Consider the following 144179-nt stretch of genomic DNA (forward strand, 5'->3'; position numbering starts at 1 on the left):
TGTGGCACTTGGAGCCATGGTTTAGTTGTCAGGAGGCGTTAAGTATTAGGTAATAGGTTGGACTTGATGATCTCTGAGGTCTTTTCCAACCTAGTTGATTCTGTGTGCAGCCTTGGTGTCAAATGCATGTCTATTGACACCGCTGTGGAGAAAATGTTCGTTCTTGTCTCTCAGTCTCTGTACCTCCAATATTTCCTGTCCTTCCTCCACCTCATGGCTGCACTCTTTCTGGGCTGGCACATTTTGTGGCTGCACAGGGACTCAGCTAATTGATCTAGAAGAATAAAAACAGCTTTTTTTTTTTTTTTTTTCCTTTTCAGCAGAGTTATTTCTTTGGCCAGCACTTCCTCACTTGCTTTCACTCAGCTCCCTCTTGAATCCAAGTGCCAGCACAAAGCAGGGGCGGCCTCCGGGGGAGAAATGAAAGGCCAGTGTAGGGAGAAGTGAGAGTAATTTTTTGGCAGCAGTAACCTCTGTAATGTTTGCAGAACAACAGGCACAATGGGAACCAAATGCTCTCTGTGGGAAACAAGACAGGTAAAAGAATATTGGAGTAATGAGCAGCAGCCATGCAGGTCTACTCACTACCCTTTGCATCAGATTTATTATCCCTCATTTTCTGACTTGAAAAGCAAACTCTGTCAGCTGTTGGTGGCATGAAGATTCAGACACCTCTGGTAGGAGCAAGGAAGAGGGATGGGTGTCTGTCCCTGTAAGCTGCTGAAAGCACCGTGTCAGCTAGGGGAGCAGCTCCCCTGCACCTCCCTTCTCTCCTTCCTCATCCTTTCCCTTCTAAAGCACCAGTGCTGCTGAGCTGAGCACCTGCTCATATGGCTGGAAAGTTTCCCTGCAAGAAAGGCAGCACACTATGTGTTCTCTCACTATCTTATGGTTACAGTAAATGATGTAAAATCAACTATAGACATTTAGTCAGCCTACACCAGACCTAGGGCTATGAACCATATTCTAAGTACTCAAGCACTACTCTTTCCTAATTACTAAGAAGAATGCACTCAAGAAATCAGCTATCTAGAGTAAATGTTTGAATGTGAACATTTCCTGTTCACACTCTGGGTCCTATACTGGAGGTTAAGATCAATGTCCTAACTATATTATCAAGGACATTGTGCTGTGGATAATGTGTTCCCCACTGCATTGGTACTAATAGTCCACCCCCAGCCTCTGCACCTGCACATGAGCAAAGCAACATGCCGCCATAGGGAGAGAACATGGCAGAGAGATCAAGAGTGTATAGGTTGTGTTTAAACGCAGTAACTGTATTTTCAGAGGCAGCTATGGAATTGCTCAGGATCTATGAGGGAAACAAGATGGTGGAAAACTGAGAGGAGAAAGGGGGGAAATATATCTTACTGCCTGCACTTGGATTAAAAATACTGCAGAGGCCTCTGCTCCTTTGTGTTTCCTGACAGTTTTGTCATGTAGAAACGGATTTTATATGGCAAAGGATATTGATATTTGAAATTCTTGGGTGGCTTATGTAGCAGTGACGCAAGTAGATGCAGGTAATTAGAGACACTAAGCTTTTTGTTGGAAATAGCAGCTTTAATGTCACTTTTTTTCTGTGACAATACTTTTATTTTGTTGATAAGTAACATGCCTTGGCTGACTAAATTTGTCCTGCAGAAAGGAAAATGACATTTGATTATTTAAAATATGGTTGTGTTGTTTGGTTTTTGTTGGGATGGTTTTTTTTGTTTGGTTGTTTTTTTGTTTGTTTGTTTGGGTTTTATACTAGGTATTGCAATGACAGCCCATAAGCCCATATCCTTTTTATCTTGTGTGAGAGAAAGCCTGGGCTGGAGAAATTGCCCCAGTAAGTGGGAGTGGGGAAGCTGTTTCTTGGGTGGACCATCGTGAATCTGCGCAGCACAGTATGGAAGTAGATTAGCTCCAGGCAGGCTCTCCATTACCACAAGGAACTTTTCAATTGTTTCCTTCATGTAGCTAATTAAAGACTGACAAGCCCAAGCTGGACTTGCCACACCCATGTTTCTGCAGACCCAATAACAGTGTGTTGTAATCAAAACTGTCTGGCTGTCCTTTGCACTCCCATGCATCCAGCAGATCTTATCCTGACAAGAAAAGTGGGATGGACTCTGGGAGCCTCATTATGGTGGGAGAGCTCCCCCAGCCCTGCTAGACATGAGTGGTCTGATGTATGAATCCAACCCAAAGGTAAAGAGGTGGTCAAGACAATCTTAGGAAACACAAAATCAGTAAGTGCTCTCCTAGTGTGGCTGTCTCCACAGTTTGCCATGAGTCTTGCAAGAGGCCATCGGCGTGGGCAAGGAAATCAGCTGCATGCATCAGCACTTAGGACAAGGCTGCATTACAGCCTCCCCCTCAGCATGGTATTCATGTTATGCATTATTTATTGCCATGAGGTAAGTAGACAAGACATCACACAACTGGAGAGGGATCCCTGAAAAAACATAGCTAGTGTCAGTGGGGAGGCTATAACTACCCTGTTCAGGACAAACAAGTGAGGGACATCACTTTTGTCTGCTCCCTGCTTTGTGGCCCACGGAGGAGAGGTGAAGGTGCAACCCAGCATTTTCTTTCTCTGATTCCCCTCTCATTTCTTCCCTTCCAGTGAGAAAGGGCCTGTGGTCACAGCAGAAACCCTAATTAGAAAAGTGTATTAAGCTCGAGTTAGACTGGAGCTATGTCAGTACAGCATTTAAAGAAATGTGACATTCACAAATTCAAATTTCAGTGGTAACCTGAATGGGTGAGTAGAAGGGGGACATGCAACTGGAGTGCTGAAGTGTTTTTCTCTCTTGACAGCAATGGTTCCTTCTCACTGAGGAAGTGATTTCAACTTTCTGTACTCATGAGTCTGTCTGTAGGGTCACACTCAGTCGTGATACTGACTTAACGCTTCTCTTCTTTGCTAAGAAACCAAATTTTTTTTTCAGAAGCCAGCTCAACTCTGGAAGAGCTACTTAAGTACAAAAGAGGGTAAAGTGGTGTGTCCTTTGCTGAAAATGAGCAGTGGTGTATTGGTGTCACTGGGTTGTACCATTGCTTGCTTCATTTATAAGGTGTGCTTTTATATGTCCTTTCTTATCAGGTGAGCAGGTCCCTCTACTTTTCCCATCCTGACTTGATTAAATCCTTCCTGCCAAGGTACCTAAGAAACTAGTTTCTCTGCTTGAACAGGTTTTGGAAAAAAAAAAAAAAGTATTTATTCAAAATATCTTGGACAAATGCCCTGGTTCCTGCAAAAGTGGCAAAAGTTTAGCAAGACAGAGGTGGAAATCTTTCTGCATGAACTTTGCCAGAAAAGAGCTTTCTCCATTTGTCTGTTGGAATAAATATTTATTCATTTAACAGAGTACTTCAGAGTGGAGTGACCCTACTTGTCCAGACATAATGAATGACCATAAAAATGAATTCAGAATACTTTGAAAGCAGGGAACATCTGTACCCAGCTGCAGCTTGCAGATTCAGCAAAAAAAAACATTCTTTATCGGGCTGGAAGAAGCAAAAGTAAAGCTTGATTGTTTCCCCACATGTTACCCACAAGATATAAGTGGTCTGCTTGTGGCACTGTTTCTTTTTTGGGGGTTGGAAAGGGAGAATTTGTAGGGGGGATAGGGTGGAGGGGTTTTTTTTGTTTTGTTTTGTAGTACAGCATCTGTGTGCTTCTTTGTGATTGCCTTTGCTTAGTAGTGTTTCCACTCCACTAGAATTCTATGCATTATTCATTCATTAATGTATTATTTATTTATTATTCTCAAGGCACAGTGCTAGTGCTTGCATTTGCAGTGTACAGAGTGACAGCTAAGGCAACCCTACAACTATTTCTTGCCTGCCAACAGTTGCCCCACAGATAAAGCATACACTGAACTCCCATGGATTTCCACTAGACTAATTCTGGTTGTCTTATTTCCACCACTTTTCTACTGGCATAGCTCCAGCCTTTTGAAAAGCTCCTCATTATTCACATTAGTGTGAAAAAAATGAACATGTCTAAAAGACTGACAAATTCAGGCACTGGGAGGCTTAGCAAAGAGAGCTAATTCCAGCATCCAGGACCCTTCACAGAGAACAGTGTCAGCAGCCTCCTCTTATTTAAATCAAAATTACTTCAATTTGAATTACAGTCCTGGAAGTGGCTTTGTTGGGTTTTGGTTTTTGTTTTGTTTTGTTTTGGTTTTTTTTTTTTTTTATTTTTTAGTGAAAGAAGCCTATTCCTCAGGCAATCACACCCCAAATCTGTGGTGGCTGCAGTGTTAAAGTCAGAATGTGAATTCTAGCTAAAAATTAACCAGAGGCCTGTGTAGGTTGGGACACTGAAACTGATTCATTCGATTGTGGCAGTCCACTTGCAAAGAGGCCCTGAGCTGCTCTTCGCTTGAGACTTGTCCCTCTAAAATGCCCAGCAGAGGTGAGCCAGTCCCTGGCTGAAGGCATTTTGCTCACCCACCTCACGAGATGGGTAGTACCCAAGCAGTGGGTTTACTTGCAGGTGAAGAAATTCAGCCCGCTGCAGGCAGTGACAGCTGGAAGTGTGCACCAAGTTCTTTCCTGATTATTAGTCATTTTTCGTACTCCACCTGTAGACCAGATTGGCAACTGCACTGTTTCAAAGGACCTATTTAGTTTCTATAACTAGATTACAGGCAGTAAAATATGCTCCCATGACATGGCCAAGCACTAACATTTGCACACAGGGTCCTTTGTCATGCTGAACAGGTATTTTTCCTTGGTGGCAACTTTCATGTAACAATAACAATGCAAAGTCACATATTTAGTTAAAGATGACGTTTTAAACAGATGTGTGCTCTTACCTTTTCTATGCCTTTCTTTTCTATGGGTTTATCATCAGTCAATAGTTCTGATGTGCTTTTGCCAGGCAAGATCCAGGGTTTTTTCCCTGAGATTTGGGGTAGATATGTCCTTGTAGTTTAGTCACAGAATCACAGGATGTTAAGGGATTGGAAGGTACCTTGAGAGATCACCTAGTCCAAACCCCCTGCCAGAGCAGGATCAGCTAGAGTAGGTCAGCCAGGAATGCACCTAGGTAGGTTTTGAATGTCTGCAGAGAAGGAGGCTCTACAACCTCTCTGGGCAGCTTGTTCCACTGTTTGTCACCATCACAGTTTAAAAGTTTTTCCTTTCATATGGAACCTCCTATACTCCATCTTGTCCTATCATTGGACATCACTGAAAGGAGCCTGGTTCCATCCTGACACTCACCCTTTACATACTTACAAACATTAATGAAGTCACCCCTCAGTCTCTTCTCCATGCCAAAGACAACCAGCTCCCTCAGTCTTTTCTCCTAAGGGAGACGTTCCACTCCCTTCATCACCCTTGTGGCTCTGTGCTGGACTCTTTCAAGCAGGTCTCTGTCATTCTTCAAATGAGTGGCCCAGAAGTGGACACAATATTCCAAGTGCGGCCTCACCAGGGCAGAGTAGAGGGAGAGGAGAACCTCTTTAAACTTATCAACCACACCCCTTCTAAAGATACCATTTGCCTTCTTAGCCACAAGGCTATATTGCTGGCTCATGGTCATCTTTCTGTCCACCAGGACCCCCAGGTCCCTTTACCCTGCACTGCACTACATCAGGTCACTCTCCTACGTATACTAGTCCAGGGGGTTGCTCTTTCCCGAATACAAGACGCTTGGAACTTACAAGTTCCTTGTTGTATTTAATTATATTTCTCCTCACCCAACTCTTCAGCCTGTCTAACCCTACCCTACCCCTACCCCTACCCCTACCCCTACCCCTACCCCTACCCCTACCCCTACCCCTACCCCTACCCCTACCCCTACCCCTACCCCTAACCCTAACCCTAACCCTAACCCTAACCCTGAATGGCAGCATAGCCTTCAGGTGTGTCAGCCACTCCTCTCAGTTTTGTGTCATCAGCAAACTTGCTCACAGTGCACCCTGTTTGCTCCTCCAGGTCGTTGATGAATATATTGAATGGTACTGGTCCCAGCACTGACCCCTGAGGGACTCTGCTAGACACAGGCCTCCATCTAGTCTTTAACAATTGTGTATTTTATATACATTTTTGCTCACAAAACATACTATGACAGCCCTGCCAAGGACCAGTTAGAGTTCATACTAGCAGTGCAATATTGATATGCTGTAACTCAAGAGTATATAAATATCTTACTCTTCCATGGTCCGACAGCAATACCTTTAATATTGACCTCTTTTTTTTTTTTTTTTCTAGAACAGATTCACCATTTTATTCAAATTTTAAAAGCTCTGGCTTTAGCTAAAGAATGAAAAGACCAAGTTGAACTCAGCCTGCATAATGAGAATTGGTCTGCAGAGTAGTTCTTCTCAAGGAGCCTCATATTTTCCATATGATTTTACTGGATAGTAACAAAAAAATAATTTCTGTAGGTTCTTATGGACAGAATAGTGGGGAACTTATTCATAGACAGCAGTTCTTCTAGGGCTCAGACCTGCTGCATGGGAAATAAACCTGGGAAAAAAGATCTTAATTTATGTAATCCTGCATACCCGGAGGACTGCCTTTCAGATAGACTGTCCCAACTACCAACACTGCAACACTGTTTGGAGGCAGAATCTGGAGTTTGTAAGGGAGTCCTTGCGGGAGTATGTGCAAGGACAGCTACTCAAAGCTAAATGATATAGTAAATATAAAAGTCCACTAATGGCTTCACTTCCAGGACACTGGAGAAGGTGGATTACTCTTAGCTCTACGTAATTTCTCATCCCTAGTCTCACTGCAAAGCAAATTATGTTTTCATTTATAGTTAGGAACCCTCTGAAAGTTTCAGATTTAAGCGGTTTGCAGTCTGCATGGGCACAGAACACAAATACTTTACACTACAAAGTGTTGCAAAATGCATGATTCAGAGCTATTGTAATCACTGAAAATCACTTTGCTCTGCAATAATCCAGCCCTGTCCATTATCATGAAACTTTTTTAATTAAAGCGTCTGGGGGAGAATTGAAATTAAATATGTAGCCTAGGCTGCATCTGATGAGAATTTGGATATCCGAGCAACATTTTAAGTGGTTACAGAAGGCATTTCACACTTCATTGCTGTAGCCAACAGTTCCTGGTTTTTTCCACATTGGACAGAGTGTTTGAGGAATACTTTTAGAATGGGACATTCTGTGACTAGAAGTCCCAGAGCCTGTTTTTTCTAAAGGACAGCAGAATTTACTGAAGGATTGATAAAGCTGACACTGGTTTATCTTCTCATTTTCTAAGCTGTTAATATTGCCTGGATTGGTTGGTGTAGTCATTTCCAGATGCAGTTTGTTTAGGCATTACCCCAAACGTCAGGAGCCGCAGCTTCTGCCTCTAGATGTAAACATAGGGACAGCATTTGGCTTTCTGAGAAGTTGTACAGCAGTTTAAAAATGACAGCATACCTTATTGTGATCAATGGTGGTACACAGGTCACAACTGATAGACCTTTGTGTTTGCATAGTTCTTCAACTGATGTGGGCAGGCCTTAAACCAAGGTGTACCATCCTCTTCCAAGAAGTTTCTCCATAACATGGCTTCTGGTGTCTTCCCAAGCTATTCTGCGCATATAACTTTTTTCTGCCATAGTAATACACAAACATTACGGGAGTCCTAATCAATACAGTTAGGTCTACTCTGAGAGCTAGAAGTAACATGAATTGAAATGCCCCTGCAGAAAGTGGATTCAATTGTATACCGTGGAGGTTTACATAGAATGTCATTAAAACCCGTATTTAATCATATGATTTTCACTTCAGCTTAATTTTTTTTAGCAAAGTTTACGAGGAACAGCAAGCCAATGTTTCTTTTCTCTGCTGTAAATATAAAGCACTATAAAAATGTTCCAGAGATAACTACACAGGGCAGGGAATGGTTCAGGTTAGATCATGATCTCACATCAGCCTAATGTAACTTTACAATTGCAGTGGATTATACAACGACCATAGCCTACCTGGCATCCTAAAGGAAAGCCATGTACATGGAGGATGTACACAATGTATTTTAACATTTAGTCTCAGGTATACACAGTGCTGAATACTACAAAATGCCTCTCCTCTCACATTTGCATCAACTGTCTCTACCTACTTACCTTGTTCCACACAGTATGTAGGTGCATACACACACACCTGCACCCACCACAAGAGTACTCTGAATTAAGCATTAGCTTTCTAACTGTGCCATCCAAGAGTTTATAAATGTATACTTGCAAAACTATTCTGAGAAATGCAATCCTATAAGCGTTTTTTGCAGGATGATATAGTCCAACACAAGATTCCCTGCCACCAAAGGTTTTCTAGAGATCAGGTGAAGTTTCTGAAAGGTAGTAATGAAGAATTCTTCTCCCACATTCCCTTTTCAATAGTTATCCTATCTTCTGCACAAAAGAGGTTGACTTCATCCTAGAATGAGACTAGCATAAAAGCTTCATCTCCACTAAAGCAGCACAGTTACATTAGCAATCCCCTTCAAACGCAGATATATAAGGTACACATCTAAGCAGACTGAAAACATGGACTAGTACTTCTGTTGGTTGTATTCAAATGGAGAAAGTTTTCTGTGCTGCACCACAAAAAACTCCAGTCTCCAGAGGACAGTCACAAAGTCACACACATCTGTGGCTGTTCAGTTTTGCAGACAGTGCTCTTGCATGAGCTACAAAATGCTTCAATTCACATGTAGCTTAACTTTCCCTTATTGGTGACAGAACTGAAGAGGCTCATGTGTTTTGTTTAGTCCGTCATCTGTTTGGAATAACCTATATTTGGAAATGTATTTCCAATCCAGCCATGGAGATGGGAGAATATAAATAACAGGTTTTTGTTATTTTAAACCTACCACATCTGATCTCTCAATGCTTTGCAGAGGCCCTTTGCACACAAATAAAATGAAGAACTAATGTTGTTGCAGTGCTGCTCCAGGATTTTGAGGGTTCTCTTTTTTTTCTTTCCTCATTGGCCTTCCAGAATCATTGATGATCATACCTTGCAGCAGTGCACTTTTCACATGGAATTAGGTTAGACCCTTATAGTGATAAAGTAGCCACGCAGTGCAGCTATATAGGGAAAGGCCAGAACTCTACTTTGTGCAATTATGTACCATAAGAGTATGAATCCCAGATGGTAAACTGAAGAACTGTGTTCCTTACAACCATGGAAACCTTTACTCTGTCTTTTTAATGGTCATTTGCATTTCTTTAACTTTATTTACTTGTTCCATGCTTTTTCATATTACATGTTCAGCATCTATTACAGTCACTAAAGATGAGATAAGTGGAGAGCCTTTGTAAAAGAACTAATTAAGGCAAAACAATTGTTTTCAGTATTTTGTGGGTAGTGAAGCATGATGTTCTGGTTACCACCACGCCTGATACGTATTCATTGCAGAGAACAAATCTTTATTTGAATATAGTGGAGCAAAAAAATCCCCTTTATTATTCTGATGTACACTAAATAACTTTGCATTTGTTACATGGATGATAAATATTTTGCAGATAATTTATAAACACTTCCACATTTTATAGATTTATACTGTACACAGTCATCCTACACAGAGCATGCCCTTTCACAAGTATACAGACAGCTTTCCTCAAGGGGACTTAATCAAAACACTTGGCCAAACATTTTGGCCGTTGACAATCTGACACAGAGGAGCATACTGGAAAGATGAGTTCACAGTTGTACCAGCTGGACTTGAAACTAAAGATTCAGAACTCTGAAAGAGAGAATTTGTCAAGGCACATACATGCAAGCACATACATACAATAACGGTGACTGTAACCTGCTTTACAGGAGATCACACACAGCAGTAAAGAAAACAAAGAAAGAAACAGAGAGGTGAGGACCATTGCCAAGATCTTGTTGCAGATTAGCAGACCTGGAAGTAAACGTGTGAAATAGAAATTCACCTTCAAAGTAGCTCATTACCATATATACAATATGTACACGTTTCTTCATGTTATGAAACAGAGACTGTCAGACATGGCTATGATTCTCTTGACAACATATGCATACTAACACACCTGTGCCTATGTATGCTAAAGTCAGTCTGAAAAACTGTACTCCCAGCTGACTCTGAGAAGTTGGCAATTTGAGTGGAAGTTTAGTAAAAGAAAACAGGAGAAGAAAAATAGCTCATGAACAACTAGGAAAGAACGTATATTTTTCTTCTGTTCTTCAGCATTAGAAAATCCTAGCAAGATTTTAAGATCAGTAACCAGACAATGCCAATAAATTACAGTGAAGACAAAGACCTCTGCTTTCTGGAGCTCATCCTTTATGCCTCACATTTGCAAAGGAAACTGGTCACTTTAAAAAAAAAAAAAAAAAAAAAAAGAAGTGTTTACACATAGTACATTGTTAAATATATTTGAGACCAAGTATGAGATAGAATTAAATTGTTACAATGCTATGCAGCTGTGGGTAATACAGCAAATTTTTCAGAAGTTTTATTTGGGATTTTTAATAACATGTTCTGTAGAAAATGGCTAAAATAAGCTGTCATTTGATTCATTAGGCTCGCAGCATGGGATGCTATTAAAAATCCCTCTACTCTTGGGGGGGAAAGCTTTGCTGAAATTATTTATGTCAAAAATAAGGACTAAAAGAACACATTCATCTCACAACAGCACTTCCAGCATATCAATATACATAATTTAGTATTTTTGAAAGAGAAAGCTAATATCCCAGTCCCGCAAATTGCCTCACTGATAAAAATTACATCAGTTTACAAGTGTTTTATGTAGCGTTTAGTAGAACCCTAAACCACCAGGAAGACAGGAGATGTAGTTACTAGCAGCTTGCCACATTTTTAAACCATATAAATGATCTAGCTTTCCTGCAATGCTAATTTCAGCCCTACCCTCATTTTTCTTGCACATGTCACCAAAATTTCCATTCAACTAGCACTAATGAAAAAATTCACCATATCAGAAGGCATCTGTGGCAGGAAGAAAAGGGAAAAGCTGTAAGGTTTGCCCAAAAGAGCTGGTGGGAAGTTGTGTTTTGTAAGTGGCTCTCCAAATTTTAATGCATTTTTTTCCTTCTAAACCATTGTTTTTAAACTAGGTTTACAAATTTCTAGAGAGAATATAGCATTATCTACTGCTAGTTTGAATCTGAATGGAAATTTTCTACTGCTAGTTTGAATCTGAATGGAAATTTTCTACTTAAAACTATGTACTCATGATCACAATTAGAAACTATATGCTATAGTCTCACTGAGTATACTTTTGGGAAAATTCACTACTTTTCAAAGGTGTGAACATTGCTTATCAACTCACAGAACTCAAGAAAAATGAAAAAGAATTGCAAGCTGCATCAGTTGGTTAGTTTGTCTATTTTATTCTTAGTATAGAGTTGATGTTCCTGCAGCAAATACGCATTATAATGTTGTGTAGAAGGAGCACATCCTTTCTTCCACTGCCTTCTTAGCATGTGTGCATGCCCCTCACCATAGAAAGCACACTGCAAATAGTGAACATCCTGCAGAGAGGGAAGGAGAAATGTAGGAGATGCAAGAGCTTTTTGAAGAGCTCTTTCTACCCTCATTGCTCTGTGTGTGTGTGCGTGCTCCAATTTTCCCTTTGGATTTGTTCAAATTATAGCTGTGATTACTTTATACAGCACTAATTACTGTAGAAGATCATCATGGATGTTAATCATTAATTGAAAGACACCCTGACAATGTCTCTGTTTCAGGCTGGTCAAAGTACTGATAAGAACAGGCGCAAACAATCGTTTAGCCACATTGCTAGAATGACAGCAGCTATGTATGCAGAAAAACGAGCAACATACAATACAAGAAGACACAGACATTTCCTTCCATGTCACACAGAAGTTAACACGTTGAGAGGCACATGGGAACATTTTCAAGGACTTCTAGTCGAGTAAGACAAAATTTATGTCTCTTAGGATTTTATATCTCTGAGAGCGCTCTGTCTCCTAGTCACTGAAACACAACCTGCTGGTTTGCTGTTCGGCACAGCGTGGAGCGGGTGGGGAAGGCTACAGTAGGTCAGATAATTTTTCAGATCATTTCAGGAGCTCAGTGATAGAAAGCTAATGGACAGCTAAGATGACCCTTGCCATCCCAACAATTTTGTGCAGGGTCAAGTGTTCTGAGCAAAGAACAGAGCAGGATGTTACTTATGTTCAAAGCATAATGCACAACCTAGAAAGTAAAAAGTCACTGAGAATTAAATGAGAATATGGTTTGTAAATCTTCCACTTGTGTTATAGGGAGGTGTGTGTTTATATGTGTGCATACTGTGTGTGGTTCTGTATATGCACTCACCTCTGTGTAAGACTTCTTTACAATACACAGTGTTACGTAGCTGCAGACTAGGATCTAAGAAAAACAGCTGACAAAAATAAAAGTAATTGAACCCTAGGCCTTGAAATCTTACCCTTTGTGGTTTACATTTAATTTTATTCCATTTCATATTTTTTCCCCAACTTTTTCCTTTTGAAGCATTACCTTTTAACTGAGTAAGACAGACCTACATGAGATTCACAAATGACTTTTATCACATAGCCAGCAAGAGACAGGCATATATTTACAAGGCAGACATTAAAAGTATAGAATACTTGTCTTACAGGTTAGAAAACATGCAGTATTATCAGAGAGAAATTTTAGGTGACAACTCAAGCTCTGGACAGCTGAAGAAACTGGAACAACATGTAAGACATCAGATTCTTGCAGTACTGTGCTTGCAATGAGTTATGAATGCTGTCCATTAGCAGCAAGAAGCTTCAACTTTCTTGGTCAAGACTACTGGTAAAAACTGAGTGGCAGGTGGTAGATGTCGAAAATTAGAAAGCAGGAGGCTGAGTGAAAAAGCAGATCCTTAGGATCCAAGTGAAATGAGCTTAGGTGGCTATCTGTGGAGAGAGTGATGAAAGCCAGCCTGCCAGCAATTTCTCTTTCTCACTTGCAGACTAATGTGTCTGGCTACAGCTCAGAAATGTTAACGGCCAGAGTAGGGGCAAGATCTCTCCAAATCTTCTTGGCTATGTGGCATTAAAATGTATATTCATGAATACCCTGAGTGGAAAGGACAATCCTTCTGTGTCAAGTCATTCTCATCCACATACCTTTAATGTTAGGTAATCTTCACTCTTTGGTTATTGGACTGTGTACTGATCAGAAACAAGCAATATTTTCTAGGCCTTTGTTAAGAAAAAAAGATCCCCATTTTTTTATTAAGTATTTCAGTCCTAGTAAATATAGCTTGTGCATATGTTGTGGAAGGAGACTGCTAAAAAATACTGCTTTATTAATTTTTACTTGGACACGATGTACTCTAAGGGCTACAAAGCATGGCTACATATTACAGGCCAGTATCCCTGAAGATAATTCAACTGGCTATCAAATAAAAAAAGTAAATCAGTCAGGCTCATTTTGTCTTTTTCCTGGTTTTGACACACTAAGTCACTGCATCAAAGAAAGGTCCTGAACGTGGATGAAGTTCTATATAATAATCTTACACATATGTAGTAGGGCTAACTATTGATGGATCCCACTTTTGCTGAAAGAAGCAGGGTATTCACCACTGCAATAAAAACAAAGGATGCAGATGATGATAATGGACAAAAATATTTTGCACCACTTGGTTGAAATTACCAATGTTAGCAGAAAGTAAATGAGACTGACTTCATCACCTGAGGGTAACTGAAGATAAGGGAGATCTGCAAGTAGCATTATAAATTGGTAATTTCTATTTAATTCAGGTTCTGAACTGAATTCCAGATTTCTGGCTAACATGTCTCTACTTATTCTACATCACTGCCTGATCCTTGTCATGCATCCAAAGTGAAGACGGAAGTCTGCCTTTTGGTGCAGGGTTTCCTGAAAGAGCAGCATTGGAAAGTACCGATTCAAGCAAATACCTAATATTTTACTTGTAAGTTTAATGAACAAGAAGGCAGGAAATGCAGGGGAAAAGCAGTCTTTCAGACACGTTCTTTTCTGGAGTATGACTGCTGAACATGTGTTTTCTTTCAAGACTCCAGAGGAAGCGGAGCATTTCTGTTTTCACTTCTCATGTCTTTGACCCCTTGAGTGCAAGGATTCATTTTTTAACACTGTGATTTAAATTTCAATTGCATTTCCAGGTTATTAAACAGGAAACATTTCAAGGTTATTAAACAGGTTGTATCAGCATGATACCATCTTGTTTAGGTAAAGATGTGTAACTGGATGTACACATCTTTTCCCAATGAAGATAATTTTAAAACTCACAATGAAGAAGAGAGCTAAAGTCCAGCACATGGAGGCTGTCCATATGTGGGGCTGAGGAATATATTACTCTGCTAATTGGAATCAGAATTGTGTCTCAAAAGCAGTTACAAGAAGATAAGGCTCGATAGTGGTAGAAAAAGAAAACAAGTGGAGCTGAGCTAGGTACACAGTTAAGAAGATTCCTCCAATATCTGCACCCATGGCAGAAGGTGCCAAGAAGGGCCATTCTGAGAGGTGACCCCTCCTTGTGCAGACTTCTGGATATGAAGGAAATATGGCGTTTGGCTGCCTCAAAATTATAAGATTGTCTGAAGGACTTTTGAGCTCACTTTCCATCTTGATTTGAAAAAGGATGGACAAATGGCAAAAGATGTGATAAACCTTCTTACTAAATGTTACCATGAAGTCAGGAGTAAGTGAGAGCATGAGCAGCAAGTTTTGACTTTCTTTAAGATTGGCTCTCTGGTAAGAAAAGAAATTTGGGATAGAATGAATGGAATGGCAAAAAGAGAAAGAGAGCTGACCTTGAGCTAGCAGTCTTACTTTGCCCCACTCTTCTGAGACCATGAACAAAGAGCAGACTACTGGAGCCATCAGGAGGGAGGACTTGCGCTTTTTCACCTGTGTCAAAGTTTTGTAGTGTACATTGCTAAAAAAGTACTGGCTAAAATCAAGCATATAGGAAGAAGGCTTCCCAATACATCATTCATCAGCAATCCCCTTTACCACTAAAGAAACTATGAACCTCTAATCCTGGTTCCTGTTCCTAGGAGTCCATACTCAGCAATCAATGTAATGCATGCCTCCAACCAACAAGGTGCCCAGATGAGTATATCTAATCTGCTTGAGATGTACAAACACATTTAATAAGATTCTTTCAATAAATAACAATCTGCTAAATCAAGCTCTGCTATCAGAAAATCTGTAATGAGTAAAACTAATGAAAATAAATTTTCTTTGCCAAAAATGAAAACACGGTCTCTTTTGCACATAGTCTGCAAATTTTCAAATGGTTGACCCTCATGGTTAACTACTTTAAATGCTGTTATTCTTCCCTGTCTTCAGGAATTATTTTACTTCTTGTCATTGCTGTTGTTGACAGAAGCCTTTCAGCCTTATGGGAGAAGAGCACTAGGCTTTATAACCAACTCAGCTTAAACTGAAAGGCATTTCCAATTAGGGATCAAACAGTTCAGTGACCAAAACAAACAAATAGGCAGATCTGATTGTATGTATTTGATAGCTCTGATATACACATTCTATCAAGTTTGATTCTCTGTAGTGTATTAGAGATCTAACCAGGCCAATCGTGATTCCTGGTGTGAGATATAAGAAAAAAAGATATAGAAAGGAAATGCATTTCCTACTGTTCAATATTTATTACCTAAGATTGCTTTGGAAGCTGCAAAAAAAGACAGATTCACTAAAGACCAACCAAATCACTTTTGCTTGTAACATAACGCTTATGTCCGTATCTCCATCAATTAAGTATTTCTGTTCCAGCCTATGGATTGGACCTATCTAACTAAGCATTTATAGCTTGAAGTTGCATTCACTTTTTTATCTTTAGGAGACAAATCTTTACTGCACTCAAGCCGAAATGATTGTTGAAACAGCTTTGATACTGGCCTGTGCAGTAGTTAAAATCTGTTGAGCTAACTGGCTCACCAGCTAGACAAATTCTACCTTTAGGTTATGTTTAGTATGTTGGAAATTTTTAGATTTTTGTCTTCATTCATCTCTTTCATTTACTTTTCCCTCCCCTTTCATAATCACTATTTGTGTTTTATTTTTCCTTTTTGTACTTTAGAATATTTACTCTAATTCTGGACGAAGAAAGGTCCGTGTAGTTGGGAACTTGGTTCCTCTTTACTGATTCCTGTTGTTGATATATTCTGCTTCATCCAGACTTAATCTCATACTTGTGATGTAATCAAGGTTTACAATACAAACCAGCATTGAAATCAGCATAACTTTACATGTAATGATATTTTAGTGTGTTAGCCTTGAACCGACACCCTCAAGAGTTGAAACTTAATTTTTTGTGGACCATTTCTTCCACGGTGGTCAGGTGGCATGAAGTGTTGGATCTGGATTTTTTTTGGAATTTCATGCAGAGATGGACAGAATATACTACTTTGAGCAGATAGTGCATAGCAAGACAACGTAATATTTTACCATTGCTGTTGATGTTTACTCCAAACACGTACAGAGGCTTCAGATTTCAAATAAGTTATGCAAGAAGGTGGATACATGCTACTAATGGCACTAATTGTCATAGGAGAAAACAGGCTTGAAATGAGGCTGTGACTAGAGGACAAAAGCCACAGATGCAAAACTAAGATCAGTATTTTGTTCTTGGAATTTGGTGAAGAATAATTCTTCCTCCTTTTTCTAAAACAGTTTAGAAATTTAAAAGGTATGTTTAAGTCAGATTTAAATACAAAATATTTAATCTCAAGTATCTCAACTGTTTCTATTCCAAAATAAACACTACCTAAACTTTTTTCCTACTATATGATATTTAAATTATCAACATCAAAAAATGCCCGTTCGTTTTCCATTCTCATGTTTCTTTAATTTAGCCGCTTTTCTTATTTGCTAATAGTAGAAAACCACAACTTGGGCTCGTATTTTGGTGCTACAAGGTGTAGCACAGGCATTTGTTACTAACTTGGAAAACACAAACTCTAGAATCAGTAAATTAAACAGTGAAATTCAAATGTAATGAATGACCATACGTTGACTTTACTGACTTTTTCAATTTGACAAAGACAATGACTGGCACAAAATACACTAATAGATACTACTACTATTTAGGTTCACATAAACAAGCAATAGAACAATTATACACATTGGCCTTATCTAAGAGTCTAACTTCTTTGGCAATGATTCAGTCACCTAAAAGATACTGTCAGGCATGATTAGAAAAACAATAATAAATTTTTCCTTATGTTTTATACTAAATTTGGTCTTTGAAACTGCTGACAATTCATCATCTGATACGTGTTGTCTTATCTCCACATAAAGAACTGCCTATTCCTGTCATCAGAGGATTTGCCCCTCTTGTCTGCTAATTTTATGTTTGTTTGTATTAAATTTTTAATGCTAACATTTTAAAGAGATCCCATAGCCTTTTGCACAGCAGTAGGACTGACAAGTAACTCTTTACTGTAATCCAGAACAGTCCACAGCATATAACTTAGAAGGAATATATTTATTATTTTTTTACTCTCTATCCTTGCACTTAGTCTAATGGTCTTTCAAGGAGATATCTGAAAGTGTTAAATGCTGAGGTACCTCAAGAATTCTTAAAAATCATCTGAGAAAATAGTTATATAGAGGAGTGTATAAAGTGTGAAAATATCAATGGTTTTTTTATTATTGCCTTTTTGTTGTTGTTGTTCTGATATTATTTTTTTAATATTTTGAAAATTTTAAACTACATTGTATTTTATATTGAAGTTATAACCTAATCAAACTTGACAAAGAAAGATGTATTGAAAGCGTAAGTGTAAATACCAAATACTGTAAATACCAAAAACTTCTGAAAGAATCTTAGTTCTCATAGAGCTCACTGGCCTAATTCTTCCTTTATTCATACCTACAACAACATTGAGTTAATCCTGGAATAAGACAAATTCATTGTTTCAAAATGGAAAAAAATAATCCAGGTGCCAAAGGTGGGAAGGAAACAAGATTTTTCAGGAAGATCAGCAGCTGAGAGTGTATTTATTTTGTCATTCTCTTCGCTGCTTATTCACATGGGTTTTCATCTCCCTGCTGTAACTGTTGCCTTCTTCTCCTCAGCAAATACAGGGTGTAGTTGGCAATCTTTAATTTAGATTGAGTCTGCCTAAAGAGGTTTCCCAAGAAAGAGGCATTGTCATGTCAGTTTTTATAATTTAAGCACATCTGCAGAAAGTCAGTGTTGTCAGTCTTGATGCAGTCTGTAGAGTTTCCTGATTAATGCTGCATGCATTGATGCCTTTACTCTTTCTGCACCAATACTGCTGAGTAATTGGCTTGCATACCTGTACTGTTACAAAAGCTCACAACGCCACAGCCAAATTTGCATATATTCCAAAAATCATGTTACCGATTGCATTTTTAATATCTAATTCTCAGCATGATTTTTATCTTCCTGTATATGTCCCTATAAGTGTTTTTGAGAGGTAGCTTTGCAGATTGAAGTGGGTTTGAATAGCAATGTCTGAAAGCAAACAAAACTGAAATTTAAATTTTTCATACAGAGGTTTCTAAATCTTTGCCACTTCAAAGTATCTTTTGAGTTTGATTTCTGACATCTGAGCAGTCTACTAAGCATTGAGAATCTGAAGCCTTTGCACCATCGGTCTGGACAGTTGACACTTGTATAAAGAAAGAAATAAATAATACATGGCTTTTTCCAGTTACATCAACACCTGGGTTCTTGTGTCAGGAAGTCGAAGTCCTACCAGACCTCCACATACTAGAACAGTGGAAGCAAGGAGAATAGGGATTGCTTTGGTGATACCAACAAGGGAACCGAATATTAAGTTTCCAAGTACAGATGCAGCTTTGCATAGTGCATTCAAAAAGCCAAAGCCTGTTGCCCTAGAAGAGAAAACAGAAGAAAGTTAAAAAATGGCTGAAAGAGTAAAGCCTTTGAGACAAATACTTAGTGGGAATAAATCAACACAGCTCCAATATCTTAAGCAGAATTTATGGCAACAAGGAGTCAGTGCTTGCCCTTCTGATACAAAACAAGAGTTCAGTTGCTACCAAATTTTATTGTGGTGAATTTATTCTGCTGCCTCAGGGACCAAAATGTGAAATGAGCAGCTGAATAGGTAAGTTTGTGCATCTACAGTAGAACAAAGGACTTGCAAATGGAAACCCAGTAACACTTCAAGAGCTGGACTGGGAGACAAGGTGTTGGTAATTTGGACTGGGAGACAAGGTGTTAGTGATTTGGGAAGGAAGTCGCTAGAATAAAAGGATGATCATCTTAGGCCATTGAACAGAACTGAATTTCTTACAGTGGTGAATTGTCTTCAACCAGTGTATTTTCAAAACAGAAATGAGACTGGCAATAATACTAAGTGTGTATCTCTTAGAGGTAAAGAGAACAGGGCAAAAAATCCTGCTGCTTGGTGCAGAAGAGATATTTTAGAGAAAAGGGAAAGGTAATAGATTGCCTGAGGAAAGTATGACACAGACAATGCAGAAGGGATTTTGCACTGCAGGGGTGTGATTTTAGTAGTCTTGATTAAGTATTTCAGATGTTTGGTAGCCTGTGCACAGATGTATTATGCAAACTGCCATAATTTTAATAAACTGTGTTTTGACACGACTGTATGATTCATACTTGCAGGAATAACCTTGTCCTACCAAATACATCCTAGCAAAAATATCTAGCATTTCTCAAATCGAAAAAAGAGAAGGACTATGTGGAGCTCGCACTGTACTTTCTGGGATGAAATAATATTAATTAGGAGGACAGATGTTATTCCTTTCACAACAAAGTACTTATTTATTGATTCAGCACTGCCACTAAAAGGAAACCACCCCCATCTAAACAGCAAGGATTAACAGAAATGCTAATAGTTTGCGTGACTGAAAAGAACCTAGTTACTGTACTGAGGTGCATGTGAAGGACCTGTGCTCTGGTGTAGCCTGAATTCCTAGGAAGTAAGTTTGAGAAACTTATATTGAAGATTCTAAACAGCAGCCCAGAGAATTAACTTGAAGTAAGAAGACATGGTTCCAGCTGAGACCAAGAATACAAATTTTCAATGTTCTCCACAGCAGGTTTTTTTTTTTTTTTAAATTTGAAAACAGAACCATAGAATGAAGGGAGAAGTGTTCCTCTGCCTCAGGCAATGGATAAACATGGCCACAGCCCAGAACGTCACTGGTTCCACCTCCTAAGCTCTTCTGCGAAACTAGATCTCAGTGGTGTTGGTCAGACAGACCATTTGGTGCCCTGAATCCAAGTGTTAAGTTGTGAGAGAGGCAAAATCTTCTGTCTAGTATAGTTGACAAGGATATACAGGTTTTCATCACTGTCCTTGCCTTGACAATATGTGATACGCTGTGCTTCAGAATTGTGTCAGCCCTGGTATATTTGAGGAATCACAAAATCACAGAATCAGGCAGGTTGGAAAAGACCTCAGAGATCATCAAGTCCAACCTACTACCTAATACCTAACACCTCCTGACAACTAAACCATGGCTCCAAGTGCGATATCCAATCTTGTTTTCGAACACCTCCAGGGATAGTGACTCCACCACCTGCCTGGGCAGCCTATTCCACTGGCCAATTACTCTTTCTGTGAAGAACTTTCTCCTCACCTCAAGCCTAAACTTCCCCTGATGCAGCTTGAGACTGTGTCCTCTTGTTCCGGTGCTGGTTGCCTGGGAGAAGAGACCAACCCCCACCTGGCTACAACCTACTTTCAGGGAGATGTAGAGAGCAATAAGGTCCCCCCTGAGCCTCCTCCTCTCCAGGCTAAACAACCCCAGCTCCCTCAACCTCTCCTCATAGGGCTTGTGCTCCAGACCCCTCGCCAGCCTCGTTGCTCTTCTCTGGACATGTTCAAGTATCTCAATATCCTTCTTAAATTGAGGAGCCCAGAACTGGACACAGTACTCAAGGTGTGATCTAACCAGTGCTGAGTACAGGGGCAGAATGACTTCCCTGCTCCTGCTGGCCACACCATTCTTAATACAGGCCAGGATGCCATTGGCCTTCTTGGCCACCTGGGCACACTGCTGGCTCATGTTCAGGCGGCTGTCAACCAGTACCCCCAGGTCCCTCTCTGCCTGGCTGCTCTCCAGCCACTCCGACCCCAGCATGTAGCTCTGCATGGGGTTGTTGTGGCCAAAGTGCAGAACCCAGCACTTGGACTTGTTGAATGCCATCATGTTGCAACGCTACAGTGAAGAATTGTGAGGTCTAGATCATTCTAGTATACTTCTAAATTGCTCTAATTTGCTCTGAAAAGTAGAATTCTAGTTAATCCAGGGTCAACTTCAGAATCTGAGTAAATTTCAGAAATGCACTAATTTGAAGTAATGGTGATTTGGCTATAAAATTCTTAAATCGGTTAAAAGGATGTTTGCAGAATAAAATTAAAACATGGAACAGACTAATTAAACTATCTTCGTCTTTCTCCCCATTAACTCTTTTGTCTGTGGTTGCAGATGAAAGTCAACCTTCTTTCCTAAAACATTAGGGAAGTACAATTAGCAGACTTGTTACTTACCATTCTAATCTCAGCTTTGTGTATTATATGCCCTTTTTTGACCCCAGAAAAAGGGACAAGTTAGTCTCTTTCACTGGGTGGTTATAATCATAATACATTTATTAGTAGATTGGCAGTATGTCTCTTGCAATCAACAGCAGTGTTTCGATCTCCTTAATAGACTGGAGATTTAGCAAAGGAATTATTATTTTGTCTGAAGTAGTTGTACTTCTTCTTTTTGTAGAACATGGCAGCCATCCATAAGTATCAGTGATACCTGAGGAAGGAGAGATGTCGTTCTGACAGCAGAGCAGAAACTACCCAGAAGAATCATGAAAACACATGAAAAAACGAGCAGAAGAGATTCAGATATGCCTCCTGAGTGTTCGAAGACCTTATTTGCCCTTCGTTTTCCCCCATAAATTTGATTAAACCTGCAGTACTTTCACATTATACTTAGTGCCAAGAAACACTAAGCAGGCATATCCTGGAGATTACCATCTTGAAAACAGTGTGCTGTGCTTTCTGACAGAGCAGACCAGTGGGGGCTGCCAGACAACAACAGATGAGGAAACCATGAGCTATTGCCATGTGAAGCTTTCTGACAGAACTCGCATTCCTTAGAGGAGGAATGATCAATTTAGAACTTTCCCATTTTAAGGATGACTTTTTGATTAATGATCCAAAGGAGAAGTGGGAGACACACTGAAGGATGCAGCAAAAAGCCACTCTCCTGGAGCAATCTTTCAAAGCCTGCAAGAAGATCAAATCTGTACTATAAGTGCAGATGAAGCCCAGAATGTCTGGAGAAAGGTGAGCCAGGATGGGGATAAGCCCCTGAGAGTGAAGGAGCTTCAGACTGATGCTTCTTCTAGGGTAAATGTGAGTGCAAGTCTTGAAGGTTGGACTGGATGTTCTTCAAGGTCTCTTCCAACCAGATATATATCCTGCAATTCTGTGAAAATAGACTGTATTGCTAACAGGTAGGAAGAAGTTAAAGACAACACAGCTAGCCTGGAAAATGCAGTTGGTGTAATAGGATAATAAGAAGTTACAGCTGTTCTGAGTAAGTCATGGGAAGAAGAAAGGGAAAGAGTCAGGACTGCTTTAATTCTGTCCTCATTTGTGCACAGAAAGTATTTCTAAGGCTGTGGCGGTGACTGGTTGTGATTGGTGTTTACACATGTAAATGATTTCTTTGGATGCCTGCGCTGACATAAAACCAAACTTGCCCCCAAATAACAGAGAAACACCAGCGTCCACACAGGGAAAATAGACAGTCATCAACGTCCTTGGTGTGTTCTGGGAGGTACCTGAACTCCTCAAAGAATACATGGATCTAGATAAAGCAAATTTGAATACCTACAGGCAAGAAATTTTTGGAAAGGCAATAGTACAAAATATAAAAGTGTTGTTTTATACTGCTTTATAAAGTTAAGTTGTTTCACAGATACTATCTACTTATATAAACTAGTGATAACAGGGGGTTGAATATAATTTTCTGAGCAAATTGAGCCATTTAATTTCATGTGATGGACTATACAAATAGCACATTCAGGGCTACCACTGTGCTTTATCTATTATAGGTTGTACCCAAGATTATCTTATTAAGATTTGAAATAACTCTGTAATACAGTATTTCTTTGTGTTAGGTTAAGATAAGTTTCAGCCCAGCCCAGGAGGGGAGTGAGCTGAAGAGAACCTAGCCTCGGGTGGATAAAGAAACCTGACTCAGATGGGCAGAGAAACTTGGGCCCCCTCCCAGGGAGAGGGGTCCCTGGGTCAAAGCCTATCCCACTCCCACTTCCTGCCCACAACCCTTTTTAAGGGAGGGCCATTTCCTGCCTCACTTTCTTCTCCTGCTCTTGCTTTGCCAACATCCTACTGCTGCTGTTAGGTTTTTAACCATGTGGCTGGGCTAGTTCCATGCTATTCCAGACTGGTAAGGAACTGCCTCTAAAGAGAATCCCTCTTACATTCAGAGAATCCTTTGCCAGCTACATCTGGTTTTGTATATATTTTTATTTATGCCTTTTGGTAATACCTTTGTAACCTTCCTTTTATCCAAATTAAACTTGCATTTTTCACTTCCAAATTGATTCAAGACTGTACTTTTGTAATATTACCTCTCTCTTCTCCTCCTGCCTAATTGCTTTTCTCTATGAGGAAAAGGGGAGAATGGAAGCAACCTAAATCTGTTCCATTTTGGGCTTTTGGGCTCTGAGAAAAGCTTAAACAACAACACTCTAATAAGTGACCAAAATTAAGATAATATATTTGCACTGAAAAAAGTTCTTTGTAAAATGGCCATTATTAGTCTAAACCCATTAATACTATAAAATTATAAACAAAGAAGAGTAAGACAAAGTAAGCCCATTTTTATTGCCTGTGGCTGTCCTGGTAATGAAAAATTAACAACCCAGCAAATATTCAATCTTTTAATCTTTAAGCAGGTTTCAGGCATGCCCTTTTGCCTAAAATATGAACATCATTGGCAGGAACAGTATGATTTTTGCAGACTTAAGTAAAATGCTGTTGAAACCTGTACCTGAAAAGCAATGTGCTCTTGTGGCCAAGAAGGCCAATGCCATTCTGGGGTGTATTAGAAGGGGTGTGGTTAGAGGGTCAACAGAGGTTCTCCTACCCCTCTACTCTGCTCTGCCCTTGTGAGGCTGCATCTGGAATATTGTGTCCAGATCTGAGTCCCTCAGTTCAAGAAGGACAGGGAACTGCTTGAAAGAGTCCAGCACAGAGCCACAAAAAATTATTAAGGGAGTGGAACATCTTCCTTAGGAGGAGAAACTGAGGGAGCTGGGGCTCTTCAGCTTGGAGAAGAGGAGACTGAGGGGTGACCTCACTAATGTTTATAAATCTGTAAAGGGTGAGTGCCGAGAGGATGGAGTCAGGTTCTTCTCAGTGATGCCCAATGACAGGACAAGGGGCAATGGGTGGAAGCTGAGGAATAGAAAGTTACATGGAAACATGAGGAAAAAAATTTTCACTGTGAGGGTGACAGAACACTGGAACAGGCTGCCCAGGGAGAGTTGTGGATTCTGCCTCTCTGGAGATATTCAAGACCTGTCTGGATGTGTTCCTGTGTGATCTGATATAGGTGATCCTGCTCTGGCAGGGGGGCTGGACTAGATGATCTTTTGAGGTCTCTTCCAACACCTAACATTCCGTGATTGTCACTCCAACCTTCTAGCTTCATATCCTTAGAGTTTAATACTGTGTGCAAATGTGAACTTGTTGTGTAATAGCAGCCAGAACAAAATCATTAATCAAATCATTGAGCTCTAGAGTGAGCCTTGTTTTTAAGTACCTTTCTTAGAACAGTGTTTGTGTTTCAAGTCAGCTAAAATCTGTATTAATTGATGTCTTTATAACTAATTCTACCCAATCCAGGGGAGTAAAACTAGCCAGGCAATAAATAGGCTGCAATTCACATATACACACATGAGCACCTTCCCAGTTGCCCTTGCAAAACAAGTATGGGGTACTGGAAGTTGAGGGTGAGGTGAACAAGAAGGCAAAAGAGACACCATCAGGGGGGTTGCTTAAAGAAAAACACACACACACACACACACACACACACACCCCGCTTTAGGACCTATTCCCTTAATAAAAAAAGAGAAGGGTAATTGTTATTGGTGATTCTCTTCTGAGGGGAATAGAGGGCCCCCATATGTCAGCCAGATCCTTCCCACAGGGAAGTCTGCTGCCTCTCTGTGGCCTGGGTCAGAGGTATTACCAAAAGACTGCCTAGTCTGGTACAGTCCTCTGATTACTATCCCTCGATAGTTATGCAGGTAGGGAGCAATGAGGTTGAAACCAGAAGTCGAAAAGCAATCATAAGGGACTTCAAGGCACTGGGAAAACTGGTTGAAGGATCAGGGGCACAGCTAATTTTTTCATCAATACCCTTGCAGGAAGGAATACTGAAAGGAACAGGAAAACAGTTATGATTAATAAGTGGCTCAGTGGCTGGTGCCACCAACAGAATTTTGGGTTTTTTGATCTTGGGGAACTTTCTGTGGCACCAGGTCTGCTAGCAACAGATGGAGTACATCTGTCACAAAGGGGGAGAAAGATCCTAGGACGTGAGAATAGCCTATACCACAGGGGAAAAAGGGGTTTAGGAAGGGAGTTGTCAGGGCTCATTGACAGGGCTTTAAACTAGATTTGAAGGGGGAAGGGGTTGAAACCAGTCTCTCCAGACAGGAGTCTGAGAGTGATAAGCAGGAGTCAGGGTTAAAACCAGCAGCCCAACTGAAGTGCTTGTACACTAATGCATGCAGTATGGGTAACAAACAAGAGGAGCTGGGAGCCTTGGTACAGCAGGAAAACTGTGATGTAGTCGCCATCACAGAAACATGGTGGGATGATTCACATGACTGGAGTGCAGCAATTGATGGCTACAGGCTCTTCAGGAGAGACAGGTGAGAGAGAAGGGGTGGCCCTGTACTTTAGGGAGACTCTAGACACCATTGAACTAGAGATTAAGGATGATTGGGTCGAGTACCTGTGAGCATGAATTAGAGGAAAGTCCAAGAAGGCTGACACCCTGGTTGGAGTCTGTTATAGACCATCCAACCAGGATTAAGAGGTTGATGAATTATTCTATAAGCAGCTAGAGGTTGTCTCAAGACCACCAGACCTTGTCCTTATGGGCAACTTTAATCTGCCAGATATCTGCTGGGAATTTAACATAGCAGAGAGGATGCAGTCTAGAAGGTTCTTGGAGTGTATGGAGGATAGCTTCTTATCACAGCTGCTGTGTGAGCCTACCAGGGGTAAGGCTTTACTGGACCTTATCTTCACAAATAGAGAAGGGCTGATGGGAGATGTGGTGGTCAGAGGCTGCCTGGGGTCCAGTTACCATGAAATAACTGAGTTTTCAATATGCAGTCAAGCTAAGAGGAGCAGCAACAAAACCTCCACTCTGGACTTCCAGAGGGCAGACTTCAGATTACTTAAGGAACTAACTCAGAAGGTACCCTTCAATATCTCTTAAAAACAAAGGGGTCCAGGAGGGCTGGACCTACTTCAAGAAAGAAATCTTGAAGGTGTGGGAAGAGGCTGTCCCAGTGTGCCAGAAGATGAGCCAACAGGGAGATGACTGGCCTGGATGGGCAATGAGCTTCTGAATGAATTAAGGGAAAAAAAAGAGGGGAAAAAAGGAGATGTAACCCAGGAAATGTTTAAGGGTGTTGTTAGGTATTGTAGGGAAAAAAATTAGAGAGGTAAAAGCCCATTTAGAACTTAGACTGGTCACTGCTGTGAAGGAGAATAAAATTATTTTTGTAAATATATTAATGGCAAAAGGAGGGACAAGGACAACCTCCACTCCTTAGTGGACGTGGAGGGGAATATGGTAACAAGAGATGAGGAAAACACAGAGGTACTTAATGCCTTCTTTGCCTCAGTTTTCAATAGTAGGTTAGGTTGTCTTCAGGACAACTGGCCTCCTGAGCTGGCAGATGGAGTCAGGGAGCATTACAGTCCCCCTGTAATCCAGGAGGAAACAGTTAGAGACCTGCTGATCCACTTGGATTCCCACAAGTCTGTGGGACCAGAAGGAATCCATCCTAGGGTAATGAGAGAGCTGGCAGATGAGCTCACCAAGCCACTCCATCATTTTTCAACAGTCCTGGCTCACTGGAAAGGTCTCAGATGACTGGAAGTTGGCCAATGTGATGGCCATCCACAAGAAGGGTGGATGGAGGAGCCTGGAAACTACAGATCTGTCAACCTGACCTTGGTGCCAGGCATGACTATGGAACAGGTCACCTTGAGTGCAACCACACAGCACCTACAGGATGGCCAAGGGATCAGGCACAGTCAGCAAGGATTTAGGAGGGACAGGTACTGCCTGACCAACCTGATCTCCTTCTATGACCAGGTGACCCGCATGGTGGATGTGGGGCAGGCTGTTGATGTAGTCTACCTGGACTTCAGCAAGGCCTTTGACACTGTCCCCCACAGCAAACTCCTGGCCAAGCTGTCAGCCTGTGGCTTGGACAGCAGCACTCTGTGCTGGGTGAGGAACTGGCTGGAGGGCTGTGCCCAGAGAGTGGTGGTGAATGGTGCCACATCCAGCTGGCTGACAGTCACTAGTGGTGTCCCCAGGGATCAGTGTTTGGCCTGATCCTATTCAGCATCTTTATTGATGATCTGGAAGAGGGGATTGAGTCTACCTTTAGTAAGTTTGCAGATGACACCAAGCTGGGGGCAGGTATTGATCTATTGGAGGCTAGGAGGGCTCTGCAGAGGGACCTTGACAGACTGGACAGATGGGCAAAATCCAATGGCATGAGATTTAACACATGTAAGCGCCAGGTTCTACACATTGGCCACAAAAACCCCATGCAGGGCTACAGACTGGGGACAGAGTGGCTGGAGAGCAGCCAGGCAGAAAGGGACCTGGGGGTACTGGTTGACAGTAGGCTGAACATGAGCCAGCAGTGTGCCCAGGTGGCCAAGAAGGCCAATGGCATCCTGGCCTGCATCAGAAATAGTGTGGCCAGCAGGGAAGTTATTCTGCCTCTGTACTCATCTCTGGTTAGGCCACACCTTGAGTACTGAGTTCTGGGCTCCTCAGTTTAAGAAAGATGTTGAATTGCTTGAAGGTGTCCAGTGAAGGGCAACAAAGCTGGTGAGGGATCTGGAGCACAAGCCCTGTGAGGAGCAGCTGAGGGAGCTGGGGTTGTTTAGCCTGGAGAAGAGGAGGCTCAGGGGAGACCTTATTGCCACCTACAACTGGCTGACGGAAGGCTGTAGCCAGGTGGGGGTTGGTCTCTTCTTCCAGGCAACCTTTGAGAGAACGAGAGGACACAGTCTCAAGCTGTGCCAGGGGAGGTTTAGGCTGGATGTTAGGAAGAAATTCTTCACAGAAAGAGTGATTGCCCATTGGAATGTGCTGCCCAAGGAGATAGTGAAGTCACTATCCCTGGAAGTGTTTAAAATAAGACTGGAGGAGGAAACTTAGTGCCATGGTTATTCGATTAAATGGTGTTGAGTGATAGGCTGGACTTGATGATCTCAAAGGTCTTTTCCAGCCTGGTTAATTCTGTGGTTCTGTGATAATCTCATCTTGCAGCACTAATTTGGTCTGTGCTATACGGTTTCTGGAAAGTGAAACTTTGTGTATGAGCGTATGAGAAGTTTGCAAATGATCAGAGACACATATGATGTATCATCTCAGCATCACTAATGAATTAAGTTAAAAAATCCAAAGGCATAAGGCCATTACTATATACACCAATTTCTGTTATGCTGGGCAAAGCACTGTCACAGAAATGACCTTTTGACTTCAAGAGCAATCCTTAGATCTGGTAAAGGGAGTCTGGTAGCAAGAATCCCTTGTCCAGATAGAAAATGTCATTAAATCCTTCAGGCACATCAGTAAGATTATGGTGGTGAATCAATTTACAATTGCTTTTATGAAAAAAGTTACAGATTTTAGTACTGATAGGAGAAAAATCTGGGAGTCTTATAGCAGTGTCAGGTGTGTGAGGAAGTTTGATATTAGGGAAAAGGAATTTTCCGCAATGTATTTTACTTTTGTTGCTGGGAAAGCTGTGACAAAGAAAAATACTTAGCTTCCTTTCATTCAAGCCCCACATAAAAATGGCAAGTGTCCAAAAAGTTAAAAATAGAGGGATTATCCAAGTCTTTAGATTAAAAGATTTCCTGTTTGCCACACATACTCCTTCTGACACCAGGTGCTTTATTTTGCTGATAGTCAGAGTATCTAAAAGCTTCTTTGTCCTACAGAGGAGTGGTACTGAATGTGTAGCACAGATATTCGATGACTTCCAGGGCAGAGATAGTGCCTATCCAGCAAGTTACAAAACTCTGAATATCACTTTTGCGGGTGTTCATAAAGCAAAGGCTACTAAAATAGTTTCTGAATGTTATGGACAATTTCCTAGCATCCAGACATTTAAAATTATTTAAAAAAATTAGTACCAATATGCGTATCATAGCCTGGCCAATTAAAGAACTTAATGTGCAAGTAAAACTGTGGAATTTTCCTGCCTTCCTTGGACTACTGCCCAAGGCATTGCAGGGGCTTGGCAAGTCATGCTTTTAAAACATTAAATGCAGCTGAACCACATCCACAGGATGGCAGTAGAAAATAGCTGCTGAGAAGTCCACCCTAAGTCAACGACTGTTGTTATAATTCAAAAGAAGAGAAAATTTCTCTTCTGACAGCCACAACAATACAAAGTTTGACTTAATATACCCTGCAAATAATGTTTACTACTTAGGGAATAAATTCTTCAGTCTCAGGAAGAAGAGAAAAGGATAAATATAATGAATTGAAGATAGGTGATTTAATTCTTAATTGTGATGAAGCCCTTACAAACTTATTTCAAAGGTATTAAAAAAAATACTTCAGGATGACTTCATTTTATAGCACACCTTGAATTCTAGATATTCCTGGAGAAGCATCAATTGCAAATGTCTGGGACTTGTAGTAAAACTGATGAATTTTTCTTTATCTGATGCGATATGGTTTATTCTGCAGGAGATGACCTATTTCTCTTCCATTTTCTGTTTAGGTTTGGGTTATTGGTTGTATCCACGTTTCAAGAGTCTTGGCTTATGAAGTTGGTGCTTCCCAAGTTAGTTCACAAAAAGCTATTTATCATTTATATGAAAATAATGATTGCATTTTGAAGTCGTAAATATCTCCTCTATGTATCTACATCAGAGAATTTTAACTCTTGTCCATTCATCTTTATATATTACAGGCAAAGCTAGGAAACGGTAATGTTATTGAAAGCCCCTTGTGTACACACATTACAATTACCTCATCAAACCATTTTTTTTTCCGTAGAACTTTGCCAGTGCACAGAGCAAAGGAAGGCTGAGGGTAAAACATAAATATAATGAAGAAAACTTGGTTTCCCTCATCTGCTGCATAAGATGGAAGGTTGAAGAGAGCAAGGTGAGAAAGAAATCTCATGGTTAAGGTAGTTGAGTGCTGTCAGGCAAAAGGATGCAATCCCTACCTCCACCATAGAATTTGTATATGATGCAAGCAAGTCACTTATAGCTAAATAAATGGTCATTAAGTGTGCACATTACATTTTCTGGGTGCTCAGCTTAGCACTTTTGGGTTTGTGTTGCTAAAGTGCTGAGCACTTAAAGCTGCAGTGGAAGTTATACTTAGAGCCCATTCCCTCTTTGAAATGTTTGGTGGCTGGGACTGTTGGTACCACTTTTTTTTCCTTCTCCTGATGGACAATACTTAAGTAATTTTTAGCAATATCTTTTTCCTCTAGGCCTCAATTTCTACATTAGCTCCTTTCAAACCAGTGTTTGAAAATAGAGAAAGTTTATGAAAGAGTATGAAAGCACCCTAGGAATATCCAAAAATATTCATCAGAGATTTAATAACTCTCCTTTAGATAAGAGGCTGTAGAATAGTTTGGTTTGGCCTTCAAGAAGATCACAACAGACCAAAGGCTTTTCAGAACCTGCTGAATCAGAATATTTCAGGCCATTAAGAAGATAAGGCAAAAAAACAAAAGCAAAGATGAGACACAAGATGAGTTAATATAAGTTCTTTACATTGTGGAACTGGTTAACTTACTTCTTACTGGAAATAAGAGAATTTATAGCTAAGTATCAAGAATGTCATCTAAAATTAGATTTGTTACCACTGTGTATATCAGCTGGAAGATGGAAACCTGCTTATAAGTAGCATTAATAACATATATTCACCTTTCAATACAACTTAGTAATTTACTTGAGAATAATTTGAAATTCATACAATGTCTAACATTTCTTACTTTAGCAGTTGTGCAAATCAACTGAGCTTTTATAAAGCACACACAAGTAAAAGCTATGCTAAAATGGCATAAAAAATTGAAGTCCCCGTCAAGAATATAGGACAAACCACCTAATTTCTTCAAATCCAGCCAATATGAAATTAAAAAGTAAATACAAGGATGAGTGTGAATGTATACAGAATCCAAATCTGTGAAGACTTCGAAGCAACTTTCACTCTACCCTATGGGCAGCTAATGAAGAGGAATTTAAAATGTGTGCCATCTATCATATTCAGTACATATTTCCAAATGGCTGACCACACCCCCACTTGATTATAAGCCAAATCAATCCCTAAATAACCTGGTGTATGATTTATGAAACACCTTTCATATAATGCTGCACAGCACTGGCAAAGCCCCAGTGGTTTGGCAACTGGCTAGTCTCCAAGAGGAGTTGTGCAGCAGGAAAAGGAGGGGCTGCCCAGCCTGATTTCTTGTGCATGCTGGAAAGAACTGGCTTCCCTGCACACACTTTGCTTCCAGGCCAACCTCCAGTTGCCCTTTGCTGCTGGTCTGCGGTTGTTTCACTGATTAGAAGCAAAAAAAGGTATATTTTGAAACAGTGAATAAGTGAAACAGTGACAGTGAGCAAAGTTGTTGTGCCTAGACTGCCTTTTTAGGGGAAATTGGAAGCCAGTTTCAGGACCAGATTCACTCTGGATGCAGCTTTGTATAAAAAAAGGACATCATCTTAAGTATGAAGGACCTCATATGCAAAAACATATCAGGCATTTTCTTGTACCACATATGTCTGGAAAGGTTGTTCATCCACACAGATCTCTGCATATATCTGTGGCAAGGCTATGGAGATCAGAGGAAGCTGAGAAGGAAAGCAAGACCATCAGAGGTGGGCAAAAGTGGCTGTTAAACTGCTAAGATTTTAATGTATTTTCAAAAGTGCTCTATGTATCATGAGGAAGCTTTGCCCCAGTCTAGGAAATTTCTTTTAAAAATTGCTTATAATCCATCTGGCAAAATCTGCCATTGGTGGCTCTATCACCTTCATAACTTTTGGAAAAAATCTTGTCTACAGTATATATCAGCAATGTCTTTCTTGCCACAAGTAGATTTGGCCTATCAGCCTTTTTATATTGATAATACAAAACTGCAAGTTTTCATTCCCAGTTATCACAAAAAGCACCAACAACTCAGCTGCAAGTATATTTCTGAGGTGGGATTCCAGACAGCTATTATTTTGTACATAAACTTTTTTTAAAAAAAGAAAAATAGGGAAGAATTTGCTACAGTCCCAAAGCTAGTAGAAACTATTGAAAGCAACTATTCACTGCAAGTATAAATGCCCTAGAATATATATCCATTACATTCCTTTCATTATTCCTAGTAATGATGATTGGTTGCAATTCCATTAACATCACTGGATTTAGCAATTACTTTGCTCTACTTAAGAAAATATTTGTGGCTGCTACATTCAGGAATGCCAAAGAGATAGCTATTTCTAAAATATATTTATTAGATTTATATCATAGGGTTTGGATAGGGTTTTAGGCTTGATCTTAGAAAGAAGTTCTTCATAGAAAGAGTAATTGCCCATTGGAATGGACTACCCAGGAAGGTGGTGGGGTCAGCGTCCCTGGAGGTGTTTAAGAAAAGACTGGATGAGGCACTTAGTGCCATGGTCTAGCTGATTAGATAGGGTTAGGTGATTGGTTGGACTTGCTGATCTTGGAGGTCTCTTCCAACCTGGTTGATTCCATGATTCTGTGTGATTCTGTGATGATCAATTCTTGCTAGAAGAGCAATTTCCTGAGGTATAAAAAAATTCCAGTACTTAATACGAAAACCTAGTGCTTTGGTGTTGCAAGTAGCCTAGTACAGCTATTCGATACAACCGCAGCAGTGGATGTCCATGTCGTGTGTGAAGAAGCATATGTATTTTTCAAGGCCAACAAAAAGAGAACAGTGAAGTCAGTTTACAATTTTCCTCTCCTGATAAGCAATATTAAAGGCAGTTGAACCCTTGCCCAAAAACTTAGGCTTGCCAGCAAGGCGTCACATACAATCAGAAATATATTTCACTATATTTGAAATATCTAGTGAATGACAGAATGAACAGCACTGTGACACTGTCCCTTGGCAGGAATAATGGCAATTTTACACAAGATTGGTTTTAAGGAGGGTAGCGGGGAGAAATACCTCAGTTTGTTCAAGAAAAAGTGGCTTTCACATTTTTACACTTGACATACAACAATGCATGCCACAACAGTTGTTCCTTCAGTCCATTAAGGAACATATGATCAGCATCAAAATGCACCTTCTATCTAAAAAAACCCCTAAACACATCATCTAGCTGGACATGAATATTGTCCTGAGTTTTCCTGCAAGAGCCCTGAATAGTCGGGAGCAGTGTCTGAGACATTCTTGTATCCAATTAGTGTGGAGTATGAACACTCTTCGTAACACTGCATACAAATTTGTTGCATGAGCTCAGCATGGTTCAAGCCTACAATCTCTTCCAGAAGGTGCCATTTGGCTCCAGACTGTGATTTTTATTATCACTCATACCATTTCACAGCCAACAGACAAATGCAGCTATATTGGTGTTTTGGACTGACTGCTACCTTCATAGACAGTTGCTCTAGAGGAAACGCAGAAATATTCCATTACTGTTTTCAGAAATACCACTCATCAGCTATGTTTTAAATGAGATTAGCATTTAGACCCCCTTTTTTTCATATGAAACTACATTTGTGGCATTTTCTTGGTTAAGCAGTATTTGATGTGAAATATATACTAAATAGCTTTTCCCCCTTGCTATTCACAAGACAAACTATTAATTATTCTCACTCCAAACTTTACTTCCTCTGTAAAGCTCATGTGGATCCATCTATATTTACCATTTCTTCTGGTACACAGAGACAGTGTCAGTGAGGTTAGGGAGAGTGTATCTGCCCATACCTTCTATCTGTAGGATACAGCTCCACAGTAATGACATCTAGAGAGTTCCATGCTGAGATGGTGAGGCCATTGTAGAGGCACAGCATGCCTATCATCATGGATTCACTGGTCCCAAACCACAGGAAAAAACAGCTGATGCCAGACAGAACCATGGAACCACCTAGTTACAGAACAAATGAAACAAACATGAGGCAGAGAAGTATTTAAACAGTGATCTCTCTTTGTTTTGGTCTAACTGTTCAACAAACACTATGTAGCTGAATAACTGACCCATATATTTGAGTTAAAAACTAGAAAGACTTCTGCTGGTAACACCAGCCAGGTGAACGAACAATCATTGTAAGGGGTTCATAGAAAAAACACATAACTCATCAAATATTGAAAAATATTGCGAAGTATTAAACTGGAACTCTCTCTGAACTCCCAAAGTAAGCTGCGTGGGGAAAACTGCCCACAGTGTTCCTTGTTCATCATCATCCACAACTGCATGAAACTTGTTCATATATTGTAGCAATAAAGACACTGAGTGGGAATTGTGTTTTTATAGCTATGTTCTTGTAGAAAATGAACACAATGAACTACCACATAGTTATTCAAATAAATTGAAACCATATTTGTCATCACAAGTAATTCACAGGAGATATCTTTTCATCTCTGTTACTTTACAAAATACTAAGAGGCAAAGGACTTCTGATTCTTCCAAATAGCTTCTCCACTAGCTGACGGTCACTTTCCTTTCAGCTGGAGAAAAGTGAATGGTCAGCATTCTCTAAAATCTCATCCCAAATGCTTAAATAATGATCTTGTAATATCAGCATGGAAGACAAACTACCGATAATTTGGCATAGCAGAACTGGTTATAGAACCATTTGGTCCTTGAGGGTCTAAAGTGGGGCTTTTTAAACTGGCACTTATGATGCTGTATAAAAAAAAAAGTATCCGTGGAAGGACGTTTGGCATCTCTTTGAAACAAATTCTTGAAAAAGAAAGACCTTCAGGATTTGGTGGTTTTCCTTGTTTTAAAGTGAAGCCCCTACCTAGCATCGTTAACCGCCCAATTCTATCCATCAGGAGAGCAGACACAATATTCCCTGGTAACACTGCCAAAGTTCCCAGGAAATTAACAAAGTAGATCCAGTAGGCACTGTAGTCATCATCAAAAGAAATCTGGCATCCTGTCCTGATGTGGTAAAATGTGCAATTTATCAATTCGCTGTCAACAAACTTATATTGCTCGAAATCTGCGGAAAGAAGAACAAAGAGTTCAGCTAACAGCTGACTCCATGTGCAGCTTTTGATTAAAGCATTTCAAGTTCAGACAATTGTAGTGACAACTTAGGGCTGAAATGGGGCTAGTTACTGCTGTTAGTTTTGATACCTTTCTGTCTTAATTGAAAAAAATAGGCAATACTCATGAAAAGGAGCATCACGGCTTTGAATTAGGCAAGTTATATTGCTGTTTTAAAGATCTGCTTGGACTGTATTTGGTTGAGGCCTATCAGCACCAGCAATCTTGCTTAAAAACACTGGGTATCTGCAAATTGCTATCTCTTGGTCTTGCTCAGTATCAGACCTAAGTATTGTTACAATACTTAGGAGAGTGGGAATGATAATAGACCAAGTAGTTTGAATCCTGAACTCAGATTTCCATGCCACAGCAAGCGCAATGCAAAAAGTATTTCACCATTTAGTTAGATAGCTACTTAGTTAAATAGTTTAGTTAGTCCCATTTAGTCTAAATAAAAACACATTAGTTAAAACAACCAGTAAAGAAGTAAATATATATTATCCTCTCTGAACTGAGTCTCTTTAGAGGTGATTAAAACTGACTCTCTGACTCAGTATCTGGTATCTCTAGCATAGGTGTGATCCTTTCACTTTTCTGTTATGCAATTATGCAGTCCTGTTGCTTTCAGTAACTTTTTGTTCTCTATAAGAGGACTTATTTTATGGCTTATTGGAAATGCAGAAATTATAAACATGAGAAAGTGTGACTGAATAATAAACGTTCAGGGATTATTCTCATAATACCTGTGTTGTAGAAGGTGGTATTCACAAAAGTACAGTTCCTGAAGTATGTGTTCAGTGAAGTAATGTCTTCAAACACACAGTTCTTAAAAAGTGAATCTTCAAAGGTTACTGATTTAAACTTCATCATGATAAATCTGCTCAATAAAAATATTTTGTCAGTCTACCTTGATGGATTACAAAGAGCAACAGGTCAAGCTGATGCATCTATACAGGTCTAAAACATCTCAACTACAGCAACATGGATTCCTCAAATGCATTCTACAGATGTATTTAATGATTAGCTGATTCTAGAATAATCAGAAAAAACATTCGCACTAAAAACAGTTCTACGTAGCTAAGGGTTATGACTGGTAATACAACTTCTTTGATTTTTTTTTATTATTACTTGTGTTTAATCACCAACCCAAAGCAATTTCATGACATTCATGGAATAGTCTTGTAAAATTGCAATTGTATTTTGAACTCACAATCAGAAATTGGGAAATTGTGTTCAAGAAATTCAGTCTCTTGGAACAAAGACAGACCTGCTAGTACCAAGCTGGAAAGAATTTATTTAAGAGCTTCATTTCTCCAAATGAACACACCATCTAGCTTTTTGTCAGTAGCTTTTCTTACTTCTGTACTTCCTACTGACTCCCATATAACTCCTAGCTAGGTCTTTGATCATGATTGTCAATAAAATAATTAATAAAAAAGACAATGACAAAGTGTATTATTAGTAGTAACTTTCTACCTCAATGTTATTAAATAATGCTGTAAGCCTTTTTTACTATAGTTCTAACAAATAATAACATTGTGCTAGTTGAATAAAACCACCAACAAACAGATATAGAAATATGTAATTCTATTTGTTAAATAGTCTTTCATTTCACATGAAGGTGTAGAAAAAGCTACACCTAGAACCAGCGCGATTTTGCTGTCAGACTTCACCCAAAGTGGCAACAGTTTGAATAAAGCTGTTGGAATCACATCTTTATGAGAAAGGAAAGAAAAAGCTAATTGTGTTTATCGCAGGAAAAATACTAACTGATTAATTCTCTTTGTGAAATGGTCAGAACAACGGTGTTTTGAGCCCATTAGTTTTAGTTACTGTATCATTTTTCATTCATGACAGACTCTGATTAAAATCAGTCTGGGATTCGGTGTCAACTCGTTATCATTTTTCATCTAGCACTTTCCCTTTAAAAATGCAGCTTAATTCCAGAGGAGAACAAAGAAAATTTAGCAATTAGTCAGTTGAAACAGAAACAACAGACTAAGTGTCTTATATTCTTCTAATGCACTTTTTACTTTTGTGCATGAAACACGTGGCGACTATATTAAAATTGGTCATAAAAATATCACTGCAATGATTTGAATTAAAACCTAATAGAAAAGTACTGAAGTGACAAGTACTGGTGAATCTTCTAGTTAGGAAAGAACATGAAGGAAACACTGAGATTGGAGGCAACTGGAGAACTGGTCTCCAAATGAGTTCATACTTCTGTGGAAAATGTTTTGTGATTCTCAAATAACTGCAGAGGCCTATTAAATTTGCACATTTAAAAGAGTAAATTAGTGTTTTAGAGTAGATTAATGTTAGTTTCAGTGTTTCACAAGAATTTTCAGTTCAAACTTATAATACTTCAGTTGAGAGAGAGTGCTGTTACTGACAGTAGATGGTTCTTTGTTAGGCAGTATCTACCTTCTAGAAAGGAGTAGGACTGGTATGCTGTGGATAGTTTTAAAATGAGATCACTGTTCCTTTTGACTACAGTATACAAACCTTTAACTGTGCCAAAACAAGTTTTATAAAAATAATTTTTAAATCTCCATATTATCAAAATCATGAATTTTATTCTCTTAGACATATATTTTCCTGTGAAAATCACAGAATCACAGAACTGTCAAGGTTGGCAGAGAGCTGAAGGATCATCTAGTTCCAAGCCCCCTGCCATGCACAGGGATGCTTTCCACTAGATCAGGTTGCCCAGAGCCACATCCAGCTTGGCCTTAACACCCAGGGATGGGGCTTCCACCATTTTCCTGGGCAACCTGTTTCACTGTCTCACCACCCTTACGGTGAAGAACTTCTTCCTAACACCTAATCTAAATCTACCCTCCTCTAGCTTGGATTCATTCCCCCTTGTCCTATCACTACCCGACACTCTAAAGACCCTCACGAACTTTCTTGTAGGCCCCCTTCAGATATTGGAAAGCCACAATAAGGTCTCCTCTGAGCCTTCTCTTCTCCAAACTGAACAACCCCAACTCTCTCAGCCTCTCTCAGTCCCCAATAGGAGAGGTGCTCCAGCCCTCTGATTATCCTTCTGGCTCTTCTTGGACATGTTCCAGCACGTCCAGATCCTTCTTGTAGTAGGGGCTCCAGAACTGGATGCAGTACTCCAGGTGGGATCTCACCAGAGTGGAGTAGGGGGGAGTATCACCTCCTTCAACCTTCTGGCTATGCTTCTTTTGACGCAGCCCAGGATCTGGTTGGCTTTCTGGGCAGCAAGAGCACACTGGTGGCTCATGTTGAGCTTCTCATCTACCAGCACCCCCAAGTCTTTTTCTTCAGGGCTGCTCACAAGCCAGTAACAGGCCAGCCTATATCAGTGCTTGGGATTGCCCCAACCCAGATGCAGGACCCTACACTTGGTCTTGTTGAACTTAATGAGGTTGTCATGGGCCCACCTCTCCAGCCTGTCAAGGTCCCCCTGGAAGCCATCACTTCCCTCCAGTCTGTCAGCTGCACCACACAGGTTGGTGTTGTTGGCAGATGAGCTGAGGGTGCACTCAATGCCACTGTCCGTGTCACTGATGAAGATGTTAAACAAGACTGTCCCAGTACTGATCCCTGAGGGACTCCATTTGTCACTTCCCTCCACTTGGACATAGAGTCATTCACAGCCACTCTTTGGGCACAGCAATCAAGCCAGTTCTTTATCCATTGAGTGGTACATCCATCAAACCCATAAATAACTATTATTTAGCACCATGACTTCCAAGAGACCTTTCATGTGGTTCTTTGGTATGTTTCTTAAAAGAAACCAGGCACCTAAACCAGCCATGTTTGATTTTCCCCTAGCTACCTAGAAAGTCCAGACAGAACCTTAATATTTTTGGCTTTGGTTAAAACCCACAAAATTCATTGCCAATGTGTTGCTTCCCATTCAGATCTGTTTATACTTTTTATTGGTTTACAGTAACTTCTAGTTTTCCTGTGATAAGATCCTAACCTCTCAATATTCGGCATTTTCACAGAAGCATCTTTTGTTAGTACAAGAAAACAGCTAGCAACAGAGTTCACAGTATGTCCTTCTCCACCCCCACATAATATCCTGCAGGTGTTGGACCTGAAAACCTTTGATTCCCACTATGAAAAGAAGTGTCAGTAACTTAAGCTTTTCAGTCTGTTTTTCAAGATGACACAGAAGCTGGGTTTGTATGGAAGATCCTCACACAGGAACCACCAGTGCATTTACAGATCCACTTCTTCCCCTGCTCCATGACTCATATGAAATCAAGAACATAAATAAATGCCTATTAAAAGCAACAAACCCATCTATCATTAGCTAATGGAGAAAAATATTAGATTATTAGCACGTGCTTTAAAACACGCTTTTTTTTTTTTTCATTCCAGCCAAGTCAGGATACTAGAAAATCCCAAAACCTGTCATTGATGTATTCTCCATTGCTGTGAATCTGATTTTCCAGTGTGAAGTTGAAGACGAAATGTGAAACCGCCTCATTGTGGAAATGTTTTACTCGGGATGCATACTCGTCTGACTGCAGATGTTTAATGACATCAGGAAACCAGACAGATAAGCCATAGTAGCTGTGGAAACCAGAAAAAGTTCACTCAGTTTTTTCACTTATTCATAAATCTGGGCAAGGTGAGGATGAACAGCCCCCCCAAGCTGCTTATATGGTGAAGCAGTTGCTCTATCATCATAAAATTATCCATAAAATAAAAACATTGAAAGATGCTGACACCAGAAGGTGCCAGGTTTTAAAGCTGATATTAATGAGTCAGACTTGTAACTGTGAACAGACTAACTGACAAATATAACATCTTGGGGAAAGATACTGAATAAAACCTTCCTGAACAGAAAGGGTAATCATAGTGACATGAATTTGCATGCATGTGATTCTTCTCTCCATTAGGGTGTTTTAAGATCTCAGCTACTCTTACCCAAAAGACAGGGTGAACCATACAGCTGTAAGTTTGATTGTATTATCCTTCACTGGGTAGTTGAAGCATCTCATAAATGTCAGCCAAATCTGTAAATCATTAGAAAATACATTTGTTTTACATCATATTTTGGACATTTTTTCTGAATGTTAGAAGATTTTTGATTCTGATTTGCTTGTTTCTTCAGAGCATCAGGGAGAGCAGATCAGCTCTTTGATGCTAGTTGTAACTGTACTTCTTAAACATTAATCTCCTGCTATACCCAAGTTGTGTGTTGTGTGGCTTTTCAGGTGACAAACCTTGGTTTCCAACGCTTTATCATAGTTCTGGAAGGCTTTAAAATGCCAGCTTTTTGACAGCAGTTGAAAGCTATTTTTTTTTCTCAGTTAATTAGCCTTTTCTCATTTTTCATTACAACGTTAAAGATATTACCTAATTTTGGCTTTGCAAAGAAGTGTTAAAAAAAAGATATGGACTAGTATCAGTGAGCTTGTATTAAACTCTCTGAAATATCTTTAACAGTTTTCTGGCAAAACATTTGATGTACCTAAAAATACATGATGATAGGATGCCTTATAAAGGTTTTATTGACATTAATTGACACAATTTATTCACGACTTTACCAATTGTAAGTAATGTGACTACCTCAAGTTTCTGATGATAATTTTTCATCTCATCATGTGTCACCTGTTTCCATGATATATATTCATGTTCATATTCATTCCCAGTGATATTATACTGTGGGGCTTGGAGATATGGCTAGATAACTATCAGCAATCAGTTGTGTGAAGACAAATGCAACATTTGCCTCCTCAGAACCTCCATAATTCAGCGGTGCCTCTTCTAGGTCAGGAAATCAGAGCCTTACACTGGTTCCTGAATTTTCTACTTGCTTGGTAAATGTAGCATTGCAGCTATCACCCAGCATAAGCTCAATCAATCGATCCCATTTCTGAAAAGCTAATTAAAAAGAAGAAAGGTAACTACAGGATGAACAGAGTTCTTGTTACTTACGCCATATAGCTCTGTGCGAATTCTAACAAAACACCTCCTGTACCACGTTCCTGTGTCACTCTCTATTTCTATGAGCTCATCTATCTGCTTTGGAGTTTTGATTCTGTTAACCTACAAATAAAAACAGAATAGCAAATATTTGCATTTTCATGAACCATCAGGTGCCTTTCAAGGAGTATTGGAAGGTTTTAATAAATCTCATAAAAAAGAATCAGCAGATATTAAACTTGTGTCTACAGTAGAAACGTTTCAGATATACAAGGAGTAGTAGCCAAAGTTCCTTATGGATAAAACTGTATTGGAAAATCTCTAATTTCAAGGCATGTAGGAAATCTGTTCCTCTAACTCTTACCATCAAGTTCTCCTAGAGTATTCAAGTACATGCCCCTAACACCACAAAGGATAAAACATTATTCAAACTCTCAGTTAACTGTGTCCGGAGTTTAACATCAATTTTTTTCTGACTTCCTAACTTCCCTTCTGAAGGGCAGAAGTTTTGATCTGCAAAGGCTGCTTCTGTGGAGAGAAAGAGAGAACTCCATTTGTATCCTTTTGAGTTTGGCTGTGGTCAATTGCTTAATCAGTTGGAGGGCCAGTTTCTCCAAGTAAACAAAAGAATCTTAGACCTAGGGGCACTGGAGACAGAAAGAAGCTGATCTTTATCAGCGTGTAGCAAGCCTCATCCTGAGGTCTGTGAGGACCCTGTTCTGGCAGGGTAGTTGTACCTGCCACAATTGCTATCACAGTGTTGTTGAAAGTCTTTTGGTTAAGGATGCATTAAGGAATACACAAGGAATCAAAATGTCAAGAGTTAATAACTGAATAACATTTTTATTTTGTTCTTATTTCTCGTGTTAGAAAAGGAACTCTCTTTGTCTTCTGTACGTTGGCTTTAACTATCCTATTTAATGAAGAGAGAAAAAGGTGAAATTATCTGGAATCACACATGTTATTGCTATTATGAGCAATCATCTACTTCATCTTAAGTCAAATGAGATAAACAGAAATCAGGAATAAACAGAGAAGTACGAGTGACAGAGAATTACCAGTGACAGAGAATGTGGTGTTACCTACACTACAATGATAGTTTTCACTTGCACTCTCTTGTGTATCAGAATAAGAACGTGTTACATTGTCTTTCCAGACACAGAATTTGACAGACTTACACTATTACATGGTTATGGTTTTGGGTTTGGCTTCCACTGTGGTCTCAGGTTCACAGTGATATCACAAAAGGCACTGTATTCATCTACAGTTTATTTAAGAAGAAAACAGAGAATGGAAAGAAAATTAAGCAGAAAACAAAGAGAGCATGGAAAGAAAATAAATAAAAATAAAGAGAATGACATAAGGAAGGAGAGAACAGGAGTCTGTCTTCAATGTTTGGCTGCAGTTCCTGTAGGTAGCAATAGCTTGTGTTCTTAACAGAATGAGGACACCACCATCCACAGATGCAGCATAGTGGATTATTAGGGAATAATAGTACTGATGATAAAACTCTAGTTTTCATCCCAATCCTTTTACAGATGTACACTGTTTAAGATGCACCAGCAGCCTCATTCAGTGAACAAGACCAAACGAAAGCCCATTAAAAGATTTGAGCTATAATCACCCCAATTTCTGAAATATTTCAGCTGTCTTACCAAACCATAATTTTGTCAAAAGCCTGTATACTTCTTGTCATGCCTCTTCCAATAGCAATAATCTAGTCTGCATCATTCCATAGATTTTAAACTTATTCATAAACTTATTCATAAGATAAGTTATGAAACTTATGAAACACGCTATACAAAAGACTGAGTTGAGTCCTCCAAGACTATTTAAGACCTCATCCATACAGGCATCCTCACATGCTACACCTCTAGGCAGAAAGAGCATGTCTTCTGAATCACATAAAAACCAATACCACTCCTGTAGGCTCAGGGGAAGCCTTTTCATTCTCCTGGCTATCTGGCTCAGCTGGAGCCTTGGAGGAAAGAAATAGCTTGGGTAAAGGTATATATCCTCAGCCCACTTTATGTGTCTGGTGGCAAAAAGGTCCTAGCTTTAATGTTTCTTTAACACAAACGAAGTCCTACCGAACCAGAACAAGGGTTCATCTGGATCATGGAAACTCATCTGTCAGTATATAAAGAATGAAAGAAAAACAGCAAAGACCTATTTTAATGAAAATGGAAATAATGTTTAAAAGCCACGGCTAGAAACATGCAATGTTTTAAATTTTGCAAAATCAAGACAAAGGAAAATGGTTGCCAAAAAAAAATATAAATTACTACACGGCAATGAAAGAGTGGAGAGACTTTTGGTTCTAAGGATACAAAGTTTTTTTTTTTTTTACTTAAACATTTAAACCAACAAATCTAATGAAAGCGTATTTTAAGGACCCATGAAGGTAATTAAGCATGTACACAAACATGTAACTTGGGTAGTCCCATAGTAGAAGACGCTATCAGCTTTCTACCATCTCTGTTAGTGCCATTGCCTTCAGCAGAGATTTTCAAAAGTATTAAGAGTCACCACCTCCGCTGTCAGTATGTAGAATACATACATCCTGGAGTTCCTGACTCTAAACCCAGCAGTTCATCCATTGAAGACTTCTCTGTTCTAAAGGTTTGAAGATAAAATCCTCAATAATATAAGTAACAAGAATAAATATGACTTGTGAAAAAAGGTTATAGGAAAAGATTACATCAGTTAAATCAGGAAACATATAAAAGGAAAGCACATTGAAACTATAGCATTAATGGAGAAAAAGTTACATGGTGTGTATCTTATTGAACTAGTGACATGGTGAAAAATATTAATGAATAAATTGCAGAATGCTACTGGATGAAGTATCAGATTTAGGAGAGCTAAATTACTGAGACAAAATGTTCCAATATCCAGAACTAAGTGATGTTAAGAAAGAAGAGATAACAAAGGACTTCTCAAACAAATTATGCATGTTTTTCTTTTTTTTTTTTCCCTCTGAGTTTTGTAAGGTAAAATGCTGATACTGCCCAATGAGACAATGACAAATTTTCTAATTATTTTAATGCAAACTAAAATTAGGGAGTTCTATACACATGTAACCTTGGAATACAGCACTGTACCTACACTTCCTTGACTTCTGGAGTTGAGTTTCCTCAATGTTCCTAGCAGAAACTGGCAGAAATCCCAAGAAAATGAGGGGGTTTCCTTATTTGTGTCTTATTAATAGTTCATTTATTAACAAAAATAGTCATAAATAATGAGTTAAATTCATCATGGCTCAGTGTTACACTTTAACAGCCACAGAGAAAGAACTTCTTTGATCACAAGAAATGAAAAAAAGGATGTGCTTTTCTTTCTTCATCATGGCTGCTTTAAGACATGGTTATGATTACATCAAAGTGAAGCGAGACTGTGGCTGATCCTTCTTCCCACCTTTTGTCCCAGCACATTTCTGTCTTCCTTCTTCTGCCTAAACCAACACCATAGTGAGACAGAGTCTGTGCTATGGTGGCAGACTGTGCAATCAGTCAATGATTATCAACGCTGTTAGAAGGAAAACAAAGTGATGGAAGGCAGGCATACTCTGTCTGAAAGCATCTTGGATTAGCAAGAGCCAACTGTTAAATTGCACCCTAGCTGCATGGTGTTAAGCAAATCCCTTTACTTGTCAGTGTAATCAGAAAATAAAATATTAGGTTAGATGGGATTAGGGGTAGGTCACCAGTATATCAGAGAATATGGATTTAACATGACAGATGTGCTGATCAGCCTTCTTTGAAGCTAAATATAGGAGCTCTTGAGTATATCTGTGGAAAAAATTAGATGGGGCCAACAGAAACTACGTCCAAGGCAATAAACTATAAGTCTTTATGGAATAAAATTATATGGTCAGATGGTCGTTCTTCAAGACTGCCTGCAACTGCAGAACCTTTAAGAGGATTTCTTAATTGAGTTAGATGTGCATTAAAGTAAGAAGAAGGCCTCTGGAAGAGCAAAAACACCTCACATATGGCTCTGATAGGTTGCCAGCACTCCCATGGCACAAACTGGAAAGGGGGACTGCATTTCCAAGCAAGAAAATGCTGTTTGTTCCTACCATATCCAAGAAAGCAAAGTTCTTGTATATGTTCTTCATAAATAAAGAAAATGTCACAGTATCACAGTACATTAGAAGTTGGAAGGGACCCTCAGAGATCATCAGGTCCTGCCAAAGCAGGATAACCAAGGGTAGTCCACAGAGGAATGCATCCAGACAGGTTTTGAATGTGTACAGAGAAGGAAACTCCACAACCTCTCTGGGCAGCCTGTTCCAGTGCTCCATCATGCTCACTGTAAAGAAGTTTCTCCTCAGGTTGAGGTGAAATCTTCTATGTTCAAGCTTGTACCCATTGTTGCTTGTCTTATTATTGTGCATCATCAAAAACAGCCTGGCCCCATCTGCTTGGCACCCACCCCTCACATATTTACACACATTATTCAGATCCCCTCTCACTCTTCTTAAGACTAAACAGCCTCAGGGATCTCAGTCGCTCTTTAAAAGTGAGAATGAAGTTCCCTAATTATCCGTGTGGCCCTCAACTGGATTCTCTCCAGCAGGTTTCTGTCTCTCTTGAACTGGGGAGCCCAAAACTGGACACGGTATTCCAGGTGTGGTCTCACCAGGGCAGAGAAGAGAGGTAGAATAACCTCCCTAGACCTGCGGGACACACCTTTCTTGATACATCCCAGGATCCCATTGGCTCTCTTGGCCACAAGAGCACATTGTTGTTCCATGGAGAACTTGCTGTCCACCAGCACTCCAAGGTCTTTCTCTGTGCAGCTGCTTTCCAGCAGGGCAGCCCCTAACCTGTACTGGTGCCTGTTCTTATTTCTCCCCAGATGTAGGACCCTGCACTTGTCCTTATTAAACTTCCTGAGGTTTGCCTGCACCCAGCTCTCCAGCCTGTCCAGGTCACGTTGGATGGCTGCACAGACTGACAGGGTGTCAGCCAACCCCCCCAGTTTTGTATCATCAGCAGACGTTCAATCCCCTCATCCAGGTTGTTGATAAAGTTATTGAACAAAACTGGACCCAGTGCTGAACCCTGGGGAACACCACTTGCCACAGGCCTCCAAGCTGACTTTGTGCCACTGATGATGACCCTCTGAACTCTGTTGTGGAGCCAGTTTTCATGGACTGGTTGTGACATTTCCTGAGCTTTTCTGTGAGGATGTTATTGGAAACAGTATCAAAATCTTTACTGAAGTCAAGATACATGACATCCACTGCTCTTTCTCTGTTTCCCCATTGGGTCATGGTTTCATAGAACGTTATCAGGTTAGCCAAGCAAGATCTTCCCTTGGTAAATCAATGTTGACTACTCCTGATAACCTTCTTGTCTTCCATGTGGTTAGAGATGACCTCCAGGGTGAGCTGCTCCATCATCTTTCCAGAGATGAAGGTGAGGCTGACTGGTCTGTATTTACTTACATCCTTCTTTCCTTTTTTGAAAACTGGAGTGACATTTGCTTTCTTCCTGTCATCAGGTACCTCTCCTGTTCTCCATGACTTTTCAAAGATGGTGGAGAGAGGTTCAGCAATAGAATCAGCCAGCTCTCTCAGCACTTGTGGATGCATCCCATCAGGGCCCATGGATTTGTGTATCTTCAGTTGGTATAAGAGATCTCTAACCTGGTCCTAACTGACCAGTGGAGTCAGTCCTTTTTCCTCCAGTTCTGCTCCCTTGCTTCAAGAGACTGAGGTTCCTGAGGGCTGGTCTTAGGAGTAAAGACTTCGGCAAAGAAGGCATGCAGCAACTCTGCCATCTCTACATCATCTGTTACTCTATCACCCCTCTCATTCAGCAGTGGGCCCACCGTTTGCCTGCTCTTCCTTTTATTATTGATGTATTTGAAAAAACTCTTCTTGTTCTCTTTCACCCCTCTGGCAAGATCAAGTTCCAGAGGACGCTGGCCTTCCTTGTTGCATCTCTACATTCTCTGGCTATATTTCTATAACCCTCCCGATTTTTCCACATGTTGTAAACCTCATATAAAGGTTCTGGATCTGAATGGTCAATTTTTCCTCCCAATAGAAACAGCCTGTCAATACTTTGAATATGGCCTTATCCTCAGACCTGCAAGTCAACAAGATCCAGTTGAGCTTCCGAGGTATTTTGAGAAAGTTAAAGATCTAAAATGATTACTGAAAAAAGAATTTTTAAAATTATTATTTTAGATGATAAAAAAAAAGTAAATTTCAAAAGCTTAGAAGACATAACAGCCAACTAATTTGGACTTCTAAGGGCTTACTCTTGATATTAAGACTGAAGTAAATCTAGTAAGTAAAATACAGATGGAGTGTATTAAGTACTTTGGTACACTGTGGGTTCATACCTTAACACCTTCTGTATATGTAAAAATTTCAGTAAGAACTTGGTTCTTACATTTTGGTATTTAATGTGCAAATGAGTGGCTTTGCTATTCAGAGTATTACTATTGATTGCCTAAATGTTCCAGACATTGCCAGTCAGAAAGCTTGCTGATTAGTATATACTAAGCAATTAGATTTAAATGCAATACTCACTGAGAAGACTTTCTCAGGCTGACCACGAGCCCGCATGTTTGTGTCATGAATTTGCTTGAGTATCATCCATGCTTCATCATGTTTTCCAATCTAAAAGTTTGAACAAAATGTTTAAACAAAGCTTACATGCAAATTAAGATATTCACTATAGTCACCAAACAATCTCAATGCCTATTTTATAGACATCATGATGTAGACACAGAAATCTAACTACAGGGGATCTAAAAACTTTTTGGAAAGTTATACCTCCAGCAAGAACCGTGGGCTTTCTGGCATGAAGGTAAGGGCTACCACAGAAGAGACACAGGGCAGTGCGCAGACAATCACAAATACTCGCCAGCTGTGGAACTGGTAGGCAGAGCCCATGCTGAAACTCCATCCTGTGAAAGCAGACATTGACAAAACACAACAATGTGAGGAATAAGTAGGAGTCTGCAGCTTCATGGAGATGCAAATTTATACCCATATTTAAATGAAGCCCAAATGACCTCTTCTAGTTCTGCAGTTATCAATCATTTTGCAAATAATCTTACACTATGAATTTCAGCCTCATGCATGTGACTAGTCATGCTGGGAAATGGCTAAATTATTCTTCCTTACGCAGAGATGAACAAACCTCTTTAAAATCTTTTAGCAAAATCTGCATGAAGGTAGTCATGTGAACCACGCAGGGACACCATCACCACACATAAGAATACATGTAAACAGTTTTCTGTCACTACTGGAAGAAAGGAGAATTGAAATTCTACACTCAGATGATATATTTACAGCCCTCATTATTATTAACTTTTTCTTCAAAAGGTTGAGTTCAATACTCTTATTGAGTCTCCTAATGTAATATGGTACAACACATAAAGCACTTACAGTTCCTAACTTCTGTTTCCATTCTGTTCCAGAGCACTATACACGTCCTTAAATGCTTTAAAAAGCAAACCAACAATTTTCTCCCTGCCCCTTAAACTTTAGACATACGAGAAAAACTACTCAGTATTTAAACTTCTGTTTGAGATGAAAAACCTTAATACTGAAGTAGAGAGAAAATTTATGATTATAGATAGTTTAAGAAAAAAGAACAACAGGAAAACAGTTCTCCTTATCTGGAAAATTGATCTTGAGATGTATCTCAGTGCTGACTAATGCTGTAGAAGCCATTGTTAAAATATACTGATAAGAACACAAAAGCAAATACAGGAAAACATATATGTGAAACTGCAGGACTGGTAGTCCATCTTTTGAACAAAACATCTCTGTTTATTATGACTAGGCTATTGAAATGCTAGAACTGTGAGACATACAAAAATTTCTCTTAAGAAAAGAGAAAAATATTATTTGGGTAGCTACCTCAACTTTTAGTCTAGCTTCAATACAGAAGAAATTTATAAGTAAAACTTTCAAAGATAACTTACTAAAAGATGAGTGGAAAATAAGAATAACAGTAAAGAACAGAAGAGGTTACTGGAAGAAAATTGAATTGTGGCTAATGAACAGGCTGATGCCAGATTAATCTGATCTATTTCTTTGCTGATTTTTCTAGACAAAAGACCTGGTTAATTAAATCTGTCTGGATGTCAGTAAACAACTGATACAACATAGTACCAAATGGCCCATTAAATAGTTCTTAAACAAGGTATTTATCTGTTAAATGTACAGTTTATTTTGGAATTTAAAGATCTTATGATGTGTATCATAAATCCATTACTGGAAAAGAAAATCCATTCTCAAATTAAAGTACTGACATGTTGCCATTTGAAAAATGCAGTCAAATTGTGATTTCTTTTTACCTTTATCAATAGCTTGGTGAAAGGTTTTGATCTGCAAAGTTGGGAACCTGTTTTTTCTGCTCTCTTACACACTTTCTGTGTTTCTGAAATAATACCAGCTGGCTCTATAACCTTGTTTAGCCCTGACATCACTAACCCAAGAAGACAGATGCAGGATCAATGAGAGTGTTGGAAATTATCACCAATTCCCATGTTACCTGCTTCTTAAACAAGGCTCTAGATAAACATACTTCTCCAAAGTTTCCTGCAACAAGCTAAGATTTCATATTCAGTTTGATTCCAAAATAGAACTTGGAATGCAAGTATAAGCTTAAAAATTATAAATGAAAAAATATGTAGGAATGTAATAAATGTACACTTTAGTGATTTTTTTTGTAGAGGTCAACTTTTGATCTTGTGGAATCTAAAATAAAATTGACATACTTTACATCTGAACTAAGGAGGGAAGAAAATAAAGGACAGTTTTGCAGTGAGTTAATGAGGCATACCTGTGTTTTGGATACGGTGTACACATTCTACTGTTATAATTAGAATCATGTTCTTCTTTCAAACTATAGGATAAAATCACATGATACAGAACTTGCAAAAATATTTCCTTTTGGTTAAGTTAATTTTCAGTCGGAACAGTGAACTGATCTGACTAGATGGGCAGCTGTGCAACTTCTAGTGCCACAGAGAAAGCAAATTACAACAGAGATTTTTCATTTTTCAGAACAGCATGGTAAAGGCACTGGCTCTTATTGTCATTAGAAACTGTCCCAGAAATACACAGAGCCACTGGTATATTTAGACAATCTGCCTTTCACCACTTCGGTTTATATTTTATGAGACCGAGCTGCAAAAGGGCACTTCTGCAGTAAATGGAATAAACCTGACTTTATACCTACTTATAAAACAACAGCAACATCTTGTGATCTGTAACCAGTCCTGGGAAATGCTGGTGATGATTTATTTTAAGGTGTTATTTTTTAATTTAAGTGATGCATAACTACACACAGTTAAAAGCAATGAGCGCACTACTAATCTTGCTGTCATCCTGACAACGTATAAAACATTGTTTTTTTTACTCCTCAAAATGTCTGAGGGACATGCCAAGTGCAATGTTCAATATGGGTTTTATTGCTCTTATTCTATCATTTGTGTATTGTATTAGTTGCTGTAATTTATCTTGTGATTTAACAAGATTAAAAACACAGAATGTCAGTATTATAAGCAGTAATTGGTAGGAAAAAACCCAGCTGCAACATGGCTTTCTTAAGGATACACTCCTGTCTGCTCCAGCACCAGCACTACGTCGATAAAACAAACACATATTTTAAATGCAAAGCAAGTTTTGGTTTATTCATACCCCATTTTCCTAGGTCATGAGATAATCTAGGAAATGGAGTCATTAGAGTGGCTCTGAATTTAGCTCACCAAGTGGTGTTCGTTCCTACTGTACCCAAGTCTTGAAATCAAATGGAATGTGTTCTTGGCTGTAATTCAATTTCCTTCTTCCTTCCCTGATTTATGACACAATAGCAAAGACAAAGCAGCTCTACACTGTTGCATTCAGAGCACTGCAGAGCAAGCTAGAGCTACAACTTCACCTTTGCTCCCCAGCTATGCCATATTTGAGAGTCATTAATCTTGAAAATGGTGGCAAGTACCAACGTTTTACAAAACGCAGGACACTCGGATCAAAAGCATCTTGGGAATGATGTGCTGTAGAGAAACATAAACCCCTCAATGACTGAATCTGAAGCTGCTACAGCAACTTTTGTGCTGAATACCATTCTCCCACTTTAGTGACTGCTGGAAGAGGCCAAGGGAATCACAGACAGGACAACTACTATTACAGAAACACAGCAGCATGCAGCAGAACAAACTCAAAAGGTACAAGATGCTAATCTGTATCCAATCACCAATTAAATTCAATGTCAGCAAATTCTTGCCTTCCAACACAGCATTTCATCTGCTCCACAATATTAATAAATTCAAAGGCTATTATAAACAAGTTCCAGCTGCAAAGAAAAGAATATTTCTGTCATAGGCTTTTTGAACAGAGATAAACCTGTCTATATTATGCTGAATTTTACAGGAGTATATTATCTGATAAGCAGTGAGTATCTTCAAGGACAAGGATAATCTTTTACAGTGGCTACGTTACTAGAGAGCAGACAATGGGGACAATATTTTTCACTTTCTAAAATAAGGGCTGAAAGGCACCATGACAGCTCACTACAGACCCATAAGGGCTAAAATAAAGTACAATGTGGGCAATGAAAAATACAGGTGCTACAAGCTTTGCATGCATACTGGCTGTCAGAGGGAAGATTTCTGAATACCAGAGAAATAAAGCTGTGAAGTATCTTTCTAAGAGACTAGTATGGGCAAGGAAAGCCTAACCAAACAGAGGGATTTACAACATGGTTAGCCTAGCACTGACCATAAAAATTTTTCCTGGTCATTCAGTAGGAATCAGAGGAAATAATTCATGACACTGTCAGATACTGTCAAAACTCAAGAATGCACAAATACCTGTCTTGATAGATCTAAGGATGGCAGGAGATGCAAGAATATTCAAAAATTTAGGACTGGAGAAGAAAGGTAGCCAAGGAATTTATAGAATAGCACAAACACAATAGATTCTTCAGCAGAATTCTGTATATGATTTTGTAACATTTCTTACCCTGTTCAACCACAATCTTTTGTCAGAACTCAGCTGTCTAGCCTCAATTGTTAATGTTTTAAATTTGAAAAATGTCCAGTTACTAAGATCCATGACTGCTTCAAATTGCCACGTGGTGGCAATGTTACCACATGGAACACAAACAATAAGTAATACATTTCTGCAGAAAAAGCATTCCTATTAAATGTTGTTTTGCGTATTCCCAAAACCTCAGCTACAGTGAAATTACAATATCTTTGTTGCTGATCTGGACGAGAGGATTAAGTCCATCATCAGTAAGTTTGCAGAGGACACCAAGCTGGGGGCAGGTGTTGATCTGTGGGTGGGTAGTAGAGCTCTGCGGAGGGACCTTGACAGGCTGGACAGATGGGCAGAGTCTGACACCATGAGGTTTAACACATTTAAGTACTGGATTCTACACATTGGCCACAACAACCCCATGCAGCACTACAGGCTGGAGACAGAGTGGCTGGAAAGCAGCCAGGCAGAAAGGGACCTGGGGGTACTGGCTGACAGCCAGTTGAACATGAACCAACAGTGTGGCCAGGTGGCCAAGAAGGCCAATGGCATCCTGGCTTGTACCAGGATGAGTGTGGCCAGCAGGAGCAAGGAAGTCATTGTGCCCTGTACTCAGCACTGGTTAGGCCACACCTTGAGTACTGTGTCCAGTTCTGGGCTCCTCAGTTTAAGAAAGATGTTGAGTTGCTCAAAGGTGTCCAGCAAAGGGCAACAAAGCTGGTGAGGGGTCTGGGGCATAAGCCCTATGAGGAGAGGCTGAGGGAGCTGGGGTTGTTTAGCCTGGAGAAGAGGAGGCTCAGGGGTGACCTCATTGCTGTCTACAACTACCTGAAGGGAGGTTGTAGCCAGGAGGGTGTTGGTCTCTTCTCCCAGGCAACCAGCACCAGAACAAGGGGACACAGTCTCAAGCTGCGCCAGGGGAAGTTTAGGCTGGAGGTGAGGAGAAAGTTCTTCACAGAAAGAGTGATTGGCCATTGGAATGTGCTGCCCAGGTAGGTGGTAGAGTCACTGTCTTTGGAAATGTTTAAAATAAGACTGGATGAGGAACTAATTTAAGTAAGTGATACAGCTCAGATAGACTTTTTTCAAGATTGAGTGAAATACATGGTTTCTGAACAAAAGCAGAAATAAAGTTTCCAGAATTGTTCTGTAGTTACATTTATGTGGAATTCCAGTAACATAGAGTAGAATGATCATCTTTCATTAAAATATTAATATCCCATGGGAAAGACAGTGATATTTTTAGCCTACATAGGTAGTTAGATACACCAAAAACTCAGAGGCTCAGCATGTCTGCTGCTGGTAATTTTGGCAGAAGGAACCAGGAAATGAAATAGCTTAAGTATGGCAGGCTGTGATGGAGGCACCTCAACAAAGGTGCCTGTAGAAAACTCTCACCAGCTAGTGCTATTAGTCCCTGGGAGACATGAAGAATAGCAGTTAAATGAAAAAAAAAAAAAAAAAAAACAAAAAAAACAAAAAACAAAGTAACAGTGTTAAACAGATACATTTTAGAAACACATTAAATTCAAACTTGATGCACTGACACTTAAAACTGTGATTAAAACGAGGCAGGAATTTTCAAAAGACAGATTTCCTCTTCCACAAAGGAGGGATTTGTCAGCCACTGACACTCATCACTTCTCTGTTCTGGCATTATCTTTATCTGAAGACCTGAGATTATCAGGCCTCCAATCATTTCCATAAATATTACCTACCACTCAGACAAGCTCCAGAACAGCTGCAAGCAGGACTGACCTTGCATAGAATGTAATTTGCTTTCTAATACCATGAGACACAATTGATTTTTCCAGTGCACAGCACTGTAGACTAGCTGAGGTCTCCAGCTGTAGTACCTCTGAATAGTAACATCAATAATCCACGTTTTAAATGTTTCTAATACCTGCTGTAGTACTGCTCAGTTCTACTCTTCACTGAGGAGGAAGCTTATATATCCCTGTTACTACAGATAATGATATGGTATAATATATGCCCAAAATTCAAGGTTTAGTAATGACATGTCAAATGCTGGGGGGAAAAATAAAGACAAGCAAAGCTTATAAGTTATTGCGTGCGTGGGTTGCAATGGTCTGTCTGAAATCTGACTTTCATTTGCCCCTGAAGTATAGCGTTATCAAGATAATTGTGACTTACAGTAGCCCACACAGGCAAGGATCATAGAATTATAGAATGGTAGAGGTGGGAGGGACCTCTGCAGATCGCCTAGGTGCAAGTGGCACCTAGATTAGTTTGCACAGGAATGTGTGCAGGTTGGTTTTGAAAGTCTCCAGAGAAGATTGCACAACCCCTCTGGGGAGTCTGTTCCAGTGCTCTGGCATCCTCGAAGTAAAGTTTATCCTTAAGTTCAAGTCCAGCCTCCTGTGTTCTAGTTGCCCTTTAGCCTACCACTGGGCACCACTGAAAAGTGCCCAGCACAATCCTCATGGCCTCTACCCTTTAGATATTTATATCCCCTTTCAGCCCTCTCTTTTCCAGGTTGAAGAGCCCCTAGTGTCTCAGCCTTTCCCCATATGAGAGATGTACCAGTCCCCTAATCATCTCTGTGGCCCTTCATTGGACTCTCTCCACTAGTTTGCTGTCCCTCTTGAACTGGGGAGTCCAAAACTGGATGTAGTACTACTGGTGCTATCTCACCAGAGCAGAGTGGAGGAGAATCTCCTTCAATCTGCTGGCCACGCTTTTCTTAATACACCACAGAATATTGTTGGCCTTCTTGGCCACAAGAACACGTTTATGCCTGATGATGAACTTACTGTCCACCAGCATTCCCAGGTCCTTCCCAGTAGACTTCCCAGCAGGTCAACCCCTAACCTAAAATAGTGGTTTTCTACCACAGCGCAACTACATTAGTGGACAAGGGAAGACCAATGGATGTCATCTGTTGTGATGGTTTGAAACTGTCTTTTCAATTTTTCTTTGCAAAGTTCAAGCAGAGAAAGTGAAAGAGTGTAAGTAAGTCACTATTGGGTGTAAGAAAGCAAAATAATGATTGTTCTAAACACTTCCATCGGATAGATAGAAATGTTTAAGAACTATTACTCAAAACAAAGTGGGGCAGTCTGCAATCTGCAGTGGGGGCAGCTTGCTGGGCTGTCTGGCTGCTGTTTCTTCTTCTCTTCTGGCTGAAGATAACACACTGACCTTGGCGAGCTAAGTTAACAACTTTCTGCTTTAGCTAACTCTGCTTTCTGCCACGGGGGTCTAGGGGGAGGCAGCCCCTGGGAGAGAGGCCCCTTGGGAAAGGTCCCCTTTTGGGGGAAGCAAAGGGAGATTGGTTGTGTTTTTCTGTTGATTGTATATATTTGTAAATGTTGTGAATTTTGTATATTTGTACATATTCATTGCATTTCATCATAGATTGTAGATTTTGCTTGTAAAGACAGCTTTCATTTGTTTCCAGACTGAGCTAGCCTGGTTATTGTCGGTGAGGGGGGAGTTTCAGCTCACACTGACACATCTGTCTGAACTTTTGTAAAGCCTTCAAGAGAATCCCACCCAAAACATCCTTCTCTCTAAGCTGGAGAGATATGGATTTAATGGGTGGACTGTCCAGTGGATAAGGAATTGGTTGGATGATCTCATAGAAAGGGTAGTGGTCTATGGCTCAACGTCCAGATGGAGGTGGGTTACAAGTGGTGTCCCTCAAGGGTCTGCACTGGGACCAGTGCTGTATAATACCTGAATCAGTGATACAGACAACAAGATTGAGTGCACCCTCAACAAGCTTGCAGATGTTACCAAACTAAGTGGTGGGGTTGGTAAGACTGGAGGATGGGGTGGCATCCAGAGTGACTTGGACAAGATGGTGAGGTGGGCTGAGGAGAATCTCATGAGGTCCAATAAGGCAAAGTGCAAGGTCCTGCATCTATCAATACAGGTTGGGGGCTGATGAAATTGAGAAGGACTTGGGGGTACTGGTGGATGAGAAGCCAGACATGAGCCAATAACAGGTACTTGTAGCCCATTATGTAGGCAAATTGCATCCTAGGCTGCATCAAAAGAAGTGTGGACAGCAGGCTGAGTGGTGATGCTACCACGCTCCTCTGCTTTGATGAGATCTCGCTTTGGTGAGATCTCAATTTGGAGTCCAGTTCTGAGGCCCCCAGAACAAGACAGACATCAACCTGATGAATTGGGTACAGATCAGGGCCACAAAGACAGTCAAAGGGTTGGAGCCCCTCTCCTATGAGGACAGGCTGAAAGAAAACTCTCCTTCAGATATTGAAATGTAGCTATAGGGTGTCCCTGGAGTCTTCTCTTCTCCAGGCTGTCCTCATAGGAGAGGTCCTGACTTTGGCTACCATTAAGGGTTTGTCTTGAGTAATTTTGACACTTATTACCAGGAATCATGCCTGAATAATTTCATAGAATAGCATGAGTCCAAAGGAACTTTTGAGGTTCACAGATTCATATTCATAGAATGCTTTGGGTTGGAAGGGACCTTAAAGGTCATCTAGTTCCAAATTCCCTGTCATGGGCAGGTACACCCTCCACTAGACCAAGCTGCTCAGACTCATCCAGCTTGACACTGAACACCCCCAAGGAGAGGCATCCATGACCTCCCTCAGCAACCTGTTCCAATGTTTCACCACCCATAAAGATCATCTAGTTCCAACCACAATGACATGGGCAGGAATACCTCCCACTAGACAAGGTTGCTCAAAACCTCATCCAGCCTGCTCTTAACCACTTCCAGGGATGAGGCATCCACAGCTTCTCTGGGCAACCCATTTTAGTGTCTCACCATCCTCATACTAAAGAACTTCTTTCTAATATCTAATCTAAATCTAGCCTGCTCTAGTTTAAAACCATTGTCCCTTGTTCTATTCCCACATGCCCTTGTAAATAGTCCCTCTCCACATTTCCTGTAGGCCCCCTGCAGCTACTTCTACATGTCTTCGTTCTGAATGCAAATATCATTATACTCTTTGGGAAACTGGTATGTTCTCACTCTTAACAGTACCTGGACAATGATCATCGATTATGAACAATTTCCAGGGCAAACGGATAACCTTCTGCTTTGATATTAAATCAGTCTTTTAAAGACATTCTACTTGTATGCCCTTGAAAGAGATTCTTCCTCTCTACCTCATACTTAAAAAACAGAAATCAGGGCAGAAACTCTCTTAAAACTGTGTTTATCATGTATTTCTGAAATTTAAAACAAGAAACACGATGTCGCAATTGAAATTATTAAGTAAATACGCATATTCCAAGCTAGAGCGCTCTGCACTTCCTTTATGTGCACTCATGTCCCTTACTTAGAGAAAACTGTCCAAGACTACTAGAAATTAATGTGATAGACACAGGTCAAATTTTGACCAGAATTCAGATGGAAAACTTGAAAATATATGTGATTTGTAATCAAAAGCTCAAATGTTCAGTCTCTCTCTATGAATAGCTGTTTTTGTCACACTTCTGAATCTGAACTGGATTTGTAAAAGTTTCTCTTTTCAGTTAAAGATTTGATACAGATCTACATCTGCTTGTAAAACAGAGATACTAGGAATTGTAAGGCAAGAGCCTTAGTCCTGTGGAAACCAATGCTTTCTTTAAGTGCTTGGATGTAAGATTCTTTTATACATACATTTGCAGTCTTCCCAATGCCCTTGTAATACTACAATGGAGTCAGAAAAAAATTAAAAGTAGTGCTGGGAAGCAGTAAGCCAGTGGTTTGTGATCTTCCTGAATTTAAAGATCACTAGACATTTTTCAAATGGATGTGTAGAGTTTTACACAGCTAACTGAGGCCTATGGATGAAAGATTTATTTGTCTTCATTATTTTTATGGGCATATAGCCTAGAAGCATTTATTGAAATCCCTGCTGTTGAAAACCACAGCAGTAACTGGCAGCATGTGGAAAGAAAATTGAATGAAAGCATGGTCTAGACATTTTCTTAGCTTAACAACCAGATAAAAACAAGCATAAAAATTACAATATATTTTCCCTATACAAGTAAGATCTGTTCAATAATTACAGGGTTTACAGTATAGTCCAATGCAGAATGGAGACTGAAGAACCAGGAAAACAATGTTCTAATTACTCGCACATTAGAAACCCAACACAGAATAGGCCACTAAGGGTTAATATTCAGCTGAAAATCTATTGAAAATCTCATTACAAGCACTGTGGCACATAATTGATCTGACTGGCTGACTGAGTCAATGGCCCAAGAGATTTATGTACTTAAGCAATTCTGCAAAGTCCTTGCTTGGGTCTGCCTCTTTGCAGCTGTTCAGTGAAGGAACTTCACAACCTGCAAAACAATGGTAAAATCTGCTGGCCATGATTCTGACAACACATAAATTACAATCTTTTCAATCTAAGAAGAAAAGGCCATGACTTGCTTTCAAGAGATGACAGATCAAGTAGATGCAATCAATGTCAAAGAAGTGAGGAAGAGCACGTGTTAAAATATTCTGCCCTAAGATCTTAAAAACGTCCTGGTCAGTGTTGACACTGAGACTGCGCAATCAAATGTCACAAAAATGTGCTTCAAATCTTGTTTAAATAACCTTACTTTTGATTTACTCTTAATCTTTCTACTTCTGGTCTCGTACATGTAAATACTGGTTTCTGCTACTTTATTTAGAGTTAGATGAATAGGCAGTGGGGCGGAAAGATAGAGCACTGAGGGTTTTGATCAGAGGCACAGAGTCTAGTTGGAGGTTCACATCAAGTGGTGCTCCCCAAAGGTCAGTATTTGGTTCAGTCCTATTCAATATATTCATCAACAACCCAGATGAAGGGATAGAGTGTACCCTCAGCAAGTCTGCAGATGACATGAGACTGGGACGAGTGGCTGACTGTGATGGTTAATTTTTCTTCACAAAGTTCAAGCAGAGAAGGTTAGAGAATGTAAATAAATCCCTATTGGATGTAAGAAAGCAAAATAATGATTATTCTAAACACTTCCATTGGAGAGACAGAAGTGGCAGACACACCAGAAGTCTGTGCAGACATTCAGCATGAGCTGGGCAGACAGAAACCTTATGAAACTGAAGAGAGGAAAGTGTAGGGGAATAACCCCATGGATCAGTGCAGGTTATGGGCTAACCTGCTGGAAAGCAGCTATATGGAAAAAGACCTGGGAATCATGGAGGACAACAGGATGACCATGAGCCAGAAATATGCCCTTGTGGTCAAGAAGGCAAATGACATCTTGGGGTGCATCAAGAAAAGCCTAGCCAGCAGGTGTAGGAAGATTATCCCTCCCCTCCGCTCTGCCCTAGTGAGTCCTCATCTGAAGTACTGTGTCTAGTTCTGGGCTCCCTGTTTCAAGAAGGACAAGGAACTGCTTGAGAGGGTTATAAAGGGCTATGAAGAAGACTAGGGGACAATAACATCTCTCTTATGAAGAAAGGCTGAGGGACCTGGGGCCTTTTACCCTAGAGAAGACTGAGGGGGGATTTTATCAATGCTTATCATAAATACGTAAAGGCTGGGAGTCAGGAGAATGTGATCAGTCTTTTTTTCATTGGGACCCAGAGATAGGACAAGAGATAGCAGGCACAAAATTGAATATACAAAGTTCCATGTAAACATGAGGAGGAACTTTGAGGGTAGTAGAGCACTGAACAGGATGCCCAGAGAGTTAGCAGAGTCTCCTTCTCTGGAGTAATTCAAAACCCACCTGGATGCTGTCCTGTGCAACTTACCAGGACAGAGCAGGTATACCTGCTCTGGCAGGGGTTTGGAATAGATGATCACTAAAGGTCCCTTCCAAGCCCTTTCATTCTGTAATTCTGTTATTTTAACACACCTAGTTAAGAATTTAAAATGCTTTGTGTATAAAGCTTGTAACATCTGTTTAGACAGTGTTGAGGAGTACAGTAAGAGTAAATCATCAATAGCAGATGAAATCCGCTTTTGTAAATAGGCAATTTAAAATTACCAAATGCCCTATGCAGTAGCCATTATGAACTAAGTCTGAAAGAAAACTCTTTTCTGCAGCAAAACCTGATTATATTGTTTTCCCACTAGTGTGCAAAATACAGATGCAATGGTAGCTACATATTTTCTGTATGGTACCCTCCACAGATTACCAATAGATTTGAATTCACCAACTTCATTGTATTTGGCATGACAAGTTGTTGCAGACACTACTAACAGCAGTTGTTAAATGTGCAAGCTAATTTAAAATGTAAGTTTCCTGTCCTGGTCTTGGACTTCCAGTGATTTATGTACATCTGGACTAAGGATATTTAAATGATGGGCTCACAGTGAAGAATTAAGAAGAAGGAATTAATCAAAAAAGACAGTCAGGAAAAGACACAATAAACCACTGACCTTTATGAAAAGAAAATCCATTCATCTTATCTAGCCTAACTTACAAACAAAACAATCATTGAAATACTCCAATTATATATCCAATCCATAGACAGAATATATTATGAAGTGAAACAGAACTGTCAATAAAAGGACAATGACAAAGCAGACAGCTTTATAAGTCAGACAAACAACATGGAAGTATGGTCAACAAATCTGTACTCTTGCATGGTGTATGAGTGAAAATTAATGCATATATGTATCAGAATAACCACAGTGTCAGACTAATGACTTCCTCTTCTGCCTGTCTGTACAAATCACCTAAACTTTTCATGAGTTATAGACCAATCAAAACCAAAAGCTTTTTGTCATTAACATAAAACATTTGAACAAAGAAGATATTTCATCAGATTAGAATCTTATTTTTTTCTGGAAGTGAAAAACAAGGGCTATACCTGACATTGTAGACATTTCTGATGGCCACCAGCAAGACTTCTAAAGTAGCTTCATTAACTTGGAAGTGATTTGTAATAGTTTACATTCAAGATCAATTAACTGCATGAAATTGAGTTTTCATTAAACTAAGGCTGAGGAGTTGCCATTGTTTTATTGTCATAAGAATGATTGACTATTACTATGGTTTCTGTAGAAAATTATTTTTACAGAACTAGATAGTGATGTTTATGGCAACAGTCTGTTCACCTGTCTGTCAGGTCCTCCACTAGCATTGTTTAAAGCCATTTACCTACTTCAGTCGAATCTGACAGAAAGAAATAGTCCCAAAGATAATCTAATTCCCCCAAGTGTTGTGAAATACACTGCCCAGATAGAGGTGAGAGACTCCCCCGGGGGACAGAGAAAAAGGCAGAAGTCAGTGGTCCCTCAGGGAACCTGCAACCAGATGGGGGACTGGGATGGAGCCAACCCATTCATCTGCTTTGACACTCATCTTACCCCAAGACAAAACATGTTGCCTCCTTCCCTGTCAACAGCTAGTGTGGAGCAGGGCTGCAAAGCAGCAGGGGAGCGTGGTGGGGGTGTGGGAAGCTAAGTGGGTTTTATTGCACAGTGCAATAGGGACAAGGGAGGGCAACTGCAGAGACTATTGCATAAAGGGATCTGGAAAAAGCAAGGAGAAACTTGAAGTACTGCTGCAAGCAATATAGGTGAAGAGAGGAGAGAAAGCATTTAGCCAGGAGTTGACAGAAATCCGTAGGACACTGGTCCTCTTAACTTCTCTGCTCACAAAACGATTTGCTAGTTTTTTACTGAATCTGCCAATAAACAACATTTTCTTTCCCACAATCAGTCTAAAGAGCACAGGAGAAGGTTATATTTGAAGCTCACTAATGAGCATCTTTAGTGCTCATTAAGTAGATGCGCTAAAAGCTACTTAAGCTTCTAACACTTGCAAATATAAACATTTAAATCACCACATCAAACCCTGCATTAGGGCAAGAAAATAGCAAACTGATAAACAAAGTGATTTGCTTTCCTAGCTGGATTTGCATAAGCAGATGTTCACAATTCTGCTATGTTCTATCATTCTTGTTGTGCCTAAAGATGAAGATTTCTCTTAGAGTCTACACATTCACTATTATCTAATTTCATAGGACAGTTTCTAATGATGAACTACAAGTAGGAGTTCATTACTCAAGTTAACACTAAAACTACCTTGTACTCCCTTTAACTTGGATTTCAAAAGCATAGATACTGCTTCAGCCTGTAGAATACCAGATTCATGGAAGTACACTAGGCATGAGGGGAAGCATAGCGCATTTGGGATCATTTTGCCTCTTGGTGGAATGCAAAACAGATCAACAGATGTTGCATTATGCAGTAGATGCTTTTCTGTCTGATCTATTCCATTTGTTCAGCATGACAGTCTCATAATGGATGTAGATTCAACATTCACAAAGCTTCAACTTCTTTTAAATCTCAAACAGTATTTTCCCTTCGTTAAGGTATCCACGGATTCATGGATTCTGAAGACCGAAGATATATCACAAAGGAAATTGTACAGAGAAGGCAAAATTGAAGAGCACTCTTGGTTTTAAAATTCAGATCAAATGTTTCCCACAAGTTTTTGTTGGTTTTTTTTTTGTTTTTTTTTTTTTTAATCAAATCTGTAGATTTAAAATTCTGCTGATTTACTGGTGCATTCATAGGCGTTTTACACATGCCCATGCAAAGACATATGCAACTCTTCCCCACCCAAGCCATTTTCTTTGGTATTGTTATTCTGAACGAGCAATAAAATTCAGAGATTGTCTGCAGAGAACAGAAGCTACTATGTAATAGAAAATGGAGCCTTGGGCTCTTTTTTTTCTGAAACATCTGCTGCTAAAGCTTGGATTTGTTCTGAACCACCACAAAAAAAAAAAAAACACAAACCAAAACAACACAGAACAAAACAGAACAACACAGAACGAAAAAAACAAAACAAAACATAACCTAAGACCATGAGACCTGATGAGATGCAGCCCAGACTCTGCAGGGAATTGGATGAAGACTGCAAGAAGAGAAACACTGCACCCGTTCTTGAAAAGGCTAGAAAATAGAACCTTGGAAATTACCAACCTGTCAGCTGCACCTCTGTGTGTGGGAAGATCATGGAAAAGATGCTCCTAGAAACTATGCTAAGACACATGGAGGACAGGTAAGCAATTCAAGACAGCTAGCATGACTTCACCAAGGGCAAGTGCTGCTACTACATCAGTGGGCATGGGATGTCATCTATCTGGACTTCTGCAAGGCCTTTGACACAGTCTCCCACAGCATCCCTCATTCTGAATTGGAGGGATATGCATTTGATGGACAGCTTGGTGAATAAGGAACTACTGAGATGGTCACCCCCAGAGGGTAGTGATCAATGGTTCGATGTCTAGATGGTGACCAGTAACAAGTGTTTCACTCAGGAATCTCTGTTGGGCTGGAATGCCCTACAGAGGGACATGGATGAGATTGAGAAGCAGGCCTGTGTGAACCTCATGAGGATCAACAAGGCCAGGTGCAAGGTCCTGCACCTGAATTGGGGCAACCCTCTATATCAATACAGGGTCAGAGGATGGAGGGACTGAAAGTAGCCCTGCTGAGAAGGACTTGGGGGCAATGCTGGATGAAAAGCCAGATATGAGTTGATAAATGCTTCTTCAGTCCAGAAGGCCACCCATATATTGAGCTGCATCAAAAGAAGCTTGGCCAGAAGGTCAAGGGAGCCTACTCCAGAAGGTTAAGTACCAGCCTACTCTACAGATTTCTGCATCCTGCTCTAGAATATTCATACAGGAGAGACATGGACCTGTTGGAGCAGGTCCAGAGGAGGGCTACAAAAACGATCAGAGAAATGGAACACCTCTCCTGTGAAGAAAGGCTGAGGGAGTTGGGGTTGTTCAGTTTGGAGAAGAGGAGACTCCAGAGAGATCTCATTGTAGCTTTTCATTACTTAAAGGAGGCCTGAAATAAAGATGGTGACAGTATTTTTAGAAGGGCCTGTTGTGACAGGATAAGGGATAATGGTTTTAAACTAAAAGAGGGTAGATTTAGACTAGATATAAGCAAGATATTTACGATGAGGATAGTGAAACACTGGCCCAGGTTGCCCAGCAAGATGATAGAAGCCCCATCCATGGAAATATTCAAGGTAGGATCGGCTGAGCAACCTGATCGGTTTAAAAATATCCCTGCTCACTGACACAGGGTTGAACTAGATGATCTTTAAAGGTCCTTTCCAACTCAAAACATTCTAGAATTCCGTAATTAGTTTGATAGACATTTTCCAATGTGTGCTGGGAATACCCAATGCTATTTGGGTTTTTAATTCTAATTTCTTAAGTTCTTTCCTCTTTTTGTCTTTGTCTGTTTCCTTTGCTTTTTTTCTGGCCTACATTACCACCTGCTGGAGCAAGCCCTTGTAGAATGCTTGCCCCTGAGAACAAGGGTGGATGTGATTTTGAGGGAGGGGATCCAGTGCACCTAGTTGCTCCAAACCGGAATCAGCAATGGCACCTACAATACCCTCAAAATATGTTCTCAAAGGCTTACACTGGCTGACATTTATCTGCTTTCACAGCAGTTTTATTCAGATGCTATACTAACACACCATTGGAAAGTCTTTTTCGTTAACTGTACCATCTCTCCTTTACAGAAATTTCGCCTCATTACTTTTTGTCTTATCTCTAAGTAATTCATTCTTTCTCCCTTTGCAGCTAGTCATACTTTTCTCTTACTTGCCTTTTGCAAATTGAGGAAGACATCACTGATGCACCTCTTTCATGTCTGTATCATTGACAATATCCTGTTTCAGCATGTTCCAAATTCAAAGAAGGAAATCAAACAGCCATCACATGACTGTTTTTCCTTTTTTCCAACTCACAATAATCAGTTGTTGATGTACAAGGAACTGCAGTAAAATCATCTTGGTAGATATAACTACTGAGTATAATTTCTTTCCCTGGTTGGGAACACAGCAACTGCAATGATGCAGCAATACAGAATCAGTCAAGTGTGGATCTTTTTTGTTATAAATCATGTCAGCACATCTCAGTCTTTCTATTGGATGGGTGCACTGCACCAGAGACAGCAAATGCCCCTCTGGGGACTACGGCAAAGGAATAATGCAAGAAGGAATTTGATGATCCTTTCCCTAAGATGAAACAACAATTTATAAAACATTTGTAAGCTGCTGAGCACCTCACTGCTGTGGAAATGCTGGGAGTAACTAATGAAATAGCCATGAAATCAAGCTGTTCATCTAATGCTCAGGTCTCATGCACATTTCAGAATTTAGAAGCACAACAAAAAAGACTTAGCAATGGGGTTAAGATCCTAATTTTTCAAAGTAGTCAAGAATTTTCTGTACTCATCCATGTACAATCCTGACCTAGACCTCAAGACACTCGAGTTCATGGGTTACTTTTGAGAAAATTTAGCCTGTACAAGCCACCAGCAAAAAACATCCTGGCTTTTGGTCTCAGTAACAAACTATTTTGTCAACCTTTTCATTTATACAAAAAGATATGCTGACAAACAGGAAAAGCTCATCTTTTTCCTTATATTATCTAAACCATATGCCACGTAGCATTTATGTACTGGAGAACAACTGTTTCATGGCATTCATCTTGGAATAATCATCACCACGGAAGGCTGAAACCTTTTAACTCCTGTTTGCTGTTGTAATAAACTTGTCTCATCATAATGGGAAGAGATCAGCGGGTTAGACTGAAATCTCTGTGTGATCACACATGCAGTTTCCACCACCCAGAAGAAGCCAGCTCTGCTCATTAGAAATGCTCCTAAGATTCTTACACTTTTGTTGCTAATCAAGTATTCACCATACTATACAACTCCACTGACAACACATGGCATTGGTATAAGATTTTTTTATCCCAACATTGTTGCTGCCATGTGCCAGTGAGAATAAGTTTATAGACAAATAATAAAGATAACAATACGAGAGTTAATATTTTTTCTGAATTCATCAGCACTGAACAGTTTTAGTCCATTGTGTTATAGACACCATGATATAGACAGTGGGATCGAGTATGCCATCAGGAAGTTTGCAGATGACACCAAGCTGACTGGTGCTGTAGTTATGCTACAGGAAGGGGATGTCATCCAGAGGAATCTGGACAAGCTGGAGAGGTTGGCCCACATGAACCTCATGAGGTTCAACAAGAGCAAGGACAGGGTCTTGCACCTGGGCCAGAACAGTCTTCATTATCAATACAGGCTGGGGGATGAGGTGATAGAAAGCAGCCCTGTGCAGAAAGAAAAGGACTTGGGAGTTCTGGTGGATGGGAAGCTGGACATGACCCAACAATGTGCACTTGCAGCCCAAAAGGCCAATCTCATCCTAGGCTGCATCAAAAGAAGTGTGGCCAGCAGATTGAGAGAGGTTGGACATTAGGAGGAAGTTCTTCATCATGAGAGTATTGGAACACTGGAACAGGTTGCCCAGAGGCCCTATCCTTGGAGATGTTCAAGGTCAGGCTTGATGAGGCTCTGAGCAATCTATCTAATGGAAGGGAGTTGGACTAGATAACCTTTGGAGGTCCCTTCCAACCCAAACCATCCTATGAGCCTGTGATTCTCAGTTCTCAGTTTAGTCTGCCATAGGCCGAGGGAATAACTCCTCCGTGGTGTGGCACATGCTTTGAGTTCCACAGTGAGCCAGTAGATTGCCATCTCCTCATCTGAATAACAGCTTCATGCAGTTCTGCCTACCATTTTGTCTATTTTACTACACTATAGTTCAGGATAGTTTTGTACAGAAGGTATTTATTGTATTACTGTATTACAGTTTTGAACATATGTTTAACTTTTTAATCTCCAACTAGATGGCACAAGAACAAAGCAAACATGACAATAGAAAATAGTACAGAAACCACTCTCAAGCCACCTACCAAAATGGTGATAAAAAGATCTTTTTGATTTCCAGTAAAGTTAATTTCTTCAGGTGAATGGGACTGCTTCCCATTAGCACCCTTCAGCCTCAAACTGAGAAATGTTTTTCTGGCCACTTTGCAAGCCAAAAGAAATCAAAAGAAAACCAGATTGATCCAATCTGATCACAATTGTCCTCAGTTAGAAACAGAAGCCATTTATGGACTCCTGGGCCTATGTTTTCATAGTCTTTTTCTACTGGAGACCTAAACACCTCTCTTAGGCCCTCAATTGTTGGTTCTCAAGTATTAGAAGGACTTTACTCATAACAAATTAATAGTTTAGATAAACATCTGTTATGCAATGTGGATATAGTGGTTTGAATAAAAGGTTTAGACTAAAGACTTAAATCTGCTTTTTACACTGTGTTAAAAAAGTAATGTTTCCAAATTACTTGATTATGTAATATTATTTTTATTGTCTTTTAGTAAACAATCTACCCTAATTGCATTGGAATTTGATTGATATATACGGAAGTAGTATTTCTGCCTCTGATCAGATTGTGGCGATTTGTTTACTGAAGCCATTGAGTTAGTTTCGAAGCCATGGTTGTCTCCTTTCTCCCACAGTACATGCCAAAAGTAGGAGGTTGGAGCGTGGGACCATCCTGCTCTTGGCTGTGCAATCTGATTTCTTTTCAGCCATGTATTCGAATTCTTGCTCAGGAATAAGATTTACAAATCCCTGAGGTCAATATTGTTTGTCACTAAGCAAAACATTTTGATATTTCAAAAGGTTTATCTGTAGTTTATGAAGTCAGAAAAGGCTTGTATATGCCACGTGAAACTCTACGGAATATCAAAATTGATAGGTTAAATCACTATAATCCTTTTCCAGCCTCCCATTATGTTTAGGTTGGAGCATTTAGCACAATAAAAATCAAGACTGACTTTTAAAATAATACAAATAATACACGTGTGGCAGGCAACCTTTTTTTTTTTTTTTTTTTTACAATTAACAATTTCATAGCTTTTTTTTATTATTAAAGAGGTAAAAAAGCTACAAGAACTTGCTTAATCGTTTTTGATTCTTATGTTAGTTTAAATGGAAATGTAATTTCTCCCTCACAAGATTTGTGGTTATTTGAAAAATAAACCTTTTAAAGAATATTGTAATACATATTTGATGAATTTGACAGTGTTCAAACTACTCTACCTTGAAATATGATGTTAAATTTAAAGTTGCACTTGCAAAACGATTTATAAAATGGTAATTATCATTCCTATCCAGCCAGATCTAAGTAGCACATAAAACAATTTGTTTATAGCAGCCTAGTGGGAGACTGTGTTGACCGACACTAGCTAGAAGCATTTCTCTGCAAAAGTTTCCTCTAATAACTTCTCCATGACCTGAATTCCTCTTTTGGAGATCCTAAACAAGTCTCCATCCACGTTCAGTTTTTAAACAAAAGCCAACAGCTATAGAATTCAAGAAGCCTTGAGACAGAAATGCCTGTCTTCCAGATGATATGAGCCTTTCTGTACGTGGTCACTGCAGCATTACATCAAGCAGATTCCTCTTTTAGCACATGGATACCAACACAACTCTTAGCTTCTCTTTACTTTGTGTTTCAGAAGATTACTGAGGTTTTAGACACTTCTGGGCTGCTTGAACAGAAACTGAGATAAACTATTACATACAGAGAGGATAATTGTTTCCTCACAGAATGATAGAGCTAAATATTCAACTGGTAGACTTGTATAGATAGCTCCACTAGCTGCCTTTGGCTAGATAATGTATACTCCTTGTGAATTTAGGACTTTTTTTAAGTGGCTTATATAAGAGGCAGTACAAATGAAAATAATACATTTGTAAAAGAGAGCAGAAAAAGATCTATACAATTATTCTACTCTGTTGACCTAGTATTTTTTCTCAAGAATAATTCCACTATGCTCAGTAGCAGTTTATTGCTTTTCAAGGGATGCAAATTCATTTACTGCCATTGAGTAACTTTCGAGTTCAACTGAGAAAAATCAACTCTGTTTTACTCCTCATGTGAGGAGCAGAGAACTCAGAAATCTCTACGCATTATATAAATGAGGCTCAGATGTGCGTAGTTTGCCTTGTTTATAATTATGTTTTGCTTACTGGTCCATGGAGGTGTGAATGGTAAGAAGGACTGGAAGTGATTTGGAGGAATCTTTGATTAATTCTGGTAAATTAATTCCCTGGAAACCACGCACAAATTTTAAAATAGAACACACCAATACAGGAGTCTCATCATGGATGCATAAGATACAAATGGTACAGAGACCTGAACAGGTATTCACTTACCCTGGAGGGTTTTCAGGAGGGTACAGCAAGGTGTGACCACAGTCCCCCAAGTGCCAGAGCACTGTTTGCCCTGGGAACCCTTGTCAATGTCTGAGAGCTCAGCATAGCATTGTGACAATGAAGCAATTTGCTCCTGGTCCTGAGCTGAGGTGATTCTACATTTGTGCTAGAAGCTAAGACGCAAGTTTTAAACTTCACAATCTAATGAAAAGGTCTGATATAAAGTGAAGACAATTTCAACACCTTATCGAAACCATGAATACATTGTTTATTTTTGCCAAAAATATGTCTAGACTCACTTCTTTTACTGTGAGAAAGGCTTGTTTCTGTTGATTATAGCTTGCTTTTTAGCCTTCATTTGGCTATTATGGCTTTCCTTAGTGTACTTCAAGGAGAGTGATTTATACAGCTAGCACTGAAGAACACTGTCTTTTAAAATTGTTTTTTTTATATCCTTTTTTTTTTCCTTAGGAGATTTAATGAATATTTTTGCAGAAGGACACACATGAAAAAATCAGTGTGGCGTGGATTTTCGTTGTCAATATTATTCCATTGCATAGTGCCACTGATTTGGTATGAGAGAATTTATTATAATTCGTTAATATATACTGCTATGTGACTTTTAAAAGCACCTCAGTAAAGGTTATTGAGTTAGTTATAAAATCTGGAATGAAATTACACACCCTATGTAATCAGTCTGTCATAAGGTTTGCATTTTTCCACTGAAAGATAAAGAAAATTAAAATCCATAAGAAAGTGAAAAGTACTTGGCATCCAGAGCAATTTACTAATTGGAAAAACAAAACCAAAAACAAAACAACAAAACCACCTCATCCACATTGTGCCTTTTCAGCAAAAATTCCTCTCTTTAATTCCAGCAACTCAAAGCCAAACATCAGGGTTGAAAACATAGATTCAGGTTGCATATACTAGAGCCCACAATTAATTTTAATGCAAGTCTATGTATTTGATTACTCTGCATGATTATAATTTACTTCTCAGCATTACTCCTTGCTGAATGTTCCAATCACTTTGGGCAAACCTTTTAAAGTTGTCCTCTCTTTCACAATCCAATGTGATAAACCTCATCACTTGGCTAATGAAAACTGCTTTGGATGCCAGCTAACTCACAATGTTGCTTTACTTTTCTTGAGGAGTGCCAGGGAAAAATGCTTACAGAAGTTGATTTTTAAAAAGTAGTGAGCAGTCTCAGCAATTGTGGAGACCCACTAGCAGTTAAACTTCCTACAAGACAAGCCCAAGAGACTAAGAATTGCATTTGTAACCGCACAAAACATTTAACCATATCAGGGCAGTAAAGAATTCTTTCACAAAATGGCTTGTACTGCATGTGTGCTGTTGCAAACTTTCTGGTTTACTTACCCTAATTCACCCCCACAGAGTTTAAATGTGCTCTGTTCAATTACTCTGTTTCTACACCATTTAAAAGATACAAAAAGAAAAGAACATTCAGCACAGCTATAAATTCAGAACTAGGACTGCAAACACTAAAAGAGTCCTTACTTTCTTTTCTCAAGAATGCTTAAACTAACTTTGTATCTTAACTAACATTGTATCTCTCTATCAAAGTGAACACAAATTTAACATCCAACAATTCAAAATTTCTCTGATCCAGTCTCCTGGATCATCTATTTTACCCAAGTTCAACAACACTGATTTTTCTTTCATGTTCCCAGATTTTCAGCAATTTAAAGAAACTGACTAAACATGGGCATTGACTATGTTTGTGCTTTGGAATATGTTATTTATTATTCAGACTACAATGTAGTCTCATCATTTCCACCAAAAGGAATTTTGTTCCTTTTTTTTTTTTTTTTTTTTTTAACAACAGGGGCAGTATTTTGAGAACAGTCATGAAGTCCCCTCTTTAAACAACACTTAAAAGAGCTTTATTTTTCTACTAGAAGAGCTACAAATTGAAAGATGTTTTTCTTACCATAATGAGGAATTATTGCCCAAGCCATTGCAGAAGCATAGATGCCACCAATCATCCAGAACATACAGAGCCAACTTAGGTGTTCGCCTCGTTTCTCCCGAGCAAGCACTTCCGAAAAATAGGAGAAGACTGTCGGCACTGCTCCACCAATCCTAAGAGAAGAATACTGATCATGAATTGAGAGAGTCATAGCTAGATGAAGTTTGAATGTGTCCGTAATTTCAGTCAGTGAAAACCTAAATTACAAGTAGACTTTCTGGCAAGAGGTTTTTTTTTTTTTTTTCCAAATTGCACCATGTACTATTGAGAAACTCTTGAGGAAATTTTCAACAGTTTGGACAACGTTTTTGTCAACTATCTTCTTGAAAACTATGTGTGCAATTTGTTTCATTCGGTGTTTCAAGGGGATTTTCAATGTCCCAGCTCTTGAAACACAAATAGCATAAAGCACTGACTTTCACCACTGCAAAAATTCTGAAATCATGGCAGGCCGCTGACAAGTGCCAAAATACATTGGTTTTGACTGGAATGTTAGTAATTTTCCCAAACAATAATTGATGTTTCTCTAAGTCTTACTTCTCATGCTTTTAGGTAACCAAGAAGTGACTAAATGTCAGATATGTTACTAATATGTTCTATTTCAGACATATGTTAAAAGATGTTCTATTCAGTTGTACTACGTTATTTGCTATTACCAGTTTTTCATGTGGTATCTCAAGATTGTTGGACAAAAAAAGGAGGGGAAAAAAAAAGGAGGGGGAAAAAAAAGAGCTTAACTTGGTATCAATGTAAGATGCCAAAAGTCCTTGTGGATTTTATTTTTCCTGCTGAATAAAATACCTGGGAAGGTCGAAGAGATACTCTTACGTATCGGATCACATACTTTAAAGCATGGTTTAAACCTTTAACTGAATTTTTAAAACTAACATATATTTGTGCTGTCATCTGTGATCTGCCAAGCTAGAAGCAAAAAGGAGGAAATTTAAAGTGGATTAAAACAAATATAAAAAATAAAAGATTGAATACAGAAGTGACATTTCACTCTTAAGAAAATTCAGTGCCATACTTGTCTTCAGGTACAGCGATGAAATACTGGTTGAGCCGTTATATTTATTTTTGGTTTGTACTTCCTTCCAGATAGCTCTTCATGAAGTACCACTAGTCAACTCTAGCTTTATAATGAATATTGCCCATAGTCAAGCCTGCTAGCTCTTACAATCTCTGACAGTTCTGCAGAGGTTTTTATCTCCATGAATTCTTGTTATATGTACAGCTGTATTTAATTCGTTCTTATGAGCAGACACTAAAAGCCTTCACTGTCCTGTCACAGGCAATGGGAGGCACTGTCCTCAGAGATTCTCCCAGAAGTTCAGAGTGAAGGAGCATGGCCAAAGATAGAAACACAGCTCATTTGGCTGTAATGGGGAAACACTGCTGCCTCAGTGACGCTATGAACAAAAGAGTCTTCAGTTCCCGAAGCATAAGACAGATTACAGCTATGATTTCTCATGCTTCAGGGCTCATGCACAGCTTTGAATCACACTCTTACAATATTGCCCAAATATAGCACTAACAGATCTAATTAGAGTTCTTTTTCTAATGTGGATAATTGACTAGCAGAACCAGAAACAGTGTCTTCCTATATCCTGCCTAAGCTGGAAAGTGCTGATGAGGAGTTACAAGCGCCCACTTTCAAGAAGGCCTAAATTAAAGGGCTGATCATGGGATACAGGACAGTGTGATTCATGCAATAACACCATACCTAAAGAAAATAATTTTTGGTAACTCAGTGCATCTTTCTTTGATTGCATCTGTTCATTAAGAAAAGTATACAGAGTGGTAAGTAAATATGTATTTGGCAATTTTCCTGTTGTGTTATCCAATATGCTCTTCTAAATTTACAATTTTCTTCCTTTCATATGTTTTTTCATGAAGTACATAATCTTCTTGTTACTTTATAATGCAGTTACTGTGGTAGTAAATATAGCTTGGAACCATCTGCACTGTGTAGTGTGATTAATAATAAAAGACATTTAACACTTTAATAGATTCCCATTGCAAAATGCTTGAAAAAACTCTCTATAAAGGATTCCTTTCAGGCAAGTATGGTTCTTACGGTTGTGAAATTCAGGACTCAACATATAATCCTCTTGAACTCTCCCTTAAATCTCATAGGCTGGAATTCCGGTGAAGTGAGAGTGCAGAGAGTTTCCCGTGGGTGGAGTAAATCATACATCTGTATGTCACACAAATGTTTATGAGATGATGGTTTAGGAAATGGGTGGATGTTTCAAGAGGAAAGAACCTGTCCTATCTTAATGTCATAATATGTATGGAGATCCTGACCAAAAGCAGCAAAAAAAAAAAAAAAAAAAAAAAAAAAAGGCCTTGCCAAGCTGTCAGCATGAACCAACAGTACCCTGATAATGGTAATTTGGTGCTATTTTAGCACTTAAAACTGATCTAGGTGCTATGCTATCATAGCCTACATCCTAAAGGTCCTTCAAGGCTACAGAAGAAGTATTGTCTGTACTGACAAATTCTATAAGGCAACTTTTCTAACAAATAGATCTTTCAGACATTGTGCTGGGTTATGCCCATCCTTCATGGGGGCTGAAAAGAACTCAGCCCCCAGGTGGACAAAAGAAACTTGATCCAGGTGGGCAGAGAGAGACCTGGTTTTCCCTTCCCCCTGGGTCAAAGGTGGTCTATTCCACTCCCCCTTCCTGTCCAGAAAGCCTGTTGAAGGAGAGACACATCTGAACTCTTCCTATTTTCCCTGCTTCACGTGCTCAAGAAAGGTCACCCACTACTCCTGCTTCCTGCATTGACCACATGGTGGTGGCCTATATTCCCTGCATCCATGTTTTCTAAAGAGCTGAATTGACTTGCATCCAGGGAATCCAATGCAAGCTGGGCCTGGTTTTGTATATTTATTTTCTATTTGCCCTTTTCTTAATACTTTTGTAACCTTCCCTGTTACTGATATATATAGATAGATAGATAGATATAGGTATATAGATAGAGATATATAGACAGATATAGTTTAAAAAATTACTGTCTTCTGCTTCTTCCTTCAAACTGATTCCAGACTATTTCTTTCATGAATTTACCTCTCCTTTTCCATACCTGATTTGTTTTACCTTACAGGGAAAGAGAGAGTGGAGAGATCTCAATCTGTTACCATTTGGGCTTTTAGACTCCAGGTAAAGCTCATACCAGCACAGACATGTAAGAGGAATTTTGGAGCCAGTAATCATAAATGTTTATTTAGGATATGAAAAAAAAAAATTAACCAGCTTTGGAAAAAAAACATGTTTTTTCTATTACAGCTGGTGTGATTAAGCTGATATTGCCAGTGAGTACACCAATAGGCTAAGAAAAACTTAAAAGTCCAGATATTATCTTCATATTGACTAAACAGTACAAATAATATATACTGTCTAAAGGGGAAATAAAGGATGTATTTTCACCACACAGACAACAGCTGCTATCTAAAGTTGTATCTCTCTTTTCATAGCAACTACATAGTAAAACGTGCTGTGTACTTCTTCACACCTTAAACATGTGAGTGGAAAACTTCTCAGATGGTTAAATTCTTCATTCTGTCCTCACATAAGTGTGGAGTGATACTGCTAGAAGCTTTGAGAATACCACTACCTAAAAGAACTCTTCCTATGCTACAAAGCTATTACAGCAACTATAAAAACTACTATGAAAATTTTAGAGAGGCTAATCAACCACTGAACTAGAGAAGAGAGGAAGGAGGTGAAGAGAAAGCATCCTGCTGCATAAGACTGTTCTTTTTCTGTTACGCTGGACAATTCCAGGGTGGCAGTAGCCATGCCCCTGTTCCCTAAAACTTGCTCCCAAATACAGAGCAAGTGACAGCAAAAAGGAAGCACAGAATTGCTACAGCCATTATCACACTGAACAGCAGAGAGGAAACTCCTTAAAAACTGTGTGGACCTAGAGACCATTTTTAAGTAGCAAAAAGTTTTCTATTTGACGCTTGAAGAAATCTGAATGTGTGCTTGGTACCACAGACATTTACTATTATAGAACTAATGTGGTATGTGGTGTATCACCCAAGATCTGCAAGGAAGAATGCATTTTCAGTGGTCTAAGAAATCCTAGTTTGGATCCCACCTTCACTTAACATTCATATAAGACTTCAGATGAGCCTTTCTGTATTTACATAGAAGGAACAGATTTTGATCCTCAACATGTTTTTCATTTCAAGTTTGAGAGCAGACTGCCTCTTCGGTATCCCATGGACACTGTGTGGAATGAATGGTGGCATGCACCATTTTAAAGTAGGAAGATTTCATCTTTTGTGTTATAGGAAATATGAACACTATCTTTCCACAGAATATAGTATTGTCTGCTCCAGAAATTAACTGGCCTGAGACAGTGAGCTGTTTCACAGAATCACAGACTGACGTGGGCTGCAAGGGATTCCTAGAGATAATCCAGTCCAACTCACTGGATAAAGCAGGTTCACCTAAAGCTAGTTTCACATGACCATGAGTTTTGAAAGTCTCCAAAGAAGGAGACTCCACAACTACCTTGGGCAGTCCATTCCACTGCTTTGTCACTTTCAGAGTAAAGAGGTTCCTGAAGATGTGGAACTTCCTGTGCTCTAGTTTGTGCCTTCTTGGCCTTGTGACATATTTTTATTGGTTTAGATTAAAAAAAGAATAACAATTACTCAGGGGATGACAAGACAGAAATAAGCAAGTAATCTAATCCAAAATTTTCAGTTGAAAAAGGTTCAGTTTGTGAAAATCATTCAAACTGAAAGCTATGCTTTTATAATATTGTTTGTGTGCACTCTATGCTGAGTTTTCCTCTGTAAAATTAGAGAAGAGGGGAAAACCAAAAGAAGATTTAAGCAGTGCACCTGTGGAGAGCACGATTCTGTGAAGCAAACAATAAGGTAAGGTACGTTTGTGTTTTCTTTGTCACAGAGATGAAAAAACGTCTGCTGATCTACCTCCAGAGCTGTGATTTGTCACAATAGATTTTGGCAACTGCACAGTGTGGCAGCTGGGATGAAAACACTTCCACAAGGCATTCAGGAACCTCTGGCTTCTGATATTTGCAGGTTCAGTAGCCAAAGGGGCTTGTAATGCAAAATCTTACAAAGGATAGAGAGAATAGGGGGAAAAAAACCCTTTACAGAATACTAAATGCACAAGGCAGGATGGTGTTTTTCGGAAATACCTTATCTTTCAAATTTGGACAAAATCCAGACTAAAAATAAAGATAGTGTCTTCCTAAGATAGCATATGCAAGTCGCTACCTTGTTATTTGCAATTGTTACAAAGGGATAGGGCTCAAAGCGCAGAATCAGTGTAACATTCCTAAGGTTTGGAAACCCCCCACCACCCTCTGTCCTTTTGTCTAATTGCACCTACTCTTTCCTCTTAACAGCTGTCCCCCACTACCACAAGTCTCATTCAAAACCTCTCTGCTGGTTTCTTTTCTGAGCTGTCATTGCACAGGCAAAGCATGTAAAAGTTCTCCTTGAGAACTGCTGCATAACGCCCTACAAAACTGTGGTACATCACAGGTTAAGCTTAGTGGATCATTCTACCCATGTTTAAATGTGAGTGTCTCTTTGGACTATGTACACTAGAAAATTTGTCTTTCAGGTACACACATAGTCTGTACACCATTAATCACAGAATCACAGAATGTTAGGGGTTTGGAAGAGACCTTGAAAGATCATCTGCCAGAGCAGGACACCTATACCAGAGCACACAAGAATGCATCCTGGCAGGTCTTGAATATCTCCAGAGAGGAAGGCTCCACAACCCCCCTGGGCAGCCTGTTCCAGTGTTCTGTCACCCTCACAGTGAAAAAAATCTTCCTTGTGTTTCCATGGAACTTCCTGTGCCTCAACTTCCACCCATTGAGCCTTGTCCTGTCATTGGGTATCACCAGGAAGAGCTTGACTTCACCATCTTGGTACTCACCTTTTACATATTTATAAACATTAGTGACGTCATCTCTCAGTCTTCTCATCTCCAAACTAAAGAGGCCCAGCTCCCTCAGTTTCTCCTCGTAAGGAAGATGTTCCATTCCCTTAATCACCTTTGTGGCTCTGTGCTGGACTCCTTCAAGCAGTTCCCTGTCCTTCTCATAGTGAGGGACCCAGAACTGGACAAAATATTCCAGATGTGGCTTCACCAAGGCAGAGCAGAGGGGGTGGAGAACCTCTCTCAACCACATCCCTTCTAATACAGCCAGAATGGCATTGGCCTTCTTGGCCACAAGAGCACATTGCTGGCTCATGCTCAACCTTCCACCCACTAGGACCCCCAGGTCCTTTTCCCCTTCACTGATCTCCAGCAGGTCAGTCCCCAGCCTATACAGATACCTGGGGTTGTTCTTTCCCAGGTGTAAGACTCTACACTTGCCCTTGTTGAACTGCCCAACTCTCCAGCCTAACTCTCACTGAATGGCAGCACAACCCTCTGGTGTGTCAGCCACTCCTCCCAGTTTTGTGTCCTCAGCAAACTTGCTGACAGTGCTCTCTGTTCCCTCATCCAGGTCATTGATAAATATATTGAATAGAACTGATCCCAGTACTGACCCCTGAAGGACCCTGCTAGACACAGGCCTCCAGCTTGACTCCATCCCATTGACCACAATTCTCTGACTTCTTTCCTTCAACCGGTTCCTGACCCATCTACTACCTGATCATCCAGACCACACTGCCTCAGTTTAGCTGCAAGGATGCTGTGGGAGACAGTGTCAAATGCTTTACTGAAATCAAGATAAACCACATCCACTGCTCTACCATCATCTATCCACCTGATTATGTCCTCATAAAAGGCTATCAGGTTGGTCAAATATGACTTCCCTTTGATAACACCATGTTGACTGCTCCTAATGACCCTCTTGTCCTTGATATGCCTAAGGACAGCACCAAGGATAAGTTGTTCCATTACCTTTCCTGTGATGGAGGTGAGGCTGACCAGTCTATAGTTACCTGGGTCCTCCTTCTTACCCTTTTTGAAGACTGGAGTGATGTTGGCCTTCCTCCAATCCCCAGGCAGAGAGTTAATAGCCAGAGAGTTCTTGTGATGAAGATTGTACATAATTATTTACTGAACTCAACAGTACTTCCAGGTCTGATGGAAGCTGAGCTGGTAAGTAAGGAATTCATTCTCCAAACTAACCAAACACTATTTAAGGAAAAAGTAAATTTTACGTAAAATGAAAGCATATCATTGCAAATTTTTCCAAGTCTACTTTCTTGATGTTGTTGTTCTCCTTTGTCATCTCTTTCTTCTACTTCCTCTTGTTCTTCCCTTGTACAGCCTTTACTAGAAAGGTAGATATCATGGTAGTAATCTGTTATAGATCACATGAACAGAATGAAGAGGTATAAGAAATATTCTATGTGCAACTGAGAGAACTCTCACAATCATGTAGACTTCTACTTAGCAGAGACCTGCTGCAAAAGAAACACAGTAGAGATGAAACAATCTAGGAGGCTCCTTCTTCACACAGTTGGTGAGGAAGGGAAGGTCGCTCACTGAACCAGTTTTTTGGGAGCAGAGAAGGGTTTATGAGTGATGTGATGGTTGGAAGCTGTCCTGGGCACAGAAATCACAAAATGATAGAGCTTTTGACTCACGGACAGGTACAGAGCAGGACTGGCAGAACTGCTACCTTAAACTTCTAGCAGGCAGAATTTGGCCTGGTTAGGCAATTGGTTGACAGTTTCTTGGGAGGCAGTCCTGAGGAGGAAAGGAGCCCAGGAAGGTTGGACGTTCTTTAAGAAGAAAACCTTTAAGCCAGCTGTCTCCAAGTGCTGAAAGAGGAGTTGATAGGAAAGAAGACCTGTCTGGCTGAACAGAGTGCTCAACTCAGTAAAAAAAAAAAAAAATTATGAACCTTGGAAGAGGAAGCAGACCACTCAGGAGGACTACAAGGTTATGCTGGAAGACAATTAGAAGGGCCAAAGGCCAGATAGATCTTAGTTTGGCTACTGCAGTAAAAGGCAATGAAAACTGTTTCTGTAATACATCAGCAATAAAAGGAGGGCTAAAAAGAATCTCCTGGTGTGGTCACATCTAGAATACTATGTTCAGTTTTGAATCCCTCTCTACAAGAAGGACATTGAGGTGCTGGAGCATGTCTAAAAAAGGCCATGGAAGCTTGTGAAGGATCTGGAGTACAAGTCTTATCAGGAGCAGCTAAGGTTGTTTACTCTGGTGAAAAGAGAGGATGAGGGGGAAGTTTATTGCCCTCTACAAATACCTGCAAGGAGGTTGTAGAGAGATGGATTTCAATCTCTTTTCCCAAATAATGAGCAATAGGACAAGAGGCAACAGCCTCTAGTAGTGTGAGGGGAGATCTAGACTGTATATTAGGAAACATTTCTTCGTCAAAACAGTTGTCAATAATTGGAACAGGCTCCCCAGGGAACTGGTTGAGTCACCATCCCTGGAGGTATTTAAAAGACAAATGTATCCTGGGCTGCATCAACAGTGTGGCCAGCAGGTCAAGGGAGGTGATTCTCCTCTCTGTGGGATCTCACCTGAAGTACTGTGTCCAGCTTTGGAGCTCCCAACAGAAGAAAGACATGGAACTGTTAAACCAGCTCCAGAAGAGGGCTGCAAAGATGATCAGAGAGCTAGAGCACTTCTATTAAGACAGGCTGAGAGAACTGGGATTGTTCAGCCTGGAGAAGAGAAGGTTCTGGGGAGACCTTAGAGAGGCCTTCTAGTAACTGAAGGGGGCCTACAGGATAGCTGGAGAGGGATATCTTTTACAAAGGCATGTAATGACAAGACAAGGGGTAATGGTTTCTACCTGGAAGAAGATAGATTTAGGTTATACATCAGGAAAAAATTCTTCCCCATGGTGATGAGGCACTGGAATATGTTGCCCACAGAAGTGGAGGCTTCAACCCTGGAAGGTGTTCAAAACCAGGCTGGATGGGGCCTTGAACAACCTGGTCTGGTAGGAGGTATCCCTGCCAATGGCAGGGGAGTTGGAATTAGGTGATCTTTAAGATCCCTTCCAATCCAAACCATTCTATGATTCTGGGCAAAGCACTTAGGGACATGGTTTAGTGGTGGACTTGGCAGTGATAAATGGTTGGACTCCATGATATGGACCTAAACGAGTCCATACATTTGATTTTTTTTTCCTGTCATTTAGGCTCCCTACCTTATTTACATGGTTCTCCTGGTTAGTCTTTCTCTCCCTTTTGTGTAATCTTCTTTTCCTCATACAGTTATGGTCCTCTTCTAACAGTCATAGGAAAGACCACTTTTTCTCTAATGTAAACCACGTATCACAGGTTTACATTAGTTGACATTTATCCACAGCTGAAGCTGCATGGGCTTGATCAAAGCTATTTGGCAAGCTCAGACCTTGCCAGCTGCTTCCTTGGCTTGTCTGAGAAACATATTTACCCTTTTGGCCTACACTAACATCTTTGAAGCCAGTCACCTGCAGAATTATTCATTAGCTCACAGTGTATAAACACTGATAACCATGGGTGGAAGACAGCTGGGGTCTGGAAAGGAATTAGAGGCAGCAGGATTACAACATTTTGAGAGTGAGAGGACACAAGGTGCTTCGTGAGAAAGAAGTGGAGAGAGTGGAGAGAGTGGGTATGAAAAGGTAAGAGGTAAATACAACATGATCAATAGCAATACACAATTATAAATGCAGCCTGTTGATTGAGAGCTGAAGTTTCTGAATGCAACTGCTTGTGTAAGCCAGACATCTTGTGTTGTGTCCACGTGGCCCATATCTCTCTGCTGCAACATTTTACAGTTGTTATGGCATGTGCACAGCTTGCAGATCCTTCCTGTATTTGACATTAAGAAGAGGGAGATACACAACACTGTTTCTTGCCACTACACATAATACATAACAGCGGTGGTAAAAGCCAGCATGGGTGGGGTTGCACAGGTAAAACTGCTAGTTACAAGAAACTTCATCCACAGTTTTGGTTTTCTGCCAGCTATTGATTCCTAACAAGAGCATGAAGAATTTGGAAAAATATCTAAATGGTGAGTTTAGTGCTACTGTTCTGACACCTGCACACTTTGATAAATTCCAGTTGTAGAGAGCACTGTGGGTAGCTTTGGAGACATTTTTGAGGACTGATCAAAAAAGCTGTCTGAAGGTGAGCCTCTGATTTAAAGTTTAAAGCTTTCTAAAGAAGAAGTGCTACCGAGAGAGAGACACTGTCTGCTCTTTAAATTAAGATGCTTACATGGGGCAATGTGTAGGGAAAAGTCTTCTAGTTACATTAGCTAACCAAATATAAGAATCATAGAATCATAGAATTGTTAGGGTTGGAAGGGACCTCAAGGATCATCTAGTTCCAACCCCCCTGCCACAGGCAGGGACACAATCTGCATTTCCTAGTATTTCTGCGAGTTTGGAGAAGAAATTTGGACAAACTGACTGCTTTTGCAAATTATTGGAAATCTCTGCAGCCTGGACATAATGTCTGGTTTCTAAAATAGGATGCTTTTATTTAGTATTTTTTACTTCGCTCACGAAAAATAACCAGTTTCATCTAGAAGCAAATAGAGGAGGTTGTCTGAAGAGTTTCTAAATTGTAGTTCACGTCAGAATGTTTATTTCAGCTGAATTTATACTGAAAATTCTGATTAATTTTATATGTAATATTTGGGATGGATAAGTAAGATACATTTGCCCAAACTGTATCATCTTTGTGTTTGGGTTTTTTTTTTTCAAAACAACCAAAATGAAATTTGCTGGCATAAGAGAAATATACACTTTATTCTAAACTGAGTTATTTTACTTAGAAAAACTGCATTTGTAATTATCTAAAAGTATCAAAAATAGTAAACTAATAGTTTAGATTAAATAAATACATTTTTTTGTAAAAGAAGTCAGGCAAAATTTTGTATCTGAGAATAATGCTCAACAGTGTCAGTGCTGAATTGGTAACAATTCCAACTCCATTCAGCTTAACAGTGATGTTATGAGTCGTGTTCTGGTATTAGGAAACCTTCCTTTTACAATTTTAAAGATCTATCCAACGAGGTGCTTTTTGATGATAAATCTTTGTGCATTTCCCCAATGGCTCATGGTGAATACAAATCACATCTTCTTGTCTAGGTCTTCTTATTTTGTAAGAAAACGTATCTACAGACCTCCTAGACCTTTACCAGGCTTTTGGATTCAATTTACTTTTGAGTTTTGATTTTGAATTAATCAATGTACAAATCACAGTGGGCTTTATGTGCATGGCTATATGACAGAGCATACTGTGCTGTCAGCATCTCCTGTTTCTTCAGCATCCTATAGATTGATACTGTCCTGAAATGAAATTGTAATTGGGACTTTTGATCTAAATCAAGCAACCACCAACAGTGCTAAACTTACTGCTCTGCAAAACAGAGGTCTTGGTTATCCAGGGTGCAGTAAAGGTGAAGCTTTCTCATAGTAACTTATTTGTGTATCTTAATCTCTGCTTATCTGAGCTTAGAATTATGAACTCAATAGACCACTACCTTAAACTTTTCCAGTAACTAAGAAGTTATTTAAATGAAAAGTAAAGCAAACACAAGGCCACAAACACCATTATTCTGGAGAGAGCAATAACATTTGGAAAACTGTAGGGCCTCATTTAAAAATTGACAGTATTGACTGCAGTGGTATTCTAAACAATATCATGGACAAAAAGACATTAGAAACATTACAAATATTACTGAAATCTTACATTACACCCTTAAGGAGGACTTTATTTTTGCTGACTGAACAAGCAATACATACAGAAGGTGAAGCATAAAAGAGTTAAGCAATGTGATCAAGTTTACAAAGCAAGTCTGTTGCAAAGTACAACAGAACTAAATCTTACATTTGCAGTAAGTGTCCTTCCCTTAAAATCATTATTCTTCCCCTTCAGGTTGTTATTTAAGAGGATAGTAGCTAGCTAGACATAGACTGTATTTCTACATTAAATAACATTCTTTTACAAACAGGAAAGTTTTGTTAAAACACAGAATTGCGGAAAAGAACAAAACCAGAGGAGCTTACCCAAATCCAGAAAGCAAGCGACAGAAGAGGAAGAAACCATAGCCCTGGACAAATGATGAAAGGAAGGCAAAGAATCCATTGACAGACATGCATATCAGGAGTGACTGTCTCCTTCCCACTTTGTCTGCCAAGCCTCCCCAGAAGAATGCCCCCACCATCATCCCAAGGTACACTATGCTACCTGCAATGCACAGAAAAAAGAAAGAAGATATTGTTTCGTGAGCTACACAATTAACCACAACAATAATAGCTCTTCCTCTGTATTTACAAAGCAAAGAGGATAGGGATTAATTCCTCCTTTCTCAGTGAATAGAAATTTTATGCATACCTTTGCAAATGTACCTAGGGAGAAATATTTCCTGCTACATCTTTGTCATCTGTTACCAGTCACACTGAAGCTTAATGTAATTAATACATAAGGGGTGTCTAGCTAAAACAACTGTAATACAGGCAAGACTGAATGGGAGAAAGAAAGCCACTGCTTCCTAAGTAATAAAAATAATTCATGTTAAATACTGCAAAAATTGTAACTTCCTCTACAGAAGCAAATTTTCTAAACTTTTCTAGAATATAAGCAGTGCTGTGTGGATAATCGCTAGGATTAAGATGTGCTACCTCTAAAGGAAGCTGATTATGAAACAGACACTTTCCACTTGGCATCAAGAGAATGAAAGACACCCAGAATTTCTTTTCTCACTCGTATTTCACTGTACTTCTCTATTTTTGAAATTTTATTTAGTTTTTATATTAAAGAAAAGTTTAAGAGATACATTACAGTTTAGCTACATACAATAAAATGAGATAGGGAAAACATTTGGGGGGTGATTCATTTTTTTTTAAAAAAGCATTAATGACGCTTGCAACATGTAGTACTTTCCCATGGAAAGATAAGTTGAAATGCTTAATACTTGACCACAGCATATCATACATTACATCCTTTCACGGGATAAAACTCTGTGGGATGCTCTGCAAAGATGCACGACACATTGAGCAGACTGTAGAAGAAAAAACAGTTTCCAAGTTTTGGAGATAATCAACCATATTTGTATGTTATTTGATGCATGTAACTCTTTTGACATCTCTTTTCCTACTGAATTTCCTGAATTGGGTTTTATCTACTGTGATGGTTTCATTTGCTTTCCAGACTGAGCTAGCCTGGTTGTTGTCAGTGGGGGGGATTTCAGCTCTTACACTGATACTTCTACCTGCCATTTGCTACCAGATTATACATCTACTACAGAGCAACAATTAATATCCTAACATCTCTTTCCTATCAGCCACAAGAACAGGCAAATTCCTCAGAACCTCTGGTGGAATTTAATTGCTGTTGTATAAAATTCTGGCCTCCAAAAGAAACATCTCTGCCTTCAAGAAAGCAGTTGAAAGGGAAAGCAAACCGAAAACAAGCAGATAAACAAACACTCCACATGAATGCCTGGGCTTGGTTAACTGTATACGAACATACAGGTCACTTATGAGTATTTACACACTTGTAATTCCAGATGTTAATATCTGAAGTGCTGACATTGCAGGTTCTCATGCACCCCAAGATGTGCCTCCTTCCCCTCATGTTTTGTAGTTTCCCGCTGCTGCTTCCCTTTGAGATACTATTTTTAAACATTTGATATGTTGATTTGATGTTGTGTTAAATGTTCATTAGCAAGATAAAGAGTTATATTCTATTTAGGTGAATATGCTGTTTTTTTCTATGCCCTTTGCAGCCTATTGTGTCCAATACCAACAGATCAGTCTTTTTGCAGCTTCCTTTTTGTCCAGCATAAACCAAGAACAAGGTATTTCTAAACTGACTGTCTTCTCCATGAGTCCCTTAGGACAGGACGACAGATCCATTGCTGCTCATCCCAAAAAGTATCTTTACCTAAGCAGGAGAAACAAGCTCGTTAAGAACAAGTTAAATATTTTCTCAAAATAACTTTTGTCAATGGGCATTTCCTAGCTATTACTTCATCAAAGTTATTATTTCATCAAAGGATATTGATGAACCAGAGTAAATCAAGAATTTCTGGATTTATCAAGAGATCTTTTTTCTCTTTTCTCATACTCTAGGAAGGTCCCAGACACCACAATATTCTTTTTGTTTTATAGGTGTTTAGCCAAAAACCTTTATCAAACATCCCTTTCATTCTTATCAGATGATTTCATTCCCCCCCCCCCGCCCCCCCCCCCCCCCCCCCCAGTAATTGACGTTTTCCTGAGAATGCACACACAGCTAATACAGTTTCTGGTCATAAAGGGTCAAAGCTTGGTGAGTGGCTGGCCATATTCACTCAACTGCTTTAAGGTCTCTCCTGTGGGCAAGGAGAACGTCCAGCACCCACAAGTAGTTTCAAAACTCCATTGCTGCATTGCCAACAGATTGTTGCTGTTTTTTGTTTTTCATTTTTAAAGTGCATAAAATAGTTAATTTTTACCCTTGAAGTGAAATTCCCTACATTCTTTCATAAATAAATGTTGTTGGGCTTTCCCAGTCAACACTCTAATATTAGAAATGCACAGAGAAGGCAAATCAAATAGTTTTGTATTTTTTTTATATAGATAACTTTGAAGTATTTTATGCAAATAATCTTAAATTTACCAAGTAGCTACTTTCCTTGTGATGCACAGAAATATCAAAACTCTATGAATGATGGAAGAAGAAGCTTTCCAAGTCTTGAGAGTTTAAAAATATTGTCCTGATGTTCTGCATCTTAAAATAAAACTGCTATAAATAAGCTGCTTTCTGAGCTGCACCATTAGTTTATTCTTTCCCATTATATTAATGCTGAATTTTTACCTAATTGCCTTGCAGACTCTCTACAGTACCTCTCCCCCACCAGAGGTCTGTATCCTTTCCATCCTGATCATACTGCAGATACAAATTATTCCCATTTCAGAGTATTTCACTGTGTTTCTTCTTTTCTATATTATCTGTTACTTTATACAGAACACAACCTTGCCTTCAGCACATAAAGGAAGTCCCTTTTCTCCCAACTTTCAAATGATTCCTTAAGACCTTTTGCCCACAATACTCACAATATTCCCCCATGATATTCACAATAAACCATGAAAGTGACAAAAGGGAAAGGAGAACTTCAGCTACAAAAACAGCGGAACAAAATATAACAGATGCAAGTAACCAATGACATCAGACTATCTTTTTAAGCTTCAACATCCCTTCCTTTCCAGACTTTGTAGCTCTAGTTTATTATGTTCTGCCAGAATACAAATCTCATGAGGAAAATATATCACTGTTTTTTTAATACCTTTCATAAATCACATATTACATTTTGCATACATGTGTATATGTAAAAATGTAATATACTATTGTTGGTCAGATCTCGCTAACTGTTCTTAACACAAAATAATAATTATGTGAGGGTACACAGATAGATATATAGATTTCAATCCTGAGGGTAGTACTCCCTTTTTGAGCAATTACTACTGGTCACAAATCTGGCTGCTTTTTCTCTTTTGCCACAGCACACTTGTGCTACACAGCTTACACACAAGGCAGGCATGCTTGTATTATACAGCCATATAGCACACTTGGGCTATACAAACAACTTAGCACAAAGCACACACTGATTTGGCATCCAGCATGATCCTAGAAACATATTTTTAAAGTTAAAGTTTATTCTAAAATGCAAAGACTACTATTGATATCTGTAAAACAAGTCTTTGATTTTCCCCACAAGGTAATGTGTAATCTCAGACTTGGTCATTTGATAGAAAGCCACTGAGAAGAGGCAAGTGGCAGTTCAAAAGAAACTCATGACATGCAGAAATGGACATTGTTTTGCATTGTTCATTTACCTTGTGTTTATGACCTCCTTTTTTGTTTATTTGTTATTGTTTTGTTTGGGTTTTTTTGTTTGTTTTCATAGCAGAAATAGGGTGTATTTCAATGATTTTCCCCATTGTTCAAGTGTATGAAACACATACTTGCATCCTCTTCAGATGAGGGGACCCAAGTCTGTAACTGGTTTACAGTATGAACATGCTCTGGCTACCAGACAGCTAAATATTTTCTAAATGGATGTGCACACTGCGTGCTTCAGCTTGCCAGCAAGAGCTTAACATTACAAAGCAGTCGACCAAGAGTTCCTTCAGTATCCAAATGCAAGTTATGGGCAATTTAAGAAATAGGATAAGAATACATGCTGATCACTCACTGAAGTTCAGCTAAGCAGTATTTCAATACTTGTGCTGCTCTAAGTACATTATTCATAACTTTATGTTACAATTCATAGGCTGGTATTTAGATGACAGACAAACCTTTCTAAGAAATCAGTCTGAAAGTTTGTACCTCATTGAGAGAAAATAAAGTATCACAGTATCACAATATATTAGAAGTTGGAAGGGACCTCAACAGATCAGCATCATCTAAAAAATACTCTAAACATCTAAATATTACAACTATTTTGGAAAACAAGGTCATAAACATGGTCCTAAGACAGCTCCAAGAGGAGAAAAACTCCTTTCATATGAATTATACTATACTTCAATCAGTGTTTTATTTACTTGTGCTAGGATCTTCCTATTAGCCTTTGCTTAGGATGTAACAGTTCATAGTGAAAAACTCCAATGCCTGTAAGTAGCATTTTGACTAAGAAAATCTAGATTTATCTTTGTTTTAACCCTTCTAAACAAAACAGCATACACAAGTTTAGGATGATAATCTTTTAGGACCATAGGAAATTATAATCTGATTTTTTGATCACAAAATACTTTGAAAAGTATTGCAACCCATACAGCAACTAACTTCAGTAAAATATAGCATCTAATTGTTTGTAAGAGAAGGTAACTAAAGCAAACAGCTTTCAAATTAACAAAACAAATACAAGAAAATTGTTCAAAAATGACAAATGGTCAGAAACAACAAATACAAGAATTTTGTAATAAGTCCAAAATCGGCAGAACTCTATTTTCTAAAGCCACTGTATTTAAATATCTGAAATGAACTGTGAAGTCAGAACACTGGATCTTTAATTCTTACACGCTATAATACGCTATTGACCTTCTCAGAGGTACTAACAACCTAACGTTCTTACAGAAAGAATGGCCACAAGCCAGTCTTCCTCTGTAACAACTGATTCTTCTTTTCTCTAAACAGTGCTTGAAATGGTGGCACAACAGGGTTTATGGCTCACTACTTATGGAATGGTGAATTTTTGAGTTTTTGATGTTCTGAACTTGTTCAGCCACCTGAAAAAGTTGGTGGGTACTGTTCTCCAACAAACGTGAGCTAGCCATCACATTAACTAAAATTAAAATTTTCATTAATCTTTGCAAGTTCAAAACTTCTCAAGCCATGGATTTCTTTTATCTAAATGCTAGCTGCTTCCCACAGAAATAATTTTGCATCTTACCTTCAGATGTTAAATGATTGCCCTTACCTAATAAACAATGTATGTAAATCCCCAAATGCCACAGCATATCAGTTTTGGTGGGCTTTTTTTGGTTTTGGTGGTGGTTTCTGTTTTGTTTTTGTTTTGTTGTTTGTTTGTTGTTTTTTTTCCATTATTGCTCCTCAGATTAATCCACTTCTCCTGCATTCCTTTCCAGGACAGCTGCAGACAGGCTTCAGTCTGTAGTTTCATACTCTCCAGTGCAGATGCCTAATTACATATTCATTTTGAAGCTTTTTGCTCTTCTGCTTAATACATATTTACAAACAGTCAAGTTTTACTTTCTAATACATTATTAGAATGATTTTTAGCAATCATGGTAATAGGATTTGTCTGTTTAAACACATGAAAGGCATAAGCTATTTTAAAATATAAGCGGCAGCCCTTCAGTCTCGATATAGAAGTTCATACATCATCTATCACACTGCAGTGATCTTCAAGTGTGACTTGCAGTGAATAACCTCAGCGTTTAGTTCTCTAATCATGATAATTCCAAAGTGATTGGTCGTTGCATGACAGACCATTTATCTTTCGCATAATTTTTTAGCAGCTTAGTGCACAAGACACTCTGCAATATCTTTCACAGTCAGTAAAATAGGACACCTTTATCTCCATAATAATTACAGAAAAATATTAATTCATACTCATTGAGAAAGACATTGAATATCAGTGAGATCAGTGGGAAAAAAAAAAAGAACCTACCATATCTCTCTTATAAAACGTGCTGAGCAATACAAAACCAGTAATGTCTTCATGAAGAGAGCTAAAGACTATTGTTTCAATTTAAACCAAGTTTTTAACAATGTATATATTAATTTCTAAATGAATCTGTTTCTCCAGTACTTACACAGAAAAACAACTCAAGGAAATGCTCCGATGTAAAGGCTACCAAAAATACATAGCATACAATTAATAACTTAAACCAATCAAATAAAAATTGTACCATAAATAGTCCCTGTGCACCATCAACAGAAAAAAAATTAAAAAGCAAACAAGCATCTCCAGTTTCAAACATAAGTACAAAATATCTGATGACATTCAATTTAATACTAATCAAGAAACTTCAGATAACATCAGGTGAAACATAGCTGGTTCCCTCTCCAAAGGATCCTGTTATCAGACGATACTGATAAACTGTAGTAGAGGAACTCGACCATGAAAGTCAGGAAAAGAGAGCTGAGTGGAATTCTGAGCAAAAGTAAGATCATGTTTAGCTGACCAGTGTAGACAGGACAATGAAAGAGCAAGTAACTCCACAGTACTATGCACAAACCTCTTCATCATCTTTAACAGGGGAAAAAAAACACCATTAGCAACACAAACAACTCAAACAATAGAGGTTTGTAATAGTATGATAGGCATAATTTGGTGATTGTTTTAATCAAAGAAAACACATCGTGAGGTAGCCAAGTACTGTACTTCTAAAGAGAAGCCTCCCAAATACAAAACAAAGGTGGAACTTCGAAATAACACAAAGTAGTAATGAAAACCTAAAACCCAAACAAAGCACACTGTATGTTTTTCCCATATTTTTTTTCTCTTTCAAAAAGATCAAGTCCTAGTTTTCCGGTGAACTGAACTAAAAAGGTAAAGTAGATGTAGAAGCCCACTATGGAACCTCCAAGACAGTTAGAAGACAACTGAAACTGAGTATAGTCAGAAAGCACCCAACACAAGACAAAATTTTACAACATAAAATTTTAGGTCAACAAAATTTTAGACCAGCAAATACTTACAATATGTTTGTCAATTTGAGATTGAACTGATAATCGTCTTACAGCACCATTGGTTTCTCAGTTGAGCTATGCTCTCACAAAGATCAAAGATGAGCCAGGAATACTTTGTAGTTTGTTTTGTTTCTCCCTTGGAAGGAGAGGAGAAATGAGAACAATTTCATCCTCTCCCTAATATAAATTTTAAAAAACACAACCATAATTTTTTTCCAAGAAAACAACTTGCTTGTATTTCCAAATCATGAAGCTACTCTAGTGTATGTCCACCATGAGGGAAATTCCAGGATGAACTCGTAGCTGCAAAGGTTTGAACAAACCTCTTCCAGTGCAATTAACAGATTCCTGCAGTGGGTTGAAATTACCCCCCCAAAATAAAATTGCCAGACTAGCTCAAATGGAAGCAAATGAAGCTATATTTACAAGCAAAACTACTTGCTAGAAATATGGAATGCAATGAATATGTACAAAATATACAATATTTACATATATTTACAACTTATAAACACAAGAACCCTCCCCAGACAAAACCAGGGGGTTACCAACAGCTTCCTCCTCTTCCTCCCATTCCTCCCGGTACACAGGACAAGAGAAAGAGCAGATGGTAGCTTGTTAGTACTTAGCCACAACAAAGAAACACTGCCAAGGTCAGCAAAGCCAGCAGGAGCGAAGGAATCAAAAAGAGAGAGTTAGTTTCCATATTGTGTCAGTTCAGGCTGGGGGCCTCCTGTCACTGCCACATAAGCTACACCTCCGGTGTTCTGAGTGTCCAACCCCATCAGGTGGACACAGGAAACGGTGTATTGCTACCCACAAATCCTGCCCCCTATAAATCCATCTGCAGAGTCATTCTCTCTCTCTTTCCTCCCTCTCTGCTCCCATGGGAGCTGCTCTCTTATCAGGTAACAGTGGGGGAGTATCTCAAGGCCTCTTAGGCCTGTCTAGGCCTAATGCCAGGAGGAGAAAGGAGGTGTGGGGGGGGCAGTCCCAGACCTGGCCAGCCTGAGACTTGCCTAGTCGGGGTTGGGGGGAAGAAAGAGCCCTGGGGGTTTGGGTATACCCTCAGGTGGGGAGAAGGGAAGAGCTGGGAAGCCTTTGGGTGTTATGTAAGGGACTCTGTACACTTTGGGATGTTCTTGTCACTATGCTTTGTAGTTTTTTGTAGTTTCACCAATTGCTTTTCCATTTAAACTTTCCATCACTCTCCTATCCATTTGTGTGAGTGTCATTCTTTTGTCCCTCTCGGCACAAGAGAGGATCTGTGTGGCCTCAAACCAGCACACATATCTAACTTTATGTTAGCTATTCAGACCAATGGGATTATTTAGACCTTATCACTATTTTCTCTTTTGCATCCAATGGTAATTTGTTTACATTCTATCACTTTCTGCTCAATCTGTGAAAAATTTCTAGGCATCAGCCTAAAACTACCACAATAGCATAGAATTGCTTAGAATCATGGAATCACCTGGTTGGAAAAGACCTTATGATCATCAAGTCCAACCACAACCTAACATCTCCCTGTACACAACTGCTAGACTGCATCCATAAGCACCTCATCCAAAAGTTTTCTACACATCTCCAGGGTGGTTAAAAACCATCACTTCCCTGGGCAGCCCACTCCAGTGCCTGATGACCCTTTTGGTGAAGAATTTATTCCTAAAATCTAATCTAAACCTTCCCTGGTGCAGCTTAAGTCCACTTCTTCTTGTCCTTGATAGGACAAGATTGCCTGGGAGAAGCCAGCCCTTACTTCAGTACAACTTCCTTTCAGGCAGTTGCAGAGAGCAATGAGGTCTCCCCTCAGCTGCTTCTCCTGTATTCAGGACCTTCTCACCAGCTTGGTTGCCCATGCGTGAGTAGCTCACTGTCCTTGTACTGGACAGGCCCAAAACTGAACACAGTACGCGAGGTGCAACCTTGCCAGTGCCAAGTACAGGGGTACAATCACTTTCCTACTCCTCTTGCCTGCACTATTCCTGATCCAGGCCAGGATGCTGTTGGCCTTCTTGGCAACCTCAGCATGCTGCTGGCTCAAAGTAAGTCAACTGTCAACCAGCTCCCCAAGATCTCTCTCTGTCAAGCAACTTTCCAGCCACTCTTCCCCAAGATCATAGTGCTGTGGGGGAGGGGGTTGTGTCTGAGGTGAAGGGCTTCGGACTTGGCTTTGTTAAACACCACACAGTTCTATCTATGTAAATGTCAAAGGGCCTCACAGCAACCATTTGGGAAATTTCATTCAGATATTTGTTGAATTTTTGTTTCTTCTGGCATACTCGTATTAAATTTATATGCCTAATATATCAACTGCTGAATAGTTTTCTGTATCTCAAGAATGAAATTCACAACCTGAAATATTTGTGGCATAAGGCTCAATTTAGTGCCAAAAAGCAGAAAAATGGTATTTTCTCTCCATGTTTCTTCTAACTGGACTAATGAAACTCATTCTGTTTTGTGTATTCAGGGCATAACAAGGTGATTTTAATGCTGGATGTTTACATCATAATTTGTAAAACATAGTTGCTTTTTTTTTTCTGTAAGGTTCTGTATGCTATTAACTCTTCTTACAGTTGTAGGAATGTTCACTTTGTAATACATCTGAAAATTACACAAGCAAGTGTGCTGATGCATGTTTTTTAATAATGAAATAATACTGTCTTAACAGATGAGTTTCTTGTGTACTGAGATATTCTTTTAATTGAAACACTATAACATCAAAAGGAATAACTTCTCCTGCTTTTCCCCAGATACAAATTAGATAAATTTATAAATGCATAGAAGTAGCTCAGTAACTGCAAAGAATGTGACAGGTAATAGATTATTTGCTGGGATGGGAATGTTCAGCACAGCTGTATTTTCTGATAAGACAGCAAAATAGAGAATATGGTAAACTTAATAACTTTGCAGTATGTTGTCAGCATTGCTTCTGCTTTAAGAATGTTATCATGTCAATAACTAAGTTTTTTAAAAGGTGGCATGCTAGTATAATTTATTTATTCCATAATGGATTTCTCAGAATAAAATACTGATGAGAGATATTCCATTTTCTTCATTAGAATAACTTATAAAATGAATAATGGTAGTGCAAAGAGCAGCACACTGCTATCTCACGCTGTTATTGCTTGCCTAGCTAAATCAACAATGTAATACAGACAACAAGATGAAAACTCTGATTCCTTGATACAACAGAAACAATCAGCATTCAAATTTAGCAACACCAGGCTGTGAAAAATAGCCAATATGTAGTAATTTTCTTCCCATATACACATTATTTTACAAGATACTGCCTACCAATATTCAATACATAGAGCACAGACTTTATCAAAAACTCAGGCAATACTATGAGATGATGTGAAGCTTTTGACAGATTATCTAGATACTATCACTGAACATACTATTTTCATTCTATCTTCTCCTTTGATCCAACAGTTCCCTCTGGCATTAGGAAGAAAATCCTAGCAGATAAGCTTTGGATAAAACACACCTAGTTAATCTGTCCTAATACCCCTAACTCCCATTTTCTCTCAGTGCAGATCAGAAGTTCCTCTGATTTAGCTGCTAAAAAATTCAATGCACTCTTTGCCCATGTCTGAACTGACTCAGTCATACTAGAAATTGCTGTGATTTTGCAATTGCAAACACACTTTCATGGAAATCCTGAGAATCAGAATTATTATAAATGCTGCATATGATTGAACAGTAAATAACACTCTGCAATGTGTTCAGAGTTTCAAAGCAAATAAAAAAAAAAAAAAAAAAAGATTTCACTAAAGCTTTAAACTACCCATGCAGTCATTTACATTAATCATCTCATTTCATATCAAACTCGTTCATTTTGGCTACATGTTTTATTGCCTGAATGTTAATTTCTTATTTGCCCAGTCCTGCTGCTGGCTCAAACCCAAACATAGTCCATGAATATCACTGACTTTTACTTAGTGCTGAATTAAAACAAAAAGCCCAAAGTATACACACCTACATTAATAAGAAATGCATCCAACTCAGCAAATCCAAGCATGTGATACTAATAACTAATTAATAAAACTATGCTTCTAGCAAAGGTATCTGTACAGTATTAAAGCAAACAGTTGATTAATTTCATCAGTGTTTAATCAGCCATTAGCTTGCCTTACTGTAATTATATTCCAGTACTGTGTAAACTTCTTCCCTTGGAAATGGGAAGAAATAACTTTTTTTAACTTTTGCTTCACCCGTGCAATTGTTGTTACCAACCTTCATTCCAATGAAATGACAGTGTAGGGAAAGAGAAATTATGCTAAAACCAAACCAAAACAATCAAACAAACACACACCAAAAAAAACCAAAACCACAAAAAAACCCCAAAACAACCAAAACAAAGCCCAAAGACTTTTCACTGGTTTCAGTCCTGCTCACTTGCAGGGAGGTTGGACAAGATGACTTCTGAGGGTCCCCTCCAAAGCAGTGCATTCTGTGGAAAAACCCCATTGGTTTATGCCTAACCTCATCAGGAACAGGTTACCAAAATTAATGAGGATCTGAAATTCACACATCTCCAAGAGACCTGATCTAGCACACAATATTAGACAAGAGAAAAAGAAAACTTCTATTGCTAGTGGTCTCACTTCTTTCCCATTTAAAGTCAATAAAACAGATTAACTAATCCCATGTCAAAATGAAGAATAACAGATCAGAGTAATCCTCTGTATAGTGTCAATACACCTACAGGTGTGATGGCGATGCTAAATGGGATTTAAATTACTTATTTACAATAGTGCGAGGAGGCACTACTATAATGTTTAAATGGAGAATTGTTTAGATGACTGTATCTAGCAGTTCATGATCTCTATTTAACAAGGCTTGCTGGTGGCAGCTTCAGAACCAGTCTTGAAAACCGCCTTGAATTAGGAAAATGATTGTGCCCTGTGGAAATGAGCAGGTCAGACAAATGCCAAAGCAAGACAGAGCACAATAGAGAGTCACGAGTTGTATTCATCCATACTTCCTCAACTTTGTATGAAGCTTTCCACTGCTAATGAGTACACAGCAAATCATTCAGTCCAGCTAACAAGATATGAAGAAATTTGCAAACAGGCCACCTTTGCCTATACTTGAGAACACAGACACTATGAATGTAAAGCTAGAGTCACTTTACACCATCTTAATTTTCAGATTTTATGTTACTGTTCCAACTTTCTACAATCCCCTCCTAAAGTCATATAAAAACATCTGCCTGCCTGATAAACAGGTTTCTCTGAATCTTTGAAGACACTTTTCCCGTCATGCAACGTTCAGAGCTACAAATACCAAATAAAAAAGATCATCATTTCTGTAAATGAAAGCTTGCAGATGGTAATTTAACTTTGTTGCAGAGTTAACCAAACAGGCACTTTGAAGAGCACGTGATATCATATTTAAAATGTTTGGTTTGGTTAGGAAACTTCGTTTGACATGTTGATTTAAGTAGTGACATGTTGATTTAAGTAGTGACATGTTGTCAGTCAGAGATCCCATGGCAGTTGAGAGAGTGAGGAAAAGGTAGAAGGTGACAGCCAGATTAAATGTATGAAAACACCATGGCCCTCAGGCTTTTCCCTTGAGAGGCATTTCCTGCCTTTGGCCACTTTTGTAAGATTATATGTTTGTGTGATACAAACAGTAAAATCGTTGACCTGTGATTGGTTAGGCAGAACCAGAAGATAACCTGTAGTGCAGAAAAAAGCAGCCCAGTGATGTTTAACTATTTTAGAAACCATCACTCTACGAGGCAGAAATTTGAAGATAACTACAAGGACATGATTATTTAGTTTTGCTTTTGTGTGCAAATGAATGTCACAGGCGTATTTTCACATGGTGGTAATGCATAGGATTATAGAATCAGTCAGGGTTGGAAGGGACCACGAGGATCATCTAGTTCCAAATCCCTGCCATGGACAGGGACACCTCATACTAGAGCAGCCTGGCTGCAAACACCTCCAGGGATGGGGCCTCAACCACCTCCCTGGACAACCCATTCCAGGCTCTCACCACTCTCATGGTGGAGAATTTCTTCCTCACGTCCAGCCTGAATCTCCCCACTTCCAGCTTTATTCCATTCCTCCTAGTCCTATCACTACCTGATATCCTAAAAAGTCCCTCCCCAGCTTTCTTGTAGGCCCCCTTCAGGTACTGGAAGGCCACAAGAAGGTCACCTTGGAGCCTTCTCTTCTCCAGACTCAACAACCCCAACTCTTTCAGTCTCCCCACATAGGAGAGGTGCTCCAACCCTCTGATCATCCTGGTGGCCCTTCTCTGGACATGTTCCAGCATGTCCATATCCCTCTTGTAATAGGGGCTCCAGAACTGGATGCAGTACTCCAGGTGGGGTCTCACCAGAGCGGAGTAGAGGGGGAGAATCACCTCCCTTGACCTGCTGGCCACACTTCTTGTGATGCAGCCCAGGATCTGGTTGGCTTTCTGGGCTACACAATGACAGCTCAGGTTGAGCTTCTCATCCACCAGCATCCCCAAGTCCCTCTCCTCAGGGCTGCTTTCTAGCCACTCACTGCCCAGCCTGGATTTGTGCTTGGGATTGCCTTGAACCAGATGCAGGACCTTGCACTTGGTCTTGTTGAACTTCATGAGGTTGGCTTGAGTCCACCTCTGCAGCCTGTCAAGGTCCCTCTGGATGCCATCCCTTCCCTCCAGCGTGTCTGCTGCACCACACAGCTTGGTGTCATCAGCAAACTTGCTGAGGGTGCACTCAATGCCACTGTCCATGTCACCGACAAAGATGTTGAACAAGACTGGTCCCAGGACTGATCCCTGAAGGACTCCTCTTGTCACTGGCCTCCACTGGGACATGGAGCCATTGACAGCTACTCTTTGGGTGTGGCCATCAAGCCAGTTCGTTTTCCATCTAGTTGTCCAGTGCATGCTTGTAAGTGGTTAAATGTACAAGTATCTTACTGGCTGCTCATACAATCTTCACAAACAGCTGCAGGCTGTGTATTTCGGCACTTAAATAGGAGTAAGTTTGTCGATATCCATTGTACTCATTCAATTCAGATGAAGCAAACATAACTCAAACCCTGAAGAAATGTTATATTCTGGCAACAAATGTCTTGCTCAAAAAGTGACCTAATACTTTACTAGCTGTATTACATTGATTGATCTCTGACATTATTCCAAGGTATACATGTGTAGTGAGAAATATTTACTTAAAAAAGGTAATAATTAAGTGTTACATTACTTATAGAGCTCTCGAAAGATCAGTTGTTTAAAACAGCATTTGGCTGTGCTGAAAATGCATACAAACACCAAAGCTCTCAGCTATGAGCTGCAATACAGTCATTTAATGTTGCCTTCTACTGAGTGTGTTACTCAGGTTAAAAGTGCATGACTGAAACTGGGTATTGAGACAGAAATGTGGTGTTTAACCCCAGGCTAGACGGTAAACCTCTTAAAGACAAGGAGTAAGCATGAAAGGAAACAGTATCCAATAGCTTGCATTCCTCAGTAAAGCTGCAAATAGGAAGACTCTGAAAGAAGCAGATTTGATGTAATGGCAGTGTTCTCTCAGCACTGGCTTCAACAAGGTTGTCTGGGAACAGCATCATTCTCAAAAAAGGCAGGCATCTGTGACCCACCATAAATACTGGTTTATAATGGGAGCCTGCAACAGCACAGAGGACTCAATACACCACATTCCATTAATGCTTCAAATTTGTGCTCCCAGTTCCTGTCTTGTGCCAAACCCATGTCATACAGGTTTAGTCCAATACATAACAGACAAAAATTACATTGCATACTCTCGCCATTTTTCCTTTATTTCTCCTCATAAAAGGAAAACAAACATAGCCACTATTTCCACTGGTCTGCATAACGTAGCTGCTTAGAACAGAAAAAGACCTGTCTTTTAATTTTTCCCCCTTAGGTCATTGCATCTGCAAGGCAGCAGGAAAAGCACTGCAGCAGGAATAGTTTCGTAATGTCATTGCAAGGGACTTAACTGTACCAAAGGTGAACATCCTTCATAACAGCATTTGTATTTCTCGTATCTCCTTCTGAAGAAATAAGTCATTAATCATACAGAATGGTTTTCACCTTCCTCTGGAATATTTAGCACACATTTTGATGACTGCAGCTCTGTTTCTAAATCTTTCTATCACTGCTAAAGATTTATTACTACTCTTAACTAGAAGAGCAAGGAACTCTCACTGTCATTTCCAAGAGATTCCTCATAGTCAAAGGTCTGCTATGGTTTCATTAAGTACTTTTATCTGATGAATATCTTGTGAATACAGTAACTGTCAGACCCAAACATAAGTACCTAACATTTAACATCTGTGCTCTTTTGAATAAAATTTATACCACAGTCAAGAGACTACATTTGAAAATTACTTCTCTAAGAAATCTTTTCCTTTGTTCCTGGAGTCTAAAATAATTTTTTTAAAAAATAACTTCAACATGCTTTCCATAACAAAAATACAGATCTTCCACTGGTGGTTTTACCTCTGTAGGAGCACACCTACTGGCTGCACATACTGTAGTGACACAGAGTGTAAGAGTCTGGTTTTCCTTTGGTTTATGTCACATGTGGTCTATCATGTCATCACAACTGTGATACCCTGCTAGTACCTGGAATACAACCAGAGGACACTCACTTTCTCCCAGGAACACACAATAAATCTCACCTGTATCTAATGATGTATAATAATATTTAACAATAAAAAGAGAAAAGAACTATAAGAACTATACATAGATGGCTACTTACACCAGAAGAATGAATATTACCATTATGTTAGGACAATTTTGTGACAACCCATTAAAATTCAGACCTTTTAATAAGTAAACAAGTGTCAAATAGCTAATTGTTTATGTCTTCTGCACAAAACAGAACTATGCTGACAAAACTAAGTGTCGCTGAAGTTGAATAAGTAACAGAAAACCACAACAATTGAAATAGATTTTGTTTGGAAATAACACTTTAAACATCTGAATTTTAAGAAGAAATGCAAAACAAAATCAGCTTCTCAGTATTATTCTTTCCCAGTTTTCTGTCTTTGAATTCTGGACTGGGTCCTGAAGACAGAACTTCAGTTCAGTCACAAATGTAATATAACCTAACACATACAAGGCTGGTTTAAAAGAGTTTTATGGAATTCACAAACAGGAGTGATCTTAATTGATCATTAAGATCAATGCATTTCATTTTCATGCCATTGTTTTCAAGCTTTAAAAGTACATTTGTTTACAATTGGGAAAAATAAAAATCCTGTGATAAAATGTTTACTTAACCATAACTCAGCAAAGACAAAATCTTTAGCTTCCCTATTAAACAATAGACCTGAAAAAGAAAGCTCCTCCTCTCCTCCAAATCACAATGTCTTTAGCTATCTGGTCTACACAGAGAATTCATAGATACTTAATAGCTGGGAAAACAAAGGAATATCACAAGCACTGAACATCAAAGAAAACATAAAACTTTGCTTAAGATCGTTTTAGTTTGAATATCCCAACAAGATAAATCTCTCTAAAAATGAGGTTGGTTGCTTCAGCAACAAGTTATATAAAGGAAACCTAATTGAATGTGCAAAAGAGAAACCACAATCAACCCACCACACCTAGCAAGTCAGTGCCTAGCTTATACCAGTGACTTGGATCAGTCTGTCCCAGGAGAAGGACTTGTATTTGTCATTGAAAAGACTCATGGAAGGTATTTGTTGAAGACAAAGTTCAGTGCAAAGTCATGATAAAATTACGTAAGAAAGATCTGGCAAGACAAATTGTGGGAGGAGAATACTGAACAATTATCTGATATTCTTAACAGAGTTTATAAGCACTTTGCATCAACTACTGAGCCTCTGGAGACCACTTCCTTCCATGTAAGAGGAAGGACTGTCTGGTTTAGAATTATGCTAGGTTATGTTTAGTAGGTTTTAAGACAGAGCATACACAGGAAGCACTGCATTAATCCAGCTAATATAAAAATTGGCAATCAATGCAAAAGTGGTAGTCAGACGCATCTTGTTCCAGACTAAAAACTACTTCATCCCAAACCTTCTTCCTATAAATACTATACAAAATGTGAATATAAATTCTGATAACACATAAAGGTGTTATATGGCACCAAACGTGAGGGTTCTGAAAATCCTTTGATATCCTCTTTGTTACTATTCATATTCATAATACTTGCATTATCAGCCCAGTGATTTACCATGACACTTGAGTATTTTAGATGGAAGAATCTGTCTGCATGGCTCACCAACTAAGAATATATTTTACAGATAAATATTATTTCTGGTATTGTTACTGCACTGTCTATAAGCCCTTGTCAAGGACTTTGATGAGACATTACTTAACACAATGGTAACACAGAACTGAAAAAGACTATTCATGTTCAATAGATCATTCAGTCTAATCTTCATATAGAGCATGATATATTAATTCAAAACAGGTTAGGGATACAGGAAGCAGTGAAGAACAACTGACCTCTGGAAAGGACAGCAATAAGAACATATGAGTTTCTAATCAGTTTTCAGGTTTTGTTGGCTCAAACACAAGGAAAAGGTTTAAAGAAAATAATCACTTAATCCTTGGGCCTTTATATTATTTTTTTTCCCTAGCACTGAGATAAAAAAATGTACAAAAAAGGGCTAGAGGTATCTGCTTGAAAAATATGCCAGCTGATGTCATGAGGACTGGTATCACAGGACATAACAAGCAGGAGTCAACCTGTGTCTACTGCTAACAATGGTGACACCAATGCAGCTGTCGAAAGTCTCATATATGAAGATGAGTACTTACAAGTCCCATGTGAGAACCGGTGAGAAGAATGTTGGCAGGAGCATGGCATATTGAACAGATACTGCTGGGAAAGGCTAGCTTTGCCTAGCTTAGGGGAAAGAATGTCTCACTATTTCAGAAGTACAAATGCTGGGTAAAGGAAAGGCCATAATTCAAGTTTTGTAAGAAAAAAAAATCTATAAAACTTGAGAACAGTCTGCATGCAAAGACACAGAAGTTTCATAGAAAAGTACACTCAAGCAAAACCCCAGAGATTTAACCTGAAATTCACCCAGTTCTGAGCCTCATGTGAAACCAAAAGGATAAATTGCAAGCAGGAAAAGAGTTTAAACATACTTAGGCCTGAGCCTACAAAGCTATACAGGCCTGAGCCTATGAGCTATCTCACGAAGGTACAGTCCTGTCTCATCTGTGCCAAAAACCCAAAAGGTCTACATGGATGCACATATGTGAAGGAGTGGACAAGTACAGGTTATAGAACAGGGAAAGGAGGCCCTTCCCTCACACTTAGTGACATGTGACTATAACCTTGGAAGAGTTCAAGCAAGTTTGGTTCCTCACTTTTTAGTAAAATAACTGCTTAGAAATTAAAAACATTATTATTGTTGTTGTTGTTATTATCATTATTATCAAAAGGGATCAAAAAAACAATTCATGATTCTGATCAGCACTTTTTTCATGTGACTTTATGGGAACTGAAATACCGCTGGTGATCAATCAACAGAGACCTCAAGTTCACAAAAGGGTTAACTGGGAGGGAATTTGGAAAATGGCCCTGGTGTAAATAATTTTTTTTAAAAAAAGAGACGCTCTATGAATATTGTCAGGTGCTTTTAGTGAGCTCATGTTTCCTAGTAAACTATCATGGCATAACATACAAGAAATCAGATTTTACAACTGAGTCAGAGTGCTGTGTTAGTGACAATTAACATAACCTTAATGTGTTCCTTAACAGTCTAGAAAATTGCCTGGAAAGTAAATACTGTGTATATGTACTAACTTCACCTTATAATTCCTAGCACTGGTACCATGACTTCATTATTCTAACAACAGTGAAGTCCTCTGGATTATGAAATTATAATAATGGGGGGAAAGGAAAAAAAAATTTAAAAGCCTGTTGGGAAGACCCCACTTAAAATGTAATTATTATGTCAAATCACAATGGTAAAATAATGGAAATGCATGGCTGTGAGGGCCTTTTTATGATCTTATAAAATTGCTTTCACTATGCATTCATTGTTGTGATGAATATTTTGTACCACCAGAATTAAAAGTCATGCTGTGTGCAGGGACTGTGTATCTACTACATGGTTATGCTCTGTATGTACATCATTGTAGCCTATGATATATGCCTATTATCAATGGGCAAGTAGTAGTATTTTTTTGTGAAACTGTTGATAAAATCACCATGTGTGGCAATGTTTTCAATACACACTTGGAAAGAAACCACCTATCCTTGTGCTTCCCTGATTTTGTATGTTAATCTTTTAGCATAGATTTATTTGTGTGTTAATACCTCAATACAGAGATTACAAAAGGAAGATATGAGGATATCCATTGGAACTTCCGCATTTTAGATATGAGAATAGATTGCTTGCACACCTAAAACTTCCAGAGCCATTTCTTTGTCAGCCAGAATCATTTGTATATATAAATACACATGCATTAATATATCTAATAAGTATTTAACAGCTTCTGTATTGAAATTTAGCTAAACATTGACAGTCATTCCAATATACCTCAAAACAGCATCATAAGAAGTCTTGTGACAGGGAATCCTCAACCCTCTTCTTTAGATGGGTGAGATCTTAACAGGTGGCTGCGGATCCTCATGACCACCTGCCACTCTGGGGACAATACTCCCCACCCTCAATTCCAGAGATCTAAGAAATGCTTACAGCAAATGTTTACACAAAATGCTGTTTTCATAAAATACAATGTATTGGCTCCCAAACTTCAAATTTGTATAGCAGGCATAACAAAGAAAATGCATTATGACCGTGTTCTCCACACAATCAGAGAATGGAATACTGAATTGTTCAGAATGACTTAATTATGAAAAGATCCATTTCCCAGTTTAACATTTAAGTGGAAGGAACTGCATATGTGTATCAGTTAGCTCCTGAATGTGTAAGCATTATGAAGCTCCCTCTTAATGTTGCATAACCTTATTCTCTTCCTTAACCCCATATGAACCAATCGCAGAGAGATCTGCTAGCAACCATTATATTGTCATCTTATTGGAGAACAAAGACAACTTTGAACATTCAATTTGTGGGAGGGTGCATGTGTTACAAGAAACAGGGTTATCAGCAATTAAACATAGAGTTGAGTTCCAGCAATAGAAAGGACTTATAAAAACTGATTAACAGGGTTTAAAAATGTCCTTAACTGCACAAAGTACTGGGAATGATGAAATCATCTAAAGCAACTTGGGCAATATACTACATTTATAAAATGTTTTCTGCGCTATTATCTAACAGAGAAACATTTATGTAGAGATACAATTTTGGGGGGTTGTTTCAGCTTCTTTCTTTCTCTCTACTCTTTCAACTACTTATAGACCTCCAAAATGGCTATAAATAGACATATTTGTGCACCTTCTTTCTCTAAAAAGTAGATCTGAAAACTTTCAGGTTCAAGCACGACAAATATGACCTTTGTAGTGTGTAAACAGTATCAAAACAGATTGTTGTATGCAGCCCCTTTAACCATAAGAACTCTTATAATTCACTATCTTTCATTAGAAGTTGTCCTAATTTTGCTGGGACAGAATCATAGGCCAGCTGTGACATGCAGGCCATTAACGGTTTTGAGTCAGGCAGGATCTTAAGCTGGGAGGGGCAGAAGCAAAGGGCTGCTGATCCAAGGGGGCTCTCAGTTGTACCCCATACTCATAAATGTCATCATACCCATTAACGGGGAAGTTTGCTGAGAATGGGGATTCTTTCTTCTCTTCCTCTCAAGGGCTGCCATCCCTGGAGGGGTTTGTTTATCATTCTTCTCCCAAGGACTGCTTTCCCATTTATTGAGACCGCCAGCCCTTTGCAGGGCTGAATCTAACTTTCTATACTTTCTGTAGGCATTTGTATTAGTTGGACAGTTTCATTAAATGCGTTCTCATTTCAACACATATGTCTCCTCCCCTTTTCCCAATACCATGTCTTTGCTGGGGGGAGGTCATGAGGTGATAGAACAGCTGCTGTAGTTTAGCCCTTGACATGAGCTAAATGTAGACAAAGTTTAATCATTGCATTGTACAAATAGGTAGAGTGATTTAATTTCTAACAACAAATGACTAAATGGCAAGGAATGCTTCAAAGGATCCAGCCATCTAAAAACTCATCTCCCATCTCCACTCATGACTCTGACATGGTCTGAGTCAACGTGAGGAGAAACGTCTTTGCAGTGAGGGTGACAGAGCACTGGAACAGGCTGCCCAGGGGGGTTGTGGAGTCTCCTTCTCTGGAGACTTTCAAAACCCTCCTGGATGCATTCCTGTGCAGACTACCCTAAGTGATCCTGGTTTGGCAGTGGGGTTGGATCCGATAATCTCTTGAGGTCCCTTCCAACCTCTGATATACTGTGATAGAGGTAGAAATGAGGGTGACTACTAGCCTCCTTACTGAATCCTATGGAGCCAAACTGCTAGTATCAATTCAATACGTCAGGATTCCAACCTGTTTTGGGCTTAATGGGCTATGGAGAATGGCATAGTGTTGTGCTATTTAAAATTCTGAATCTAATTCTGATGTTGTTATCTCAGTGTCCTTCTAACTGATGGTGAACTAGGGAATAAAATCATGAAACAGAGCTAAGTTAAAATGAGACTTGCTACAGAATCATGTGCTGTAAAGATGCAGTGAACACACAGGACCTCTCCTAGAAGCTAAATTTTCCTAAATATTTCATAAGAAGCCCTTCTTGTCTACAATAGCCTGGGTACTTCAGACCCAAGCCACTTAAATACACACATATACTGTATTTTCTGTCATGTTCCAACCCTCGATGTCCTTTTACCTACCTTTCTCTTTCTTCTACACCCTTTCTCCACAGCCCTACCCCATGATAGTCTTGCTTTACCTGCTGCACCCAGGCATGCCCAGGGAGGCAAGCACACACATGCTCACAGCTCTGCTGCTCTCAACAAGACACACAAGGCTGGTTTGGTCTGCCTGTTTGCCACACTGCACCAAGATGACAGGATGAGACAAAGCTCCTCCCCGTTAACTGCACAGACACAAAAAACATATCCTAGACTCATCACCAGCCATTTGTTCTGCTGTATTTTGTCCCACCTGACACAAAATAAATATTATATTTTTTTGATAGCTAGGGAACAATCATTGGGATAAAAGGATTAAAATACAACAGAAGGAAAAGAGCTAAGCAAGTGTTTTTCTTGGATTTCCTGCATTTCCCAGACTGCACTCCACCTAGTCCTTGGGAAGGCTCCAACACAGTAAGACAGTGTTCTTAGAGTGTTGTGCTGCCTGCTATTAATTATTCCTGTATAAACTCAGCAGAACTCTTATGCACTGACTGTGATTTGGTTGTTTGTTTTTTTTTTTAATGAATTCATCTGGATGTCTTCTCTTGTGTACAAGAACAAAATGGATTCCTCTGCTCTTAAGTTTTACTGTATAGTCTTACACTTCAGTAATTTATTTATACTTACTGACTAAAAACAGTTATCTAAAATAAAAAATCATAATCTTGATTAAATATGTATTAGTTGTTAATTGTTTATTTAAATTAAATATGAAAATACATTTGTATAAGAGATGGTGTTGACTTACGTATACTGTAAGCACTACTTGTAATAGCACAAAACCAGAGCAAAGACTTTACTCACCTAGCCAACCTGATCCAGAGTTAGGTATACACATATCTGTTTCAGCACTGGGTAACACGAATCCAACTACAAAAACTTCAACCCCATCTGCCATTAGGGCCATTCCCAAGACAAAGAAGAGGGCCCACTGGAAACGACCATGACCACATTCTTGTATTATCAGTTCATATTGCTGTGCTAGCTCTTCTTCATCAGCTTTCCTCTCTGTTTCCAGTTCGTGACGATCTTTATACTCATCATGCATAGGCTGACTGAAGGCCACCATGCCATCTTTTCCCTGCCCCATGTTGGGGATTCCCTGATACTCCCCTTCATAAATTTCATCATCTTCATCATGCCCTTCAGTTGCTTCACTTGATCCTTCATCATCATTAGCTTCTACACCATAATTTCCTCCTTGGACATAGTAATCGTCATCATCTTCTTCATCCTGAAATCGGTTGTAGGACCTCTGTGTGTAGCCATCCTGAGCTTTGTCAACAGCTTTATTCACTTTTTTCACTGCTTGCCTCTTCACCTCTTTGGCAATATCTTTAGCTCCTTTCACTAACGAAGTTCTATCTCTGTATGTTTCATCCATCTTGTATTAAGGGATTGCTGTTATGCTGCAGAGAGAGACCTGTGGAATACCTTCTACACCACCTGTTGCATGTAGGTCAACAGCAGATAAAGCACAGGTACCTGTGAAGCTGTAATATTCAACCTGCAAAATATGAGAAAAAAGTTTGTGCGTTACTTCTGGTTAATTACTTCTTCACACTGATATAGCATCATACCAATCTTCATTTAAGCATTGGATGCCACAATTAAAGGCATTGAATATACAAACCTGTGTTTTCTTCAGAGGTGTAACTTTCACAGATTAAAAGAAGAAAATACTTTGAGGAGAAATCTAACACCTCTACATTTTTTCTAAATTAAATTTATTGCACTTTAGTCTTTCAACGAATACCAGGTTTTATTCTGACAGAAAGCAAGCAATTCCATGCACTACATATCATACTGACTTTGTCTGCAGTGTCCTTTCCCATTTGAACTCCCTGCTATGAAAGAAAAAGCTACAAATACTAGCTTTTCTCTCAAGGAGTTACTATGAAATGTCTATCTTCTATTCAGCCTCCAGTTAAAATTCCTGAGATCCATACCAGTCTCTCAAAATTGACTGAACTAGGCCAATACATTTACCATGCGTTCACATTGAGTCTTAGCCGTATCCAGTCCCACCCTAAAAAAACATTAGCACAGGTGGCTGGGTGGATGAAAGTAGTAGCACTTCTATACTCTGAGGTTTTGCAATACCTAAATGATGGACAGATACAGCCCTCTCTGCCCTGTCCATAATGACTTAGAGGCAACCTAGAATAACTACTGTGAGTCTGTTAGTCAGGCATAAGCTCATGCCAATCTAGCTGCATGAAAGCATTATAACGTTTTGTTCCTGTTCTCCCTGCTGCATTGCTGTATACCTTTCCAAAGAGTCCAAGAGCAGTTTGTCTGAAGACTAACTATTCCCTTATTTTCTGGGCAGCTTTCAAGCATATCAATAAGACAATCTGCTCATCTGCACAATCATTAGGGGTAGTAGGCAGAAAGAAAGGGCAGTAGGAAGCATCAGAGTGAGGAAAGAAATGAAGGATCCTTCATTTTGGCAACAGCTGAAATCAGTTACGAAACTGTGCCACTACTCATGTTTCTGAAGTTAAGAGGGACTGAATCTGGGCTCTGCAACAGGATTGAGGAAGCCTTACCTCTGGGAGAAAGCAGGCTAAAATTTCCATAGCAGTGCTTTTAAGAAAACATGGCTTGCTTCCAGCTTGGGGAAAAGTTATTTTTAACCATGATCATTTTAATGATCTATTCTGCAGCATAACCTCAGAAAAAACTGCAGCAGTACAACTAAGGAGACAGTGAGATGTAATGCAGTAGTAAGAATAAATGGCTTGAAATTTCTTAAGAAATTCTTATTCCTCTTGCTAAGGTAGTGTGAACCACCCCTAGAGCTCCATGGGAGAACAACAGGGTAGTGCTTTGAGAAACCCTTCTTTACTCATTCAATTGTAAACACTGTTCCCATAAGCATATATCCAACATCAATTTTAAGACTGATACTGTTTTGAGAAATGGGAAGAATTACAGACTGCATTAGATAAACTAAGGACATGGTGTACTTCCATTAAAAAAAAACTAACCATGAAGTCACACAGGTACACAGTCAGTGCAGCTTTGGAAGCTGAAAGATACTTCCCTAGCTTTTTACCTATAGTGAAAAATGTCTTTACCTTTAGTCCCTTCCTCTATACTGATTTCATACTCAAAGAAATCAGATGTGATGGCACTACTCAATGTAAACTGAACCATTTACTGCAAGAGAAATGCAGCCTTAAAAAAAAACAGGATGTAATATTTATGATTGAAAACTGTGGCCTGATTTTAGGTACATGATGATCCTTCTAAGTAGGTCATCTTAGTGAATCTTTTATGATAAGGTAGCTTCTCTAACTACAGCTTTTCAATTTTCAAGGCACTCCTTAGAAGTTATTCTTTGTGTACTGAATTACATATCTGATTCTGTTATCAGTAACTACAGTTGCTGTTAGCTGTTACTGAACATGCAGAGTATAAAAGCATTCACTGGGCCTGCTGTAGCATTCTACAAATACTTCCAAGAACTGTCTGAGGGTTAATGATTACAAAGCGTTCCTAGATTTTGACCAGGTTACATCATTTTAGAGTGTGCATGCATCTTATTTAACCAAACCTCTGAATTATTCCTACTCGTAGATTACTGAGGGTGTTGGGTTTTGTTTTGTTTTTCCAGTGAGTACAGCCTTCTTTCAATGACTTTTTGTTGTCAAATTTCATTTCACTGTAACGTATACGTCTGTGGAAGGCAGACAGCAATTTAGGAATACTGAATTAACATAAGAGTCTGAATGCCAACACTGGCAACCCTATGCCTTGCACTCCTATAGTGCATCCTCCTCATGAGTTCAGCAGACTCTAAAAATAAAAATTTGCAAAAGCAAATGTAGTTTATGATAGGCCAAGTATGCCAATAAGGAATGACACCTCTTTAACATCATAACTCTGCCAGCAAACACCTGCACATACACCAAGTCAACTTTCTGGCTGGGCAGACAGAAAGATGTACTGAGTATGAAACTAGAAATTTCTCTTGCATAAGTTTCCAAGCAACACATCTAATTTGAACACCGTTCTTTTAAATAGCTCTTCTTTCTCAATGAACTGAAATCCCTACCTTAAGGATGATAAGAGGAATTATTTACAACCCATGCATGATAGCTCCCCACCCTTTTAATTATGTTGGACTGATTGACTACAAGTAAGTAACTGAAAGGTCTGAAAGATTGAGGATTAATGACTACCTGAGTAGCATAAAGCAGCAAAAGCAGAGATAAGAGTCTAGCCACATACTCTTTTTTCATAGCAACTGTCTTACCCAAGAAACCCATACACCTTTAATGAACTAAACATTCCATTCCTATTCAATTCCTTCAAAAAATTTAAAACAAAAACAAAATCTGAGGCAAACACTAATTTCACCTGAAATAAAAATACTTCTTCAAAAATTCATTCACGTTATAGGATTACAGGCAAGGAGGGATCATTCGAATTCTCTTCCAACAATACGGCTTTAATTTGCACTTTGAACACCCTTCCATGCTTTTACTGTGGGCCTTCTAAATGAGCATTTCCAGGATCTGTGTTGAGTTGTGGTTACTAAAATGAAACATGTTCAGTAGGTATTGACAAGAATTAAGTAAGGAGAAATCTAAATCTCTTCAGTGGAAGTGAATAAGATTGCACACTGTGTCCAAACTACCTGCAATGACTACACAAATCTTGAAAAAGCTGAAATGTCATCATTTTGAAAACGTCCGTTTTAATCAAACCCCAGCAAGTCATGACAGGGCAGATACGTGGCGGCAACTACGATCTCAGCCCTGCTCTGCTCACCAGGGCAGGACCAGCGCGGGGGCAGCACTGAGCAGAGCAGCATGTCCTCTCCCCTGAGCATGCTTCTGTTTCCCCTGAGAGGCAGGCACGGCCTGGGCGCAGTCCCTGCTGCAGGGCAGGGGATTTCACCAGAGGGAGGTGCTGAGTCACGTGAGTTTGTTGCCAACATCTTCTCCAGTTAGGTCATGTGGGCAGGATAGGTGCAACTCATTGTAAACTGTTTCCAAAAGATCTGTGTCAACCCAGGTAGAGGTCTGCTGTGTCCCATATAAACATGAGGGTGCCCAGACTCCTAGCTGTAAGGAAGGAGTGCCAGAGTGTCTCACTTCCCATGGCAGACTGCAGGGACTACACCTGTATTCACTGTGAGCAAGTGGGTGATCTTCTCTGTCTAGTGGCTGAGCTGAAGGAGGAAGCTAAAAGGCTACAGACTATCAGGGAGTGTGTGAGGGAGCTGTACTGGTGGAATCAGACTCTGCCATCCCTCAAACAGTCCCATCAGCCATGTAGTAGTCAGGACACTAAGTCCTCCCTACTCTCTTGCCAACTTCCCAAACAAAATGACTCAGAATCTGGAGAGCAATGGAAACAAATTCCTCCCAAGGGCACCAGGTGTGGCACCCCAAAAGCCACTGAATCCCCTCAGGTGTCCCTCTATAATAAATTTGCTGTTCTTAGTGAAACTGTTTTCACCAAAACCAATGTTCAGCAAGTGAAGCCTATTGACAGCAGCTATGAAAGCTTGTCTAGTTTACATCATTCAGAGAGGCTAGGAGTGAGCAAACCTACTGTCAAAACATCTGCAGTCAAGAAGAAACAACAAGTGCTTGTCATCAGAGACTCACTCCTGAAGGGCATTGAGGGTCCTATATGCAGACCTGATCCACTCTTTAGGGAAGTGTGTTGCATACATGGGGTCAGGGTCAAGGACGTAGGAAGAAAACTTCCTACCCTGGTCCACCCAACTGACTACCACCCATTTTTGGTTTTCCAAGTAGGCAATGGTGAAATTTCAAAAAGAAGTTTGAGATCAGTGAAGAAATACTTCAGAGCCCTGGGATGAATGGTTAAGAGGTCAGGAGCACAAGTAGTATTTGCTTCTATCTCCCCACTAACTATACCTAATAACGGAATAAACATGGAAATCCAGCAGGCTAATGCCTGGCTGTGGGACTGGTGTCAACAGCAAGATTTTGGGTTCTTTCATCATGGTTTTGTTCAAGAACTTTATCAACTACCTGGATGAGGGAATTGAAAGTCTGCTGATGATAAAAAACTGGGGGGGTTGGCTGACACCCTGTCAGGCTGTGCAGCCAAAGCAGTGTGACCTGGACAGGCTGGAGAGCTGGGTGCAGGCAAACCTCAGGAAGTTTAATAAGGACAAGTGCAGGGTCCTGCATCTGGGGAGAAATTACAACAGGCACCAGTACAGGTTAGGGGCTGCCCTGCTGGAAAGCAGCTGCACAGAGAAAGACCTTGGAGTGCTGGTAGACAGCAAGTTCTTCATGGAATAACAATGTGCTCTTGTGGCCAAGAGAGCCAATGGGACCCTGGGATGCATCAAGAAAGGTGTGTCCAGCAGGTCTAGGGAAGTTTTTCTACCTCTCTATATGGCCTGGTGAGACCACACATGAAACACTGTGTCCAGTTTTAGGCTCCCCAGTTCAAGAGAGACAGAACTACTGGAGAGAATTCAATGGAGAGCCAGAAGGATGATTAAGGACCTTGAGCATTTCCCCTATGAAGAGAGACTCAGAGACCTGGGGCTGTTTAGTCTTGAGAATAGAAGACTGAGAGGGGATCTCATCAGTGTGGATAAATATCTGAGACGTGGGTGTCAAGTGGATGGGGTCAAACTCTTTTTGCTGGCGCACAGTAATAAAACAAGGAACAATGGGGCCAAACTTGAACATAGAAGATTTCACCTCAACATGAGGAGAAACTTCTTTACAGTGAGGGTGATGGAGCACTGGAACAGGCTTCCCAGAGAGGTTGTGGAGTCTCCTTCTCTGGAGACTTTCAAAACCCTCCTGGATGCATTCCTGTGCAGACTACCCTAAGTGATCCTGCTTTGACAGGGGAGTTGGATCCGATGATCTCAAGGTCCCTTCCAACTTCTAATATACTGTGATATTGCAATACTTAAACATATCAAAAACTATGTATGTGCATCACACATTTTGAGTTTTTGAGTTGTCAAGAATCACAGTGAAAATAATCAGCCTGCATTTTAGCAGTAAGGGAAGCACACAAAGCAGTGCGACAAGAAAGTTATCATTGCTTAACACTGCCAATCAAAAAAGTAAGCACCAAACCCACACCAACCAGCACTTGTTGCTGCACAGAAAACAGGCAATAGTCTCCTATGAAAGTAAAGGGTCACTAGGTGTCAGGAATAGTTCTAGGTCAAAAGATGACAGAAAACTAATTCAGCTGACAATGGAGAAGACAGATAGAAAACCTGTGAATAGATATCTAGAAAAATGTATTTTTAAAAATGCCGAAACTGAAGTTCTAAGAACAACAGCCTACGAGTCCTTCTCTGGAATAAAAATTATATAATAATGCATTGTATAAAGTCTCCAAAACATTCAAATGCAACAGGACAAGCCTCAGTTGACTTGTGTAGCCATTTCTGAAACTGCTCTTCACAAATCTGTGATGTGCAGGTACTATGGAACAGCAACTATACAAATACTAGAGAGATGCCACAGAAACATGCTGGAGCTTAGGGAACACATGGGGAGATTGAAAGGCATCTTGTAGGTCTTTTCATTTTTTCCTGGAATAAAATAGGTATTCTTTACACTGCAGAAGGAAATACAGCTTTGGATGTGGCACTTGGAGTCACGGTTTAGTTGTTAGGAGGTGTTAGGTATTAGGTAATAGGTTGGACTTGATGATCTCTGAGGTCTTTTCCAACCTGGTTGATTCTGTGATCACTGTGAAAAACTGTCCAAAAATAATCAGCTTTTCATGCTGCTGGCCTTCTGCCAGGGTCTGTTATTTCTGCACCTACAGAATCAGAGTCCCAAGTCTCTTCTCAGTTCTGACCTAATACAGTCTGCCAACTTCTTCCTTCTCTGCTGCTAGTTTATATTGGTCTCCTCATGGGCAATCAGCTGTTGTGGACAATAAATCTTGGTAAAAGAGTAGTGGTTACTTGGCATAATCTTAAAGATATATAACAGTATGGTTTTTAACCCCAGGAGTTTTGCTATTTATTTAAACCACATATTCTTTCTTATTTTATCTTTCACACTTGTTACTTTTTAGTGTTTGCAACAGGATACAAAAAGTTGGAACACAAAATCCTGTTTTTACAATTCCGTTGTCCTATTTTTCTTAAATATTTTATTTTGCTACATTTTCAGCATGGCAAACTGCTGAATTTACTACTTCAATTTTCTCTGTTTCACATTAGACAGATGCTGAGAATCTCAAGCACTCCTGTTAGCTTGTTCCTCCTTCAGTGAAAGATGTTTGCATTGTCTATCCAGAGCAAAAAAAAAAAAAAAAAAAAAAAGTAACAAAGTTACATTGTGCTTTCTGTGACTGAAAGCCCATTTCCCCATTGGCATTGAGCCAGCTTCCTTGCCAAAATGTCTTGTAAAAGTAGATAAATAATAAAACCCTGAATGACATACTAAGCTTTTCAGGTGAGGGACTGCTTTATCTGTGGGAATCTGAGAAGAAGCTGGGCATTCATCAACTTGACCTAAACAATGAGAAGAAAAAAGGAAACATTCAAGATATAGTAAAATTAAATGAGCCTGGCTGGAAAACATGAAATATATCAGTGAGTCTAGCTAAAAGAAAAAAAAATGTGTATATATGTATACATGTGTATATATGTCTTAATATATGCATATAATTAATATATTAATATATTATGTATCTAAATAATTAGTGACAACTAACATTGGATGGGAATCATTTAATTCAGAAGTACAGTCAAAAAAGACTGTGGTGGCTGTATTGGGTTTGTGTGGCAAGATTTTGGTAGTGTTGAGGGTTATAGGGGCGACTTCCATGAGAAGCTGCTGAAAGCTTCTTCCATATCTGGCAGAGCCAATGCCAGCAGTCTCCAAGGCAGGCACACTGCTGGCCAACACTGAGCTCATCACCGATGGTGGGAGCACTTCTGCGATAGCTAAGAAAGAGGAAATAAAATCTGCACAACGTCAGCTGGGAGAGAGGAACGAGAATATGTAAAACAACTCTGCACATACCAAGGTTAGTGAAGAAGGAGGGAGAGAAGGCACCAGAACTGTGGTGAAGACCATGGTGAGATAGGCTGTTCTTCTGCAGCTCCTGAATGCTAACAGTGGAGCAGATATCCACCTGGAGCCTGTGGAGGATACTGTAATGGAGGAGGTGGCTGCACCCAAATAAGACCATGACCCAACAGGAAACCTGTGCTGAAGCAGGCTCCTAACAGGACCTGTGTTACCTGTTTTTTCCTTTTCTTGGAGAGTTTTAACTGGCTGCCAGGGCCCCAGGTACCTCAACTGGCCTTAATTGCCCTGCCTAGTTTCATCTCCCAGATACATCCTCTGTCATGGACACAAGCTTCCTTTTATCCCAGACCCGGGTGCCACAACCCTACCTAACGTACACCACAGGTTACTTTTATTGCATCTCCTCCTGTTCCTGAATCTGAGACTGGATTTCCATGACTGATCTTGGACTGCCTCATCATGCCCAATCAGGCTTCTGATGGAAAGCTGTTGCTCTTACCATCTCTGTACCCTGTCCAAGCACTGTGCTTCATCACTGAAGATGCTGTCCTGTTCTCTAGTGAAGTCTCCCCTCAGCTCCTGCCTTCTCTTTCCTCCTGGAGCAGTCTTATGATTGCTGTGCCCAGACAGCTTTCACAAAGCCTGAAGCCTCATCTTAAATAGAGCTCCTGGACCAGCAGGCAGGATGTGTTCGTGTGAGAATTCTTGGTGAGGTTCCTCAGGGCAAACAAGGTCTGTTGGGGAACTCGGTGTCGTCACAAAGACTGAGGCTATGTTCTGATTTGCCAACTACTCTTAGGACTTTGAAAGGTCACTTAAAAAGACAGTGAGGCTACTGCCAGCTTCTTATCTCCACTGGAAAATCTGAAGTTGACTCTAAACTCCAAAAGGTTGAACACTGCTTTATGCATATGGAAGTATACTTGTGATAGTTTTAGACTATGCTTTTAAATTTTTTCACAGATCTTGAGCAGAAAGTAGTGAAAATGTAAATAAATCACTATTGGGTGTAAAAAGGAGAATAATGGTTATTCTAAACAATTCCATTGGAGAGATATCTCCCATATGATTTGTTTCCCAAAACAACTTCTCTTCTCACATCTTCACTCTGGGAGAGACTAACTGGCTTTACTGCATCACTTTTATTTTGGCTAAGTCTAATACCTCTGCTCCTCTCTCTCTTGTCCCTTTTGTACAGGGTGGGTAAGGGGGAGGTAGGGAGGGAGAAGCTGTTGCAGCTCCCCTGGTCTTTGACTGGGGGGGGTGGGGGGTGTCTTTGTGCTGTTTGTTAATTGTAAATATCTGTAAATATTGTATATTTGTACATATTCCCTTCATTTCATTGTAGATTGTAGTTTTGCCTGTAAATATAGCTTTCATTTGCTTCCAACTGAGCTAGTCTGGCAAAGTTAATGTTGAGGGGGAATTTTCAACCCATCACAATACTCAAAAACTGAAGCCTGTCATGAAAAAAAAGAATGCAACCCAGGAGAGCACCAGTAACAGCCAGAAAAAGACACACATTGGAAAATGTGGCAATATTTTTATTTAGCAATCACTCATAGCTGTTATCAGAATGCTTAGCAGGAAGCTCACTTTTGGCATATGTAGCAAGCCAAGTCTACAAACAGACTCTGGCTTAGTTCTTTCTGGTGAGATGTGGGGAACAAACACTGCATTTCAACTGCTAAACCGACAGTTCTAGCATCAAGCCTCTGTTATCTGCCTGTGATCTCGTTTTTCTCTTCTGCCACACAAAGCAACATCACACTCTTCAAGTCAGAAGAGGCTGTTTGCAATGAGAATTAAGGATGAACATTTGGGACTGGATTAAAATTAATTAAAACATTCACACTGAAGCCAGTGGGATTTGGAATTAACACGTACCACCTTTAATACAGTGATTATCTTTAGCAGCTTACTAGTACTGCATGCTAAAAACATGTAAGAAACAATCCAAAATTCTGCATAATGTTTAACATTGCCTGGAATTATGAATTTATAGCAACCCCTCATTTTTTCTTACATCATGAGCAAATACACAAGGGGAAAAACATTATTGAAAGAAACCCTTGACAGAATAGAAGGCTGATAGAAAAGAATCTGCTGTGCTTGGTGGCCATGGGTTTGATTTCCTGTGCTGCCACTCAAATAGCATATTAGAAATATTATCAAAATAGGATCTATTCTAGCATATATAAGGATGTGAGTGGGAGCAATTAGACATTTTCTGAAGAGGGTAGTGTCAAAAGTCTTCTGTTGGTTAAGTCCTAGATTTAGAGCAATGAAAAGCAGTGAAAAAACATTAACCTCACAGTTCTGAAGGCAGAACAACATATTACCACTGCCAGTTGCTGAGACTGAATATATGAATTCTTTTCCTTTCTTAATTCACATTAAAAAGATTTTAATGAAAAGTCGCTGGAATAAAAAAAATGGGAGAACAAAAGTCAAAATTATTCCTTAGAGATTGAAAAATGAGTAACAGGTGCTTAATAACACAAAAAAAAACCCCAGCCCTCCTGATTGCTATTGCATGTCTTTCTCTTAGAAGGACTTGTTTATTATAGCAATGTGGACATTTTAATAGTTATTTTAATTGTTTTCTGCTAACCCTCAAACTTCAGTTGAATTTGATAAATCAAACCATTAAGAGAGAATACACAGCAGCCTTATTTAATTTTTGATGTTACCTTCATGTTTGAAAAGATGAAATATCATCAGTGTTTAGAATACTTAATGTGACAGTCAGGAAAGCAAAAAAAATGTCAAGAATAGTAGTGGCAAAATAAAAAATGTCTAGTAATTTCCTGGAGCCTAAGCTTAGACTGGCTCAATCCCATACACTATGAAGTAAGAATTACTTAAACTTTTCACCAACATAATCATTGCTAACCTTACAGCAATCATGTTCTTGCTGTCTTGACGCTGCAAAGGTTAGTGAGGTACCATCCAAGCCCGGCTGTGTTCTGAAGTAATTTTTCTCCTGAATTTGTCTCAAACCCAATTAATCGTTACCTCTGTTTTACACCCTGGCTCTTTAGTGATACTGCCTTTGAGGAAAACCAGTCATGGCTCTTCATCAGGAAATTAAGTACAAAAGCCTGCTTTAGGGGTACCAAGTTCACATGTGCTTTACATGTAACTAAAGATACTACTACTGTTAGCGAATCAGTGAAGCAATGTCATGCCAATAGTGCCCCCTGAATGCCACAGATGAGGTATACTATCCCTTTGCAGGCACCTTGGTTACACACACTCACAAAGCATGTTGAAGGACCACTGTTCACACTTGACAGGTTCCCCCAGTGCATTGTCATTTACCCTCAAGTTTGACTAGCAAACTATTTAAGTGTTCCACATTACTAATGACCATTTATAAGCATCTTCATTTTTTAATCTTCAGATGTAGTTGATTATCACTTCTCTTATTCAAAATAAACATAAACATTCCCATTGCCCTACCAGTGTCAGATAATATTTATGCCACTGAATGAAATAAACGTTATGCTCCAAAGCAGGTTTCTTGCCTATTCTGTGGCTACAGGAGCCTGAAGAAAGTATATGAAACCACTCACTAGTGTGTGTAGAGGCATACGTCTGAAGCAGGTAAAATAAACAATAAATTAAGTCCCAGTAAAACGCAGCAGCAGAGCTATAAAAATAATTTTATTTCTCTAGCAAAATGAGAGAGAAAAAATTCACATCATAAAAGTTTAAATTTAATAAGCAAAGCAATTTTAGAAAATAAATTCTTCACCAGCCAATTAGGTCTCAATTACAGCTTACAATTAGCTTTTTTAAAAGCATCACATTTTGATGGCCTCAGGATCTACATCAAATTGATTAAGTGCTTAGTTCCTTGAATGTATATCAGCTTTCACTGAAAATATTTTTGCACCTTGTACAGCTGACACAATGTTCAGGGCTTGCACCCCTAGAGCAAGGGACATTCTTGTTAAGGAAAAGCAGGGTTTAATTTAATCATAGAATCTTAGAATCTTAGAATCCTAGAAACATAGAATCAGTCAGGGTTGGAAGGGACCACGAGGATCATCTAGTTCCAACCCCCCTGCCATGGGCAGGGACACCTCACACTACATCAGGCTGGCCAGAGCCTCATCCAGCCTGGCTGCAAACACCTCCAGGGATGGGGCCTCAACCACCTCCCTGGACAACCCATTCCAGGCTCTCACCACTCTCATGGGGAAGAACTTCTTCCTCACTTCCAGCCTGAATCTCCCCACTTCCAGCTTTATTCCATTCCCCCTAGTCCTATCACTACCTGATAGCCTAAAAAGTCCCTCCCCAGCTTTCTTGTAGGCCCCCTTCAGATACTGGAAGGCCACAAGAAGGTCACTTCGGAGCCTTCTCTTCTCCAGACTGAACAGCCCCAACTCTTTCAGTCTCTCCTCATAGGAGAAGAGCTCCAGCCCTCTCATCACCCTCGTGGCCCTTCTCTGGACACGTTTCAGTATGTCCATATCCCTCTTGTAATAGGGGCTCCAGAACTGGATGCAGTACTCCAGGTGGGGTCTCATCAGAGCAGAGCAGAGGGGGAGAATCACCTCCCTTGACCTGCTGGCCACACTTCTCTTGATGCAGCCCAGGATCTGGTTGGCTTTCTGGGCTGCAAGTGCACACTGACAGCTCAGGTTGAGCTTCTCATCCACCAGCACCCCCAAGTCCCTTAATCAAAATTTTAACAGGGGTTTGAGTCAATCTATTTTTCCCATTGTCTGCATGTGTACTCTTCCTCTCCTCACCCTTCCACAGCTTCCAGTGGTACAGCTCACACAGAGTATGTAATGCTTGCATTCTATGCTGGTAAAGTACTGTGAAACCAGCAGGTTAACAAGTCTTAATTGTACTTTCAGCAGTTATTATACTCTTTAAAAAACTCTGCATGTTTACAGAGACCTTAATAAGCACAGCAACATTTGCCTCTGTGTCAACTCTATTCCAGTTAGGCCACACAATTTCTCAGAAAGTTTTTTGCATTAAAATAGCTTCCTAATTAAAAATGCACATTACTAGAATATTAAAGACCAAAGGCATCATAGAATTACTACTTCCACTGTTTTAGAATATTAAATAAAACTTCATTGAATATTTCAACAAAATCCACATCTAAAAGAAAATTGCTAGCATAGAGTACAGACAGTGGAATGCTAAATGACCATGGGATGTCCCTTCCAATTCCTACCGTTCTGTGATTCTGTGATACTTCTGCTCACAGAAATTAGTTTTCCCAGTCACAGGAGTGGAAGAAGGCAGTGTTTTGGAAACTGTAGCTCTCTCCTTTTCCTAAATACTGAAATACAGACATATGTAATGGCTCCCATTCATTTTGTGTGTAACAGGTACCCAACTAAGAAAAAAAATATTTTTACCCAATAACCAGAAATAAAATGGATATGTATTTAATAAAGAATCATTAACATTTGACTGAAAAAACTTTCACTGGTAAGACAGTTCCATTCCTACCCATGGGCTATCCATGGGCAAAGACTCTAGAGGGTAAAGGAGCTCAAGAAAGTTGTCCAATTTTTAAATGCCACTTCCTCCAAGCCGAAGATAGGTATGTTCCCTTGAGTAAAAAGTTGGGTAGATGTGCCAGGAGACCTGCATGGATGAGAAAAGAGCTTCTGAAAGAAATCTCATGGAAGAATGAAAATGGTAGTTCATGGAAGAAGAGACTTGTCACTTGGGAGATACATAGAGTAGTTGCCAGCACATGTAGGAAGGCAACAAGGAAGGCCAGAGCGCTTTTACAACTAAAACTGCCAAAGGAAGTACAAGAGAACAAGAAAGACTTCTTCAAATATATCAGTAGTAAAAGAAAGAATAGGGAAAGTGTGGGCCCACTGCTGAACTGGGGATGAAGCAAAGGGAGAGTTTATCAATAAACACCTTCTTTGGTTCAGACTTTACTCCTAAGACCAGCCTCTGTGAACTCCAGACCCTGTATTATGGAGAGGAAGCCTGGAGGAGGGAAGACTCTCCACTAGTCAATGAAGACTGGGTTAGGGATCAGTTACACAAATTGAATACACAGAGGTCTGTGGGCCCTGATGAGATGCACCCAAGAGTGTTGAGAGAGCTGGCTGATGTTGTTGCTCTACCACTCTCCATCATTTTTGCAAATTTTGCATCATGGTGGACAGGAGAGGAGCCTGAGGACTGGAGGAAAGCCATTGTCACTCCAGTCTTCAAAAAGGGCAAGAAAGAGGTTCCAGGAAACTACAGACCAGTAAGCTTCACCTCCATTCCTGGAAAAACAATGGAGTGGCTCATTCTGGAGGTCTTCTCTAGGCACTTGGAAGAGAAAGAGGTTATCAGGAGTAGCAAGCATGGATTTACCAAGGGGAGATCTTGCTTGACTAACCTGATAGCATTCCACAATGTCATAATTGAATGGGTAGATGCAGGGAGACCAGTGGATGTAGTCTACCTTGACCTTAGTAAGACTTTTGACACTGTCTCACATGACATCCTAGTGAGCAAGGTCAGGATGTGTGGGATAGAAGAACAGACAGTGAGATGGATTAGGAGCTGGTTATACAATAGAGTCCAAAGAGTGGTAATCAATGGTGCCAAGTCCAATGGAGACCTGTAACTAGTGGAGTCCCCCAGGGATAAGTACTGGGTCCAGCCCTGTTCAACATCAATGACATTGATGAGTGGACAGACAGACAGAGTGTCTGCTCAGCAAATTTGCTGACAATACCAAACTGGGAGGCTTGGCTGATACACCTGAAGGATGTGTGGCTATTCAGCAAGACCTGGACAGACTGGAGAGCCGGGCAGAGAGGAACCTAATGAGTTTCAATAGGATTAGTGCACCTGGGAGGGAAATGGATCACAAGTCCAACACCCCTGCCAGAGCAGAACCATATAATCTAGCTCATGTCACACAGGAATGCATCCAGACAGGTCTTGAAAGTCTCCAGAGAAGGAGACTCCACAGCCTCTCTGGGGAGCCGGATCCAGTGTCATAGTCTACATCCACTGCCCCTTGTCATAGGCTGCAATATATTTATATAGATTTATTAGATCCCTGCTCAGTCTTCTCCTCTCCAGACTAAAAAGCCCCAGGTCTTGCAGCCTTTTGTCACAGGGCACATGCTGCAGTCCCTTAATCATCCTTTCAGTTCTCTGTTGAACTCTCTTGAGCAGATCCCTTTTCCTCCTGATCTCAGGAGCCCAGAACTGGACACAATATTCTATGTGGGACCTCACTAGGGCTGAGTAGAGGGGGAAGAGAGCCTCCCTCAATCTGCTGGACACTCTTCTTGTTACACCCCAGGATCCCATTGACCCTCTTGGCTACAAGGGCACATCTGGCAGAGACATACAATGAACAACTATTTGCCCCAAGATTTCTGTTTTATCAGCCAAGTGGCCTTAGTTTTCAAGAACTTATGTGCCCCAGGTCTTGCAGTCTTTCTTCACAGGGCACATGCTGCAGTCCCTTAATCATCCTTTCAGTTCTCTGTTGAACATATGGAAGTGAGCTTGCTTGCGCCTTAAGAACCTTATATCACAGCTAAAATCAAAACCAACAGAACATAAACATCTCGTGTAGTATTTCCTGGAGTTATCATGTTACTGTGAAACAAAGTAATTCATATAAACAACCCTAATGCAAGAAATTATGTGTATAAATATTAGTCAGAACAGCAATGTAATTCTCTACCCATCTCTGGGATAGGAGCTAAGTACATAAACTACCAAAAAATACATTTTCGTCCTATTGCTATTGGAATAGCATACATCCCTTAAAATACCAAGTGGCATGTTATGCACATTTCAGGTTATACCCTTGAGTTACTCATGTTTCAGCAAATTTACACAATAAAATAACTCTCTGGTGATTTCTATGAGCAATGTTTACTTTAGAGAGCAGTCATACCACTAACCGGTTTAAATAAATTGGTTTGTAATAGTTTGCCAAATACCAGAAAAGTTGCTATAGAGTATAGAAAGTTTTATGCTTTGTGGGAGAGAGAATATCACACAGGAGGGAATTCAGTTATCTTCCCATGAAAGAGGGTGAGCCAGATAGGAGAAATAACCTTTGCTTACAAGTTTTACGAATTTCAATCCCAGTCAGGGACTTGAGAAACATGTCTGGAATTTGCAAGTGATTGATAAGCTGAAGAATGACTTTGATACAATAGAAGAAAGCACCCTGAATGGGTTAATTTTGAGTTGATCCCTAGTCACTTCAGTCAAAAGTTGCCTCAGAGAAACTCTCAGGAGTTTTCTTTTTACTGTTTTACTTTTGTTGGTTGTTAATTTTGCAGTGAAAAAAGCTCACTGTTTTAACCATTGAACAACCATGAACTGAGAAAGGATTTCCAAGAGTCTCTTTATTTCTGCAAAGGAAGGTGGTCCAAAACAGGAGTCACTCCAAACAAAACTATCTTGAGGGCAAATTGTCCAGTACCAAAGCAACAGGGTTGTTTCTAAACTGCTAATGACTAGTGCCACTTCTTGGATGGGTACTTTCTTCATAGCCAGATATGGTCATGGACAAACAGTAGACAGTAACATGATAATTCCAGGAAATACTACATGAGATATATGTGTTGTGTTGGTTTTGATTTTAGCTGTTATATAAGGCTCACTTCCATATGGACCTTACAAATAATGGTCTTTGACAAGAATTTGATTTAGCCAATTAACACCCATTTTCTAAACACCCGTTTACTAAAATGTGTTTGGACAGCTGGTTAGTGGTTGTTTGGTTTGGTTTTTTTCCCATGTCCAGTAGTTTTTCTGAGCAGATGCAAAGAACCACTTTGATGGCAATACCTTTTAATCTCTAGGAGTTTGCATTTATTTGTTTGCTTGTTGATATCTTAAATTTTACAATACAGGTTTCCACTCTATTCAACTGGAATATGTCTTCTAGTGAGAGCATTTCCAGAGTCTCTGAAAATCAGGCTATGATATTTATGGTTATGGGCCTAAATATTCCTGTTTAGATACTCAAAAGTTTAATGAGTGTGGCTATGGAGAAGATGTCTCATATTCTTAGCACAACATACTAAGCAAAACTTTTAAGAATTTTCCAGTTAATAGCTACTTGGACTCTGCCAAGTTCAGATGTGAAATGAACACGGAATTTTATCTGAAGAAACAAAAATTAAACAAACTTGAATTCATTTTAGCATAAAATTGATAGACGTTCCTATATGGAGTCTAACACAACACCCTGTTTGTTTTCTCAGAAAAGTATCCTCCTCTTCCACGTTCATGGTGGCTATTTCTGTTTTTATTTTTAGAGTTTCATTTGAAGGCAAGGAGAGGATTAAAAATGTATTAGTATTCCAGATAACTGAACCAAAGAAATTATCAATATGTAGGATGAATTTTTACAGCATTGGTCTTTGGCCTTACCCTTCTTAGAAAGCCCTATAGAACCTAATAAACTTAGGAATCTACATGGTTGTTTAGATCACCAAAGAATCCACATAAATTGTACACTTGCTGCAAGAACCACCAATAGGCAAACGTAGTGAGCATTCCTCATTTAGATTGTGTATACCAACATCGAATAACTGGAATACTATGAAACATTTACTCTTCTCACTAATCACTTCATATAAGGGTTACTCTATAAGCAAAAGCTTTGATCTGAATTTAACATGTAAATAGTCAAATTACATAACAGACAAGAGCAACATTTCAGAAATTCTAATAAGGCTAGATCATAGAATCATAGAATCAAGAAGGTTGGAAGAGACCTCAAGGATCATCGAGTCCAACCTGTCACCCTACACCTCATGACTATCTAAACCATGGCACCAAGTGCCACGTCCAACCCCCTCTTGAACACCTCCAGGGAAGGTGACTCCACCACCTCCCTGGGCAGCCCCTTCCAATGAGACCATGGTGATAAATGGAACTAACATGATGACATTAACTAGAACAGCACTATTCTTAAAAATATTTTAGCGTGGTTTCAGATATAGCACTGACCTTCCTACCAGTTTTTGTGACATTACTGACACAATATATGCAGCTCTGTTTTTTCATACTCTTCTCTCCTGGGTTTACTTTAGATTCATGCAAGAGCACAACCCTCTAAGTCACAAGACATGCAGGGGAAATCTGTGAGAGCAGTTACATATGAAATAGTATGCAATGCATAAAATACATGGGAAAGGTCTTTTACCTACTTTAAAAGACACTTTTCCTTTGGTCATTTTCATCTTTAGCCCTCTTAGGCATAATGATTACAAAAGGATGAAAAGGTACATTCAGAAAATGAAGAGTGTGTTCTCTTTAAAGCTGCAGGTATGCATTTACAACCTGTGTAAGGTTTTATAAGGTAGGTATACACTCACAAAGAAGATATGCGATTTTTTTTTTTAATGGTACTGAAAACCACATCCATCTGAATTTTTCCATGCTAATTAATATACAAATATCTGCAAAGACTAACCGTGAAGGTTCTACGGAAATACAAGTTTTAGATATCTCCAAATGCATGAGAACTTAGAAGGATACATGCTTTCTGGTCAAATGCTTATGTACTTATCAATGTAGTTAAGACTACTTAGAATCAAAGAGAAAATAATTACCTGAGAACAAAAGATCAATGCCTTATATAACCCTTTTCCTCCAACAAACACTCTAGACTGGCAGATTCTGAGTCAAATTCCCACTGAGGGCAATTTTTATTCACCTCATTTGAATTACAGTGGGGTGTACAGGGACCTAAACTAGTCAATATGTGTGTGTATGGAGATCTGTAATAACCTGTGGCATCCCTCCTTTCACAACAGAGGAGAGGTAGCTTTTGGAAGATATCTTTTTTAACTGACACTTGAATCCCTGCATGATACCTGATAGCTCATGGGGCCACTTATTATGGCATTTATAGGCAGTCACATCTCAAAACGTTTTTTATGGTTTACCGCACTTCAAAAATCATCCAGAATGACATCTTTCTAACAGATAATGAGAAATGTTTTCTACAATGAAATCGAGGTCCCTGTATCAATGCCACTGTCTTGGCAAAGGAACCCCATTTTATTTTATGCTGCTATAACGGTGTACTCTGTGGTAATGAAGGATAATCACATCCTGGAATGCATTAGCAAGAGTTTTACATGAAGTAATTATTACCTTCTGCTTGTGAAGCCATACCTAGATTATAATGTCCAACTTCACCCCCCTACCAACACTTACTTAAATGGAATAACTTCTTCATGATGAGGCCAGTGAAGCACAAGAATGGTTCCACAAAGAAGCTTTGTGGTCAGCACCACTGGAGATACTAAAATTCCTGAGCAACCCTATCTAACTATGAAAGTTGATGCTGCTTTAGAAGGGTACTGGATGAAATGACTTCGAGAAGTTCCTTCAAAAGTACATTATTCCATTACTCTTTTCCATTGCAACAGTGTTGTGCAGACACCTTCATACAAATTTTAAATTAGTTGGCTGTCAATGAAGGGCAATCTATCCGTATCACAGTACACACTGTAGGATAACCTCAAGCATCTCTGTGGCTCTTTCAGAACATCATACTGGTGTACTAGACTGCAACAGAAACTTGCTACTCTTCATTATGTCTACAGTATACTGCAGCTAAGGATGAGATGGCATATTGAGGAAACAACAGACTCCATCTGCATAGCTGAGACACCCACAAACCTTAATACTCCTCCTATTTTTTTTTTATTTCCTTTCCTGGATTTTTATTTTTTTAATTTCTTTTACAGGATTTCCAGCACAGCAATGAGGGTGTGTTAGTTATACGTCTCACATCAGTAGGTGCATTTCCCTCCAGCACTTTCCCTAATACCAGAACTGGATTTGTTTAACAAAGCTGAGGTGAAATAAGAGTGAGTTATCTGAAAATAATGTGCTGTTCCCATGCCAAGTAAGAACTTTAAAGGATAAGTGAATCCAGTGTCAGTGGCTGTCTGTGCACCAGGTACACATGAAGAGAGGCAGCTAATCCTGCTCATGAAAACTAGTCTAGTGTCTAGACAACAAAAATAACACTGTCCAAAAGCAAAAGTCACCATCAGCACAGATACATGCCAATATGGAAAGCAAAAGGTCAAGACACATGAAATGTTGACATTTGTTATCTTTACTTACTACAGTTAAAATTACCTTCTTTTAACTTGTTGATTAAAACCAGCTCAAGTACAGCTTAGGAAAAATGAAGAGTTTTCCTCTGTAAAAACAAGACTGCATTTTCTAGACTCAGAGTGGTCTATGACTTTAAGTCTCACCTTACCATATGAGTCTAAGTCCTACTTTTCCTTTCAGGACCAGCCTTACACGACTTATGAAGAAACACCCTAACTATTCACAGATCAATAAACCCCCTCCAAAAGTGCTAACAAGCCATCACTATAGGATCTTCCATAGTGTGTACTAAGAAATTTACTTTGTTATCTTGGGACATAAAAAGGAAGATGCCAAATAGTATCTAGCGCCTTCATATCTGTACAAGAAAGTTATCACAAGTGTGCTGCAGAGAGCTTGCAACATGATAAGGAAATGGAAAAATACACTATTGATCTTATCTTTATTGTTTGGTGCTTGAGTATATTTTGTGATGGAAGTTTCAAGTGTGTTCTTTTTTAATGAAAATAAACATGTATTTCATCCTATTTTTATGGACAGCAAGAATGTGAGACATATCAAAAGCTGTCCAAGAGACAGGATTTCAAGAATCCATACGGGTAAACAAGAAACAACAGAAGGCTACAAGTTAGGGAGCAGTGACTTCCAGATACAAACTAATCTCTAAGTAATCACTCATTTCTCAGCCTTAGGAGCAGTTCAGAGGACTGCTTCATTTGTATAGCTGCAGCAATGGCTAGGATTCCTGGACAAAAGCAAAAACCTGCCATGGTCAGAACAGAGGAGCCAGAGGGCAAGGGTGGGATCTGTTTTGCAGAACCAACTTCTTGAGATTAGCCTTGTTGCTCTAACATAAAGAGAAGTTTATCCCCCAGCTCTATTTGCCAGCATGAAAATTGGGAGGGGGGTAGGGGAGGAGGTGGGGGAGAGCAGCCTACAGGATACTTTAATGCTGCTACCAATCGTATTCATTGTAACATGTATTTGCAGTCCAAAATGTAGATGTGTTTGCGAGACACATTCTAGCTAATTCGTGAGACTAGGATCCTAGAACAAAGGATGTAACTAGAACCACACAGCCATGGCCACAAAAATAACCTGTTGAGGAGGAGAGAGGCAGCTAGAGAGGTGCTGCTTTATCATGAAAAAAAACACCTTGCTGCTGGAAACATGAAACTCAGCAACACTGTGTTTTTCATCAGTTTCAGATCAGTACAAAGCTATATGCCCTGTGTGGCAACAGCTACATTATCTGGTAGATGTCTCTTGTATTTTCAATATGGGGCATTTTAGGATGAAAAGGAAATATTTGAATGGAATGCCCACACAATGATGAAAGTCTCTGATTCTTTGTTGATGCGTGGAAAGCCTTTATTGTCAGCGGCCAGTCAATGGAAATGCAGGCAAACAGGGGTAAAAATTCAATCTTAAAAATGAAAGGACCTTATGATATCTTAATCATATTACACTTTATTATACCTTAAGAAATTTACTCATTGTGCAGGCAACATTTAAACTTTTAATATGCTTTCTAGGTGGTAAAGTGACTGAGTGTTCAAATTACAGAGAAGAAAAGGATGTGCTCAGTGTTGCTTCACTCCCTGTTTTTTTTTAATAACAAATCAACAGCTTCAATAATAATCATACTAAAGAAACAGCCACTTTATTATATTTAATGGACATGTATTGCTGACACAGAAATGGTCATTTGAAACCAAATCTGACTGCTTTACCACAGACCAGAAACATATATATTTACAGGGGAACAGGCACTCTGCCTGTTTATAATGTCTCTAGAAGAACAACCAAGCAATAAACAAATTAAAAGATAAATTAAAATCCTGTAAGGCTATTAACCAGTGTTTTATGGAAGGAAGAAGGAAAAAGAAAAAAAAAATCCCGTAATTTTCTGTAACATACTTACTAGAGAAAAATATCACATTAACTTTAAAATTGAAAGAGTTTGCTAATTGAAAACAAAACCAGAACAAAACACCAAACAACAACAACAAACCACCAAAAAACCCATAACCCACCAACAAAAAAAAAGAAAAAAAAAAGCAAACTACTTTTTCTTTCTAGGGTCAATACTTTAAACATATTTCAATTAATTTTTCCATTTTATGCTTACAAACACTTAAAAGACAAGCATCAAATCCAGTCCTCTGAATCATTTTAAAAAGGACTCCATCCTGGTTTATTAGGAAAATGTTACGCACTGCATAATATGAAGGCAGTGGCAGCAGCTGCAGGTCCTTTATCACAGGTTTGCAAACACATTTAATCTAATTGATGAGCTTTTGTTTAAACAAGCATTGATATGCATCCTGTGCTGCATATGAGTTGCAAAGATTCACACAGCATATAACACAAATGTGACACTGAAACAACTTTTATATGAGAATGTAAAAAAAAAAACTTAATATTATTTTCATAGAACCCCCCTAGATAATTATATAACTGGATTCATTCTTGTTCCTGAAATTTCCAGTTCACATGGATTTTAATGGGACTACCAAGAGCACTGCGAAGGAACATTTGTCCTTTGTTCTTCAGAACACACCATTAAAAAAATTAATTTTAAATCCACCATTACTGTGAGCCACCTATACAAGCTTGCACACTCAGGCACATATGAACTTGATTATAGATTTCACATTGTCACCTGAGGAAACACTGTGTTTTGTAAACATCAGTGAATGCTTCAGGTGATTTTCCTTTGTTGCAAATATATTTCATGCATGTTACTCAGAACAGAAAAAAAAAAAGAAAAAACAAAAACAAATTAACACTTATCATTTACTATTATTTAAAAATAATCAGATTTCTGAAATTTATAATCAGAAAACACTTGGTCTGATCTCATTTTGTCAAATAAAAATCTGTTTTTCAAGAATGTAATGATGTGCTTTTACATCAAGGTGTCATCAGAGGAAGTCTACGTCTAACCTGTACCGCTGATATTAAGAGTCATCTTTATTGAATACACAGTAACAATACAGTTTCAGAATATAGATATTAAATTATTGTTTCTTCGTTTTCTTCAATTACCCTTTAAAGAGGTTTGAGGGCTCACTGTAGGTCAATAATTTTAATTGAGAAATTGCCTTTTTTTTTTCAGTTTTTGGCTTGTGCAAAGCTTTACTCCGCATATAAATAAAAGTTCACTTGGAACTTACTGCAACTATATTTTAGCAAATTCTGTATTTCTTTGGAATACAGTAAAGCAATGATTCTCACACATTATGGAAACAGATATAAAAACCCCACAAAATAATCATCAAAACAGTAAGACTGAATGCGTGTTATCATTTGGTGAAAATAACTAGATGGGAGGGAAGGAATGGGGTATCCAGTTTGCCACAGTACCTTGTTCTCTATGAAAATGCTGAATAAATGCTTAACTACAGTGAAAATTACAAATACTGCACAAAAGAGTGCAATGGTACTTCTCATTCCCATAAGGACTTCAATGAAAGAAGAACCATTGTAAAATTTCAGTAATTCAGGAGAATGTGTGGCATAGTTAAAACAGAGCTCTTTCCCACAGATAACTGAAAGGAAAACAACTTCCAAAAGAAGTATACCATTTACAATTATTCTAACCTTAGAACTTTGCTTGGAGTGTTGGATTATTTTTCTTTAAATCCTTTGTGGTTAATTGTAAATTCATCAGCAAGTTCCTTCCAAAACCTCCTTACAGCTCCACTTCCAGTTCTGCCTGCAATTCATTTGCAAAAGCAGTAATTTTTGGCATAGATCGTGCCACCTCTACAGATCAATTCACCACCTCCCTCTCTCTCCTAAGGCAGAAGTTGCTGTGAGCTCGCTGCACTGCAGTGCAATGCAGCCCAAGTACCAGCAGTACAATTGTATTTATCTGAGTAGGTTTCCCTTGTGTTGTACTAACCTCTGCAATCTGCTCCCCCACTCCACCCCCACACACTCATCAGCCTCCTAACCCTTTACGGGAAGAAGAGCAGAATACTATCAATCATGGAGGAGCCTCTGGATGATCTCAGCATCTTTCGATGAGACAGTCTCTCCCTCCCCATCCTTATATGCTTCTTCATCTTTTCCTTCCCTTCTCAGCCCCCTTTCTGTACAGATGTGGTGTGGCCACCCCAGCCAGTATGACTCAGCGTCCACTCTCGCCCCCCACTCACACTGTACCCACAGTGCTTTGCAGGATTAGGTTCCCAAGACTCATCAGTGACCTCCATGCTCAATTACCCCCATGTCACCCACGTCCCTGTGGTACCATGCCTCCCCTCAGTACTGCTAGATGAGCGCCTCTCCTTTTTTACATCCCTCAGGCTCTTTGGCCCTGCAATCCTCTTTAAATTAGACACGGATTGCCTCAGAAAACCTCACCATTCCATGTGTCTTCCTAACCCTGGGAGTTGGGCTATCATTTTACCCACTGTGACTTCACCATGGCCCACTACCCATATAGTGCTGAAGACATCTTGGGATCTAAATCCCAAAAGCACCAGGAAAGAAAGAACTTCATGTGTTTTGGAAAAGTCCTTTCCTGAATCTGTAAGGAAGGGAGTCCCCCTTCCTGCTTATAGAATGCAAAACTATTCTCCCAACATAGTCAACATGAGTTATAATCCTTGAAGGCAACCTAGAATGAGAAAAACAACACAGTTTTTGAAAACAAATTGGAGTTTTTTTTGCTTTCTCTTAAAAAAAAAATACTCTTTTTTTCATTTCCTTTTCTCTGTTGCAGGATCTGAAACCCTGTTTTCTCCCTTTTAAACACATCTTTAAAAGTGACAGTTTCTTAGAGAGCTGGAATCTCGATACCTTTCGTGCACCTTTGTGTTGTTTTCTTGTTTTGGTTTGGTTTTCTATATCCTTGCCGCTAGGATATCTGCAAGCTTGTTTTCTTCAAATATTTGGAGTTTGAGAACCTCAACATGGCTATTTTTTCTCCCAGAGAGCGCAAAAGTTCTTCCAACCCTAATATGCCAGTCAGATTTTGAGATTCAAAAGCAGAGATCAGACGCTTACGCGGCGTGGGATCTGTGTGCAACCTGCTCTCTGCAAAAAGAGCGAGCGAGATAGTGCCGGAGTGAGCAGCAGCCGAGCAGACCGCTCCCGCTCATTGCCGAGATGCGAGGGGAACCCCACGCTCCCCGTAACGTTCGGTTTGCCCCGAAGAGATCTCTACCCCTCCCTGGAGAGCCAGCCACTTATAAGTCCCGTATAAAAGTTGAAGTCCGTCTCCAACACAAGCATTTAAAAAAAGGAAAGGAAGAAAGAAAGGGGGGAAAAAAGGAAAAGGAAAGAAAGAACGAACGAAAGAAAGAAAGAAGGGAAAAGGGGAAAAGTTGCTCGGGAGCAGCAGCGACGGCTTGACTGCGCGGAGCATCACTTACCAGCGGGGCAGGCGGCGGAGAGCCGCCGTTCTGCCAGCCTGCGGGGCGTTCCCGGCTCCCTCCGCTCCCGCTGTTGTTTGCTCGTGGCGTGAGGCTGCGGGAGGGAGCAAGGAACCTTCCGGAGCGGCCGCCAAGCTTGGCAGACCAGAGGAGGAGCGGACCAGAGTGACGGCGTGGGCTTCGCGTTGCGGTGAAGCCTTTGCTGCAGTGTCGGAGAGAGAGACAGGGGGAGCGGGCGGGCGAGGCGCGGAGGCGCGGCGCGTAGGGAGGCACGGCTCGGCACAGCACGGCGCGGGCGACGGCCGCCCCCATCAATAATTGAAGGCGTGGGAGTGCGGAGAGGGCGATCCCCTCCGCAGGCGGAGGCCAGAGCCGGCGAAGGGAAGGCACACCGAACAAACCTCCCAACCCCACGCTGCGGGCACGGCTGGGAAACCTTTGCCGAAACAATCCCCCTCTTTTCGCAAGAGAGGGGGAAAATAAAAAATAGTGACACCCACACATGCGCCTTATTTCATAAGACAGTGTTTTATGAGAGGCATATGGAATGGCTTGTTTCAGAACGGGTTGCAACAGGCCCTATGACCACTTGAAGATCACTGCATCCTTCCTCCTCACCATGCCCCTGGACCGCGGGCCGCGAGCGCTTCACATCGACAGTGCAAAGTTGCCTGCACTCCGCAAGCAAAGGCTGCCAATGAAGATCAGGGCAAGAAGTTAAGTTGGTGTGGGAATTCCCCTACTAGGAGAAGTGTGAAGCATTAGAAAGGATTACCCTGAGCAATAATGGAAACCCATGGCTTTTAAGAAAACATCAGAAAAATATATATTTAAATGTGATTGTCTTGGGATAAATGGATAAATTAGATTATCTTGCAAAAACTTCTTTTGGAATTGAGCTCTGTGAACAACAGGAGGTTATTATGCTTGTTACCATTATCAACAACATTTTTAATGCAGTAGCATCAAGGACTGAAAGTGATACCCTAACTTTGTTTCACTAGGTGTTAGTAGAATAGCCACTGTAAAACAGAGAACATGCAAATGGTTCTTCCTTTATGCTTATGTATATTTGCCTGCAATTGTTATGGCAAAGGGTGTAATGTGACAAACACAGTGGTACCACCAAAGAAAAGAGATGAAAGCGAAGACAGCAGGTAGGACTCTATATTAAAACTCCTTTTAAAAATAAGCAAACATTCCACCAGGTTTATTGAGAAACATGGGACCTGGGTTCTCCTCTGCAAGATGTGTTAAACCATGAGTGGTATTTGTAGTAGAATGGCAGGGCAATGGGTGGATAACACTACTGCCCCCACCTTGCACTCTGAATATGTGTAGTGTGTAGCTTCTATAGAGTTGTAATTTCTCGTAGCTCATCTGCTATTGAATCTTACTGTCAATATTTGTGAGCATGTATGTGTATTTTCCTGTGCTCTAAAGTGCTTCTCCTCTGTTGTTGAGTAAAAGACTCAAGCAACAAAGGAAACTGGCTTATTGATTGGCTACCCAGGGGAAAAGCTGAACCAACTATGCATGGAATGCTATCAAGTATGAAACAAGCAGAGAAACAAAAAACCCAAACCTATTACTTTTTCATCTTTTTCTGTAATCCTAGCATTAGAATATTGCACCTAGCGTTAGAAGACAGCACCTCCTCACTAATAAACTAAACTTGCCACATACTACGTGTAAGAAAAATAGAGCCTAAAATTTTCTATGGAGGCAAAGCAAATGGCACAAACAAGAAGATGGTAAAATGTTGCTTTTATCCATTTACTGTTCACTATCAAACAGGAAGGTTTCTGTATATAAAATGCATCTTAAACCAACCCCATTGTATTTTACTGAAATAAATTAATTGGGAGAGAAGACATGGTCCTTGTGAGTTCTTGAGCCAATATAGTAGCTAATTCTGAAAGCAAAAACACCACCACCCTTAAGTTTTTAATATAACAGGACTAAAATGCTGAGAAAAATAATGCAGTGTAATAAAAGCACAATGGGCAGACTCAAGATTTTTTCAAACTCTATCTTCAGATTCCACAGATAAAGGGCCATTACAGCAGCCATCGTTCTTCTTACCTGCTGAGTTAGAGAAAGGTAGCTTCACAAGTGTAGGTTTCTCAGCATTTCATAGAAAACAGGCAGATTAAAGAATGAAAACAAGAATTTTATCCACAGAATTAAAAAGCATGCTGTTTCATGATAAGATTAAATTTAAGTAATGCTGTAGTGCTACTGCAGAAACTCATTTTTCTACTTGTCTGCATGCCCTGCTACTTTCTTAGCATCATCTTTATTGTTTGTATATTTAAGGGTAAAATGGGTTGGTGAGTAGATATGACTGCAGAATAAGCCTGGAAACCAAGGGAAAGTATTCTGAAGTCTGATGAGTATTCAGTCAAATCAGTGACAGAGACACATGTCTGAGCCTAAATTAAGCCAATCCTCAAGCTGCAGCGTCCATAGAGGACTGGTTGTGGCAGCTCAGAAATGTTGTTGTGGGAATGTGAAGCATCATATAAGCATAACTGTATAGGGTCTCCTTGCTCTGTTTTCCACACATGAGGAATATTTGTATGACAGGGGAAATCTCCTTCCCCCAGAAAAACCCCCACTGCAGCTTGGCAAGAAAGCAGGCCTCATTCTTATCACCAGGAAACAGCCTAAGGTGGATTGCCTGCATGCAGGCAACTCAGGTGAAAACAATGCCTCCTGAGCATTTTACGTAGGCTACCACTTTCTCTCTGCTCCTGGATCTGATGGCTTAGATGGCTTCTTGAAATTTGCCCTCAGGAGCACTTTTTGGTAAAAGACATAAAATGTAATCTTTATATGCATTCAGTTAAGCTCAAGACATCTTCTGCTCTGTCAGTTTCCTGTAGAGACTACATGGCACATTTGGACATACTCATTTACAACTATCACAGACCCCAGGGATCAGTACTGGCTCCACTTTTGTTCAATATCTTTATCAACGACCCGGATGAGGGCATTGAGAGTACCCTCAGCAAGTTCACTGATGATACAAAACTGGGGAGGGTGTGTGACTGACACCCTGTCAGGCTGTGCTGCCATCCAATAAGATCTGGACAGGTTGGAGAGCTGGGTGCAGGCAAACCTCAGAAAATTCAATACAGACAAGTGCATGGTCCTGCATCTAGAGATGAATAACAACAGGCACCGATACAGGTTAGAGGCTGGAAAGCAGCTCCACAGAGAAAGACCTTGGATTGCTGGTGGACAGCAAGTTCTCCATGGAACAACAATGTGCCCTTGTGGCCAAGAGAGCCAATGGTATCCTGGGGTGCATAAAAAAGTGTGTGCAGCAGGTCTAAGGAGGTTCTTCTCCCCCTCTGCTCTGCCCCGGTGAGACCACATCTGGAATACTGTGTCCAGTTTTGGGCTCCCCACTTCAAGAAACACAGAGAACTGCTAGAGAGAATGCAACAGAGAGCCATGAGGGTAATTAGGGGACTTGAACATCTGCCCTGTGAAGTGAGACTGAGATTCCTGAGGCTGTTTAGTCTTGAGAAGACTGAGAGGGGATCTCATCAATGTCTATAAATATGTGAGGAGTGGGTGTCAAGTGGAGGAGGCCAATCTCTTTTTGCTGGTGCACAGTAATAAGACAAGGAACAATGGGGCCAGACTTGAACATAGAAGATTTCACCTCAACATGAGGAGAAACTTCTTTACAGTGAGGGTGACAGAGCACTGGAACAGGCTGCCCAGGGGTGTTGTGGAGTCTCATTCTCTGGAGACTTTCAAACTCACCTTGGATGCATTCTTGTGCAGACTATCCTAAGTGATCCTGGTTTGGCAGTGGAGTTGGACTGGATGATCTCTGAAGGTCCCTTCCAATCTCCAATGTACTGTGATACTGTGTGAATAACACAAGTGGTTTTGCTAGCAAATAATCCTGAAGAATGACCATATGCACATTGCATTCCCTTATCAGCAGGATGAAATCAAAACATTGTTTCTAGGAGTATGGGAAACCAACACAATCTTAGTATCTTTACTTTCTAAAAGCACTAGAAAATCCACACTCTGCAATCCTTCCAAATGATGTATTCCACACTGATTTTAAAAATACATAGCAGGTAAGTATTTGTGATAAAATGCTGTAGGATTGTGTCTGGTTGTTGTTGTCGTCATTATTTATTTTAACTTGCACCTTAAATGTTTGTGAGATATCAGCTTTGTTTCTCCACTATTACCTATTCAGGATATAAATACAGTAACTCTATAGAACCATGACTGAAAACAGAAACCAGCAAAAATTTGTAGCATTTCCCTTGAATCCAAGGATAAATGCTTCACGGAGCCAAGGTCTTAAAACATACTCTATGTTTCAGACCCAGACCTGAATAAGACATTTGGACACCTCTTTATTTCAAATAAGTAACAGCAGGAAAAGGTCACTTAAATGTATGGAAAATGTTCATTATGCTTTCATGTGGCAGAGACAGAAAAAAATTTTTACCATTTGTCTAAAAGAAAAATAATTGCTTTATCTTTGTTCTGTTTTGTTTGCTTAGTTTTCTGTAGTTATACATGAGATACTTGCATCAATTTGGTCCTAAAGATTGTGTTTCATAAGGTTTAGCTACATCTAATTGAAAATATTAGGCAAATATAAATAGTACTATGGTGAAGGGAAAAAATCTGATACTTCTTTGCTGTCAGATGAAAAACACTTCCGAAATCTGCCCCTATGGTACTGATTCATACATAATATACCTTAAGGTATGCTTTCCTGTGCTGTCATAAAACATGCAAACAAAACCCTGTGACAGATAAAGTCTGCCAATGATTAGAAGATACTCTACCTCTTCTAAAATTAAAGATGAAAAAATCACTAAATAAATCTTCATATAATGTAAGCAGAACCAATGTTATCAGCTGACTAAGTACTCTACCCACAGGAGGACTATTAATACCTGAATCCTTTTGGTCATGATACAGATAAAAAGAAGCAAATCTCATTTCTTAGTGATATAGCATTTTTTTTTTCTCACTGCTTTCTAAATTTTAACATCTGATTGACAGGAATGAGTGGCTTCCTAGACAAAAAAGAACATTAAACTTTTATCTTCTAAATCCTAGCGTAGAGTCTTTTGCTGACCTGGTGCACTGCAGGTCATCTCCTGAAGCCACTGCTTCCTTTCATGTTCTTTGTTGATCTTGCTTGTTTAAAATTTTGTATATTTAGACATGAATAATAATAATATGGGTGCACTGCATGTAGAACTGTTCTCATAATTAGTATTTTAATTCATATACCATAGTCTCTAAATACAGGCCTTATTTCAGCAAGGCCCACTGCATCATCTCATGCTCATTTCACCTTCTGGGAAATACTCTTTGTATGAAACAGTACTACTAAGTGCTATAAATCTTAGCTACATCGAGGCCTAAATTTACAACAAGATGAACCCTGTTTTTCTTCATGGTAATGAAGGCTTAACTGAAGATGTTTTCTGCTGTTTAGACTGTTGTAGCTTTTAAAAATTTGTATATTAATGTACATATACTAGTACGTTGAACTTGAGTCTCTTTCATACTGTTTCTGTGTTTGATCACTCTTGTTAATTTCTGATACTGTCATGTATCATTTGGAGAGGTTTATTCTGTTAGATTTACACTCTGACAGATAAAGCATATATCATACTAAAGCACACTCTATGCTGGTATGTGTTGTCCCCAGTACCAGGGACAGCATGCAGGTGCTAGGAAAAAAAATTACCGATAAAGAATTCAGACATGAACCCAACCCAGAGGAGGGCTAAGAGGGCTGCAACAAATACTAAATATCTCATGATTTTTAGCTATTGATTGATAGAATGGCAGATTATTTTCAAAGTTGATAAATACAATTCAATATGTATTGTGAAACAATGTCTTCTGTGTGCAGTGATGATACAAAGCAGCAAACCCCAGCATAAAGTAGCTTGCATTGTTAATTTATTACATTATATATCTCATATTGAATATCTCCAGTTTTGTTTCTTAAGTGTACCTGCTTTTTAGGTGCAAACAAACACTTGTGTTGGGTCCTGACTCAGTGGTGCAAGCCAGTTTTAAAGCTCTTTCATCTAAAATACAACAAATATACCATGTTATAGCACATAGATTATGTTATGTTTCTGTCTAAATAAAAATGGTAACATGCCTTTTCATATTCCTGGCAGCCCGTGCTGAACTAACTGGACACTGTGCAACTAATCCGTATTTTCACAGATACGTTATTTGCACCTGCATTCTCTGAGGCATGTTCTTTGGGACTAAATAAATGGCATGAAAATGCAAGAGAATTGTGCCAGAATTACCTTTTAAATGAAGAATATCCTAAAAGCATTTTTATAATTTAAAATCTGTAAACAAAGCATGTAAATAATCTAATCATTCAAGCAAAAATCCTCAGTCTTCCTGCAGGTATCTCAATCACACATATGATGCCCCAGAGTGTTGAATCTTGCATATATATTTGGGGAATAATGAAAAGCTATGTAAATTACAACTTGACTGAAGCTTCCTATGAGCATCTGAAGAGACGTGCAAGCATTGTTTTGTTGTATGAAGCTGGAACATATCACTCAGATGAAATGTGAGTCGATATGCTAGTTTCACAAAGAATATGGAAAAATAACAAGTTTAATAAGCTACATTTGAACGGGGCTATTTATTCATTGTTTCCTTTCTGATGATTTTTTTTCCAAATAAGGAAGTGAAACAAGTATATTTGTCCTACTAAATTTCTAAGTGAATAAAAATTAATCCTGAAATCAGTAGAAATTCCACAGAAGACTTTGAGATTCTTTTCATTGCATATATTACTCCATTCTTGGAAGGCATATATAATCCTATCAGAGACTAAATCAAGCAATAAGAACTCAAATTCTGGAAATAAAACATTGACAGGAGTGAAGAAGTACATCTATAAAATACACACAGCAGTGCAAATGCCTGGTGCCTGTGGACTACAATAAAATGTGTTGTAAGTGGAAGAAAATGAACATCGTTATACACATCAAGTGTGCTTTGTGCAGGCATTGCTCATTCAGGATTAAGTTGATGGGAAGAATCTGGTTTCTCTGGAATTGTTCTGATCAACTCAGCAACTTCAGGAGTCTTTCCTTAATTTTTAGCACTGAACATTAAAGTATTTTAAAAATGTGGACTAGCTTCTTTTCTGTCATGTCTTCTAAGCCATCTTGACAGATTTTTAACTTTTGGTTATATCTAAGGACCCATTTTGGACCACATTTCTGAAATATTTTCGTTTGGACAGCCTTATCTGTCATCAGAATTATTTCAGTATTACTTGGTGCTTCAGGAATTCATTGGTTCCTCCCCTCTATTTCGCTCACAGGGAACTACTGACCTGTCAGCTTTCCCTCTGTGCTGGGAAGATTATAGAAAAGATCTTCCTACAAGCTAAGGTACATGGAGAACAGGGAGGTGATTTGAGACATCCAGCATGGCTTGACTGGCAAGTCCTGCCTGGAGAGTCTCTTGGCTTTCTACAATGGAGTGATGACATCTGTGGACAAGGGAAAGACAATGGATGTCATCTATCTCCACTTCTGCTTGGTCTTTGACACTATTCCTCACAACATCCTTTTCTCTAAGTTGGACAGATATGGATTTGATGGGTAGATTGTTCAGTGCATAAGGAATGGGCTGGATGGTCACATCCAGAGGGCAGTGGGTAGTAGTCAATGGCTGGTTGTCCAGATGCAAATCAGTGACAAATGGTGTCCCTCATGCGTCCATAGTTGCACCAGTGCTGTTTAATATTTTTGTTGATGACACAGACAGTGGGACTGAGTGCACCCCATCAAGTTTACCGAGGACACCAAGCTGAATGGTGTGACTGACACACATGAGGGACAGGTTGCCATCCAGAGGGACCTGAATAAGCTTGAGAAGTGGACCTGTGTGAATATCATGAGGTTCAATAAGGCCAAGTGTGGGGTCCGTCACCTGGGTCAGGGCAAGCCCCATCAATACAGGCTGAAGGAGGACGTTCATTGAGAGTAGCCCTGTGGAGAAGGACATAAGGATTCTGGTAGGATGAAAAACTGGACATGAGCCAACAATGTGTGCTTGCAGCACGGAAGGCCAACTGTACTCCAGGCTTCATTGTGAAAGCACATTGCTGGCTCATGTCCAGCAATTCAAAAGAAGGACTTGGGTGTTCTGGTGGATGAAAAACTGGACATGAGCCAGGAATGTGTGCTTGCAGGTGGGAAGGCCAACAGTACCTTGGGCTGCATCAATGTAAGAGTGGCCAGTAGGTCTAGGGAGGTGGTTCTTGCCACTCTTGCCCCTTCTGCCCCCACAGGCAGGCCACAAAACTGTTCAGAGGGCTGAAAGACCTCTGCTATGAAGACAGGCTAAGAGAGTTGGGGTTGTTCAGCCCAGAGAAGGGAAGGCCTTGGGGAGATTTTGTAGTGGCCTTTCAATACTTAAAAGGAACCCTATAAAAAGATGGGGACAATCTTGTTAGCAAGGTCTGTTGCAATAGGACAAATGATAATGTCTTTAAACTAAAAAAGTGAAGATTTAGACTACAGGCAAGGAACAATTTTTTTTTAACACTGGCAAGGTTGCCTGGAGAGGTGATAGAAGCTCTATCCCTGGAAATAATCAAGGTCAGGTAGGATGGGGCTCTGGGCAACCTGATCTGGTCAAAGATGTCCCTGCTCACTGAGGCAGGATTGGACTAAATGACTTTTAAAGGTCCCTTCCAACCTAAAGCATTCTTTGAGTCTATGATTCAATTTGCAGTGAGTTATGAGCAGACCATAAATAGTGTAATGGAGAGCAACCCTGGAGCTGCTTTGTAGTTGAGGACCAGGAGCCAAATCTCAATGCCTCCTAAACCAGTAGAGATTTTTCATGTTGACAGGGATGGAGTTGATCTGCAAATCTGCTAAAGAGTATGTGTGGCTGTATTCAAAGAAGGTGTTGCAAAAGACTGTCTCATTTCAAATATAATCTTATTAAAAATTTCAAAAATAGAATGAAGTTAGGAGTGCCTGTAGAGTCCATCCATTAAGCTACTCTGATTCAAAGAATAAGGAGGCTTCTAATGGTTTATCTAAAATCGTAGATGAGTCACCAACATAAATCCAAAATATTCAGATATTCTCTATTAGGAAGCAAATCTTGCCACAGCTGGAGAAGGGGTAATTCTGAACTCTGACATTCCCCCCTCCCCCATCCTGGAATTATCTGAACCAAATATATCAAACACCTACACACAGAGAGATACCATTTTGGTGATTCATAAGCCTTCCCAAATGCACAATTATCATGTAATCTTTGAAAGCCAGACTTGAAAGAGCCTATTTCTCCCAGTGATCAGATATTCACCTTAGTAAATGTTCATGTGACTCACCAACATGACTAGGTATTTCATATTGGGTTTTCTGAAGGATGTTTGTTTGTCACTCTTCCTCCCCTAATGATACCCTGCTCATGTCTAAATTAAAAAAAACATGGTCAGCCAAACAATTTTCAGAACAAACAGACAAATTCTCAGTAAGCCTTTTCCAACGTCAGATAATTAATTTACGATAAAATTAATAATAGTTATATTCAGATTATTCTCTTTCTGTCCAATATCACTTCCTTGTTTTGAATAGTTTTTCCAATTATCAGTTAGTTTTTTTCTCTGATATTTTATTTAATATTAAGAATGCTTAATTCCAGGACTGGGAAACCTTTTATAAAAAGCTCACCAGAAGTCAAATTTATTTTATCTTTAGGGTGGCATAACTTTTATAATTAAAAGTGATGAAATTGTAAGGGAGCATTAGAATTTGACATAGGTCTCTACTTTTTAAAAGAACATCAAAATAATGATGCAAATTAATAAAAATTTGGTCAAAAAGCACCATATAGGAAATATTCTCCTGAAACATTTCTGACTTGTGCTGTTTCATAAACAAGAGAAGGATTAGACTTAAATTAATTTTTATTTAAATTTTTAGAATTATGCAGCTGCAGTTGATCTCATCTTCTACTTATCAATGTATAAATCATTGAGGTACTTTCCCTTTAGCCTTAGATCACATGCATCAAATACAGTAGTACACGGGCAAGGAGAGGACAGGAAGAGAGAATGCAGTTTTCTTCATTTAATGATATTTTTCTGAACACACATAATGACCACGACATCTAAATAGCCAATTTTGTTGCTAGGAGCAACAGTATGCAAAGTATTCTTCCAGCTGCCTCAGTTGCTATAGATCCACAGAATCATAAAAAAGAGAATGGGATGGAAAGGACCTTAAAGATTAACTAATTACAACCGTCATGGTCAGGGACACCTTACACTAGACCAGGTGGCTTAAGTCCCCATCCAGTTTTGCCTGGAACACTTCTAGGCAGGGAGCATCTAAAACTTCCCCTGGCAACCCATTGCAGTATCTCGCTCACTGTAAAGAATATCTTCCTAATATCCAATCTGAATCTACCCTCTTCCAGCTTAAAGCCATTATCCCTCATCCTATCACTACAAGCCTTTCTAAAAAGTCCCTCCCCAGCTTTCCTGTAGGCCTCCTTCAGGTACTGGAAGGCTGCTATAAGGTCTTCCTGGAGCCTTCTCTTCTCCAGTGTGAATAGCCCCAACTTTTGCAGTCTAGCCAAACTTTTTCAGCCTATCCCCATAGCAGAGGTGCTCCAAACCTCTGATCCTCTTCATGGCCCTCCTCTGCACCCAATCCAACAGTTCAATGTCCTTCTTGTGTTGGGGGACCCAGAACTGGATACAGTAGATGGGGAGAATCACCTCCCTTATCCTGACAGTCACGCTTCTTTTGGTGCAGGGCAGGATACAGTTGGCCTCTGCAAGCGCGCAGTGCTGGCTCATGTTGAGTTTTTCATCAACTGATATTCCCAAATCCTCCTCAAGACTCTTCTCAAGCCATTCTCTGCCCAGCCTATATGTGTGTTTCTGATTGCCCTGACCCAGGTGCAGGACCTTGTACTTGGCTTCATTGAGTTTCATGAGGTTGACATAGGCCCACCTCCCAAGCCTGTCCAGGTTCCTCTGGATGGCATACCCTGCCAGGCCACACAGCATGGCATCCTCCACAAACTTGCTGAGGATACACTCAATTCCATTGTTGATATTGCTGATGAAGATGTTAAACACCAACCCTTTGTGGCACCAGTCATCACGGGTCCCCAGCTGGACATCGAGCCATTAACTGCAAGTCTCTGACTGCAGCCACTAGGCAATTCTTTATTCAGCAAGTGGTCTGTCCAAGTTTTTCCAATGTACAGACCGGGATATCATGCAGGACTATGTCAAATGCTTTGCACAAGTCCATGATGACAGTTGCTCTTCCCTTTTATGCTTACGCTATAACTCTTCTTCATGTTCCTTATGCCATCTACTTACCATCAAGTATATTCCCTACATGTTTTGTACTCACTACTAATTTCATTCTCATAAACTTCCAAGTCACAGTATCACAGTATATCAGATGTTGGAAGGAACCTCAAGAGATCACCAGGTTCAAACCCCCTGCCAAAGCAGGATCACTTAGGATAGTCCACACAGGCATGCCTATAGGTAGGTTTTGAAAGTTGACGGAGAAGGAGACTCCACAACGTCCCTGGGCAGCCTGTTCCAGTGCTCTGTCACCCTCACTGTAAAGAAGTTTCTCCTCATGGTGAGGTGAAATCTTCTATGTTCAAGTTTGACCCCATTGTTCCTTGCCCTATCACTCTGAACCATGAAAAGATCCTGACCCCAGCCATCCCTCACATATTTACACACATTGATGAGATTCCCTGTCTTTTCCTCTCCAGACTAAACAGCTCCAGGGCTCTCAGTCACTCTTCATAGGGGAGATGCTCAAGTCCCCAAATCATCCTCGTGGCTCTCTGCTGGATTCTCTCCACCAGTTCTTTGTCTTTCTTGAACTGGGGAGCCCAAAACTGGACACAGTATTCCAGATGTGGTCTCACCAGGGCAGAGTAGAGAGGTAGAAGAACTTCCCTAGACCTGCTGGACACACCTTTCTTGATGCATCCCAGGATCCCATTGGCTCTCTTGGCCACAAGAGCACATTGTTGTTCCATGGAGAACTTGCTGTCCACCAGCACTCCAAGGTCTTTCTCTGTGGAGCTGCTTTCCAGCAGGGCAGCCCCTAACCTGTACTGGTGCCTGTTCTTATTTCTCCCCCGATGCAGGACCC

The 144179-nt window shown here is 39.6% G+C and overlaps 1 protein-coding gene across 1 annotated transcript; it reads right to left on the reverse strand.

Annotated features, from left to right (window-relative positions):
- Positions 1–18647: 18647 nt before the first annotated feature.
- SV2C (synaptic vesicle glycoprotein 2C) lies at positions 18648–106806 on the reverse strand. The gene is made up of 12 exons (XM_054397759.1): positions 106227–106806; positions 83467–83647; positions 71416–71567; positions 48226–48359; positions 47980–48069; positions 41442–41552; positions 40428–40516; positions 39906–40070; positions 36254–36387; positions 35260–35463; positions 34223–34382; positions 18648–18831 (listed from the first exon to the last, which is right to left on the reverse strand). Exons 1-12 carry the CDS (start codon positions 106804–106806, stop codon positions 18648–18650), a joined length of 2184 nt encoding a protein of 727 aa, XP_054253734.1.
- Positions 106807–144179: the final 37373 nt, after the last annotated feature.

Source organism: Indicator indicator, chromosome Z, assembly GCF_027791375.1.
Source record: "Indicator indicator isolate 239-I01 chromosome Z, UM_Iind_1.1, whole genome shotgun sequence".
In the NCBI taxonomy this organism is placed as follows: domain Eukaryota; kingdom Metazoa; phylum Chordata; class Aves; order Piciformes; family Indicatoridae; genus Indicator; species Indicator indicator.

Bases quoted from the DNA above. Each gene is read 5' to 3' on its own strand.
- SV2C (XM_054397759.1), bottom strand. From the start codon at position 106,806: ATGGATGAAACATACAGAGATAGAACTTCGTTAGTGAAAGGAGCTAAA. The intron at 83,648-106,226 runs GTGAGTAAAGTC...TGTGCATTGCAG, and splicing joins CTCTGGATCAGGTTGGCTAG to GTAGCATAGTGTACCTTGGG. The intron at 71,568-83,466 runs GTAAGCTCCTCT...TTCTTCTCTTAG, and splicing joins CGCTTGCTTTCTGGATTTGG to GATTGGTGGAGCAGTGCCGA.